Below are 144179 nucleotides of genomic sequence, written 5' to 3'. Positions count from 1 at the left end.
GCTTCTGGCATTGCACCTCCCAAATGAGCCTCAGAAGAATGTTGCCTGGGGAATGAGTGTCCCCCAACCTCACCCCGCTCAGCACAGTTGCTGTTATATGAGTGCTGCAGCCGCATCCATTCTCAGAGCTTAAAACCTCCCACTGCGACACCCCTCACTTCAGTTCCTTGTGAACCCGAGTGCCCTTAACTATTTACCACCCACCACGCAGGCCGTGTTTATAAGACCCAGGTGGCATCCTCCCAGCTGCAGCCAGCTGCTCATATTACACAGTCAGGCCTCATGTACCCACCTAGTGTGGGGGGCTGGAGCATAGTAGATGATTATAAATATTTATTGAAATGATCCATGAGAAGCATGTTAAAAGTATGGCCTGGCTTCCTCGTTCTGCCGGTGCAATTTGTGGCTGCTTTGTCTCACACAGAGTCAGGGTGCGCTCCACTATTATAAGCCAGTTTTCATGGCTAGCCTAGAAAAAAAACTAGGAAGAAATCCATTCCGGTCCAAAAAGTAGCTGAAGTTTCCTTTTATAAGAACAACGTGTTTGTTTTAAATAGTTGATCAGCTGCTGGGAGGAAGGGTAGAGACTGCAAGGCATCTGTCCAGAGCACGCAAAGCCACAGACCAGCCCTTTCACACGGGATGCCAGCAGCTAATGACAGGCCATTAGCTTCCTCGAGCTCCTGATGGACTTGGCCTTGTGCGCTGAATGCAGATGCTTGAGGCACGATGCCACAGGGGTTAGGGACGTGCCAAGTTCTGGGGGATGTCTAGGAGCAAGAGTGAGCAGTCCCCAAGGCCTGTGTGTGTATGCACACGTGCGTGCATTGGCGCTTTGGATGAGGACTATAAGTGAAAACAATTCCCCCAGAAATGACCAGGTAAGAAAGAGGCCATGAAGAGAGAGACAGCGAGTGAGGATGAAGTTGTCTGCTGTGGCATGTGAGGGTAACTTCTTCCCGCTCAGACTCCCCTGTGGGATCCTGGAAAAGCTCCATCACTCAGGAATGCTCTGGCTTCAGTGAGTTTTCCGGGAAGTCACCTTGAAGAGGTGCTGAGCTTTGAGTTCAGGCCAGCTTGAGGCAGGAAAAGACTACAGGCACGGACTTGGGGAAGGAAAGAGGCGACTGACATCCAGGTTATATCCTCCTAAACAGAGACTAAATGTGTGAAGTAGGTGCTTTTCTTTTTTTAAATCGGAGTATAATTGCTGCAGTCCATGGGGTCGCAAAGGGTTGGACACAGCTGGGCAACTGAACAACAACGTGAATTGCTTTCAGTGTTGCGTTTCTGCTGTACAGTGACGTGAGTCAGCCGTGTGTACACACACACACGAACTCCTTCTTGGACGCCCCTACCCGACCACCGCAGCCCGTTTCCCTGGGTCATCACAGAGTTCTGAGCTGAGCTCTCTGTGCTATGCGGCAGCTCCCCACTAACCATCTGACACACGGTGGTGTTTACCCGTGACTCTCCCAACTCACCCCACCCTCCGCTTCCCCCCTGCATCTGCGTGTCTGTTCTGTCTGCGTCTCTGTTCCTGCCCTGGAAATAGGTTCATCTGTACCATTTTTCTAGATGTCACACAATGTGTTAATATGCTAATATGTTAATAACATCTGTTTTTCTCTTTCTGAATTTGAAAACTTTGTTTTAATATTGTCTCTTTTCTCATGACTATGAACTTCTTGAAGATCCCGTTCTTCTGGCAATATGAGGAGGTCTGTCAAAATGTAGGAAAAAAAAAAACAAAACCTACAGCAGGCTATACACCCATGGTCAGGAAGATCCCCTGGAGCAGGAAATGGCAACCCACTCCAGTATTCTTGCCTGGAGAATCCCATGGAGGAGCCTGGCAGGCTACAGTCCATGGGCTGCAAAGAGTGGGACACGGCTGAGAGACTACACGGACACACACACACACACACACACCCCTATGGTCTACGTTTCCCAGCCCCACCTGAGCCAGAAGGCCCATCTTGGGCTGACCTCATGCTAGTTTAGGAAAATGCTCCATTTTCAGCTTCTACCTGTAGTTGTTGAACATACGTGGAATAGGTGTATGATCCATCCATCCAGCTCACCAACCGTTATGGCACTTGGCCCCTCACTTGTGGTTAACCAACCCCCTTTCTCCCTGGTATCTCCTCTGGTGCTGAGGCAAGTCGGTCTGACACCCCACTCACATTCGTATCTTCACCCTGAGAGATTGTTTCCATGAAACCACTTCGTGGAAACAAAGGGCTGGCTATTCCTTTGAGATCACAGGGTGTGGATGGTTCACATCAAGTTGCAAAGTTAAAATACTAGAACAGCCTAATTTGGCTTCACATTAAAATAATGAAAAGCCTCCTCTCAATAGTAAATTCTAATACACTTGTCTCCAATGAGACAGCATCCTGTAGGCAATTGTATATTTGTCTCAAAGGTGACACAAACTGTTTCTAATTTAAGCACATCAATTTACCACAGAATGTTACGTGATGGGGGTCTCAGATAAGGCATAAATGCCATTACTGGCACCATTACTTTATCTGTAAAAATGGAGTTATCCTAGGTCATATGGAAGGTTCCTTCAACCACTAACAGATCTTAAAAAATTTGGCTAATTTCTCTCTTATGCTGTAAATTATATATAACATTTTCTAGTTAAAAAGGAGACTTCAGCATGCTTCATTCCTTTGCATGTTTAAGGCAAATACATTGAGAGAAAAGGCAGAAAAGAGTATTAACTGAGCACCTGTGGAGCACCAGGTCTATTTTCCTATATACCCTCACAGCAGCTTAGTCAACCGTCAGGATTTTATCGCATATTTATTTATAATTGCTCAAAGTCAGCGACCCTGTGAATGATATTTCAGTCGTGAAAACTATATAACTTTCATGCTTTTTGGTTTCTAACTGAAGTGTAGTTGATTAACAATATTATGCTTTATATTTTCAGATAGCATTCAGCATTTGTCTTTCTCTGACCTACTTCACTAAGCATGATACTCTTTAGGTCCATAAACATTGTTGCAAATGGCAGAACTTCATTCATTTTTATGACTAATATTTCATTGTGTATATAAGTATACATGCTACATCTCTGCCATTTATTGTTGATGGACACTTAAGTTGCTTCCATATTTTAGCTATTGTAAATAATGTCACTATGAGCATGGGGTACATGTATCTTTTCAAATTAGTGTTTTTCGTTAATCCTGCAGTTCAGTTCAGTTGCTCAGTCGTGTCCGACTCGTTTTGACCCCATGAATTGCAGCACGCCAGGCTTCCCTGTCCATCACCAGCTCCCAGAGTTCACCCAAACCCATGTCCATCGAGTCGGTGATGCCATCCAGCCATCTCATCCTCTGTTGTCCCCTTCTCCTCCTGCCCCCAATCCCTTCCAGCATCAAAGTCTTTTCCAGTGAGTCAACTCTTCACATGAGGTGGCCAAAGTACTGGAGTTTCAGCCTCAGCATCAGACCTTCCAAAGAACACCCAGGACTGATCTTCTTTAGAATGGACTGGTTGGATCTCCTTGCAGTCCAATGGACTCTCAAGAGTCTTCTCCAAAACCACACTTCAAAAGCATCAATTCTTTGGCGCTCAGCTTTCTTCACAGTCCAACTCTCACATCCATACATGATCACTGGAAAAACCATAGCCTTGACAAGAATGAGTACAATTGTGCAGTAGTTTGAGCATTCTTTGGCATTGCCTTTCTTTGGGATTGGAATGAAAACTGACCTTTTCTGGTCCTGTGGCCACTGCTGAGTTTTCCAAATTTGCTGACATATTGAGTGCAGCACTTTCACAGCATCATCTTTCAGGATTTGAAATAGCTCAACTGGAATTCCATCACCTCCACTAGCTTTGTTTGCAGTGATGCTTTCTAAGGCCTACTTGACTTCACATTGCAGGATGTCTGGCTCTAAATGAGTGATCACACCATTGTGATTACCTGGGTCATGTAGATCTTTTTTGTACAGTTCTGTGTATTCTTGCCACTTCTTAATATCTTCTGCCTCTGTTAGGTCCATACCATTTCTGTCCTTTATCGAGCCCATCTTTGCATGAAATGTTCCCTTGGTGTCTCTAATTTTTTTGAAGAGATCCCTAGTCTTTCCCATTCTGTTCTTTTCCTCTATTTCTTTTCATTGATCGCTGAGGAAGGCTTTCTTATCTCTTCTTGCTATTCTTTGGAACTCTGCATTCAGATGCTTATATCTTTCCTTTTCTCCTTTGCTTTTCACTTCCCTTCTTTTCACAGCTATTTGTAAGGCCTCCCCAGACAGCCATTTTGCTTTTTTGCATTTCTTTTCCATGGGGATGGTCTTGATCCTTGTCTCCTGTACAATCTCATGAACTTCCATCCATCGTTCATCAGGCACTGTGTCTATCAGATCTAGTCCCTTAGATCTATTTCTCACTTCCACTGTATAATCATAAGGGATTTGATTGACGTCACACCTGAATGGTCTAGTGGTTTTCCACACTTTCTTCAGTTTAAGTCTGAATTTGGTAATAAGGAGTTCATGATCTGAGCCACAGTCAGCTCCCAGTCTTGTTTTCGTTGACTGTATAGAGCTTCTCCATCTTTGGCTGCAAAGAATATAATCAATCTGATTTCAGTGTTGACCATCTGGTGATGTCCATGTGTAGAGTCTTCTCTTGTGTTGTTGGAAGAGGGTGTCTGCTATGACCAGTGCATTTTCTTGGCAAAACTCGATTCGTCTTTGCCCTGCTTCATTCCACATTCCAAGGCCAAATTTGCCTGTTACACCAGGTGTTTCTTGACTTCCTACTTTTGCATTCCAGTCCCCTATAATGAAAAGGACATCTTTTTTGGCTGTTAGTTCTAAAAGGTCTTGTAGGTCTTCATAGAACCATTCAACTTCAGCTTCTTCAGCGTTACTGGTTGGGGCATAGACTTGGATTACCGTGATATTGAATAGTTTGCCTTGGAGATGAACAGAGACCATTCTGTTGTTTCTGAGATTGCATCCAAGTACTGCATTTTGGACTCTTTTGTTGACCATGGTGGCTACTCCATTTCTTCTGAGGGATTCCTGCCCGCAGTAGGAGATATAATGATCATCTGAGTTAAATTCACCCATTCCAGTGCATTTTATTTTATTTTTTTTATCTTTTCATACAAATATTTTATTTTTTTATTTTTTTTTTAATTTTAAAATCTTTAATTCTTACATGCGTTCCCAAACATGACCCCCCCCTCCCACCTCCCTCCCCACAACATCTCTCTGGGTCATCCCCATGCACCAGCCCCAAGCATGCTGCACCCTACGTCAGACATGGACTGGCGATTCAATTCTTACATGATAGTATACATGTTAGAATTCCCATTCTCCCAAATCATCCCACCCTCTCCCTCTCCCTCTGAGTCCAAAAGTCCGTTATACACATCTGTGTCTTTTTTCCTGTCTTGCATACAGGGTCGTCATTGCCATCTTCCTAAATTCCGTATATATGTGTTAGTATACTGTATTGGCGTTTTTCTTTCTGGCTTACTTCACTCTGTATAATTGGCTCCAGTTTCATCCACCTCCATTCCAGTGCATTTTAGCTCGCTGATTCTTAGAATGTTGACGTTCACTCTTGCCATCTCCTGTTTCACCACTTCCAATTTGCCTTGATTCATGGACCTGACATTCCAGGTTGCTATGCAATATTGCTCTTTACAGCATCGGACCTTGCTTCTATCACCAGTCACATCCACAACTTGGTATTGTTTTTGCTTTGGCTCCATCCCTTCATTCTTTCTGGAGTTATTTCTCCACTGATCTCCAGTAGCATATTGGGCACCTACTGACCTGGGCAGTTCCTCTTTCAGTATCCTATCATTTTGCCTTTTCATACTGTTCATGGGGTTCTCAAGGCAAGAATACTGAAGTAGTTTGCCATTCCCTTCTCCAGTGGACCACATTGTGTTAGCCCTCTCCACCATGCCGGCATGGCTTAGTTTCATTGAGTTAGACAAGGCTGTGGTCCTAATGTGATTAGATTGACTAGTTTTCTGTGATTATGGTTTCAGTGTGTCTGCCCTCTTGCAACACATACTGCCTTACTTGGGTTTCTCTTACCTTGGATGTGGGGTATCTCTTCACAGCTGCTCCAGCAAAGCAAAATTCTCCAAGCCAGGCTTCAGCAATATATGAACCGTGAACTTCCAGATGTTCAAGCTGGTTTTAGAAAAGGCAGAGGAACCAGAGATCAAATTGCCAACATCCGTGGGATCATGGAAAAAATAAGAGAGTTCCAGAAAAACATCTATTTCTGCTTTATTGACTATGCCAAAGCCTTTCACTGTGTGAATCACAATAAACTGTGGAAAATTCTGAAAGAGATGGGAATACCAGACCATCTGACCTGCATCTTGAGAAACCTATATGCAGGTCAGGAAGCAACAGTTAGAACTGGACATGGAAAAACAGACTGGTTCCAAATAGGAAAAGGAGTACGTCAAGGCTGTGTATTGTCACCCTGCTTATTTAACTTCCATGCAGGGTACATCATGAGAAACGCTGGGTTGAAAGAAGCACAAGCTGGAATCAAGATTGCCAGAGAAGTGTCAATAACCTCTGATATGCTGATGGCACCACCCTTACGGCAGAAAGTAAAGAGGAGCTAAAAAGGCCTCTTGATGAAAGTGAAACTGGAGAGTGAAAAAGTTGACTTAAAGCTCAGTTCAGTTCAGTCACTCAGTCGTGTCCGACTCTTTGCGACCCCATGAATCGCAGTACGCCAGGCCTCCCTGTCCATCACCAACTCCTGGAGTTCACCCAGACTCACGTCCATCGAGTCAGTGACGCCATCCAGCCATCTTATCCTCTGTCGTCCCCTTCTCCTCCTGCCCCCAATCCCTCCCAGCATCAGACTCTTTTCCAGTGAGTCAACTCCTCGCATGAGGTGGCCAAAGTACTGGAGCAGCTTTAGCATCATTCCTTCCAAAGAAATCCCAGGGTTGATCTCCTTCAGAATGGACTGGTTGGATCTCCTTGTCTTCTCCAACACCACAGTTCAAAAGCATCAATTCTTCAGCGCTCAGCCTTCTTCACAGTCCAACTCTCACATCCATACATGACCACAGGAAATACCATAGCCTTGACTAGATGGACCTTAATCGGCCAAGTAATGTCTCTGCTTTTGAATATGCTATCTGGGTTGGTCGTAACTTTTCTTCCAAGGAGTAAGCATCTTTTAATTTCATGGCTGCAGTCACCATCGGCAGTGATTTTGGAGCCCCCAAAAATAAAGTTAGCCATTGTTTCCACTGTTTCCCCATTTATTTCCCATGAAGTGATGGGACCAGATGCCATGATCTTCGTTTTCTGAATGTTGAGCATTAAGCCAACTTTTTCACTCTCCTCTTTCACTTTCATCCAGAGGCTTTTTAGCTCCTCTTCACTTTGTGCCATAAGGGTGGTGTCATCTGCATATCTGAGGTTACTGATATTTCTCCCAGCAATCTTGATTCCAGCTTGTGTTTCTTCCAGTCCAGCGTTTCTCATGATGTACTCTGCATATAAGTTAAATAAGCAGGGAACATTCAGAAAATGAAAATCATGGCACCTGGTCCCATCACTTCATGGGAAATAGATGGAGAAACAGTGGAAACAGTGTCAGACTTTATTTTGGGGGGCTTCAAAATCACTACAGATGGTGACTGCAGCTGTGAAATTAAAAGACGCTTACTCCTCGGAAGGAAAGTTATGACCAACCTAGATAGCATATTCAAAAGCAGAGACCTTACTTTGTTGACTAAGGTCCATCTAGTCAAGGCTATGGTTTTTCCTGTGGTCATGTATGGATGTGAGAGTTGGACTGTGAAGAAAGCTGAGCGCCAAAGAATTGATGCTTTTTGAAGTGTGGTTTTGGAGAAGACTCTTGAGAGTCCCTTGGACTGCAAGGAGATCCAACCAGTCCATTCTGAAGGAGATGAGCCCTGGGATTTCTTTGGAGGGAATGTTGCTGAAGCTGAAACTTCAGTACTTTGGCCACCTCATGTGAAGAGTTGACTCACTGGAAAAGTGTCTGATGCTGGGAGGGATTGGGGGCAGGAGGAGAAGGGGACGACAGAGGATGAGATGGCTGGATGGCATCACTGACTCAACGGACACAAGTCTGAGTGAACACCGGGAGTTGGCGATGGACAGGGCGGCCTGGCATGCTGCAATTCATGGGGTCGCAAAGAGTCAGACACAACTGAGTGACTGAACTGAACTGGACTGAACTGACTAGAATGTTGAATTATTGTTGTTTTTAACTTTTTGAGAACCCCCATACTATTGCCCATGCAGAAGGAAATGGCACCCCACTCCAGTACTCTTGCCTGGAAAATCCCACGGGCAGAGGAGCCTGGTAGGCGGCAGTCCATTGGGTCTCTAAGAGTCAGACACGACTGAGCGACTTCACTTTCACTTTTCACTTTCATGCATTGGAGAAGGAAATGGCAACCCACTCCAGTGTTCTTGCCTGGAGAATCCCAGGGACGGGGGAGCCTGGTGGGCTGCTGTCTATGGGGTCACACAGAGTTGGACAGGACTGAAGCGACCTAGCACCAGCAGCATACTATTTCCCATAATAGCTGTACCAATTTACATTCCCACCAACTATGTGGGATGGTTCCCTTAAAAATTTTTTTTCCACAGTATGTACTTTGATACACATAAACACACACAAGTGAAATGGTGTTTTTGGTGCTTTTATGGAATTATAGTTGATTTACAATGTGTACTCGTTTCAGATATACAGCAAAGTGATTATTATACACACATAAATATTTTTCTGATTCTTTTTGCTTATAGGTTATTATAAAATATGGCATATGTAGATACTTGTGCCATGCAGCGGGTCCTTGCTGGTTGTCTAATTTAATTAATTAATTAACTTTAAAAAATTAGTTATTTTCATGACCGCACCATATGGCATGTGGGATCTTAGTTCACCGACCAGGGATTGAACCAAGGCAGTGAGAGTGTGAAGCCCTAAGCACTGGACTGCCACAGAATTCCTGGGTATGAATTTCATATGTAGTACTGTGTACAGGAGTTTTAATCTCACACTCTTGATTTATGTCTCCCCCGCACCTTTCCCCTTTGGTCACCGTAAGTTTGTTTTCTATGTCTGGGGGTCTATTTATTTCTGTTTTTCTTATTCCACATAAAACTGATAGCACATGGTGCTTGGCGTCCTCTGGCTTGCTTCACTTGGTATGATAATCCTGAGACCCATCCATGTCGCTACAAATGGCTGTCGGTTGGGGCCTGGTCTCAGTGTCAATACGGAGACTTCTGGGAGAGCTCATGAGTGAGTATTCCCTGAGTGTCCTTGTCCCCACAGTGAGCCACAGCTGCCTTCCCCCAAGACTCTCAAGACCTGCAGGTGGGTCTGGCCCAGACCCCTCTGGAGTTGCTGCTTTGGCCTGGGTCCCAGTGCATGTGAAATCTTGTGTGTGCTCCCCAAGAGTGGAGTCCCTGTTCCCCCGCTTACTGTGGACTCAAGCCTCGCTGACTATCAAAGTCAAATGCTCTGGGGACTCCTCCTCCCAATGCCTGAACCCCACCCTCAATCCCCAGACTATGTACCCTGACGTGGGGCTCAGAGCTGTCACTCCTAGGGGAGAATCTCTGGGTTATAATTATTTTCCATCTCAGGGATCTCCCATCTAGTGGGTATGGGATTTGATTATACCATGAATGTACCCCAACTTTTTGCCTATAGAATATAGTGGCTTCTACTTTGCCTTTGGATAAAGAATATCTTTTCTGGTAGGTTTGAGTCTGTTTTCTCAGTGGTTGTTCAGAAGTTGGCTATGATTTTGGTGTTTTCAAGAGAGGAGGTGGACTCAAGCCCTTCTACTCCACCATCTTGTCTGGATAATTTCTTTCAGTAAAGCCAGAACACCCGTGCCTAGAGATGCCCAGCATCCCTGCTTTCTCTTCTCCTCCCTTCCTTCTGCCCTGCTTCCTTTGGCTGGGGCCTCGCTCTGGGGGGAAGGACCTGATCCCCTCTGAGCTCCACACGGGGGCCCACTGGACTCCATCGCCACTGAGTCAGCATAGTTTCAGGCTGCCGCTGAGCCTCCCCTCAAGGCACCAGAGGGGACCAGGTTTTTCTGGTCTCTGCTTTACTGATTCCCTTTGATTGTTATTTCCTTCCCTCTGTTGACTTTGGGCTTTGCTTATTATTCTTTTCAAGATGAGGTTAATTGAGATTTTTTGTTTTCTTGAGATAGGTCTGTATTGCTATAAACGTCCCTATTTAGAACTACTTTTGTTGCAGCTGATAAATTTTTGGAAAGATGTGTTTTCATTTTCGTTTGTCTTCAGGTGTTTTCTGACTTCCTCTTCGATTCCTTCACTGACCCTTTTTATTTGTTTGTTTTAGTAGCATGTTGTTTATTCTCCATGAGTTTGTGCTTTTCCCATTTTTCTCTCTGTAATTGATTTTTAGATTCATACCAGCATGCTTTTTCTAATGTATAGTTCCTCTCAAACAAAAATACATTAGCAAATTTAAGGCTTAAATTTATAAAAAAGATTAGACTAAAATAACGTTCCTAACTTCCTAACTGAAATAACCTTATTCAATCAGAAAAAAACCACCTCATTTCCATGTGTAATGATTTTAACACTCATATGCTTCAGAAAGCCGCTGGCAGGTTTAACAACAGCAGTTGATATTTACTGTCGTTGTGATACAAGTAATACGCTAGGTACTTTATAGGCATTTTATTTAATGCTAACAAGCCAGAAGAGTGGATAGAATGCCTGTTTTATTAGTGGAGAAAAATAGAGGCTAATAGGAATTAAGTGACAAGTGGGAAATGCTTGAATCGAGAATCACTTCCAATCCTGATTGATGCCAATCTTTGCTCTACAGACTGTCAAGTACTTTAAATTTCTAGAACACATTGACTTTGTCATTATGCAATAATAGTAATATTCTAATAATCTGATTCAAACAAAAAATTCCAAAGGCCTGAGAGGCGAAGAAAATGGAGGTAGAAACAACCACTAAACTCAGAAGCCAGCCAATGTGCAATCTTGCACGAAACACCCAAGGATCAGCTACACTCACGTAGAAGAGCAACAACATCAGAAAGCACGAAACAAAAAGCCTTCCCATTTCCCATACTTGGCTTGTGTGCAGATGGCGCTGGAATAAGCAACACACTGACCCCACCAAGTATCCACTTTGATAACTCTGTCATTATGTCCTCCCTCTAGAAGAATGAGTGGAGAACAAGAGTGAAGTTTGTTCTAAATGTAAGAAGTCCTGACTATAATTTTGCTCAGCCAACAACAAAGATCACAGGGAGCCCCAAAGTACATTTATGTCAGCTGGACTTGGTTGTATGCTTGGATCTCCATCCATGAAAGAAAATAAAAGTGAAGAATAAAATATCAAGCCTTGGAAGCATATGACCAATTGTTGGACCTAAAGGGTGGGCCGTAACAATAAAGAATGTTTTTCTCTGTTAATTGACACCCCTGTATGCCACGTGAATCAAGTGTTCATTTTACACATAAGTTTCAGTACATGTTGGATGCTTCTGTGTTTTATTGTGGGGATGGGTTGTGATAAGAATTCAAGAAGTAAAGCATAAAAGAAAATATGCCTAATGAAATTCTTCTGTGCCATTAATTCTAAAAATTCTGAAATATTGAAAATGTGGACCAAAAAGTATGCCTGCCATTTCAGTAAATGACAAATTATGTCCACCATCAAGCCATCAGCACAGCAGCTGCCCCGGATGGTACACCCTGAGGGGAATTCAGACTGGAGAAAAACAGGATACTGGCCTTGGGTGTTTAAGATGCCTATCAAAGAAGTAATTTCAGTTGGTCTAGAATCTTGCATCTTCTCATTCATAGAAAAGCACTAAAATCATTAAACTTGAAGATGTCTTTTGTGTGTGTGTGTGATTAGTAGTAATCTTCTGATGTTTGACTGAAAAATTTTTTTCAGCGATAACTCCTACTATAGACTTCCACCTGGGCTTAGAGTGGTTTTTAAAATAGAGGGGAGAGGCAGGCGGGTTGGGACCACCTCAGTACAGCTGCCAGCAGTATCATGGCGACCCAGAACCTCCCTCCCCAAGAATATGAAAGTGATGGTGACTTTTACGAAGTGTTGGATTTAACTGAGTATGCCAGAAGACAACACTGGTGGAATCAAGTGTTTGGCCACAGCTCCAGACCTATCGTAGAAAAATACTCAGTTCAGTCGCTCAGTCGTGTCCAACTCTTTGCGACCCCATGAACCGCAGCACGGCAGGCCTCCCTGTCCATCACCAACTCCTGGAGTCCACCCAAACCCATGTCCATTGAGTTGGTGATGCCATCCAGCCATCTCATCCTCTGTCGTCCCCTTCTCCTCCTGCCCTCAATCTTTCCCAGCATCAGGGTCTTTTCAAATGAGTCAGCTCTTCGCATGAGGTGGCCAAAGTACTGGAGTTTCAGCTTTAGCATCATTCCTTCCAAAGAAATCCCAGGACTGATCTCCTTCAGAATGGACTGGTTAGATCTCCTTGCAGTCCAAGGGACTCTCAAGAGTCTTCTGCAACACCACAGTTCAAAAGCACCAATTCTTCGGCGCTCAGCTTTCTTCACGGTCCAACTCTCACATCTATACATGACCACTGGAAAAACCATAGCCTTGACTAGATGGACCTTTGTTGGCAAAGTAATGTCTCTGCTTTTCAATAAATATAAAATACTCAGTAGTCACCCAGATTGTAGAGGGTGGAGTGAGTGGCTGGTGTGCGGGATTTTTGTTCCAGAAAGTTCAGAAACTTGCAGCAAATGCAGTAGGTGGTGGCTTTCTTCTTCAGATTGCCGGTCACGGTGGCTATATGCAGATCAACTAGAAAAGAGCTGAAAAAGATGTAAACAAAGAAAAAGGACGGATGAAGAAACGAGCAAATAAGGCAGCACCCCAAATCAATACTATAATAGAAGAAGCAGCAGAATTTGTCAGACAGAACATCGTGGTGTCCAGGGGATTCGCGGGAGGCTTTTTGCCAGGCCTTGAGTCTTAAGAAGATGAATGTTCTATCACAGTAGACTCACCTCTGAGAAGAGACTTGGAGGTGACAAGATGGTCTCGACCTTACACATTGACAGATTCTCCAGGATGGATGCCAAGAAACAGCTAGCTGGGCAGTACCAAGCTCACTGCTTAGCATTTTGTCATCTGAAATTTGGCAGACGAGTATCTGCTGTAAAATAACCTATACGGTATATATATATTAGTATCCCTAAGCAAAACATGGCTTTCATTATTTTTTAAAAATTTGTGGCCTTTTAAAATTTGCCTATAAAATGCTACTACTGGAGGTAGATATGGAGAGATTAAAAAAAAAACCCTGTTGCATATATTCCCCAGTAGAATATTACCTTCATTTTATTAAAAAAAAGAAACAAACAAAACTCCTATATATCCTGTCCCCTCCTTCCCTCTTAGAAATACTCCGTCAGAGCTTTCTGAGGGGATGCCTTCCCAGACTCCAGTCCTTAGTACAAAATATAGTTCTACATTTTTAAGTTGTGTGTGTGTGTGTGTGTGTGTGTGTGTGTGTTTCCAGTTGACAGTTTTGGCAACCAACAAAGAGGTCCAGAACAGACTTCTCTCCCTCTCTTTAACTCTACAAGGAACGGGAGCATTGGTATCAGGAGAAGCCCCCTTATCCTGTGTACCCTTCCTCAAAAAGTCCAGATGAGTTTAGATGAGTCTCTCTTAGGTCTCAGATACCTGGTTATTAGCTGATGAGATTTTGTCATTGTTGTTCAGTCACTAAGTTATGTCTGACTCTTTGTGACTTCCAGGACTGGAGCACTCCAGGGCCTCCTGTCCTCCACTATCTCCCAGAGTTTGCTTAGATCCGTGACTTTTTTTTTTTAATTCATGACCATTGAGTTGGCGATGCTATCTAACCATCTCATCCTCTGCTGCCTCTTCTCCTTCTGCCCTCAATCTTTCCCAGCATCAGGGTCTTTTCCAGAGTCAGCTCTTGACATCAGATGGCCTAAGTGTGGGAGCTTCAGCATCAGTCTTCCCACTGAATAGTCAGGGTTGACTTGCTTTAGGATTGACTGGCTTGAACTCCTTGCAGTCTAAGGGACTCTGAAGTGTCTTCTCTAGCACCACAATTTGAAAGCATCAGTTCTTCAGCACTCAGCCTTCTTTGGACTTTCTTTGTGGCTCAGACAGTGAAGAATATGTCTACAATGCAGGAGAAAGTGAAAGTGAAGTCGCTCAGTCGTGTCTGACTCTTTGCAACCCCATGGACTATATATAGCCTATTAGGCTCCTCCATTCATGGGATTTTCCAGGCAAGAGTGCTGGAGTGGATTGCCATTTCCTTCTCCAGGGGATCTTCTGACCCAGGAATTGAACCCAGGTCTCCCGCATTGCAGGCAGACGCGTTACCCTCTGAGCCACCAATGCAGGAGACCCGTATTCAATCCCTAGGTCAGGAAAATCCCCTGGAGAAGGGCATGGCAACGCACTCCAGTATTCTTGCCTGGAGAACTCCATGGACAGTGGAGTCTGGCAGGTTACAGTCTATGGGGTCACAAAGAGTTGGACATGACTGACCAACTAACATACAAACACACAGCCTTCTTTATGGTCCAACTCTCACATCCATACATGACTACTGGAAAAATCATAGCTTTGACTGTATGGACCTTTGTTGGCAAAGTGATGTCTCTGCTCTTTAATACATTGTCTAGGTTGGTCATAGCTTTCCTTCCAAGGAGCAAGATACTAAGTTTTATTTGGTGGTGGTTCAACTCCTCCCTGTAGAAGCGGGTTTTCTTAGAACCTTACTTGCAAGAAGAGATACCTGGCTTAACCTCCGTTGAAAGACACTAGGAAGATTTACTATGTACACACAGAACTTAAACTTCCAGTACTTAACAGGAAATTAAAGGAAATCTTGCCCTTAAGATGGCCAAATTGAGACTCTTTAGAGGTTACAGAGTTAATTTTTGTGTGTGTGCGTAGCTAGAGAAAATCTGGCTGGATGAAACATCTTTTCGCAATTCTGTCCTTAAAGTAACAAAAGCCTTTCTAGGAAGGACTTGCTTTTTTCTCCCTGTATGTTTGAGATATAAACATTCCACCTGAATTTAGGCATCCCTCCTCGCAATCCCCCTTCCCACCTGCTCTGGTTTGAGACCTGGGTCTCTTATCCAGAAGGCACACATTTGGTGTACATTTGGCAGCCAGTTGAATAGACTGGAATTCTGAGCTGGACTTCTGGCCAGCTGTGCCGACTCTCAAGGATGTTCGTCATAAGGGCCCCAGCCCTTGGTCATCTTCCACTTCATTCTGCCTGCCTATACAGTGATGGCCCCTCACTTTCTTAGACTTTGGGGAAGTAACCTTTGTAGATGTTGTGAAGGCTGCATGCTTAGCACTCCCTTGTGGGAACACGTCTTGCATCTTATTGGTGTGAATTGCTATGAAGATACTACTTGTCAGTGGCCAGGTGATGGACCCTTTAAATTGGAGAAGGTTTTACGTTGGTAAATATTTAGAGAGCTCTCATTTTAAACAGCTGTTTTATTTGTACCTTTGCAGGGTAGTGGTGGTGGTGGGGTGTGGAAATTAGAAGGTTTTACATATATGTGTTTGTGTGTGAGTGCTCATTCATGGCCAGATCTTTGTGACCCCATGGACTGTAGCCCACCAGGCTCTTCTGTCTATCGGACTTCCCAGAAAGCCAGCAAGAACACTGGAGACACACACACACACACACACACACACGCGCGCGCGCGCACTCACGTATATAACCTAGAAACTCCCTTAGTTTAAAATAAGCAAAATTTGGGAAACATTTTTTGTGGTCTAGACATCCTCTTAGTGAGTCTTACAGTTGCTAATAAAACATGAGATTGTTAATTAACAAGGAAGTAAGAAGCTGGTGGAAAGTCTAGACTTCTTGCCAACAAGGTGGACATTTTGAAGGGACTTGTTCCAAAAGGATTAAAAAAAAAAATCTTCAGGTAGTTCTCAAGAAATGGGGTAGATAAAACAGGTATTAATAGGATTAAAACAAAGGTTTGATACAACACTACCTAGTGCTGGGGACCAATAAGGGGTCCCTTTGTTCCATTTAACCTTGAAGGGTCCCAACCAAGTCTACTGTATTTACCTTAAACAGTACATATATATTTAGCAGACTGGAAAAAATTACACTGAGATACCTGACCGGCAATTGCTTGTGGCAACGTTAGGCCAGCTAATCAAGTTAAAAGATTAAAAAGGCCCGAGTCCCCTGGTTCAGCTCCTCACTGGGAACCTCAAAGCCTTTTTACAAAAAAAGTAGATAAAATGGCTGGAGGATAAACAGGAAAGCTTCTGGGACTCCTAGTAAGAGCAAGGCTTGTTGATGATGGGGTCCTTGTGAAAACTGAAGTTCAAGGTCTAAAACTGAGATGAAAGTTTCCAAAAGTTGGTGTATTTCCATGGGCTTTATATGACATGGTTACATCGCCTGTGCCTAATTAGATCGTGTGATAGACATTGATTCTCACTGGGGAATGTGTCCCCTGCCTACCTTAAGATGGGGCATATACATCTACCCCTAAGGTGATATAAATTAAACATACTAAAAGAAACTGGTAGTGTTACCTAAGCCCACAAAATAATAGAAACTGGAAGCTAATACTCTGGGGTTCATAAAAACAATAATAGTTTGTTTTTTTTTTTTGCTCTGAGTTTGACTTGTTCCCTCAGCGAGTCTTTGTTGAATACCTTGTGCAAACTTTTGAAGCCCTAAAGAACTGAACCCTAAAATTCTAGAATGTGGAATTCCTGATTTTCAGTGTAGTTGGAAATCTTATTCATTAAAAAAAAAAAGAAAAGAAAAAACTAAAGAAAATGTAGCTGGGCAAATCAATCTTTTTATACCATTTAGGTGGCAAATCGGTTCTTAGCAGAGTTAAAAGCAACTGTCTAGCAGATTTCAACAAATCAAAAATTTAAGTACAGTCCACAATGACTTGAGACTGAGCCTGATTACCTCAATCAGATGGAATCTGAAACCAAAGGGAAAAAAGGAGGGGAGAGAGGAAGCCTTTTTAAACTCAAACCTCTGAAAAAAATCTCCCTCATCAAAAGCAAATTCACAGCTTCATTAAGGATTTGTCATAGACAAATACAAATCTTAAGTCTTTTCCACAAATAGTAAAGCCTTAATCATCTGAGTAAATAAACTTATTTCACTGTTATAAACTAGTAAGTTTATATTGTAATGCCTGACTCATAACTAAGATTTTAAAGCTCTAAGATCTCTAGTTATGTCTGTTTATGTCTGTGCAAATTATACATATGCCTCTATCTCCAGATAGGATTCCCAAAATTTATAAAAGTGATCTAATGTACTTAAAAGTAAGTGCTTGCAAATTAAATATTTCTAAGTATGAAGAAAACCGGCCAGATAGAATTTTAGGTTCATGTAATCCAGCAAATACTAATATCTGGTATTAAAGCTAGCTTAAGCTTGTTGGCTTAACCAACAGACCTATCTTATTTTTATTGTACCTAGGTGTTTTGAAGGTCAGTAAGTTAATTATGTCTGTTGCAAAGTTTGTCAGTAAGCAGAATTAACCTGGTGTATTGTTTTTGCAAGTTATAAAATATAAATAAGAGTGTTCTGGTGAACTCTTTAGGAATAATCTTTTGGATCTACTTAAAATACTTTCTCCAGACTTTTGGTAACTTGAAACTTTAGAACTTTGCTAAGGTAAATGGTGGAACTCACTGAATATCCAGATTATTTCAAGTGAGATAAAATCCTGGAACATTAATTGCTGAAAACTAAAGATGTTTGATTATTAGACACATCTTGTAGCACGTTGAGGAGATACTCTATGAGAAAGCGCATGCTTCTAGAGGTTACAGAAAATGTTCATTAGTTTACCAATCAAGAAATACTGGTGTGTTCATAATTGCTTGCTTCTTAGTTTTCACTAGAAATCAAGGTTTTTAAGGATTGGGAGTTAAGCTACTGGAAATGAAGGAAATATTTGAGTATGCAAGGAAAGTAGGATGTGTGTTTTCAGCAAAAGAAAGTATGAGGAATGGAAATGTATTGTGTTAAGGGAAAAGAGATTTTTGCCCTAAAGCTGATTAATTCTAAATGTAAAAGAAAAATGAAGAATAAACTAAATAGGTACAGAAAATTGTGCAAAGATTGTGGAAACGGAGGACTGAGAACAGTTTTGCACATGATTAGGCTGAGACTGGATTAAATTTAATTAGGTAAGTGAACTTTGTAATTCAAGGTAGATTGGTGCAGGGCTGGAGTTTCCTCTTCTGTTAAGAGGGAAAAGCTTTCTGGAAATGTTAGGCTACTTTTGACACACGATTATGAGTTTGTCTTCTAAATGATTTGTATTTACCTTAAAAATCTTTTGTCTCTCTTTGGTTGAATAAGTATTGTTTCAGTGACCTATGATTTTATTTGATAGTGGTTTAATGATCTGATAGTGTTTTAAAACTTTGATGTCTCCTAGAAACTTGCCTAAGTGAAATTCTAACCAAAATTCTTCTGACCTGTAGCTAACTTTGGGATGCTTCAAAGAGCTCCTGAAATATTCCAAAGACAGATACTAAACTAAATGAATTTATTGGGTATATTAAATGGGAAATACAGTCAAGTAAGTGGTGGCAAAATTTTCTTACATGGGAAGATATCATTAATATAGATGCTCCAAAATCTAAATCCTGGTACATCCTGGTATGTCATCAGGTCATAATTCTAGTTATCTTAAAATGCTGTATGTCATAGAAATAACCAAGTTTCTTGTCAATTACATTATAGTCTTTAGTCACTTATATTAATAGATAATCATTATTTCACTCAGATGCTTTTATAAAGATCCTCAAGAAGATTCATAAAAAGGACTTTTGGACAAACAAGTTTCTGATGACTTTTATTTCCTACTACGAAAATGGGTATGGTTTCAGTGTGTCTGCCCTCTGATGCCCTCTTGCAACACCTACCATCTTACTTGGGTTTCTCTTACCTTGGACGAGGGGTATCTCCTCACCACTGCCCTTCTTGACCTTTAACGTGGGATGGCTCCTCTAGGCCTTCCTGTGCCCGCGCAGCCACTGCTACTTGGACATGGGGTAGCTCCTCCGGGCCGCCGCCCCGACCTTGGACTTGGGTAGCTCTTTTGGCCATTCTTGCACTGTTGCAGCCTCGCACTCTCGGCCGCTGCCCCTGACCTCGGACGTGGGGTAACTCCTCTTGGCCGTTGCCCTTCAGACATGGGGTCCACCCAGCTTCTGCCCCTGACCTTGGACTTGGGTAGCTGCTTTCAGCCGCGTTTAGTGCGCCGGTTGCGGCCACCCGTCCTGAGTGTGCTATCTAATCACACTAGGACCACAGCCTTGTCTAACTCAATGAAACTAAGCCATGCCCTGTGGGGCCACCCAAGACGAGAGGGCATGGTGGAGAGGTCTGACACAATGTGGTCCACTGGAGAAGGGAATGGCAAACCACTTCAGTATTCTTGCCTTGAGAAACCCATGAACAGTATGAAAAGGCAAAATGATAGGATACTGAAAGAAGAACTCCCCAGGTCAGTAGGTGCCCAATATGCTACTGGAGATTAGGGGAGAAATAACTCCAGAAAGAATGAAGGGATGGAGCCAAAGCAAAAACAATACCCAGTTGTGGATGTGACTGGTGATAGAAGCAAGGTCCGATGCTGTAAAGAGCAATATTGCATAGGAACCTGGAATGTCAGGTCCATGAATCAAGACAAATTGGAAGTAGTCAAACAAGAGATGGCAAGAGTGAACATCGACATTCTAGGAATCAGCTAACTAAAATGGACTGGAATGGGTGAATTTAACTCAGATGACCATTATATCTACTACTGCGGGCAGGAATCCCTCAGAAGAAATGGAGTAGCCACCATGGTCAACAAAAGAGTCCAAAATGCAGTACTTGGATGCAATCTCAGAAACAACAGAATGGTCTCTGTTCATCTCCAAGGCAAACTATTCAATATCACAGTAATCCAAGTCTATGCCCCAACCAGTAACGCTGAAGAAGCTGAAGTTGAATGGTTCTATGAAGACCTACAAGACCTTTTAGAACTAACACCCGAAAAAGATGTCCTTTTCATTATAGGGGACTGGAATGCAAAAGTAGGAAGTCAAGAAACACCTGGTGTAACAGGCAAATTTGGCCTTGGAATGTGGAATGAAGCAGGGCAAAGGCTAATCGAGTTTTGCCAAGAAAATGCACTGGTCATAGCAGACACCCTCTTCCAACAACACAAGAGAAGACTACACATGGACATCACCAGATGGTCAACACCAAAATCAGACTGCTTATATTCTTTGCAGCCAAAGATGGAGAAGCTCTATACCGTCAACGAAAACAAGACCGGGAGCTGACTGGGGCTCAGATCATGAACTCCTTATTGCCAATTCAGACTTAAATTGAAGAAAGTGTGGAAAACCATTAGACCATTCAGGTATGACCTAAATCAAATCCCTTATGATTACACAGTGGAAGTGAGAAATAGATTTAAGGGACTAGATCTGATAGATAGAGTGCCTGATGAACTGTGGACGGAGGTTCGTGACATCGTACAGGAGACAAGGATCAAGACCATCCCCATGGAAAAGAAATGCTAAAAAGCAAAATGCCTGTCTGGGGAGGCCTTACCCAAATAGTTGTGAAAAGAAGGGAAGTGAAAAGCAAAGGAGAAAAGGAAAGATATAAGCATCTGAATGCAGAGTTCCAAAGAATAGCAAGGAGAGATAAGAAAGCCTTCCTCAGCGATCAATGCAAAGAAATAGAGGAAAAGAACAGAATGGGAAAGACTAGGGATCTCTTCAAGAAAATTAGAGACACCAAGGGAACATTTCATGCAAAGATGGGTTCGATAAAGGACAGAAATGGTCTGGACCTAACAGAAGCAGAAGATATTAAGAAGAGGTGGCAAGAATACACAGAAGAACTGTACAAAAAAGATCTTCATGACCAAGATAATCACGATGGTGTGATCACTCATCTAGAGCCAGACATCCTGGAATGTGAAGTTAAATGGGCCTTAGAAGCATCACTATGAACAAAGCTAGTGGAGGGGATGGAATTCCAGTGGAGCTATTTCAAATCATGAAAGATGATGCTGTGAAAGTGCTGCACTCAATATGCCAGCAAATCCGGAAAACTCCGCAGTGGCCACAGGACTGGAAAAGGTCAGTTTTCATTCCAATGCCAAAGAACGCGCAAACTACCACACAATTGTACTCATCTCACATGCTAGTAAAGTAATGCTCAAAATTCTCCAAGCCAGGCTTCAGCAATACGTGAACCATGAACTCCCTGATGTTCAAGCTGGTTTTAGAAAAGGGAGAGGAACCAGAGATCAAATTGCCAACATCCGCTGGATCATGGAAAAAGCAAGAGAGTTTCAGAAAAACATCTATTTCTGCTTTCTTGACTATGCCAAAGCCTTTGACTGTGTGGATCACAATAAACTATGGAAAATTCTGAAAGAGATGGGAATACCAGACCACCTGACCTGCCTCTTAGAAATCTGTATGCAGGTCGGAAGCAACAGTTAGAACTGGGCATGGAACAACAGACTGGTTCCAAATAGGAAAAGGAGTACATCAAGGCTGTATATTGTCACCCTGCTTATTTAACTTATATGTGGAGTACATCATGAGAAACTGGACTGGAAGAAACACAAGCTGGAATCTAGATTGCTGGGAGAAATATCAATAACCTCAGATATGCACATGACACCACCCTTATGGCAGAAAGTGAAGAGGAACTCAAAAGCCTCTTGACGAAAGTGAAAGAGGAGAGTGAAAAAGTTGGCTTAAAGCTCAACATCCAGAAAACGAAGATCATGGCATCTGGTCCCATCACTTCATGGGAAATAGAAGGGGAAACAGTGGAAACAGTGTCAGACTTTATTTTGGGGGGCTCCAAAATCACTGCAGATGGTGACTGCAGCCATGAAATTAAAAGACGCTTACTCCTTGGAAGGAAAGTTATGACCAACCTAGATAGCATATTCAAAAGCAGAGACATTACTTGCTGACTAAGGTCCGTCTAGTCAAGGCTATGGTTTTTCCAGTGGTCATGTGTGGATGTGAGAATTGGACTGTGAAGAAAGCTGAGCGCCGAAGAATTGATGCTTTTGAACTGTGGTGTTGGAAAAGACTCTTGAGAGTCCCTTGGACTGCAAGGAGATCCAACCAGTCCATTCTGAAGGAGATCAGCCCTGGGATTTCTTTGGAAGGAATGATGCTAAAGCTGAAACTCCAGTATTTTGGCCATCTCATGCAAAGAGTTGACTCATTGGAAGAGTCTGATGCTGGGAGGGATTGGGGGCAGGAGGAGAAGGGGACGACAGAGGATGAGATGGCTGGATAGCATCACTGACTCGATGGACGTGAGTCTGAGTGAACTCCGGGAGTTGGTGATGGACAGGGAGGCCTGGCGTGCTGGGATTCATGGGGTCACAAAGAGTCAGACACGACTGAGTGACTGAACTTAACTGAACTAAAATGGTAAGAAATTAATGGAAAAACCTGACCTCACCCAGATCAACAGGAATTATGAGCAATATATGATTTATAGTTTTACGATTCTTTTTTTCTAAAACACTGCCTTTTAATCTTTTTCAGAAAGGCTTCTTATGTTTTGACTGCAACAAGTTGGTAACCGTTATCTTCATTTACAAAAGGTATGATTTATCTCTACTTGATTCCTTCTGAATTTTTCTTCTCCAGCTGCCTCCCTTGTAGACTTGATGACTTACTGTGACCAGATTACATCCAGTTTACCTCAACTATAGTTTTAATCTGTCCTCTTGTTTCTCCAGCTATTTATGCCTTGTCTCTACCTGCTCTACTATGATTTTATTAATGATACCTGCTGTATTTACTCATATCCTGTCTATAAGATGAGCTTCCCTGGTGGCTCAGATGGTAAAGAATCCACCTGCAATGCAGGAGACCTGGGTTCGATCCCTGGGTTGGGAAAATAGTTTTCTGTTGCATTTTGTGATGGTAACCCATCCTCTGACAAACCTAATGATGGCTGAACATCTTGAGGAAGTTGATCAAATATAACTCTACCCAGAATAACTGTAATGGTGCAACTGTAGAAATGGAGAGAAGCAACACGGGAAATTTTTCCTGGGTCGTAATTCCTAGTGCTGTGGGAAAATTGGTCATGAAATGTCTCCTAAACCTTGATCTAATTTATGACCACAAGGAGGTGCTATGGACAAAAAGTTGCCCATCATTTCAGTAATCAGTGAATTAGCGCCACCATCAAGCCCTCAGCCTCTGTACCTGCCCCCAACAGTGTACCATGAGGGTAATTTAGAAATGAGAAAAACAGGATCCTAGCCTGGATAAAATACATATCAAAGGGATTTCAATGAGCTCAGACTCTTTCCATATATAGAAAGGCACTAAAATCTCTTAACTTGGTATCTTTTGTGTGTGTGATTCACAGTAACTGTTTGATATTCAACCACATATTTTCAGCAAAAATGCAAAAACTCCAGTATATCCTGGCCCCTCCCTTACCTTTTTGGAACAGTTTGTCAGAACTGTGAGGCTGCTTTCCTGGACTGTTGTCCTCAAATAAAACATAATTCTCAACGTATAGATGATGCATTTATGTTAGTTAGCCTCTATAAATTCCACTGGAATAAAAACATTTTTTCTATAAGGTTAGCCAAAAAGTCTGTTCAAGTCTTTCAAATATGAATGAACTTTTTGGCCAACCCAATATATCTATAATGGGTTTTATTTCCATTTTTACTGTGCATGTCTGTGAACAAAGTATCAGAAATTGAACTAGTAGCTTCTGTGCAAAAATCTTTTAATTTCTAAGAGAATTTGCCCAATAATTATTAATGGTAATAACTTTTTAAACTTTTGTCCTTTTTTTTTCTTTAGAAGGCAGCACCCTGCAACGTGTGGGATCTTAGTCCTCTAACCAGGGACTGAACCCGTGGCTCTGCATTGGACGTGCAGAGTCTGAACTACTGGACCACCAGGTAAGTTCTGGTGATATTTTAAAAGTGTATTGCTTCAATGTGTATTTTTGTATGCCCAGAAATAGTGTCTTAATTCTTTTACCCCAAACTCTGCCTCAAAATGCCTAACTTTAAGTGCTAACAATTTACATAGAAGAATACTGGTTCTAATTCCAACACCTGAGAGCCTAAGATATTCTCAGTTCTCTCCCAAGAATCTTTATGGGAATTAAAACAAGGAACTTCTTACTGTAGATCTGACCAAATGGCTACTCAAGTGACCGGCGTATTTATGAGAATCATTTCATTCTAAAATATTTCCACTACATGGAGGGCATCCACGGATAACTTTAACCCCACTCCACCCCAGTGAGTGCTTAGCAGTGTCTGGAGACATTTTTGGTTGTCTCACTGAGGGTAGAGGAGTTTCTATTTGCATTAGAGACCAGGGATGTTGGTAATCATCATACAATACCCAGGACAGTCCAACATGGCATTAATGAGCCTGTGAACCCTTGAGTTACACGCAGTAAAGATACCGGAGCACTGGTGAGATAGGAAACGCTGCAAAAGACAATGAATACTGTTCCCGTTCTGGTACAGCTGAGATGATAAACCACTTTATATGTACTTTTTAAAAATGAAAATGGTCTACAAAATATTTATATTTAAATACTTTTATTTTTATTTCACAAAAAAAGCAACAGTGTTTGCAGGTACACATGCCTTTCAGTCAGTGCTGGTCATATGCAAAACAAGGTATCGGAAGTATAAAGAAAAATAAGCCTTTTCCCTTTACAAGTGACAAAACACAATTTGCATATATAATATTATATATATACATACTATTTTCAAAATCTTTCACAAAAGACAAGATTATGATACAAATTTAGAATTCTACCCACAAGCTCAGATTCAAGAAATTGGAGATCTCTGTGTTTAAATACAAAAATGTGATACCTTTACAAGTTTTGAAGTAACTACTTTTCAAAGTGTTTGAGAGACTATTCTTCACAGCAACACGGAACACTTGGCTTTAATCAAGAAAGCTGTAAGATTCAGTTTTGTCTCAATGTGAGTTTGTTGATTAATGCAAATGTCCCAATTCTGCTGTAATCGTCACTTTGTACACATGAATATGTTACTGTACTGAAGCTTTCTACACTTCAAGTTCTGGAGCAATTCATTCAGCTAAGCCCTGACGTTTACTTCCTTTGAAGTATTTCAAATTAAGAACTGTTGAGAAGTACCACTAAATATGACCATGACTAACTCCAAAAAGATGCTCCCTTTTATGTATGGTCAAAGTTAAATGTGGCATGAATAAACTTTTATTTTCCGTACAGCAGCAGGTATAAGTAACAGCAAAGTATAAGCAAATTTTTCATCACTAGAACCTGAGAGTCTGATATGGTGAATAACATCTCTTTGCAAATTTTCTAGGAGTCCTACCGTTCAATGTTTCTATAACAGTATGGCAAATCTTCAGCATTATATTGGTTATAAATTGCAGAACAAAAAAAAAACAGTGCTCAGAAGGGAGGGAAGAGAGGGATGGATGGATTTTCCACATGCGTTTTCTTTGCGACAGATAAATATGGAGTCGTGACATTTACCATGTGGTGGATGAACAGTCAATGTGAAATATCACTGAAGAATGCTGAAAGTTCACACACAGGTCTGGATGTATGACATGCATGCAAAGACATAGAGCTAAAAAGGCAACATGGGCTCACATTTCCGAGGACACTTGAAGATAACAGCTAACAGTGCAAGCACTGAAGACAAAAAGGAGAAATGAACAGGAATGCTTCAGCTAGTGGAGAAGGGAGAGGAGACGGATGCAGCCAAGCAGAAGAGCTCTGGGGAGTAAAGGGCCAACTCGCCCTCCCATGTGCAAGGTGTTGGGAGTCAAAGAGCTTGCCACCCCAATTCTTCTTGAATTAGTTTTGGGGCCCATGTTGTCATTTACTAGAATGATGGCAATAACTCAAAAAGATTCACTCCAAAACCCAAAATGATTTCTACCGAGTACAGAAGAATATGTAACTGATGGAACTGGAGCCAACTGAGTTAGCATCCAGGGCCTCAGAAAGGAGCTACTCTCAAGGGTCTTCAAATGAGTTTGAATGAGTGCTGCTGAGAGATGAACAGCAAAAAAATTTAACCACGCCTGAATTGCCAAAGAACAGGTCCCTCTCTTCCTACCATTTCATTCAGTGCGAGTCAACCTGAGACCTGCTAGATGTGATTAGCTCTCACAACTCAACCGTATCCAAGCGTCTTCTCCCATCTTACGGGCTACATGCCTGGTGCCATTAGTTATACCACCTCAGTGCTACACCTTTAGCTCAGATGGCAAGGATCTGGTGGGACATTTTTTGTTAGATACACTCAGAGCCCCGCAAGGGACTATTCAAGGAAAATAATGGGGGAAGAAAAGAAGCAAATCATGTATGTGCATGTATACACTTACATCTTCAAAGGCATATATCTGAGAGAATAAAAACAGCCACAAAATAGTAACTCTTTTGCTCCAGCTGAAGGAGCAAATACGTGGGAAAGGAAGAAAGTAACCTGCGCATCCAGGGGAGCCAAGTTTCATCAGTTCCCTACATAGCCATGTAAAGGACTAAACACAAAATAAAGCAACAAATGAAAACATTCATGAAGAACATTCCCCTGCCAAAAATATAAATCTCTATAAAACAAGCGAACATGCAACTCTTCTACTTGCTGTTACCACACAGGCAACAAGGGGAAGGAGGGAAGGGGAGGATGTCAGACACTTCTCCTCAATTTGCATTTGGTAACTTGACATCCACCCAAAGGACCAGGTATAAAATCAGTAACATGGAAACAGTTATATACACTTTTAAAAAGGGCATACCCCATCCCTTCCCACTAACTACTACCCACCTAATAATTCCTCCCTCCAAAAAAAAAAAAAAAAGATTTCTAAATTGTTGAACTATTGCCCACGTAGGCAGTCAGGGAAGGGAGTAGAGGAGATTTATCATACATCTGGACCTCCATGTTTCATTATGTACCTACAGATCCCAGCAAAGGACTGTGTACTAAATGAAATAACACACAAAATGTAGCAAGCATTTATACATTAAAAAGTATATATATGTGTACACACACACACACAGACCTCTCCCATCCCTACCTCTCCAAAAGCAAAGGCCAAACATCTATTCCTCTGCCACTGCCCAGTGAGGGAAAGGGAGCAGGGAGATCTTTTATAGAATCAATCTCAACTTTCATAAAGTTCCAAAAGAGTCATGCAAAAGACTGGATTCAAGATGAAATGAACACCCAAAGAGGCAGAAACATTTGTATACACTTAAAAATTTATATATCTTGCCTAACAAGCTCATCCCCCATTAAAAACCTCAAAAATAAACAACAGAAAAGCAAATCCTCAAGTACTCCTACACTACACTAACGGTATACACAGGCTACAGGAGAAGGATCGGGGCCGGGGGGGGGCATTTATTACACCCCGATCTGGACCTCTGCATTATATCTGATATTTAGGAGTCACAAAAGACACTAGGCTTGAAATGAAAGCGCAAATAAATGCAGCAAACGTTTATACACACACACACAAAAGCAAACCCAGAAAAACCTTCACCGCTCTGCGCCCCACAAAAAATTCTTCCAAAAACTATGCTACTAGTCATTGCCTAGACAAGGCAATAAGGGAAGGGGAGAGGAGGAGATTTTTTTTCATAGAATGAACCTTGATTTTCATCATGTACCTAAGAATCCATGCAAAGGTTTAGGTACAAAATGAAGTAACAGGAAAAAAAAAAAAGGAACACAAACATTTATATACATTTTAAAAAGTACATATCCCTAAGCTCCCATGCAAGGGAGTGATAGAGGTAAAAATAATCTAGACTGCTCTACAAACATTACCCACAGTGGCGACAAGGAAAGGGGAAGACAGAAGATTTTCCTACATCCATACCTCCACATCTTATTAGGGACCTACACATCCAAGCAAGGGATAAGTACAAAATGGAATAACATGATATTGAAACAACCACTGTATATATACAGATTTCAAAAGAATATATCCCGCCTCAGTCCCTTCCCAGCCCCGTCCCCTGCAAAATTCAAAAAGCCCAAACTACTTTAAAACTATTGACTACATGGATAAAAAGGAAAAGGAGGGAAGACTGCTCTATATCCAGAACTCTGTGGTTCATTAGCAACCTACCAGCGCAAGCGAAGGAGAGTGAGTGAGTGAAAGTCACTCAGTTGTGTCCAACTCTTTGCGACCCCATGAACTATAGCCTGACAGGCTTCTCTGTCCATGGAATTCTCTAGGCCAGATTACTGGAGTGGGGAGCCATTCCACAGTCCAGGGGATCTTAACTCAGGAATCAAACCCAGGTCCCCTGCATTGCAGGCAGATTCTTTACCAGCTGAGCCATCAGGGAAACCCCCAAGTGAAGGGCTGTGTACCAAATGAAATACTATAATAAGGAAGTAAAAAACATGAGTATATATTTTAAAAGCATTTACCCTAATACCCACAAAAGAGCCCCTGAAGCTAATCAACTACTCTACTAGCCATTGCCCTCTCAGGCAACACGGGAAGGGGTCAAGAGGAGATTGTCATACATGTGGACCTCCACGTCTCATTAGGTACTTTCACGTCCTATGAAAAGGACGTAGTACGAAATGATTAGTTATAATACAAAGTTATAGATTTATTTATATACATTAAGTACATACCCCACTGTCTCCCACCTCACAAAACAAAAACTACTCTAGCTACTGCCCAAAAAGGCAGTAAGGAAAAGGAAGAGGAGATCTCTCATACTCTGAATCTCCATTTTCGTTAAGTACATATGCATTCATGCAAAGCAACACACCTAAAATGAAATATTAAAAAGTAGCATAACACTTATATACACTTGAAAAAAAGAAAATACAACCCTCCCCCATCTCTGCCCCCAAGAACAGACTAGATCAAAACAACAGAAACTGCAACTACTCACTTACGTCCATCCAGGCAATAAGGAGAGGGGCAGATAAGACATTCCTCCAACTTTGGGACCTTCACAGTTCATTAGATCTCTACTTATCCGTGAGGAGGATGAAGGAAATACAAAATCAAACACCCACAAACTAGTGATTTAGATATATTTTAAAATATACACATTCTGCTCTTCTCCCACTGTGGCCATCTCCTTCCAAAGAAGGAAATCAAGTAACTACTCTGTAGCTGTTGCCCAGGCAGGAAAACTTGAAAGGCTAGAAGAGATTTTCACAGGACAATGTCTCTTTCACTTTTCATCAGGATAAACTATACTAAGATGAAAGAATATAAAAACATCAAAACAAATGCATACATTTAAAAAGTACATTCCCCTAAAGAACCCTCAAAGAAATCAATCAACTAGTCTATGAGCTATTGCCCACGTAGGCAACAAGGGAAGGGGAGAAGAGGAGGGTTATCATACTTTCGGACTTCCACTTTTCATTTGGTATTTAGTTGCCAATGAAGAGAATGCAGCACAAAATAAAAAAAAGCAAAACCCAGCAAAAGTGAACACATAGGCTTTATAAAATACAAATGGGGATGTAAGGGAAGAAAAGAGTCAATTCCAATTTTTTTTAAAAAAGGCAGAGGAGAACTACATTCTACCTATGAAATTCAGGTCTTGTTTTGCAAACTCAGCCCAGAAATTGCTGTCTGCACATCTCCTGAGATGCATACACCTTCCCTGCACCCCTATGACATACACGAGGATTATGTAAATATTCAGCAACCTGACTACAGATTATCTTTCCACGTGCATTAGATTGAGTAGATGCTCAAAAGCCAACTCAGGAACAGGCAATCTATAATCCAACAAACGCAGCACTTAACTTTCATTTCTTCCTTTCCAGTGTTCAGAAAGGATTCTGTTCTGCACCCAGGAAGACTGATGTGGCTCAGTATCCTCTATATACCCAGAACTCTTCTGACAGCTCTGTTTCCACGGTGGCTAAAGTACACATGAAAACATGAATGGTGAAGAACAGTAGTGTTAAGTGGAGCCTGCGACAGTAAGAAAGTTCGTGAACACCAAAACAGTGGCAAACAACATAAATTCACTTAAAGAGATTCATAGCCAACAAGATGGAGCAAGGCACAAGCTTATGGTAGCTGCTGACACTACTTCAGTTTAATATATCTAATCAGTTGGTCTTAACAAGCAATTAGATACCAACAAACTGAACTCCTTGGATTTCTAGTTTTGTAGCCTTTCAGATTTCCAAAGCCTAAGCTTTTCTTCTACAGTTTCAGATTTCCAACTTGGCCTTTCCTAATAATACGGTATGATGTGTCTTTTTATTAATTCAAGTTGACTCTCTCTCTGCAATGAATGTAATGCTTGTCAGGCAGTGCTGAATTGTGTTGTGGATCTGTGTGCTCATATAACAAAGAACCGCTGTGCTTCTGAGTTCTCAGAAATACAGTGGCGAAATAAAATTCTGGGGGGAAAACTTCAAATGCTCCAACAATACTTATTATACTACATGGTCTAGCCATTATTTAACCATATATTCCTGACTTAGAGTTGGTTTTTGGAAGCCCTGTATAGATGGGATAGCATAACATTAAAAAAGTATGGAATTTCACAGGAAAATCTGAGGTGAGGCCTATAAATGAAAAATACAATTGGTATGGATCTGGTATTATGGGAATGAATGGCTTTTGAGTACAAAGATAGAAATGGATTTTGAGTTACCTCCTTTTTAGCCCATGTTTTGATAAAGTTTTAATTATAACCCCGTTCCAGACACACACACTCACAGGAAAGAATGATGTAATTCAAGACAAGATTTGCCATATGCGGAGCTAACAAATATTATAGAAACAATGTGAAGATGGGCAGGTAAAACAGAAGAATCTTAAATGATTTTGAGAAGTAGCAAAGTTTAAACTCTGTATCAAAGTGGACTTTAGTAATATGGTTTAAAAAAAAAAAAACCCAGCAGCAAAAAATCCTCCAAAATTTTAGTATTTTCCCCCACTCTAAAAATATAAAAACACACTTTCGAATATCGACTAAATTATCATTCATTTACTGAAGCACAAGAGTAATAAAGACCTACAATCACCCTAATTTCAAAAAAACATCTTCAGATGATTCTGTGATTCTCAGATAATAGTATTTTCTACTCTAAAATAGAGAGATAAGTGCTGTTTAGAAAACACTAAATTGGGAGAAAACACACTAGGGCTAAGAAGGTTATCTTTAGTTTCTATTGCCAGTCTTTTCAATTTTGCTATATAAAAATATTTTCATAAAATAAAATTTGATACATAATTCCATATATTCTCACTTGATACCCGCTGAATAAAAAAAGGTGACCTTTCCCATTGTCTGATTCAGTGGAGTGTTTGAAGTGCTGAAACATGGGTAAATACCCTTTTTATGTAAGTAGGTATTTTCAAGCAAAATAAAAAGTACAATAAATACTAGGAAGAAAGCTTTTCTCCTAAGAATCAAAGAAACACAACAATCTAGGTATAAGTCTGCATAGCTCAAAAAATTCAAGTACAGTATTTCCCCTTTAGAAGGAGTAAAATTGCCATATAGTTTTGGATACTTTCTTTCCTTCCTTGGCCATTCCCTATCATCTGTTAGTTTGGCCATTACAAAAGAAAACTTTGATTTTTCAACTAAAGAAAAGTACTGTTTCCGACTTTAGAAAAAATTCAAAGCCCACCATATTAAAATAAACCTAAATCAAGTTATTCCTATCCACATTCTCTTTATTCCTTTAAGGTATTATGGTGAACTTCAAATAAAAATGTTCAATTTCTCAAAGGCCCTATTTTAAAATATACTTCTAATATGCAACTCTATAATATAAAATGAAAAACCACCCAATGGGTATGATTAACAGAAAGTGTCTGTGATCTATCATGCCAAAAAGCAACTTAAACAAACTGTAAACTGTAATTCTTAGTAAGAAAGTCATGATAAGAGACACCAGTATTAAAAAAATGCCATAAATGCAGAAATACTTATTTGTAACACAAGGGATATCTATGGCAGGGAGTGATAAAGGTGTACAGAGATTTGGAGAATACTGGAATTCATAAGCAAAATAATTAACGCTAACTCGGTTGGAAATATTTTCCTGAAAGATGAAAAAGAAGGTGTTAAATATTTGGAAAATCTACTCTTTTGGCCTTGTTATTTAGCTTTACAACAAAAATTTAAAAATTCGGTAGCACCTCACTATTCTTCGGAAAAAAATATAATAGTTATAAACTTTTTCCAGAAAAGAAAGGATTATTCAAAACCCCCAATCAAAGTAGATCTGCACACCTGAGGTCAGTTCTCTACAGCTGCATGATTCGATGACTTCATTACTATCCTTTTTGATGCTAACTTGGAACCACATTCAAATAACATCTATTAACAAGAAGCAACAAATGGCTAACCAACCAGCAGCCTGCAAAGACGGTGGCTCCCATGGTAGCTTTTTCCTTATTTCATGGTGTCAACATTTAGCCAGAAACTGAGGACAGAATTGCAAAACAGATTTTTTTTTTCCCATTTGAATATCTTCAAAGTAGAAAAATTACCCATTGTTTTTGTAGATGGTTGGCATACAGGTGAATATAATTTGGTAATAAATAACTACACACTGCCCAAAGACATTTCAGAAAAGACAGATGAAAAAATACAGACTGGCCCTGAGCAAACTAGAACTCCTAAGAGTGCAAACAACTCAGCAGCGATCCTGGTTTCACCTTGGCTTTTGCAAAAGCAGCAGAGGCCCAGTTAACAAGCTCTCTGAACGGGTGATGAGGTACAGGTGTGCGTGCTACAGCCAATATGTCAGGGTTTTAAGATTCTTCTCCACCCACTGCATGTTCAGCTGAATGACTTCCAAAGCCTCCTGGACACAGCGAAGTTGAAAGGTGGCCTCTGACTGATTTTCAAAGAATGCCTGGACCTGTAAGTTGCACACAGAAGTATTTCAAAAGAAGAAAAGAAAGGCATACCGCAGCTTTGAATATCCTTTTCAAATCAGCTTTGACTTAGTGATGGCCGTGCTGATGTGAAGCTGTTTTAAAAAGGAATTCCCCTTACTCCCACAAGGATGAAGTGTTCAAATTTCAAGTGGCAGGGCGGGTGGGTGGTGGGTGGGGGAGGGGGGGGAGAGCGGAAAGGCCAAGTAACAGTAAATAAGTACAGTCTAAAGTTAGGCCTGGGGCCTAATTTTCCCCTCTGAATGGAACTCTTCAAAAACAGTCTAATCGCCAATTAAAAATAAACTTGGCATATGTTGATCTTAATTCAAAAAATCATCTGTATCAGATGGGAGACAATACAACACTGTTGAGAATGAAGCAGAACTTTTCCTCCTTGCTGTATATACACCCTTTAGGAATAATCCCAGTGCAGGATCATTAGTGTTGATGAAGGCAGACAGAGAAGGGACAGGGCTTTGCAGGAGAAGCCACCATCTGACTAAAACTGAGCACTCTGAGGTTTGGCAAAGGGATGGCCTAATCTCCCCGAAAAGCATCTGATGCAACCAACCTCAGATAAATGTGCCTTTGTTGAAAACAGGTGAGTCGATCCAGCAACGATACTTTGTATGGTATAGGACCCCAGATGGAACCTGAAGAAAACACAAAGGTAAGGGCAAAAGGCAAAAAAGAATGAGTCAGCTGCTGGTAAGCCTAGTTCCTGAGTGCAAAGGACATGCTTATTGTAAACTCCACACGCCTGAGGCAGAGTAGAGTCCTGCTCCTGGGAACAGTGTGTGTGTGTGTGGGGGGGGGGGATGGGGTGGGGTTGGGGCATCAGGAGTCACCCCACACACACCTCTCCCAGCAGGCAGGAGACCCAGAGAAATTAACAGCCCATGTTTGCCTCAAAAACAGCATCATACACCCAGAAGGTGTCATTACTGATTTAAAAGGAAAAAATGAGCGACTTGTGCTGTTGAGCTGGGTCTGAGTTTGTAAACGATCCCTTGGTAATGAGGAGGTGTTTTCAACACATGAAACTAAACAGCTATTGTGAAATAGTCCGCGGCCAAGCCAAGTGAGTTGGCTTCCCTGGTGGCCCAGATGGTAAAGCGTCTGCCCGCAGTGCGGGAGACCCGGGTTCGATCCTCGGGTTGGGAAGATCCCCTGGAGAAGGAAATGGTAACCTACTCCAGTACTCTTGCCTGGAAATTTCCATGGACTGAGGAACCTGGTAGGCTACAGCCCATGGGGTCGCAAAGAGTCCCTCACAACTGAGCGACTTCACTCACTCAAGCTAAGTGAGCTGGTGCCAAGCAAGGTTGGGCTTGATTAGTGCTATTACTTAAACAAAACACCACTGTTAAATTGACTCGCATTAAGGAATGTTGTTTACAAATGTGAATATTTCTGTGTTCGTTAAACTATCACTGAAGCATTTTTCCTCTCATAGCAAGGCGTGACTCTTCTGAACCAATACAGCCCTGGGAACTGCTTTCAGATGCAAGGCTTGAGGATACTGATAATTTGTAATTGTCTGAGAAACTTACTTCTGCACAAGCTTACTCCAGTTCTCTTTGACAAAATCCCATGCCAGTAAGTGTCCGGGAAAATGCCGGGCCACCGTTCTAATGATAAACGACAGCTTCTGTGTTCGGATGAGATCTCCATCGAGGCTCTTTTTCATTAACCTGGAGAGCGGAGCAGATTGAGCTTCCAAAATAATTATTCATGATGAAGTGATGACTGAATTTAAATTAATACCAGTCTCCTAATTAAAGCTCTGTGGCAATTCAAGAGGTACAAGTTTTGGTTCCGTCTAAGCTTCGTTAACAGTGAAAACTAGTCATGTTTCTAAATGAAGGAAAACCAATGAGATAAACACATAAATACACTGTTACATAGTAATAAATTGTTCTTGACGTAATAAGGACATTTCGGGGAAAAAAAGGACATTTAGGATATAATTTCCAGTAGAATTTATTATAATTCTGAAAACTGGTACTGTTTTTTTCTGTTAAAAACTGAGTAGGGAGGTATCTTACTACTCTTAAAACTGGGCTGTCATATAAAAATGAAGATACTTTTCAGAATGCACTCAATAAATTGATACTAACAATTGAATAACAATGTTTGAAACAGGTCATTACTATCTATCCTCATTTTATAGTTTAAGAAGCTGAGGTTATATAATTACCCCAGGGACACAGCTATTGCTAATAAATATAAGTTAGGCATTTGAACATAAGCATTTACTATGTGATAATATCTGCTTATATGAGAACACACATACCCCTAAAAGAATGCAGCAATATTTTTAACAGGAAAAAACCCCAACTGCTCATCAAGACATGATGGGTTGAATAAACTATGATAGGAGCCATATTATGGAATAATACACAGCTATAAAAAAAATGGAGTAGGCTTTGGGGCAAATCTCAAGGACTGATCATTCACTAAAACGAATGTCACAAAACACTGGGCACAGAATAAAGCAGCGAGTACACAGACCAGGACTGACAGCGTTAACAGAGGAGGGGATAAGAACAGAGGTGAAGGATCAAACAAGAGGTCGTTTTACGTGTTACCCCATTTCTTAGGTACTGTTTAAAGACTTTAGGGTGGAAATTTATCAGCATATTCCTGGTCTAAAACAAAATTATTACTGATTTAAAAACAAACCTTTCTCTGTTTGCTTGGGTCAGAGCCTGGCTACTACTTTCAAGAAAGTGACCATTCACAGTGCATCCTTTGGAAAGTGGGTCTGGGCAGCTTCTGAAGCCATTTCGGGGACACTGTGATTTATCTGAGCAAAACTGCACAAGCGAAGCAACAAGGCTCCAGCGCCTCCGTCCACCCTTTTCTGGGCACTGACTTTGAAGGTGCTTCCAGTGTCTCTTAGCGACTCAGGGCACCTTTCCCCGGTTCTTCCTGAGGGGACACCTACTCACTGCCCTTCTTTCCTCACATGAGCCTTCCAGTCCCAGGTCGTCATCAGCTGAGTAATTCAAGAGTCTGGCAGATTCACATAAAGCTGTAACCTGTAAGCTTTTAAGTAGTACCTTTTCCTGAAGTGCCTGCATTTTCAAAGAGACGGCTGGGACAGAACCGTGCCTTTGCCCAGAAAGAATGAAGCTAGGTGTGGAATTAAAGACAATGAGCCAAGGGAAGGAAGACATTTTTAATTCCACACCTAGCAGGGCTGTGACTCTTGGCATCCCCAGTTCCTTCTGGGCATAGCACTGTCGCCTGTGGGGACAGGTCTGGTCCCTGAGATGAACCCCGGCATGTGGGGTCTCCTCACCACCCTGCCCGGGTCAGGCCTGGCCTGTGAGCAAAGGGAGGAAAAGGGGGATCCCCCCACCCCCGAGGGTCTCCTCACCACCCTGCCCGGGTCAGGCCTGGCCTATGAGCAAAGGGAGGAAAAGGGGGATCCCCCCACCCCCGAGGGTCTCCTCACCACCCTGCCCGGGTCAGGCCTGGCCTGTGAGCAAAGGGAGGAAAAGGGGGATCCCCCCACCCCCGAGGGTCTCCTCACCACCCTGCCCAGGTCAGGCCTGGCCTGTGAGCAAAGGGAGGAAAAGGGGGATCCCCCCCTCCCAAGGGGCTCTGTGCTCTTATGCTTTTGGTTTCCATAGATCATATTCCTCTGGTGGCTTCATACCAGTAAAGCTTCCGTACATCCTCCGAGCTGGCAAGAGCTTTGAGTATTTTATTCTTCTCTGCTTCAGAGCCTAGAGAGACGTATTTGCTTAAGAGGAATGACCAGCCTCCCTCAGTTTTTGCTCCAGCCTTGAACACGGTCGCCATGACATCCGTAGGCAGGCTGTAAGACAGGTGGTCCGATATGAGAACAACCAGAAAAAACACTGAACACAAAGGCAAGGACTGACTAGGGGCAGGGCTTTGGGGGACTGAGCAGGTAATACTAAAGCGTCTTCACTGTATAATTAACTGTTAGGAAAATGATTAATTCCGTGGCTGCTCCTTTCCTAGTGATGCGACTAAAAAGCATATGAATTCAACCCTGTAATTATTTACTGCTCACCCACAAAGAACCAGGCAGGTAACTGGCTGGACGCTGTGAGCAGGGAAAAAGAATGAGACACAGTCATGACCTGCTGGGAGGCTCGCGGGCTATCATCAGTACAGAACGGTAAATACCGACATCGTAACACAGCGTGGTAAGTCCCATGGTAGAAATCTATCAGCAAGTGCAGCAAGAGGGGCAAGAACAGGGGTAGGAGCACAGTTTTCTGTCTTAAGATCTCAGAGGGCTTCAACAGGTTACCCCAATACCCTACACCCCAAGTCTCCACCTGGTGTTTGAATCTCTTCTCATATAACCAGTAAGAAACCTGGCGAAAACCAATCATCATAACACACATTTCTATAACTGCTAATGCCACCTGCTATGTTTTATTCCTAAATTAAGAGAGACCTGTTTGATGCCTCAAGCTATTAGGAGGATGGCTATCAAAAGCCCAGAGAATAAGTGTTGTCAAGGATGTGGAGAACCTGGAACTCTTGTACACTGCTGCTAGGAATGCAAAGCAGTGAAGCCCCTCTGGAAAACATTATGAGGATTCTTGTAAAATTAGATACAGAACTACCACATGACCCAGCAATACCACTTCTGGATATGAAAGAAATGAAGCAGGTCTCAAAGAGGTATTTGTACACCTATGTTCATAGCAGCATTATTCAGAGGAGCCAGAGGGTGGAAGCAACCTAAATGTCTATCAGTGGATGAAGAGATAAAACAAAATGTGGTATATACATCCAGTGGGTTACTCAGCCTTAAAAAGAAAGGATATTCTGACATATGCTACAACATGGATGAATCTTGAGGACATTATTAGGTTGTCTATGACCAACCTGGACAACATATTAAAAAGCAGAGACATTACTTTGCCTACAAAGGTCTGTCTAGTCAAAGCTATGGTTTTTCCAGTAGTCATGTATGAATGTGAGAGTTGGACTATAAAGAAAGCTGAATGCTGAAGAATTGATGCTTTTGAACTGTGTTGTTGGAGAAGACTCTTGAGAGACCCTTGGACTGTAAGGAGATCCAACCAGTCCATCCTAAAGGAAATCAGTCCTGAATATTCATTGGAATATTCCAATATTCATTGGAAGGACTGATGCTGAAGCTGAAACTCCAATAGTTTGGCCACCTGATGCGAAGAACTGACTCCTTGGAAAAGACCCTGATGCAGGGAAAGATTGAAGGCAGGAGGAGAAGGAGATGACAGAGGATGAGATGGTTGGATGGTATCACCAACTCGATGGACATGAGTTTGAGCAAGCTCTGGGAGTTGGTGATGGACAGGGAGGCCTGGCATGCTGTAGTCCATGGGGTCGCAAAGAGTCGGACATGACTGAGTGACTGAAGTGAAAGCCAGGCACAAAAAGACTTTCTGTATGATTTCACTTATATGAGGTACTTAGAGCAGTAAAACTCCTACAGAATTCCTTGGCTGCCAAGGGCTGGGTGAGGAGAAAATGGGGAGCAGTTGTCTTGTTCAGTTTTGCAAGGTGGAAAAGTTCTGACAATTCATTGCGTAATCATGTGAATATACTTATACTACTGAACTGCACACTTAAAAATTAAGATACTAAAGTCTATATGGATTTCATCACAATTAAAACAACAGTCTGGTTTGAGAATCAGGTACATAGAGTTCGCCTACATTAACGCTCGGCTTTATAAACTCCATGATTCAGGACATAAAGATCCTGGTTTCACTGCCTGCTGTGGGGCTCACAAGAGCAAGAGAGAAGCACACGTCACCTCTGAGTGCCATTGGACGCCATCCAGTCATTGAAGAGCTTCAAGGCAGCAGCGCTGCAGTTCTCCAAGCTGTGGGTGCAAGCAAAGTCCAGCAAGACCGTCCGGAGCTCTCGAGTAGATGGGGTGCCCTCGTCAGTCCAAGTCTGCTGTTGGATTTGGCTTTGAAGCAATTTAAATACCTTGTTCTAGAGAGACAGAATGGATTATAGCAGAGTAGTAACAATGAGGGCAATCAGGAAAATTAGGACAAGATCTTTTTTTCCTACACTTACCCAGAAAAGAAAAAAAAAAAGTGGGGGACATAGATATTACTCATTTAAATAACAATTGACATATGAAGCTCACATGTGGTTGGGATGAAACCATTCAATATCACTGAGGCTATAAATAAGGTTGCTATAGCCAAGAGGAACTTAATGACATAGGACAGAAAGAATTAATGACTTTGTGCAGTAGGGAACCTTTCTTCTGTGTATACTCAGCTAGAAGTTGTTTTCCTGCCAAGAAGTATCATCTATAACCACTGCTGGAAGAAAGCTGAAACTTCCTGACCTGGTGACTTTAGCATCCATAAATCCATTAAGAAATGAGAGAAAAATATACTTCTTTCTGAATGTGTAGGTGCTTAAATGTTTCTGAATCCATTTTTAAAGGAATATTTAAAGTATCATCTAGCTTGATGCTCTAACAAGTTAATCTAATCAAATTAAGAAAATGATGCCTACAGGGAAGAAAGGTTGTTTATTTTTCCTCCTTCCCCAACTTTTTATTTAAAATTTTTCAAGCCTGCAGAAAAGCCACAAGAATAGCAAAACGAATAGCCATATGTTAGATTCACTGTTTTGTTAATACTCTTACATTTGTGTCTAACACAAATATACACACACTGGTTTTTCTGGTTTTAGTTCAACCATATGAAAGGAAGTTACACATATCATGAGATTCTATTTACAAATAATTTAGCATGCAAGTCCCAGAAATAAGACTCCTATATAACCTATATAACTCCTATATAACCACAATACCTTATCACACTTAAGAAAATTACCAGTTATTCACTAAAATCATCTACAATGGAAGTCCATTGTTATAATTACCTCTGAATGAGATCTCATTCTTAAATAAGTATTTATGGTGTTAAGGCTTCCCTGGTGGCTCAGTGGTAAAGAATCCGCCTGCCAATGCAGAGACATGGATTCTACCCCTGGGTCAGGAAGATCTCCTGGAGAAGGAAATGGCAACCCTCTCCAGTATTCTTGGCTGGGAAATCCCATGGACAGAGGAGCCTGGTGGGCTACAGTCCATGGAATTGAAAAAAAGTTAGACACGACTTAGCTACTAAAACAACAACAACAACAACGGTTTTAAGAAATCAACAGATCTCTCATTTCTTTTCATCTCTTCCCATGACAAAAGCAAGCAAGCTGTTCATAATATATGGAACTATTTCCATACTCCAAGCTGTGCTGGAGGGAAGGAAAAGAGGGCACAGGGAACCTTAAAGTCATCATGTAAAATATGCATTTGTGAATGTCACTGAAAGGAACCAAAATTCTAACATAAAAATGCTTATAGGTATTTTGTAGATAACTTTCCTGGCAACAAACGAGGAGGATCAAAATGAAACCAGTTTACAGACATCCCCTCCCGCAGCGTTCCTGGCATAAGAGGGTTTTCAGTCCCTGGTCCTGGAACTCTACCATGACCAGTCTTATTTCAAGCACCACAGACGACCGTGTACAAAGCCTCTTAACCGCCCTCCAAACTAGTTCAAATTCTTCACAGAGCGTAATGTTCTAGAGTGCCTCTGTCGGCACTTAAAATAAGTCCTGATCGGAGGGTTTTAAACTGCTGAGGCCGTTTTTCTCAGCAGACCTTTCTCTGAGGTCTGAGTAAGTCTCTTGAGCTGACTATGCGAATGGTTTTGAAAAAAGCCTCTGTATAAGAAGAAGGATGCGAAGTCTGTGATAAGAGGTCAACTCCCTTCTGCTCGCTTGCTTCAAAGGCAATGAAACAGCGAACAGACGCCTTGCGGAATGTGCGCAGGCTTGCAGTCACGGGAGGGTGTGAAGTGGTGGGAGAGGCTACTTGCCACGCTGACTGATGGCGCAAGGAAGCTAACAGTGCGGCGCCCCTGCGGGGTGCCCGTGACCACCGCACACGCCGTCTTCCGCAGGCCTGGCCTTCTCGGTGGCATCACGCTGCTGCTGCTAAGTCGCGTCAGTCATGTCCGACTCTGTGCGACCTCATAGACGGCAGCCCACCAGGCTCCGCCGTCCCTGGGATTTTCCAGGCGAGAACACTGGAGTGGGTGCCATTGCCTTCTCCAATGCATGAAAATGAAGAGTGAAAGCGAAGTCGCTCAGTCGTGTCCGACTCCTCGCGACCCCATGGACTGCAGCCCACCAGGCTCCGCCGTCCCTGGGATTTTCCAGGCAAGAGCACTGGAGTGGGTGCCATTGCCTTCTCCTAGCCATCATGATGGCATTATGACAAATGAGAGTGACAAGCTACTCATAACTGTCAAACAGAAACAAAGGAAGAATGAGAGACAAGAAAGGAACCTCCCATACTTGCAAAACTATTAACAACAACAACAACAACAACAAAAACTCAGTGGAGAAAAATGGCAACCACCCTTGAGAGTTTATACTAAAACAAAGAAAGCAGTGGGGAAAATGGCACTTCAAAATACTGGAAGCGAGGGAAACCTCAAGTGATGCTGCAGCCAATTCCTGGGTGTTTACTCCTTTGCAGTTATGGGGTGTAACTTTCTTTCCTTATTTATTTTACAATACTGTATTGGTTTTGCCATACATCAACATGAATCCGCCACGGGTGTACATAAGTTCCCACTCCTGAATGCCCCTCCCACTTCCCTCCCCATACCATCCCTCTGGGTTATCCCAGTGCACCAGCCCCAAGCATCCTGTATCCTGCATCGAACCCAGACTGGCGATTCGTTTCTTATATGATATTATACATGTTTCAATGCCATTCTCCCAAATCATCCCGCCCTCTCCCTCTATAACTTTCTTACTTACAGCCCGTACCCAAGTCAAGGGGAAGTCCCCAAATTGTTGATTTTTAAATATATTTCAGGGGAATTCCCTGGTGATCCAATGGCTTGGACTCAACACTTTCACTGCCAGACCCCAGATTTGAGCCCAGATTGGGGAAGTAAGGTCCAGCAAGCTATGCAGTGCAGCCAAGAAAAAAAAAATTTTTTTTAATGATAACATAAAAGACTTTATTTAAAAAATAATAGTTCTGTTTTTAGAAAATTTCAATTATAAAATATTTTTGTAAGCAACTGAGGTTATATCTTTAATGTTAACAGACCACAGCAAGTGCTTCAAATTATCTTTCCCTTTTATAAGTAAAATTTAACCTGTTTTTCCATTAGTCTACATTGATTTTTTGAAATCTAAACCCAGTAAGTATCAGAATTCAATCCTCTGATTTCATAAAGTGAAGATGGTAGGGAGAGAGAATAAACTGATGAGTCTGATGCAATCTACGTACACGCAAGAACAATGACACAAGATGACTTTAAAAATGAAACAGGGCAAGATGCTGGCACTTATTTATTACATTTTGATTTACTGCTTTAATTGTACACTCATGTTCCCAGGGAGTTCTTTCTTGGGTCAGCTAAGCTTCTTAAAAGTGAAGTGTCAACTTTTATTACAAAAGGTTTCTCCCACCAGTTCCTCACATGTAAAAGAGTGGCAGAGTTATCAGTGATGAAGCAGGAATATGGCTGAGATCAGATTTCAGGGTCAGATGTGAACACTTTGACACAATTCAAATATGCCTCCAGACTACCCATCACACATTAGAGCAGACATCACTAAATGTGACATACAGGTAATACGTGTTATATGGGTCTGTGTAGCCTGAATAACAAAATGACCAATAAATGCACACAACACTCTCATGACACTAACTTAAAAAAGTAATTAGACATCAGTCTTAATCACAAATACGACTTGATGATTGGATCCAAGGTCTCAGAAGGTTCTGCCACTCCAATCTCATCTACAGTGGGTCACATTTCATATTTTGAGAATTCTGATCCTACTTGAATGCCCTAGGATCAGAACAAGAATTTTAAAGAGAGAGTTTCTTGTTCCTGAATTAAAGCCATCATGACTTTTAACTTCTAACTCATCATAACTTTTAACTGTCATGCCAGTCAAGTGCATGAAGACGTACAATGGGAAGGGTCTCAAAAACACACACTAAGCCTCCTGTTTCGATTCTCTAACCACCAGTCGACTGGGTACGTTCTGCCACGTCCTGAGTAAACCACATACCTGCCCAGCAAACTGGAAATCATCATTTGAGATGAAGATGCAGAGTTAGTTGAGTGTCACAGCAGGAAGATATTCAAAAGATCTAACTGCTGGAATTGAGTTCAGCATCTGTGCTTTCAGCACACAGCCAGCCTGAATTAACTATCAAATGCCTCCTGACACCAGGCCCTCAACACATTAATGGAGAGAGGTAGGCAGAAGAGTGACTTATGCCATCATGAAGTTTAGCAAGCCTTCAAACTGTTTTAATTTAAAATACTGGTGTAAAAAAGGGGAAAATATAGCAAGAGGCAGCTTTGATTCTTCCAATAAAAGGGTATCCTCTGATAGATGACAAGCTAGAACACATGAAAATACGGCCTTAAAACACAAAGAGGAGGGTCTGGTGTGAAAGTGATCTTGGTCTGAGTCTTCAGCTTCATCATTCACGAGGTAAGTGACTTTGGAGAAGTCATTCAGTCTCATCTGCATTAATGAGGGCAGAAATACCTATCTGCTGCTGTGTGCGGGTTAAACGAGGTCATCGGCATAAGCACTAAGCAGGGTGTGCAGTGTACAGTGAGTGCTGAAGTGTCCTTGTTCTTGTCTGTCTCACTCACTCATTCATCCCACATTTACTGAGTGTCACTAAAGGCCAGGTCACATTCCAGGTGCTGGCTTTTATTAAGGTTGGTAGTTGAAAGCCTTATGAAATAGAAGAATGACAAAAATCTTGGTAATCAGAAGATACCTCAGAAATCATCTAACCGAAGCATCTCACTTCAGTTGGGGGTAGGGGGCGGGGGTGGCTCCTCGCAGGTCAGATCAGAAACTTGTAAGGAAGGGGCTTTGCAAGCTCTGTATGGCCCCCTGCCCTGCACTCCCTCCCTGTCACTGAGAATCACAGGGGATGCACAGTAGGACAGCAGAAAAGAGGATTTTTTTTTTCAGGTGCAATCTAGCTCCTTCCTTTTACCAGTGAGGATGCCAAAATTCTAAAAGACTTACTCTAATTCCTGGCCCATCACCTTTTTCCTGAAAGCTGCCTTTTGCCTGCTCTTTGGAAACTCTGACTGGTTGGCAAAGCAAATCTTGTTGTCTGAATGTGATCCAGAGAATTAGATGAGACAAAGAACTCGTCACTCCTCAAGCTTTTAAATACACAGTCTAAATTTAATACCAGAAGTGTCAAAAATAACAACTGTTAAGACCAGGCAATTGGTTTTAGAAAAGGTAAAACAGTCTCCAAAACCAGTAGTGCTTTGCAAAGAAACTTATATTAACCACCATCACCATCCTTAATAAGACAGTTATCAGTGAGGACCTCCCAAACCAAATATTCCCAGTACAAACATAGCTGTCATTTATAATGACCACCAGGAAATTAATGGGGAGCCCTGCTTTGCAAAAGGGCCTATTCCAAGCATTTATTATAAGAAAATAAACCAAGAGTTGAATAGAGAAATTTTTCTTTTCATGTGATCTCATTTTGACAGCAGTGTCAGAAGTCTATATACTTTGATATTCAGAAAAGAATATGTCATGGTAACCCTTTACCAGCTCCTCATGGTAAGAAATGACATGTTTATTCAAAGTTAAGATTTCAGCACCAGGAAAGTGATGAAAATGGAATATAACTGCTTTTTCAGTCTGTGACAGCTGAACGGAACATGAATAACATCAGTAAAGGCAAGCAACAAAGAGGACTTGGCAAAAAGGCAGACTTACCACCAGTCTTGAGGCCAGATCCATGTGCCCGAGTTTGTCAAGGAGGTTATAGATGAGTTCTGTCTGGAACAGGGCTTCAGAGATAGGTGCAGTGTAGGTCTCATTTCTAAGATAATCAATCAGATCGAAAGCTCTCTGAAGAGACACCTTGCCTAGGCTAATGGGTAAAAGAACAAAAAAGTAAATATGCCAGAAAAGTAAATATGCCAAACAAGTATGCAAGCTGAGAGAGAAACTATGGCTAGGTGGGGGAGTGGGAATCCTGAAGACCTAAAATTTAAGCTTTGAGTGGTAGCTATTCTAGGGCTCCAGAGTCTTCAGTGAAGTGAAGTGAAAGTTGCTCAGTCGTGTCTGACTCTTTGCAACCCTGTGGACTGTAGTCTGCCAGGCTCCTCTGTCCATGGAATCATCCAGGCAAGAATATTGGAGTGGGTAGCTGTTCCCTTCTCCAGGGGATCTTTCCAACCCAGGGATCAAACCCAGATCTCTCACATTGCAAGCAGATTCTTTAACCATCTGAGCCACTAGAGAAGCCCGATATTCTGTAAACTTAGATTAAATATCTTTGATTAAGTTCACGTGTGCAACTTAAGGTTAAAGACGCCTTTCAGGAAAAAGATGAACAACAGCTCAGTTCTTTGTTCTATAAGTCACCTGTAAATTGCTACTGGTTCAGGAAAAGTATCATAACATTTTAGATGAGAAATGATGAAGCACGCCGATTTTACTTATCATCAGCTACCTATATTGATCAGGTGTCAGAAAGAGGATTTGAATCAGAAAGTAATTTGTTATTTGTATGGGAATTTTGTCGAACTTGTTAAAGCAAGGCCCACTGTGAATTTTTAGTGCACACCTTTAAAAAATTGACCACTTGACAGAAATCACAACATGGATGGCTGAGATGGCGTGAGGTCATCACGTAACAGGAAGGTCAAGAGCCATCAGAATGCATTTGAGTGTTCCTTGGTGCTTGGGCTTCCTTGTTCCTCGGGCTTCCCTGGTGGCTCAGAGGGTAAAGCGTCCGCCCACAATGCGGGAGACCCGGGTTCGACCCCTAGGTCGGGAAAGTCCCCTGGAGAAGGGAAAGGCTACCCACTCCAGTATTCTGGCCTGGAGAATCCCATGGACAGAGCAGTCTGGTGGGCTACAGTCCATGGGGTCGCAAAGAGTCGGACACGACCACCCGCGTGACTTCACTTTCTTTCTTTTCTTTGTGTGTCTGGACCCACTGACGACCTAGGTCAGTGATCTTCCTCTTCAGAGGACACTGGCACATGAGGTCACTGCCATTCTGGGCTTTGGGCTTGTGTAGCTTGGGGGGCAGCTGGGGAGGTGAGTGGTATGCCAGCTCTCGAGACATGTCTCACACTAATATATGAACACGAAGCTTTTACGCTGAAAGCACTGGCTTCTTGAAAAGAATTCTCTCGTGAGTAAAGCAAACCCTGAACTTCTGTATCCATTTATTCAGCAAATTTATGTGTCGCGCTTGTCAGTATCTACAGTCTTGAAACATGATTTAAATCTTAGTATATAACTGTTCAGTATGCTTGTGCTGATGTTTCTAGATAGACAAGGGATATGTCTTCTATCTTCTCAGCTCTCTGAAATGAATTATACCTTCCAGGCAATACATGCTAGTTCTTTTCAATTGCTTTTCTTAAATGTCCTTTTCCTCAAGAACACTTACTTCAGAAAAAAAAAAAAAAGAAACAAAATTAGACCCAAGCCAAGCATACGCTACCCTGCAAGTTCAAAGATGTTGTTGATGAGGTTGGCTCGATCTTTGTCGCTCAGCACATAAGGATTTGTTTTCAGCTGTTTGATCAGCGCTTCCCAGTTGTCATCTGCGTAATGGACAATGTAATAGCCAGTCATGTTTGTATTGACCTTGATCCACTGCACTTCTTCTGTGAGATTGATGACACCTAATATAGACCAAAAAATGAGAGAGAGAGAGGTTAGGCAAAGAAAAGTATTAAATGAATACTATGTTTTGAAGTTAATAAGGTATTATTTTTATATTTTAAAATATTATGTTATTATTTTATATATTAATAATAATATAATAATATTATATATTATTTTTATATTTAAAAATACTTATATTATTTCTACTGATAAACTAAATGTCTGCCTCCCAGGGCAGTCATGTCCATGTCACCAAAGATCACCCCCATTCACTTAACAAGTCTTTGTTTAATGGTAAACAAGGTACATGTGCCTGCTCTCCTGGGTCTTACAACCCAACGTGACCAGGTGAGTAGGGTGTCATACAAACGTTGTCAATGGAAAAAGAAAACGTGGCATTCTGTAGGAGAACAGGGTAGAAATGCTTCACCCCCGGGGGAAGGTTAGGAGAGATTTCTTGGGAGAAATGACATCACCATTGAGACTTTAGGATATATAGGTATTGTGAGCCAGGTAAAGAGGGGCTCGTAAGTGTTCAAGGCCCAGAGACAAAGTGTGCATGGCATCCATGCACTGAACTGGCTCCCAAGTTCATGCTGGGAGTGTGTGCAGGGCATGGTGCAGGGCAGACAGTGAGGAACAATCTGTTAGCAAATAAAATGTATTCCCTCTCGGCCTTTTGTCTTCGGGCATGTTAACGGCCTAAGAAAGGACACACGAAGCCATTTTAAAAAGTCAAAGATAATTCAAAGATAGCAAAATAAACATTAGGGAAGGACGGATGTCTCATTAGGCACAAATAAGAAATAATTGAGTTAAAATAATATAAAGCTGCTAATATACTTTGTGAACCCCTACCATTATATTTTAATGCCGACAGTAGAAATTTATATGGAATGACTTCAATTAATGCACGATTAATAAGAAGCTAAAAAATGCAACCTTAAAAATATTACTACAAAAGTTGACTGCAACCTTTAAAATTACTAACCAGGAAACATCCTTTAAAGTTGGCAATGAAGATGTGAATTTTTTTTTTAAATTTTTTAATTTTTATTATGTTTTTAGAAGATGTGAATTTAAAACAACAGTTAAGGGTATGCTTCTAAGCATCTTAAGGTTTTAATATTTATTAGACTATAAACCCCATGAGCATTACTTTGCTTACTGCTCATCTCTCAGTACCTAGAACAATGTTCCTAGCAGGTACTCAAGAGATACTTGGTGAATTAATGAATGAATGAACAAAACGATTATGTTACGGTAAGTGGTTTCAAACAAATCTAAATAAGGTTTGCAGCTTGATGATGTAAGTTTTCTTCCCCACTTTCAAGTGGGGAATACAGTTTTTAACTCAAAAGAGAAAAGGGGCATAGAGATAAGAAAAATCATCTAAACTCAAACAATAAAAGCATCATAGGTATATCTCCTACCAACATTTTTCCTATACACATTTTAACTGAATTAATATTTAATATACTGGATCTATGTACGTTATTTTATACATTATATTATGCTTCTTTTTCACATATCAGATTCCATTTCGTGCCATTTTCCCACTGCCTTCATATGCAGGATTCAAAATCTTAAGGATATTTTATTTTGGGACATATCCCAGTTTAACCCATCTTCTATTTGGAAATACTTAGGCTGTTTTAAAATTTTTACTATCATAATAATTATATATGAGGGGTTTTACATATAAAACGCTTTGGAAACACATTTAAACCTTTTAGTACCTGAAATCTAGGACTGATCAACTTGAAAAGCATGAATTAAATTTATCAGATTTTCTTAATACCTAAGTCACTCTAATTCTGAGACTGTCAAAGATTTTTAAGATGTAAAGATTTATGTTCTGATCACGTCTTAACATGACATATCAGATAATCAGTCTTTTTCATTAAAAACATTTTATACTAATTTGTTTTATTGCTGATATAGCAACAGATGGAATAGATTAGTCACATTAATTGGGTTTATTCCTTTTCTAAAGCAGAACACAGTTCTAAGGAATATTTGCATTGGTAAGAGTAGCTGCTTCAAGTGGATATATTTTTAACAAACCTATGACTAATGAAATTAACTTTATCAGTAGCTAATGCAAAAATATCAACACTCTCTAGGTCACCAAACAATTTCCTACAAGGCTTTTATCAAGAAAGGACCTTGGGAAAAAGAACTGAACAGCTTCAAATCTCCCTTTCCCAAAACAGGAGGCAAGGAATGATAAGCATGGCAATTTTCCCATTGGATGGAAATAGGAAAATATTGAAATACAGAGTCTCTTGGATGATAAGCAACTCGCTATCTTGTAAACCTAGCCAAGCCCAGATGGCAGAGAGCAGGAACACAGCTGACAGTGTACTTGAAATTATTACTGTCATTTTGATGACAGAATATGAAGCGGCGCAGCCAACAGCATAGAGAGGAGAGTTATCATTAAAGAATCAACATATTAGTCTCTTTCAGGTCTTCTGAATGATTCCCAATAGAGGACCTTAAAACCACAGGTATCAAAAAAAAAATCAGCTTTGCACACAAGGGAGGTAACTACATCTTGTAGCTCAAATGTGGATGAAGCTACTCTCATATGTTTTTAATTTATTATAATCATTAACAGATTAACAGTTCAATTTTCACAGTCCATTGAGTAGTAAAAAAAAAAAAAGAGTAACTGATGTTAAATGGCAGAAGCCCAGATTAAGTAATCTAATAGTGATTAAAAAAAAAAACACTTGTCAATGAGTTATGAAAATCAACTACTGTTTTATAAAGAAACATTAAAGCACAGAAACAAAAAAATATGTTTTTACTACAAAGCTGCAAAATTCCCTCTATGGCTTGCTCCAGAGAGCTAGCATGATACACACAGTTGAACTACATCCCCTCCTGTTCAAAAGCATTCCTTTTTCTCCTACACCCCTTTTTCTTCCCCTTTGTTTCATCAGGGGGAAAAGGCACGTGATAAATACCCAATCCTATCTACATGCCCTTCCTCCCTTTTTTCAACTGCCTTTCAATTCGGTGCCATGTCCTTTAGTTTCAGAAAAACGTTTTTGGCACAGTGATGTCCTTCTAGAAACATGAATGTGCCAAGAGTTAATATAAAAATTTATAGAAATTTAATATAAAAATGTCCTCTAGTGAAACAGGTTAGGTTTGAAAATAAAATGGAAGAGAGAGAGGTCAGGGTTGGGGAGAGCAAGGAAGAGAAGCAACAAGGAGACCCTTTGGTGTAATTTCCTCAACAGGTAGTTTAGAAAAACAGTCCCGTTTCAGCCCTTCTTATGCACAAAACCTATTAACCGTTCAAAATCCGTGGACGTGGGAGAAAAGTGACCAAAATATTGACCACATATAACTTCTACGTCTTACTGAACTAAGGGACTAACCCAGAAACCCTGGCATTAGAACTCATGGAAACAGACTACGGATTTAACAAACCACCAAGTTAACACACTGTACCAATGTCATGACGGCATAAAATAAGCCTCTGTTATTCACCGTCTGTGCTACATTTCTTTTGAGAAAAGAGAAGACTAAAATTCAGTGAAACTGAAATTGGCTCTTCACAGGAGCATCAGGAACCAAGAAGACTCAGCTGTTCTCAGGGTCAAACACCATTTCGAAGGACAGACATTTGCGGTGTGGACTTTCAAAACCTGAACTGCCAGGAATTAAAACTGCAGCAGCAGTAAGGTAAATAGCACGGCTGAGCAGAGGAAGTGGCAGACCCTGCTTTGTCATATATTGCCTCAGTTCCCCCTCTAGATTAAACCAGCCACATTATAGTGCACGTCACAAATTCTCCTTTACTAAGAATATTTTCAAATGAAGAGAAACAGAAGTTGCCATTTCACCAAGCTTTGAATGCTCTGCTCCTAGAGCTTTTTACAGTGACATCTGAAATTGAGTCACTCCATTATAAACTAAAATGTATTTATTCAATACGTTTTTATGTGCCTACGGGGTGCCAGGACTGCAAAAGTGACTTGTGGAACTAAGATCTCCACTTTCAATGGGGGGATACATCTCCTGTGGGCAAAGATATAAGTAAGCGGCTCAGTCGTAAAGAATCTGCCTGCCAATGCAGGAGACTAGAGTCCATCCCTGAGTCAGGAAGATCCCCTGAAGAAGGAAATGGCAACCCATTCCAGTATTCTTGCCTCGGAAACCCCATGGACAGAAGAGCCTGGCGGCCTATAGTCCCTGGGGTCGAGGAACAGTCAGACATGACTTAGCAACTAAACAACCAGAGTATATTAAAAGCAGAAAGTATCATTAAAACATATAAGGGAGGCATCTAACCTGTCTTGGGATGAGGGAGTGCCCCTTAGAACAAGCAGTGGATGAGCTGAGATCTGAAGAGTGAATAGGAATTAAACCAGGGAGTCAAGAGGCAAGTGTTCTTCCAGGACAGAAAACAGCCATGTGCAAAGGCCCAGAGACAAGAGGCAGCACAGCGTGCTTGAGCTGCTGAAACAATTTTTGTGCAGTGGAAGGAGAGAGTGCTTAGAAGAAAAGGTCACAGCAGGAAAATATGGGCATGACTTTGGGGTGTGACTCTCAGAAACAGTTTAAAAAGTTGACTTATGAACTGAGCCAAAAGAGTAAAAGGCTAATAAAAGCAGATTTCTTATTGTCTGGTTCTTTCTGATACCACCAAAAACTTAAATACTATGGAGAGGTCTGCAAAATTTCTGTACTGGTCCCTTTCAAAAATACAAGATGGGATTGTTTGTTCTCTCTTAGGTCAGAGACTCCTTGCAAGGCCCACTGAAAGTATGAGGTTTTGTTTTTAATCAGAGAAGGCAGCAATTTCTTGCACCTCCAGCTATGCTGTGTTAATCAAAGATATGATAATATCATCTATTGTACTTAATGTTTTAAATAATCACTGTAACACTCCAGTTAGACTGCAATGCAACTGGTATGCTCATATAGTTCAACTGGCCTTATAAGTTATTACCACACAAAATAAGGGCAACTTGGAATATGCATTAAACCACAGAAGGTAACACAGTCATCATTTTTGAGATGCGGTCTTATGAAAAAGTTCATATAATGGGAAAGCATTTAAAAACTCAGATTTTATTGAGGCATTTTTAAAATAGATAAAAGTGGTAAATCAAGTATCCAACAGTAATTAAAGATTAAGTCAATTAGTGAAAGTTAAGATTATTAATGCAAAAATCACATGTACACAGCATCAACCCAAGTCAAAAACTACTTTTAAAAAATTACTAGAAAGATAGACATCAGAGCAGTTATAAGAGAGTAATAAAATGTTTTCCATCTCCTGGATTTTACGTAATGTGGATATGTTATGCTTTAAAATTATTTTTTTCATTAGTAACATTCATAATGATAACCAACACTTCTATAGCACGTAACATGTGCCAGGCATTATTCTAGGTGCTTCATATAAATGAACTAAATCCTAGCATGAACTAAATCATAACACTATAACTTTAGTACAATTACTCTCTCCATTCTATAGCTTAGGGAAAGAGACTCGGAGACTCACCTAAAATTATATGATTGGGCCAAGCAATGTGGCTCCAAAGTCATATCATCACTAAGCTATACTTCCCTCCCAATGATAGAGGGCTGAACACCAGATCCAAATTCAAACAAGAAATTTTCCCTTTCCATGAATCTCAAGTATCACTAATGAGTCCTGCAAAATGCAACAGCCTCATGTTTTCAGGATGTAAATTAAGACACTACATGGCGTGGCACTTGGTGGTATTTAACAGATGGTCAGAAACTACATTTCAGTTTCTTCTTATAGACCCCTTGTGAGTCTGCATAGACAATCTGTACATTTTATCACCCTCCACAATCATACTTTCTAGTGCTATTTTCTCATTATCAAAAAATGCATACTATGTCTACAGGACATCTTGCAGTAACTATTTACTACAATTCTGCATCATGAATCAACCTTTGTCATGCCTAAGAATCATCTAGGGTGCTTATAAAAAAGTAGTGGGCCCAGCCCAACCCATCCAGAGTGGACAGCAGAGTATCCTTTGGAAACTCATCTTCTACTTGTTACTTTGTAACATAAAATGGTTATCTTGAATACAAAAACACAGCATTTGCTATTTTCTAGGGCAACTGCTAGCATCTTCAAGGCAGTTTTTCATACCTTATTTTGCATGCTTAAGAAAGACCAGCTTTATGTATGATATTGCGTACAGAATCAATTTCCCTTTACTCACACTTTCTGTAGGTGTCTCATAGAACTAGCTCATAGAGCTGTGCACATTGGAAAGTGTCATCTCCTTTCTGCTGCCTGGTTAAGATTTTTAGAAAATATGCTGTTTCTAATTCATCAGAAAAGTGTTAAAAGAGTCAAACCTGATTTCTTGTCCAGTAAAGATACTGATCGATGCTTGGAGTAATTTTTTCCATCAGTGACGTAGGATAGTGGAATATGCCACAGAGAGCTGTAATAAAAAGGAAACACTGGAAGATTATTAATTCTTTCCAATAGTTCAGTCAGTTACACATACTTTGTTGAGTGGTTTCTCTTTTGGCAGGAAGGTGAGATTTTTCAAGTTATTTCGAGAAAGGTATAACCTTGTTAGGTTTTCTAAGAACTTATGATTACAAAGCATTTAAAAACACTCTAACCTGAGGGTGCAAAAGAGATTTGTTGCTGCTATTGAGTCACTAGGTTGTGTCTGACTCTGTGACCCCATGGACGGCAGCACAGCAGGCTTCCCTGTCCTTCACTGTCTCCTGGAGTCTGCTCATGTCCATTGAGTTAGTGATGCTATCTAACCATCTCATCTTCTGTTGCCCCCTACTCCTTTTGCTTTCAGTCTTTCCCAGCATCAGGGTCTTTTCCAATGAGTTGGCTCTTTGCATTAGATGGCCAAAGTATTGGAGCTTCGGCTTCAGTATTAGTCCTTCCAATGAATATTCAGGACTGATTTCCTTTAGGATGGACTGGTTGGATCTCTTTGCTGTCCAAGAGATTCTTAAGAGTCTTTTCTAACACCACAGTTCAAAAGCATCGATTTTTTTTTGGTGCTCAGCCTTCTTTATGGTTGAACTCTCACATCTGTACATGAATACTGGAAAACCAAAGCTTTGAGTATATGGACCTTGGTCAGCAAAGTAAATGTGTTTGCTTTTTAATATGCTTGGGGTCGCACAAAGTCGGACACGACTGAAGCGACTTAGCAGCAGCAGCAACAGCAGCATTGTCATAGCTTAAGGAGCAAGTGCTTTTTTTTTTTAAATTTCATGGCTGTAGTCCCCATCCACAGTGATTTTGGAGCCCAAGAAAATAAAATCTGCCACTGCTTCCATGTTTTCCCCATCTATTTGCCATGAAGTGATGGGAGCAGATGCCATGATCTTAATTTTTTAAATGTTGAATTTTAAGCCAGCTTTTTCACTCTCCTCTTTCACCTTTATCAAGAGGCTCTTTAGTTCCTCTCCAATTTCTGCCATTAGAATGGTGTCATCTGCATATATAAAGTTGTTGATATTTCCTAATATCCTAATGATATTAGACTCATTTAGCCTGGCATTTCAGGCAACGTATTCTGCATATAAGTTAAATAAACAAGGTGACAATATACAGCATTGTTGTACTCCTTTCCCAATTTTGAACCAGTCAGTTTTTCCATGTAAGGTTCTAACTGTTGCTTCTTGACCTGCATACAGGTTTCTCAGAAGACAGGAAAGGTGGTCTGGTATTCCATTCTCTTAAGAACTTTCACAGTTGGTTGTGATTCACACAGTCAAAGGCTTTCATGTAGTCAGTGAAGCAGAAGTAGATGTTCTGGAATTTCCTTTTCTTCTCTATGATCCAACGAATATTGAAATTTGGTCTCTGGTTCTTCTGCGTTTTCAAAACGCAGTGCGTACATCTGGAAGTTCTCGGTTCGTGCACTGCTGAAGCCTCGCTTGAAGGATTGTGAGCACCACCTTACTAGCATGTGAAGTGAACACACCTGTACAGCAGTTTGCACATTCTTTGGCACTGCCCTTTTTTGGGATTAAAGAGATAACAGGAGAGACAGTGGGTTCTCACCTTGCATCTGAAGGCTGAATTTCAGGCTTCACATTTAAAGAGAATCTTTCCTGTTGTACCAGAATTTGCTTTCCTTTTCTCTGAACAGTCACTAAAGGAAATCCTTTCTGCAGGGTCCAGGTTCTCATCATTTTCTTTACATCTAGTGTTTTGTTTGTGGACTAGAGAAAGAAGAATAGATTATTTTTCTCAGAGATAAAGAGTCTAAAAAGTTTATATTATCTTTCTCTCTTTCTCTACCACAATGCGCCAATGCTAAGTTGCATTTACATTTCTACTCTAAGTAAATGAGAAATTGCTAAAAAGAAAGTAACCTGGACTAGAAATAAGTGAAAACTAAAGAGAGTGAGATGCAGCATCTGTTGAAAAAGGCAACACAGATGCTATAAACCAATTCCAGGCACATTAAAATCCCTGAGAAGGGATAAGCACTCTTTTAGGTCCCAATACTACTGTTTAGAAGGTTTTCCTAAGGATACATAGGCAAGAAATCAGAAATACTACTTTTATTCCTGTTAGTCCGCTAGATCCAGAGTTCTCTTTATTCCCCAGACCCTCTGCTTTTACAAAATGGTGTGACAGTGAAAGTTGCTCAGTCATGTCCGACTCTTTGCAACCTCATGGACTGTACAGTTGATGGAATTCTCCAGGCCAGAATGCTGGAGTGGGTAGCTGTTCCCTTCTCCAGCGGAATCTTCCCAATCCAGGGATCGAACCCAGGTCAACTGCATTGCAGGCAGATTCTTTACCATCTGAGCCACCAGGGAAGCCCATTGCAAATGGTAAAGCTGATCTTTTTAAGAGCTCATCCTGTGGGAGGGCCTTAGAATGGGAGCGGCAGCCGCTGCAGAGGAGTGAAATATAAACAGGTTGGCTGCCCAAACTTTAGGTCTCTCCAGAAAACAGTGGTGAACATTTTTCCTAGACACATAGTCCTTTCCCCACAAAATACATGAATTGATCTATAAAATCTAGAATCCAGTGTCAGAGGCTCACAGGCCCTCTAAAGCTTACTGTCCCTAAGACATCTGGCATCAATGATTAAGAAGCAATTTTTGAAGCAGGTGAGTTAAATTTATGATTCAAATTATTTTCCTAGATTACATATGGATTTGAATTGCAAGCAACTCAAATCATCAAGTACTTAAAATGGTACAATCATTTGGTCATATCACGCCACTATGACTGGCCTTACCTCAGTAGACATACACCTACGTATTTAAAGCCAAAAAGGATGGAGCAAATCTTTCTAAATGCACTGTGATACTAACCTTACATGTTCAATGGCTCTGATCTATTTCTTTCTGGACAAGGGGTTAGGAAGAAAACAAAACTGACCCAAAGCACGGCACTTCTGGGTCTTTGAAACAGAACTGAAATGAAGAGGCCAGTGCATAATTTGATGCTGATGCTGAAACATGTGAGGATAATATTAGGGGCTAGGTCAGGACAGGAAAGCACCATGATGCAAAAGCTGAAGTCAGTGAGGAAGGCAGAAATATATTCTAACTGGCAGGAGATAATACATTGAGTACAGAGTAAATAATGTGGCTTTCAGTTGAAATGCTACTACATGATAAGAAAAAAGATCATTTAGAAGCAACTCTTAGGTGATAAGGACGGATCCTTCTTCTCAAAGAGAACTGAGAGTGTAGGGAAGATACATCTTCTGGGAAAAGGGCTAACAACTAGAAGGTACCAAATCTCAGATAAAGCAAGGAAGCAGAGAGAGCATACAGAAAAGCTTCAGAGCAAGGGTTCTTCACCCAGAATCCAGAAAACTGAAACTCTGTGCGACATCTTGCATCTTTGTGGATTTTGGGGGGAACATGTCTATAACTTACACCAAATGTTCAGATATGTCTGTGATCTTCCAAAACATGAAAAACCATTGATCTAGATGAGGGTAACAAATTCAAAGGCTTATAAAGTCTACACAGTCAGCATGTGTGCGTGTGAGCAAGCTGAGTTCAGGCACTGTTACAAAGCGTAACTTCTAACCAATGACACTACTTGTTAGAATCTGTAGGCACAACCAAATCCAAGCAGCAAAATGATCCGAGGGCAGAGCTCAGCTATGGTCGCCAGACTGTGCCATGTCATCTGTAACACTTTAGTGGTGTATGGCCACCAAAGACAGGAGGAGTCGCAAGGCAAAGTACAGAGCCAAAAATTCATGAATGGAAGGTAGAAAAATGGCAAAAACATTAGAAAAGAGAACTTTCCTACAAGGTAGGAATAGAGATTTAGCTATAGACTAAAGGTGCTTATATAAGGCCTCATGCCTTTTTTTTTTTTTTGGCAATTAAGCCTAGTACTTCCGTTTCATGACTTTTAATTCTGTGCTTTTATCCATAAACATTTGTACACTAAGTTCCATTCCTCTTTCTCTTAAAAACTGTCCTTGGTACCATAGCTTATTTACATACCTGACAAAATAATACAAGAATCCCTCTCTTCTTACTTCAAGAGCTAAATAAATATCCAGGTCACTTACCTCATTAAAACTATCCCACAGGTCATCACTGTGAGTGGATGTATAGCTATGATTATGCAGGTAAAGGATAATGGCATGTTGAAATATATCTTCACTAAGGTAAGTTTTCAGCATCAACAGTAGGGAAGCTCCCTATTCCAAAAAATTTAAAAAAAGAAAAAAGAAAAGTGAAAAATGGAGGAAAATAATAGAATACAATAAGACTATCGAAATAAGAACCTAAAATTCAAAATACAATCATTCTAAGCGAACACTTTACTAACCCAGTTATAATTTGCTGTTATTTTGTTTCATGTAGCCAGTTGTGGACTATGGCCAAATTGTCTTAAAAATTATTTTAAAGAATTTTAGAAAGAATTAATTCTTTAAAAATTATTTTAAAGAAGTTGAAAAATAAAAATGCCTATGTGCACTAATTCTTCTGTGGGCCATTTTGTGCAGTCTATCGATTACTCAATGTTTCAGTGTTATGTTGAAAAGTTAAGTGTTTATACATATATTTTTAACTTTAAAACTTGCCGAATTTTCTGTGGCATCCCCACCCCTACCCCCTGTGCTTGAAGTCCCAGCTGACTTCATGGGCACATTGCTGAACCCTCAAAAGTCTCTTTGCTAGAAAGTACATTAATTTCCAGTTTTAAGGTGTCAAGCTTCTGAAGTATCTAAGATCTCTCTTCTTCTTGCAGAGTCACTTCAAATATGTTTGGAACATATGAGTGTGTATTTAGGTAGTTGCTGCTGCTAAGTTGCTTCAGTTGTGTCCGACTCTGTGCAACCTCATAGATGGCAGCCCACCAGGCTCTCCTGTCCCTGGGATTCTCCAGGCAAGAACACTGGAGTGGGTTGCCATTTCCTTCTCCAATGCATGAAGGTGAAGAGAGAAAGTGAAGTTGCTCAGTCGTGTCTGACTCTTAGCGACCCCATGGATTGTAGCCTACCAGGCTCCTCCGTCCATGGGATTTTCCAGGCAAGAGTACTGGAGTGGGGTGCCATTGTAAGCACACACTAATAATTCAGAGTCAGACGTGGAACTATTAAGGTCACACCATATTATGATGCATGTCAACATCCCCAGTTTTAAAGCAGCAACCACCTCCTCCACATTCAAAGGCAATTTATATCACACCTCCTGCATCTGCTATAGAGATGTATTTATTTCCTCTTCTAGACTGTAAGCTAATTTAGGGAAAAACTGAAGCTAGGAGCTCAACTCCTATGACTAAAATAATGCCTACTACATGGAAGGCACTCAAATGCAAAAAAATTCTGAATGACTGAATTTCTGATAAAAAATGTAGCAATGTTAAGTCATCAAGATTACAAGATACAGATAACTGAACTTAATACTTATTACTCTCTTGTTTTTGTATCACACTTCAGTGGTACTTGTTCTATAAATTTAAATAGTCACTGTTGTTCCCAATAGTCCCCCTCTCTTCTGCGTCACTAACTTTTCCTCTCTACTATAACACTGCAACACTCCATTTGGAAAAAAGAAACAAACCACCCAGCAGTTCTTATTTTAAACAGAAGATGTGCTTCCCTTCCTTAACCTCACGCCTCCTCCAGTTATCACCGTATTTCTTGTTTCTCCTTTGGGAAGCCAGTTCTTCAAAAGAGCTGTCTGCATTTGCCGTGCTCATTTGTTCTGTTTCCATTCCCTCTTGAGCCACCTTCCAACCATCATCACCCACTGGCAGTGGTTTTATGAAGGCCACTGGTGAGCCTTACGGTGTCAAACCAATGTCAATTCTCAGGCTCACCCACGAGTAGCATCTGATATGACCGATCACTCCCTCCTCCGTGAAAGTCATCCTGCTCTCGGCTTTGGCACGTCACTCCTGATTCCTCCCCTGTGCACTGGGCATCCCTCTCTCTCTTTTGCTGCATCTTCCTTATCTTCTCAAGGACTAACTTTTAGTGTCCCTGGCATTTAATCTTCAGACTTCTTTTCTTCTCTAAAGTCACTTTCTTGTTGATCTTCTCAACCACAGGGGTTTTACATGACCCCCAAATTTATGTATCTAACCAGACTTTGCTTCAATTCCAGACTCCTATCCAATTAAATGCCTACTATTGCCACTTATGCACCTGAAATTTACTCAAAAATTGACCTTTTTTCCCCTTATCCTAAATATACTCTTCCAATAATCTTCTCATTTCAACAAATAAAAACTCCATTTTTCCAGCTGTTCAGGCAAAAATTTTGAAGTCATCCTTGACTCGTCTCTTAACTCGACATCTAGTCCACTAGCAAATTCTACTGGACTAAACTTCCCAATATATTTCAAAACCAAACACGGCTTATTACGTTCACTACTATCACCTTTGTCCAGGCCACCATTTCCTTGCTGCTGGTCTATTACAACAACCTCCTAACTAGTCACCTTGATTCCACATGATGTTGAAGGCTGACTTATTCCAAAAATAAATAAATCAATCGTACTGTGGTACTTCCCTCTTCAGATGGCTTTCATTCCACTGTACGTAAAATCAAGGTCCTTATCAAATCTAATAAGATGATCTACAATGATCTGGCCCCTTATAATCCTTCTCACTCCCTCTGCTACTTTCCCTTGCATCTATTCCTCTCCAGACACCCTGGCTCCTTGCTGGTGCTTAAACACGCCAACCAATCTTCAACTAAAGTGGTGTGGGTCCCCAAAACAAGTCCAGATATGGTAGAAGGGCTCACAGGACCAGGACTGAGTATACAGTCATATCCACCACCATGATTTATATTACTGGGAAAGGACATGAAGCTAAATCAGCTAAGGGAAAAGTCTCATGGGGTGAACAAGTACAAGCTTCCAAAAGTCCTCTGCAGGATGCCTTTAATTCTCCAAGCGACCAGTTGTGACAACACGTATGAAACCCTGGCTGTTGGGGGAGTTCCTTGGAGACTCAGTACCCATGATTTTTACTGGGGGCTAGTCATGCAAGTATCTTCCGCTGCTGCTGCTAAGTCGCTTCAGTCGTGTCTGACTCTGTGCAACCCCATAGACGGCAGCCCACCAGGTTCCCCTGTCTCTGGGATTCACCAGGCAAGAACACTGGAGTGGATTGGCATTTCCTTCTCCAATGTATGAAAGTGAAAAGTGAAACTGAAGTTGCTCAGTTGTGTCCGACTCTTCGCGACCCCATGGACTGCAGCCCACCAGGCTCCTCCGTCCATGCGGTTTTCCAGGCAAGAGCACTGGAGTGGGGTGCCATCCCCTTCTGCCCAGCAAGGACCAAAATTCCAGACTCCCAGAAGGAAAGCAGATATTTACCCTAAACTACACTGTTCGCACAAACAGTGATGGCACAGTGAGTCATTCTTATCAGGGAATGGTGAGAACTCTCCCCAAATCCAGTTTGCCAGAAATTAGCCAAGGTCGAGCCTCACAATAATGCCTTTCTAAGGACAGCAGTCTCAGGCCTACTACGCTAACTGATGTCTGCACACAAGCCCTGTGCACTGGTTATACCCTCTGGCTGGAACATTTCCCCCCTGGAAGTCCACATGGCTCGTTCCCCCACATCCTCCAAATGTTATTCAAATATCACCTTATCAGTGGTCTTCCCTAGCCATCTTATACAGAGCAGCCTGTCCCTTGTCATTCTCATTTTCCTTACTGTGCTTCATTTTCATATTCACACTAACCACCAAACACAGTATCTTTCATTCATTTGTATTATGCATGTCCCTATCTCCGACCCCTGAAATGGAAGCTCCATGGTACAAGCGACATAGTCTGCCTTCTTTCCTGATCTATTCTTGGTACCTAGGAAAACACCAGGTACGTGGTTGGTACTTGTATAATTTGATAAACGACTGAATTATCACAAGGCAACATGCATCAAAATTAGGCTTAAAGATTATGAAGATCAAACACCCTATGTCTGCCACATGCATGACTTACTGTCAAACACTGACACTTCTTCTCATACACAATTATCCAGTGAACTATTATCCGGTGTAAATTATCCAGTGAACTATTTCTCTCAGTTCTGCGGATGGGACATTTGCCAGAGTCCCAATTCTGAAATAAGTACTTACCATACGGACAGGCATAATGTATGTTATGGAAGCAACATGTTCAGAAGACACTGAATTCTAGGTTTGGAGGGTGGGGGTCAGACAAAGAAAGAGCTCTATAACGAGAGATCCTGAAATAACTGTTCTGTGTAAGAAAAGAACTGCCAAGTTGTAAAATTTTCTTTATTGGTAGCTCCAGTATGGGCTTTAAAAATCACAACCCATAACAGTAGCTCTAATTGGAATATACTTCATATAGCTAACTGTACTCCTGATTTCCTCATTTAATAACAGTCCTACCATTTCCCTGCCAGTCAGGCTTGAACCTGGAAAACATTTCTGCCTCCTTCACCTGCTTTGACCTATCACTAAGTCCTATAAGCATTTCCCTCTGCCCAGGGGTTTTTTCACACCCATCCGTTTCCTTCCACTCTCACTACCGCTCCTAATTTTAAACTTTTACCATTTCATGCTTTGACTTCAGCAGCAATTTCCTGATTTTAGGTCTCTCTCCATTTAAATCTGTTTTGTAAACTAAAGCAAGTTAATTTTCCTAGTCACTTGAATCTCAAAGCCATTCCTCTATTTAAAAATCTTTTAAAGCTTCCCACTGATTATAGAAAAAGTCCAGATTCCTGATGGCATTCAGGACCTTCTACAGCTGAGCTCAGACGTACCTTTCTCATCTTTCCCTACCCCACATGTGGCTTCCACTGCAAGCATTTACCCCCTAAACAAAAATTCCCTGCCCATTAGTATTACTGACTCTTTTTTTGCAGACCTTATCGAGCCATTCTAGCCCTATTCTATTGTTCCCATTGCTCTTTACCTATATGTTTTTCCTATTCTTTAGTTTCCATGTTCTTCCAAGAAATTTCTTTCCATGATCCCAGGGAAAAATACTCTGTACCATTCCCTTAGCACACATTCTTTCTTACTGCTTCACAAGTACTCCCTACCTAAACTCTGCATTTCTTGATGACGTGAACTGTAACTCATGATACTAGGCCCTTTTCTAGGGCAGGTTTTGTTTGTGAAATTAATTGAGATAAGGTCATTAATCGGTTTAAGGTGCTTTGCTTTGTATATCTTCTTCTCTGTTCAGGATGGGAATTCAATTTATTGACCTTAATCTGGTAGCCAGACTAAGGAGGGAAGTAAGCTATAACATTCAGCCCTCCTTCCCTACACAAATGTGATATCCCCCTCCCCTCTTCTCTGACTTAGGTGATCCTAATCAGGACTTTCAATTTCTGTTTTTGCTTTACTTCCAAACCTGGAGTCTATGTTTCTAATTCTACAATAGAGTCTTTGATTCGTAAAAATCTCCTTTTGTCTACCTGTTTTGGCAATTCTGACTTTGGAACACACTTCAGTCCTGAATGACACAGCCAAAGGCTTAGAGCCTCCCCTGGACATATTCCACCTGTAGATCTGGACAGTGATCCAACTTTAAAAGATCTATTACTGTAAGATCTGGTTAACTAGCCAGAATACTAGTTAGAGAACTTAAGAGACAGAGAAAGAAAGAAGAACCTAGATCAAGTTAAGATCAAGATTTAAGTAGAAGCAAACATCTTAAAAATTAACAGGAAAATTGAAAATAATACTTGTCTAGTCTTTAAAATAATCTAAATCAGTCAGCTTGCTTACATATGAAATTAATTTGTAACCCACTCCAGGTACTTTTTGTGCATGGCAATACCTTAAAGTAGGAAAGAGAATCAAACATTTCCTCAATCTGTTCTGAAGACTGAACAGATGATGATGATATTGGATGGGATGAATTCAACGCATCTTTTCTCATTGTTTTAAATCGAGCATCTAAGAAATCTTCATACTACAAAAAATGAAACAGAATAAAGAAACTGTGAACAGTATTAAAGACAGAGGCAAGTTTAGTAATTATTGATAGGAATTAGACTAATTACTGTTTAAGGTCATTATAAAAAAAATCAACTAGCTTCACTAAACTTTAGAAATAATCTGTTGAAGATATAGGAAGAATGTGACATTTACGCATATTCCTTAAATTTGAAAAAAAAATTACAACTTCCACAAAAATCAGTGTTCCCTAAACAACAACACAAGGATAAATTAAGAGTTTATTACTAAAGCGACCATATGCTAAATCCAGATGCTCAAATGATTATTTAGAAATGGCTAGTGAATATTTGTAAAATAAAATCTTAAATTAAAAAAAAAAGGAACTGCTCCTTAAGTTGATTTCTCATACATAATCCAGCTTTTCTATTGAGATAATATACATTTCCCTTGACTGAGGCTATTCTTAAGTAAAATATAAGTCTTAAACAGAAAGGAATCTGAGAGTTCAACAGACCAGTTCCTCTAGAATATATACTAAAAGCTTTTAAACATTCTGGGCACCACCAAGTGGTGAAACTGTATATCTCTTTGTTTAATTAAGACCCATACCCAGATTTACATTACTTTGCTTATTAATATTCTAGCTTAAACTGACTTCATTTTACCATTTGAAATCTTTGAATAGGCCCTACACAAAAATTTCAAACTGAAAGCTCTGAGAGTACTCATCTTTTGAAGCACTTTTGGATCATACAGTCAAGAAGCTTAATAGAAAGTCACAGAATTCTATAGTAGAAACGGATTCTTATACTTTTCCATTTACTGCTTGAATTATTCCACAATATCTGTCATGTATGACCTATGCCGCGTGCTTAGTCGCTCAGTCGTGTCTGACTCATTGCAACCCCATGGATTGTAGCCCGCCAGGCTCCTCTGTCCACGGGGATTCTCCAGGCAAGAATTCTGGAGTGGGATGCCATGCCCTCCCCCCATATAGGACCTAGTATGTCCAAATCTCTCTAAGGAGAAGAAACATCTCCGGAGAGTCTAAGAACACAGTAACAACATCATCATGCTCTCTGTAACAGAATGGGGTTCCACGGCTTTGAAACGGGCACAAAATATGGTTTGGACCTAAAAAGAGCAAATTATTTGTCTCGCTGTGTATCACTGTTGTAAGAATGATCACAGTGATAATAGCATTGCCACAAAATGTCTTAATTTCTTCTCTATAAGGAGTATAAAAAGTTTTGTTTTGCAAATTAAAAAAAATGCTTTCCAACTCTATCTAAATTCCTTAAAGCAGAAGGGCCACATCTATTAAACACAGAATTTAGCAAAGCAATTTGAAATGTTCATCTTAATGACAAAGTATAAAACAATTTCACATTATTTCTGCTTTCTGAAATCCATCAGTAACTAAAAGCACAATTTTCACTGTCAAATCTCAAGAGGTATAGAGATCAGTAACAAGTCAGTTTTATTGTATTTTTCTAGAAATATTTTCATTGCTCCAAATGCATGGAGAATACATGTCCAGTATGATTGGACTATTTTTCTTCCTGGCATTCACAGGAGGCCTAACAAACAGCGTACTTACACTGGAGAGCTCTCCAAATATTTTTTCCAAAGAGAAATACTCCATGAATGTAGCAAAGCCTTCATTCAGCCACAGATCATTCCACCACTGCATTGTCACCAGGTTACCAAACCACTGGGGGGAAAGAACAAACAGCTAACCAACTTCACATTCTCAAGACTTTTCTAATAATCGAATTGTCAGATTAATCGCCTATGACCAGATTACCACTACTTAAAAGTATACTTATTGCAGTTAAAGCAAACTATATTCAACTTTAAGTCTTACAAATACATTGCATTTGTAATATAAATTTACTTTAAAAGTAAAACTGTATACATTGAGTAAATTCACTTTTAAAGTAAAATTATAAATTTAACATTTTACCTTACATAAAACAAAGACAACTGGCTTATTTATCAGTTTAACATACATGCTGTATAGTAGGTAGACAAAAACTGTTTTTAGTGCACCTCATTAAAACATTTCCTAGATAAATTCCTCTACTTTCTAGTATCAAGTTAGTAATATTATTTTCCGTCATGTCTACAATCATCATGACAACCCAAAAATGAACGTCTGTATGAGGGATGTTCCTATAGTCAGAGAGCCTGCACTGCATGTTTCTCCTCAGTTACCACATTGAGTATTTACATGATTCAAAACAGAATTCAAACAACATTCCCTAAGAAATTTGGCATGCATACAAATAAATAAAATCAGAAAGACTTTTAAATGGCTTTTTTCCATGAAGTAATAAGAAGGAAAAAGAAGATGAGACACCCCTAAAAAAATTCATCTCAAAAATCCCTGAAATGCAGCGTGGCCAATAAAAAGCGTGCAGTTCAGTCACTGTGGCCAAGGGCTCGGCTCAAACCACCAGCAAAATGACAAGATTACTAGGTACTGAAACAAAGCTCTATGGAGAATCACAAAAGCATATTTTCAAAGATTAGTATCTTAAAAACCTCTTTCAGAAGAAGATGACTTCTAAGTCGTAAAGAAGTACAAAAGAAACACTCCTGCTGTGGTGATGGCCGGCCCCAGGAATAACAGACCTGGAGCAGATCCCCTAAAAAACAGTTTGAATACGTGCGTAACTGTAAGAGCAAATACGCACACGCTTCATAAGCCAGCCTGTCGCGAAGTCCTCACGAGGCCCGGTGCGCTGGGGCTGTGGCTGAGGTAGGCGGCCAACCGGCCAGAGCACGCCCCACTCTCGCCCACCTCCTCCCACCGTCGCGACACCCCAGTCCACCCCACCCTGATGAGCACTGCATTGAGGGCACGAGAGGGACCAGGTACAGGGGAAGAAAGAGTGAGGGTCACGCACCCATATAATTTTCCTTCCTTTTCTCTACATCATCCAGAGTACCCTCCCACTCCCAAATTAAGAACCCAGTTTTTAGCAGGAGAAAAAACGGTAAACCTAGCCCTGACTACTACAGTCCCAGGAGAAGAGGCATGCAGCTCAGGGAAAACTTTCTTCCCCACCACGTTATAAAATGTAAGAGAGAGAAAGGAAGTCAAAATGCTTGATAAACTGTAAAATCATAGAACAACCGTTAGATAACATCTTCATCCAAAAGTTTAAGTTTGTGTTAAAAAAAAAAGCACCATTGTATTACGAAAGAAGGCAATACTCTAATATAAAGCTGAGTTATTATTAGCATCTAAAACTCCAGGATATGAAACAGACCAGAGGTGTGAGACAGAACAGCTTTGGGTGCCGATACCTGATGGGCCAGCTCGTGAGCGATGATTTTAGTAACCAGTTTCCTATCTGCTACTGAAGAAGTATTACCATCATACAGAAGTGTCTCTTCTCGGAAGGTGAGCAAACCCCAGTTTTCCATTGCTCCTGCTTCGAAGTCAGGAATAGCCACCAAGTCTGGATATAACAGGAAAGAAGTAGTCAACTCTCCTCCATCTAAGGCACTCCCTAGTTAAACCCAAGTATTTTACCCACTGGTCTATCAGCAAGGTCACTGTATCGGTAAGTTGATCTTACATACTCCTAGGGAAAGGAAACGTTCTAGCTCATATGCTCCTTACCTACCTGTCAGCTGAGAAGATCGGATCAACCCCCTACAGAGTCACTGTTGCTCTGTCCCTTAGCAAGAGAAGGGAGATCTAACTCCTTCACAGTGAAGAACTTTCCAGAACAAGGAGGACAGAAGGCAGGGCCAACCCTCTTCCAGCTAAAATCAGCATCCTATTGAATGACACTGAAGTACTCTTGCTTTCCTGAGCTCTCATTATTCCTATTATTATTTGAATTAGGAATTTCTCAGGAAATTGGAATTAGTCCAACTCCAGGTTAAGCCCTAAGCAAATCCTTACTTACACAGCACCTCTGAAATAGTCCCATAAATTTCTAAATGCTTTAAGCTACACATTCAGATGTATCTATGGAATCTAAATAATCTTAACAAATACAAACAATTCTTTTTTTTTTTTTTTCAAACAATTCTTAAAGCAAACAATTCACAGAGTTTCTCGGTTTCCCTTTGAAATAACTTTGGCAAAAGTTCTTTCTGAAAAAATTTGCAACCCACGTCTAGGTTATTCTTGCTAATGAAATTGGAGGCACTCTTTGATTCTTACCCAATTTCTTTAGCGGGTATTGAATTTCAAAGTAGTTTTGATAAAAGTCAAGAAGCTTCACAGTTGTTTCCAAGGCATGGTGAACTTGACCAATCTTTTCTGGGACAGCATATATAGAAACCTGAAAGGGAACAGGTATGATGTAAGGACAATAAAAATGGCATGAGATCAAGTGAACACTGTCAAGATTTGGTATACGTGAGAACTACACAGAGGTATGAGAGAGTTTTTAGGCCGGAAATTCTTGCATATAGTTCTTTTAACCCCTAGAGGACTTAGCAAGTCATTTCCATACGTACAACAATGTTCAGAAAAACTTACTGATTCCTTTTTTAAAAAATTAACATCATACCCAAACTATTTTGTCTTATATAGCAATTATAAACATCTGCCCGTTTACTTCCTCCGATACTCTTCTCTTCCTCCCTATTACCTACAGTTGCGCTTCCTTGTCTGTGAACTGTCAAGCTGTGAATTATTTGAAGGGCAAAACTAAATTTTCATCTTTTTAGTACCTAACGTAGTGCCTGGCATCTTGCAGGCATTCAATACAGAGAAGTCACAGCTTACGAGAGACTTATTTCCAACATGAACACCTGAGACAGAAATGGCACATTGGTTGCAACTGCCCTGAGCCCCCATGAGAGCACAGCACACTCTCTTTCAGTAAGCAGGGCACAGTCAGTTTTCTTTCAGCCTTGGAACTGCTTACTCTTTTTTTTTTTTCACGTTGTTGGCTTGTACCCAGCAGAGTGAAAAACACTCGGTGAGTGGCTCACAGTAACTAACACTGCTGTATTTAAAACGGATGGCCAGAAAAGAAAATAAAATAAAACGGATGGCCGACAAGGCTCCACGTAGAGCACAGGGAACTTTGCTCAGTGTGATGTGGCAGCCTGGACGGGAGGGGAGTCTGGGGGAGAAGGGACACACGTACATATGAATGGCTGAGTCCCTTTGCTGTCCACCTGAAACTGCCACAGCTTGTGAATCAGCTACACGCCAGTACAAAAGAAACACTTCAATTAAAAAAACAAAGATACACACTTAAAAAAAATTTAAAAAACAACCAATTAAAAGGATAACAGGATTCATGCCCATGAATCCAGGGCACATGCTCCAGGGAAGATGCAACTGCCCACACTACTTAAATTGTTATTCTTTCTTTTCTGACTAAGTGTGTAAGTTACATATGTGTAAGTTACACATTTGGTGTAACTGACTCTACCTGTCTTATCAGTGAGTCAAAAGGCAAAAGTTGAGTAGTTACATTAAGAGTAATAGGTTTAAAAAAGCAGTATTTACTGTCTTCAATTTATTGAAAGAATATGGACAAGACATGGCAGAAGACAAAAACCTCAAAAATAAAGATCTTGGCAGGTGGGAAAAGGAGACCTACTGAATAATTGAGCATTTGGAAAAAATACACTGGTGAACTCTAACCACAAGTTAAAATAAAGACTAAAAATAGTCTTTCATTAAAGCACTGAAAAACAGGCAACAACTTCTAAGAGGTCATAATTTCAGCCACAGCTGTCTTTATCTGGGGCCTTAGTCTATGGAACATATGCCCCAATTACAGAAACATGGAGATAACATGGCATAAAAAAGAAAGAAAAAAAAATTTTAAGTAAACAAACAACAAAACTAAATGTACAACCTGTGTAGTCAGACTTCCAGGTTCCAATCTCTGCTAGTTGTGTGAACTTGAGGAGGTTCGTTAACCTCAATCTCCTTATCTATAACAGCGTGATAAAAGTAGCTCCCATCCCCAGATTAAATGAACTAATCCATATAGAACTTAGGATAGTGGCTGACAGAAAACAAGTGTTCAATAAAGAGTAGTTATTATCATTATTATAAACAAGAGTCCCATCAGAAGTGGCGTAAAATATGTGTGAGCAGAGCGTTTGTGGCAAAAGTTACAGGGAGAATGAAGTGTTAGGACTGAAGTTAGCTCATTTAAAATGTGTTTCTTTCTTAAGGTAATTAAGAAGAAATTTAATCCCATAGTATGTGGCCAAATTCGTACTTCACCAGCCCAGCACTCAAACATCTGCACCCTTGGCACAGGGCTGTGACTGCAGTTGATTGAATTCCGTCACCACCTGCCTTAGGAACACGGCCACTTCCTGCATCATTGCCCCTCTAACGCGTTAGTGCTCGTGCGCACACACACACACAAGTCCAAAATAGTCTTTTTAAATCTAACTACCATGATACATGACTGTACCAAGATCACTTGGAATCTGAGACTAGTCTTTATTACCTCTGCCTGTTCCTTCCAGGCATACACATTTTATGGAGTCAATGGAACCATCTAGAAGAGGCTGTCCTGACAGAAACACCACCCACACACTCCAGATTCCTCCTCCAACATCCTTCTGCCACACACACCATTTGGCTCTCCCATCTCTACGTGTGAAAGCAAGCAAGCACATCAGAGGAAAGTGAAGAGACAAAAGAGGAAGTTCATATGAAACTGAAATCTGACCAAACGATCCACTTCGTCCCATTTCTGGAATACAAGGACTAGGGCAAAAAGGTAGATCGGTATTTTCTCTTTCCTTCTATTTCTCTTCCTTAAAAAAAAAAATGTGCTATGAATCCTCACTAGAGATAAATCATCAGGTCATTATAATTACTATTGTGCTTGTTTTAAGAGCAATAGAAGTAGTAGAAATAAACCAAGAGAACAATCTAGTTCAGCAAAGAAGTTTTGGTAGAATGCTTGTGTGCTAAGTCGTGTCTGACTCTTTGTGACCCCGTGGACTGTAGCCCACCAGGCTCCTCTGTCCATAGCACTTCCCAGGCAAGAACACTGGAGAAGCTTGCTAGTGCCTATTCCAGAGGATCTTCCTGACCCAAGGATCGAACCCACATTTCCTGCATGGGCAGGCAGATTCTTTACCATGGTGCCATCTAGGAGTCCTCCACCCTTGGTAAGAGCACTCTAAATACTGATAAAGGCAAGCCAACCAGTGCTCAGACTTACATCTTTCTCTGGTGGGTTTTTTGGTGGTTGTTTTTACTTTTAAGACATTTATGCTTTTTGTGTGTGTATTCAGCTGTCTGTGTCGGCAAGATCAAACTTTCTCTGCAAGATCTCTTGCTAAGACCTAGGAGATTTATAAAAGACACAAAAAATGTCCATGAAGTCTCATCAGCTTTCAGAGAAAAGGGTTAAGACTGAGGAATAACAGATTGTTAGGTTTCACTTACTCTGCTCCTTAATAAGCAAAAACCAAATAAAAGTAAAACCAGAACCAAACCTCACTCTCCCAAAAGAACAATAACATGGCCTGTAAGATTCACAAAGATAGAAAATAGAGAATATTGGAATTTTTCAATACTAAGTTTCCTGAAAAATACCAGCTTTCCTAAACAGACAGCTGAATACACACACAAAAAGCATAATTGTCTTAAAAGTAAAAACAACAACCAAAAAACCCACCAGAATGAAGTCTATCCAGAAAAACTGGTTAGATGGGACTTGGGACTTTGGGAGAATGATATAAATTATGTATAATGTCCTTAGTTGCTGGAAGGCTACTTGAGGAATTTGGAATGAAGTCACGTTTCTGACTGAATAAGATAACTTCACAGGGATAATACTGTTGAAAATACTGTTGAATGTTAAAGAGACATATAGTGTCTACATCTGACTAACCGCCAATGGATTCTGATTCTACAAATGAGACTGGTTTGTGGTAAAAACAAAATCAGGCAATGGCAAAAACAAAACAAAAACCTCAAGGCAAACTGATAAACCTCAAGGCAGTGTATTTCAAAACTGGGCTAGAATTTTCTAGGTAATTCTGGCATTCCTGAAGGCAGACAGAGGGTTAAGGAACACTGAAGAATGGAGAGAACTGGTAAAACAATTGTTCCTCTTCCTACAGGTCTTTGACATCGTAGTCTTTAGCACTGAACAGGACACACTTTCGCAATTTCAGCTATTTGGTGAGACTGACATTTGTCAATAAAGCTCTACTGCCCTATTCCAGAATCCTGTGAAATAGGGCTAATGTCAAATATTCCAAAATAGAACATAGCCTGGAGATTGCAGCATTTTACTGGGACAAAAATCCTTTATTAGACTCTCAGTCCAAATTTCTAATCACCATACCTACAGAAATTATTGATGTCATTTGGTGTAAGAAGAAGCACATTGTGGTAGACAGTAAATCCTACCATTTATTCGAGGTGATTCCCCTCTGGCTCAGCGATAAAGAATCTGCCTGCAATGCAGGAGCTGCAGGAGACATGGGTTTGATCCCTGGGTCAAAAAAATCCCCTTAAGGAGGAAATGACTACCCACTCCAGTATTCATGCCTGGAAAATCCCATGGACAGAGGAGCCTAGCAGGCCACAGTCACAAAGAGTCAGACACAACTGAAGTGACCTGGCATGCACACACGCATTTGCTGTGTAATCTTAGGTCCATCACTCAACCTCTCTGGGACACTATCTCCTCATCAGCAATATGAGGCTAATGCCTTCCGCTCATTTGGTTTATAAAATAAAAAGGTGTTTATAAATAAAAGCTCAAGACAACTTCCAGCACACAGTATAACTCTGCACACGCTGGATTCTTCCCCATTTCCTAATAAAAACAGAAAGTTAAGAAGACTGTTGACTATTCGTATAACATTAATTTCTTCAAACCACATTTGCTTCTGGGTAGCATTAAAAATTATAGAGATTATTTGTATTTACAGACATACAAAGAGTTTATAATACATTTGCATATAGAAAAAAGAGAGGGGTACTTCCTCTGTGTGTTACTATCTGCCAGGAACTGGAGATTTTATAGGAATTAAAAAATTTTTGTCCCTGTGGCGGCAGGCTAATATAGACAATAAGGTATTAGAGTTGTGGAAGGTGAGGTTTAGAGAACCGCAGAGCAGTCTGCCCAAGGGCATACAGCTAGAAAGCTGTAAAGAGAGATCTGAGCTCAGGCAGATGCCAGGTTCCATGTTTAACCAAGTTGCTTCCAAATGTATGTAAATAAAAAGCAAAAAAGTCACCTAAACTACTCTCTCTCTCTCCTTCCAGTTGACCCTTGAACAATAGTGAGGTGAGGGGTAACAACCCTCCAGGTAGTTGAAAATCTGAGTATAACTTACAGTCAGTCTTCTGCAGCTAAGGTTCAAACAACTGTGGGCCGTGTGGCAGTATAGTATCTACTACTGAAAACAACCCACATCAAGTAGACTTGCTCAGTTCAAACCCACGTTGTTCAAGACTCAACTGCTATAGACAATGTATACACACACACATACATATATATGTGTATATATGGGTATATGGGGCTTCCCAGGTGGTGCTAGTGGTAAAGAACCCACCTGCCAATGCAGGAGACATAAGAGATGCGGGATCGATCCCCTAGGTTGGGAAGATCCCCTGGAGGAGGCCGTGGCAACTCCAGTATTCTTGCCTGCAGAATCCCATGGAGAGAGGAGCCTGGTGAGCTACAGTCTAAAGTGTCGCAAAGAGTTGGACATGACTGAAGCAACTTAAGCACACACGCACATATAGGGGTGTGTGTGTGTGTGTGTGTGTGTGTATATGGTATCTATCTGAGCAACGAATAATTCAGCCTTGCTAGATGAAAGAATTCCACTGGAGCAGTTGGAAATATAACTGAATTTATAAGAGGGCCTTGAATATCACAAAATGATGAGTTTGAATGTAATTCTACAGGCAGTAACATAACTGCCATTTATTTATTGCAGTGAGAAGACTTAAGATGAACTCTTTTGTTCATCATTCAACACGTAATACAGATATGGTTAGCTACAGCCACCACCCTGTGCCTTAGATCCGCGGCGCTTGTTCATCTTATAACTGGACGTTTGAGCCTTTCAGCAGCATTTCCCCATCTCCCCAGCCCCCAGGCCTTGGCAACCACCAGTCTACTGCTGCCATGAGTTCAGTTTTGGATTCCACACGTAAATGAGGTCATCCAGTCTTTATCTCTGTCTGACTGATCTCACTTTGCATAATGTCCTCAAAGTCCATCCACGTTGTCCCAAAGGGCAAAATTTCCTTCCTTCTCATGGCTGAACAACATTCCATCATATATATTATAAATATATGCTCATCTTTATCCATCCATGCACAGACACTTAGACTGTTATTATTGTGAATAATCGTATTATTGTTAGTAATGCTGCAACAAACCAGGAAGCGCAGACATCTCTTTAAGATCCTGTTTTGATATATATCCTGTGGATTACTGTATCATCTGGTGGCACTGTTGTTTAATTTTTAGAGGAACACTCACATATTGTTTTCCTCAGTAGCCGCACCAATTTACATTCCCAGCAACAGTGCACAAGGATTCCGTTTCCTCTACATCCTTATCAACACTTGTTACTTGTCTTCTGGGTTTTATTATTATTTTTTACTTTAATTGGAGGCTAATTACTTTACAATATGGTGGTGGTTTTTGCCATACATTGACCTGAATCAGCCACGGGTGTACACATGTTCCCCATCCTGAACCCCTCTCCCACCTCCCTCCCCATCCCATCCCTCAGGGTCATCCCAGTGCACCAACCCTGAGCACCCTGTCTCATGCATTGAACTTGGACTGGCGATCTATTTCACACATGATAATATACATGTTTCAATGCTATTCTCTCAAATAATCCCACCTCACCCTCTCCCATAGAGCCCAAAAGATTGTTCTTTACATCTGTGTCTCTTTTGCTGTCTCACATATAGGGTCATCATTACCATGTTTCTAAATTCCATATATATGCATTAATATACTGTATTGGTGTTTTTCTTTCTGACTTACTTCACTCTGTATAATAGGCTCCAGTTTCATCCACCTCATTAGAACTGACTCAAAAGCATTCTTTTTATAGCCGACTAATACTCCATTGTGTATGTGTACCACAGCTTTCTTATCCATTCATCTGCTGATGGACATCTAAGGTGCTTCCATGTCCTGGCTATTATAAACAGTGCTGCGATGAACATTGGGGTACACGTGTCTCTTTCAATTCTGGTTTCCTTGGTGTGTATGCCCAGCGTGGGATTGCTGGGTCATATGGCAGTTCTGTTTCCAGTTTTTTAAGGAATCTCCACACTGTTCTCCATAGTGGCTGTACTAGTTTGCATTCCCACCAACAGTGTAAGAAGGTTCCCTTTTCTCCACACCCTCTCCAGCATTTATTGTTTGTAGACTTTTTGATAGCAGCCATTCTGACTGGCGTGACATGGTACCTCATTGTGGTGTTGATTTGCATTTCTCTGATGAGTGATGTTGAGCATTTTTTCATGTGTTTGTTAGCCATCTGTATGTCTTCTTTGGAGAAATGTCTGTCATCTGTTTTAGATGGCAGTCATTCTTGCAGGTGTGAGGTGGTATCTCACAGAGGTTTTTATTTGCATTTTCCTTCCTATTAGTGATGCTGAGCACTTTTTCATACATTTGTTGGTCATCTGTATATCTTCTTTGGAAAACTCTGCTCACTTTTTAACCAGATCATTTGTATTTTTTCCACTGAGTTCTATGAGTTCCTTATATATTTTGAATATTAATCCCCACCTGAAATATTGAAAGTGTTGAAAGTGAAAGTCACTCAGTCGTGTCTGACTCTTTGCGACCCCACAGACTATACAGTCCATGGAATTCTCCAGGCCTGAATACTGAGTGGGTAGCTGTTCCCTTCTTCAGGGGATCTTCCCAACCTGGAGGTCAAACCCAGGTCTCCTGCATTGCAGGTGGATTCTTTACCACCTGAGCCACCAGGGAAGCCCAAGAATATTGGAGTGGGTAGCCTATCCCTTCTCTAGGGGATCTTCTCCACCCAGGAATAGAACTGGGGTCTCCTGCACTGCAGAGATTCTTTATCAGCTGAGCTACCAGGGAAGCCCTACAAGATATATGCTATCTGATATTTTCCTCCAATCCACAGGCTGCCTTTTTACTTTGCTGACTGTTTCTTTTGTAGTGAAGAAGCTTTTCAGTGTAAGATATTCCCACTTGTTGATTTTGGCTTTTGTTGAATGTGCTTTGGTATCATATACAAAAACATTACTGCCAAGGCCCATGTCGTGGAGCTTTTTCTGTATGTTTTCTTCTAGGACTTTTATACTTTCAGACCTACAGTTAAGTCTTTAATTCATTTCCAGTTAATTTTTGTGAGTGGTGAGAGATAAGGATCCACTTTCATTTTTCTGGATGTAATGATCCATTTTTCCCAGCACTATTTATTGAAGAGACTACCATTTACCCAGTGAGTACTTCTGACTCTCTTGTCTAATATTAGTTGACCATATTTGCAGGAGTTTACTTTTGGCTTCTTGATTCTGTTCCATTGGTCTATGTGTCTAGTTTTATGCCAGTATCATACTCTTTTGAATACCATGCATAAGATTTTGGTTACTTTATTTTTGTAACCATTTTGAAATCAAAAAGTGTGATACCTTCAACTTTGTTCTTTTCTCTCAAAATTCCTCTAGCTATTTGAGGTCTCTGTGGTTCCATAAAATTTTAGGACTTTTTTTTCCCTATTTCTGTGAAAAATTACATTGGAATTCTATTGCACTGAATCTATAGATTAAAAAAAAATCATTTAGTAGAATTCACCAGAGAAACTGATTTGATCCTGTGCTTTTCTTTGTTGGGATGTTTTTGATTATTAACTGAATCTCTCTTTACATTATTAATGTTTTATTTTTAATGTCTTCATGATTTAGTCTTGGTAGACTGTATATTCCAAGGAATGTGTCCATTTTTCCTAGATTATCCAGTTTCTTAGCCTATAATTATTCATAGTAGGCTCTTATGGGAGAAGGCAATGGCAATCCACTCCAATACTCTTGCCTGACAAATCCCATGGACAGAGGAGCCTGTGGGCTGCAGTCCATGGGGTCACTAGGAGTTGGACACGACTGAGCAACTTCCCTTTCACTTTTCACTTTCATGCGTTAGAGAAGGAAATGGCAACCCACTCCAGTGTTCTTGCCTGGAGAATCCCAGGGACGGGGGAGCCTGGTGGGCTGCTGTCTATGGGGTCGCGCAGAGTTGGACACGACTGAAGCGACTTAGCAGCAGCAGGCTCTTATGATCCATTGTATTTCTGTATCAAGTGTAACGTCTCCTTTTCATTTCTGGTTTTGAGGCTTGTTTTTATTAGTTAGTCAAGCTAAAAGGTTGTCAATTTCATTTATCTGTCTAAAATCCAACTCTCAGTTTTACCTTTTCTCCTCTTCTTCAGGTATCCATTTCATTTATCTGCTCTGATCTTTGTTTATTTCCTTCTGCCAACTTTGGGCTTAGACTGTTATTCTTTTTTCTAGTTTCTTAAGGTGCAAAGGTAGGTTGTTTATTTGAGATTTTTCTTTTTACTTGGTGTAGGCATCTATCAATCTAAATTTCCCTTTTAGAAATGCTTTTGATACATACCATATAATAAATATACTACTACATTACACCATTAGAGCATTCTGAATTTTACTATGTAATTACCTTTTCCAGTGTGTTCTACATTTTCATGTTACTAAGCAGTGTCCATTCAATTCAGCTGCAAGCACTCCTTTCAGCAGTTCTTATAAGGCAGGTCTAGTGGTAAGGGGCTCACTCTGCCTTTTTTCCATATGGAAAAGTCTTTCTCACTCCATCATTTCTGAAGGGTAACTTTGCTGGACAGAGTATTTTGGGTTGGCAGTTTCTTGTTTCCTTCCCTTTCCTTTTTCAGAGGTTTTCGGTATGCTACAAGCTTCACTGACGTAGATATCCAAATTTCTCCCCAGATGTGGTAAATTTTCAGCAATTATTTTTTTGATGTAACTTTCTGCCCGCTGCTTGTTATGTTCTCCTTCTGAAGCTCCAACAAGTCACAAATTGTTTCTTCTGATGGTGTCCCACAGATCATGCAGGCTTTCTTCACTCTTCTTCCTTTGTTCTGGCCAGATAATATAAAGCTCCCTGTCTTCTAACTCACAAGTTCTTTTCCTTGCTTGATCCATTCTGCTGCTGATGCTCTGTATTGCAATCTTCATTTCATTCATTTTTCAGACCGATAATTTTTTCTTTTTAATGATTTCAATGTCTTTGTTAAACTTCTCATTTTGTTCATGTATTGTTTCTTGATTTAATCGAATTGTTTTTTTCTATTTTCCAGTAGTGCATAGCTTCCTTGGAACAGCTATTCTTAAGTCTTTATTGAGTAAAGGGCAGATTTCCATGTGCAGAGTACATCATGAGAAACACTGGGCTGGAAGAAGCACAGGCTGGAATCAAGATTGCTGGGAGAAATATCAATAACCTCAGATATGCAGATGACACCACCCTTATGGCAGAAAGTGAAGAGGAACTAAAAAGCCTCTTGATGAAAGTGAAAGAGGAGAATGAAAAAGTTGGCTTAAAGCTCAACATTCAGAAAACGAAGATCATGGCATCTGGTCCCATCACTTCATGGCAAATAGATGGAGAAACAGTGGAAACAGTGTCAGACTTTGTTTTTGGGGGCTCCAAAATCACTGCAGATGGTGACTGCAGCCATGAAATTAAAAGACGCTTACTCCGTGGAAGAAAAGTTATGACCAACCTAGATAGCATATTCAAAAGCAGAGATATTACTTTGCCGACTAAGGTCCATCTAGTCAAGGCTATGGTTTTTCCAGTGGTCGTGTATGGATGTGAGAGTTGGACTGTGAAGAAGGCTGAGCGCCGAAGAATTGATGCTTTTGAACTGTGGTGTTGGAGAAGACTCTTAGAGTCCCTTGGACTGCAAGGAGATCCAACCAGTCCATTCTGAAGGAGATCAGCCCTGGGATTTCTTTGGAAGGAATGATACTAAAGCTGAAGCTCCAGTACTTTGGCCACCTCTTGCAAAGAGTTGACTCATTGGAAAAGACTCTGATGCTGGGAGGGACTAGGGGCAGGAGAAGAAGGGGACGACAGAGAATGAGATGGCTGGATGGCATCACTGACTCAATGGACGTGAGTCTGGGTGAACTCCAGGAGTTGGTGATGGACAGGGAGGCCTGGCATGCTGCGATTCGTGGGGTTGCAAAAAGTCGGACACGACTGAGTGACTGAACTGAACTGAACTGGAAGATGACTGTGACCCTTTGGTGGTACTGTGCTTCCTTAAATTGTTGCATTAGTGTTTTCACATCTGAAACAGCAGTTACCTTCTCTGGTCTTTACTAGTTGTTCTCTCCAATGCATCTAAACCCGTATGCTTTGCTCCAAAAGTGTACTAGAACTTTTCTGCTAGAAATGTGGACTTCCACAAAGTCTCTATTATCCAAGCATGATTGTCTAAGACCGCTTTACAGAGCTCCCAGACCACAGCCAAAGGGACTACAGTAATAGTGTGGGCCACAACAGGGTCCACAGCCAGGACAGAGGTCTGTATGCTGAGACCTAATGCACGAGAGGGCAAGGCTCCTCCCAGGTTCTTAGGAATATAGTGCTGGACCCCACATCTTCCACAAGGGCGTTTTTGTCCATCGATAGATGCCAAACTGCTGCTCCTGGGGCGGGGGGAGCAGACAGGGATGAATGAGGGGCATCTTATCAAGCCATTATGGTGTGCATGTTGTGTCCAATTCTTTGCGATCCCATAGACTGTAATGCGCCAGGCTCCTCTGTCCATGGAATCCTCCAGGCAAGAATACTGGAGTGGGTAGCCATTCCCTTCTCCAGGAGATCCTCCCGACCCAGGGATCAAACCCAGGTCTTCCACACTGCAGGCAATTCTTTACCATCTGAGCCACCAGGAAAGTCCCTATCCAGCCACAATGCTGTCACTTGTTTTAAATCTAAACAGTCACATAAAACTAGTGACCACCATGCTGTACAGCACAGTTCTAGAGGCTTTATTGCTTTGACATATTGCCTTACTGAAATTCTCTTAACAAAGTAAAATTCAAAGGAAGTTGAAAATCACTGATTTTTTTAGGTATCCAAATAGTAAATAACCACTAAGTAAAAGTGACAGTTCTGGTATAAAATGTCAGAGTGGTACATCAAAAGCTTGTTTTCCTTCATGAAGCAGTTGCCAGATATCACGAAAGGATTCCTCTCAACCTCTTATAAACAGGTTTTAAGACAACTACCGTGACGACATACATACCAGCGTTCCATTTACGTCCTGACTCAGATTCTTCATCTCCCCCACAATGAAAGCAACCAGGTAAGTGCTCATCTTCACACTCTCAAAAAACTCATCCTGAACAAGTCCGTCTTCCAGCACGACTGATGACTTCTACAAGCAAAGCGGAAAACGACAGTTCTGTAACCATGGGAATACGTGACGGTGACATATAAACTGGGCAACTGAAAATTCAAATAGGAAATACGTAGTGAAGGTGCTGGCCTATTTTAATTTCTCAGCACAAGTTTCTAAACAGTACGGATCTCAGCCTCAGTCTGCTCTACCTTCCTTCATCTTGAGGACACATTGAGTACAGTAAAATCCTTAAGAAGCTCTTAGTTTCAAACCATGGCTTTAAATAAATGTAAGTTAGAGAGAGTGACAGTGGCTCTGTGTCTCCCCTTTAAAACACCACCGGAGACAAAAAGCCTTCCTTATGATCTGAGAATACTCCATTCTACTGCTATAAAAATAATACATTCACACAAGGAGGAGCTACAGCTGGTTAATCCCCCCAAATGACCTGAAATGGCTTCGTAAAGGACTGTGCTGACGACCACAAGAAGGCTACGGGATCAAAGGTGAGAAGTCACTACGGAATTCTGAGTGTGGGAATGTGTGCAACCTTGCAGGATTTGCCAGCCATGAATTTAAAATGTTTTAAGTTCCTAGGCAAGTAAGCACACAATCTCTCTCAAAGAAAGATTAAGGTGAAGAGTTAAGGTGAGGAGTAGAGCTGCTGAAGTGATGTCCTTGTTGAAGGACAGACCATGTCCTCTTCTGGACTCAAGGGGTAACTCTACAATCAGTTAGATGTCGCTGCTCCTCCCCGCCCCCCAGCCCAGCCACAGGGATTCTGAGAAGCTTCTATCCAGCTGCATTCAGCTCTCAGGTGTACCAAGTGTTAGCTGCTCAGTCGAGTCCGACTCTTTGCGACCCCATGGACTGCAGCCCACCAGGCTTCTCTGTCCATGGCATTTTTCCAGGCAAGAATACTGCAGTGGGTTGCCATTCCCTTCTCCAGGGATCCTCCCAACCCAGGTCTCCAGCATTGCAGGCAGATTCTTTACCATCTGAGCCCCCAGGTAACAAAAGGACCCTCTGAGTTCTGTTCAGTGTAAAAACAATTCTGCCTGGTTTCATTCCCACTACCTCTCATGTGGAGCTCACAGCCAAGAAAGACATCCATGTTCTTGCTATTAAACCTCCATGTCACAATATCAACTTTTTCAATAACCAGTAAAACATTAAGGTCAATCGTGACTCAACACTTATCAAATATCACAGTTTAGAATAGCAAATTCACCATGTCTCCAAGAATATCATTGTCTCTTTAGTAGTAGTTCATAGTATTAATATTTATAGAACTTCAGTACATAGCACACACTCCATATTTCCTGCCCATGCATTCCACATCCAGTCTTTCTCCTTCCTCAAGTGCTTCTCAGGCTGACTTCACAACTGATTCCAATACATATTTTACTTTTATTAAAGCATTTTAAGAAAGAATAAGAAAGTATATGATTTTAATCATTCTCAGTGGTATGGCAAAGAAGAATCTAAGTGTTCATAACAAAGAAAAGAGACCCACTCAAAAAATTTTACATTCAAGGAACAGAACAGTACCTTAGGCATATTTGATAAAGCAGTGTATTGCTCATCTCTTTTGATCCTGATGACAAATGTGGCTTTAAATGCTGGTTCATCAAAACAAGGAAAAGCAGATCTTGCTGCCAAGGGTTCAAACTGAGTTGCTGCAAAGTACCTAAAACGAATGCAAATCCATCCAACAGTTATTGAGCACCTACTATTCAAGGCACCTTGCGAAGTTCCAGGGATACTAAGCTAAATATCATACAAGTCCAGGCATTAAAGGATTTGCAATCAACTGGGAGAGGCAGAGGTTATACAATAGACAGAAAGTTCTCAGGCTGTAAATCATGTCCTAATGGTGAGAACAAAGCAGTGGGGACAAAGCGTAGGGATTCTGCCCAGTGGTAGAGACACTGTAAGAGAACTGTCGACAAAATATGAAGAGGGCCTTTAAAAATGAGGAATATCTGCAAAGGGAGAGAGGGAGGAAGGTATAGTCTAGAAAGAGCAGAAAGCACAAGGACGGACAGAGCAGTGCGTGCTCAGGGGCTGGGGGTGGATGTCCAAAGTGGCTGGAGATGAAACCACAGAGGTAGGTGACAGCTGGCCACTGAGGTCCTAAAAAGGTTTCTGAGCAAAAATGATGTTCATAAAAGATGTTCATCCATCACTAAACCTCAAACTCACAATCTGCACTAGAACAAAAATGCAAAAAAACCAGGCATCCAACAGTGTGCTGGGGTTCTTTACTCTCTTCAGAAGGGAATCAAAATTTTTCCCCCCTCTCCTACAACACAGCTACAACACTTGAGCATTTAACTGTAAGTCCTCAATTCAAGGTTGGTGGAAAAGCATAAATAGACAAGAAATGGAGATTTTTAATTCAGCAGCAGAATAAAGTAGATCTGCATTTGGGAAATCATCCAAACATGAGCAATCAGCACAAATGCGGTGCGGGTGTGCACAAATCAATATAATCAATATAGTCAATATGGTTCTTAGACAACCACCACTTCAGAGATGACGGCCTGCTTCCTTAGGGCTTAGTTTCTACTGATGATTTTTAAAACGCAAGAGTGTAAGATTTAAAGGCAGAAAACCCAAACTCTGCAATTTACCAGCCATGTGACTTAAGCATATCCGTGACCTACATCCCATATCCTTATTTGTGAAACTAGGATTGACATAGGATCCCTTACCAAACATTTAGGGGTGTTGATTCTATTTCAAAATTCCATGTTGATACTTAATGACAACCACGTTTATGCCACAAAGTCCTACACAGGTGTCTATTATAAATACTAGACAGTCGTAACTCTTCCTTCATGCCCAAATAACTATTTCTTAGAGCAAACTGCAAGAATGATAGCAATCAACACACGTGAAACAACGGAGACATGTTTCTGACATTCTATCTCTTCACTCAGCTCCCAAATTCTTACCCAGTTAACAGAAGCTTTTGGAAGAGGGCTGCAAGGGACTGGGGCTGGGGGTGGAGGGGGCGGGGATAAAGTCTGATGACATTCATACTATTCATATGAGAGTCTACTTGGACCATCATTTTGGATAAAAACTGGATTATAATGTTCTGAGACCAAAAAGATCTTAAAAGAGAGGTTGAAAGAGATGCAATAACAACTCTCTTACATCGAAGTCCTTGTGAGAAGGCTAATCGATGATACTTACAACCTGAGCTGAATACTGCAAAGCTTACTCTCTCATTAGTGATTGCATTGGCTTTCAGAAATACTAGCTGCAGTTTGAGCACCACCTCCAGCAGCACTGAAGATAGTTATGAATTAGCTGAGGGTCAGGTAAAAGAATTCTAAGCACTGGTGATAACAATGGGTAAAGAGGTGTGAATGGGTGAAGAAGGAGGTGGTGTACCACAGTGGTTAAGAATATGTGGCCTTTTGTAGTTAAAATGACTGGATTCGAATTCCCCTCTGCTACTTGCCAGTCCAAAGATGCTGAATGAGTTCTTTCATGTACCTCTGCTTCCTCATCTGAAAAGTGAATAAAATATCATTTCTACCCCTTCGTGAGTTTGACAGGATAAAAAACTAAACACACAGCATGCCTGCACCAGCTTCTAGCACTTCGGTTCTCAAGTAAATACGGGCTGCTGTTATCATTGGAATCCAGGAAAGGGCACATGAAGTTCATGAAGCCAGGCGAGGGCTGTGAGAAAAAGAAAAAAATACCAAAGCTCCCAGATCTAGGAAGAGATTGCACTAAGTCACCTTGAAAATGAGGAACTGCTGGAGGATCATAAACCAAAGACCAACATGGGCAGGTCTGTGCTTCCAGAACTAGTCTGGCAGCCTGTGTGAAAGATGGAAAGAGAAGGGAGAGCTGTGGCTGGGTTAGAGGTCAGAGGGCTAGTTAAGAAGATGCTTGAAGAGTTCAAGAAAATGACACTGAGAGATGGAAGGACAAAGAAATAAAACACATCCCCACCCTAAATTTCTTGACGAGTTTGTTTAGTATCAGTTTGTTATCTAGACCCTTAAGTCTATCCTCAACAGCTTCTAGATTTAACTGCAAGGTTCCTGACCAGCTCCACCTCATAGATGACACAGGTTAAGTTCCTCTACCACAAGCAGCGTCAGTACTTTTGACATTTACACACACTTTGATTTTCCAATCAATAAGGGATATATTCCTTACTTTGTTTTGAATTACAGTCTTCGGATCCCTTGAAAGGTATAAATAATCTTTTAAACTTTTATCTTGTGTCACTATATACAATTAGGTGGGGCATTCATTTTATTGAACCAGGTAAGTAAATAAATTTATATATGTTTTCTGTAACAGCAGAGTTTGAGAAAATACTCTATTTCTTAATTGCAAGAATCTGTCTTCCATTTCTCTAGCATTTTTCACCACTCAATCCAGCCCATAGCAAGAGTCAACAAGTGACAATATCCAAAACCACCACTCTTCCCATTACATATAGGCAGGCCCAAGAGAACCCAATGGCAATAATCTGAAAGGAAGAGATGACCAGGGGATTTATTCAAAGATTTGCCACATACTAAGAACACTGTTTCTATATATATCCTATAATTCCTAGAGGATGATGGAGATTATAGAAGGAGAAGAAAAGCCAAGAAGCCCCAAGCTACCACTGCAACTTAAATTTGCTTTTTATGTCAGATCTCACAGTGAGAGCCAGTAGGCCATTTATTTTTAAAACATTACATTAAGGGGAAAGAGAAAAATTACTTATCTGAATAGGAGTACAGATTTTGCTCACTCTTTCCCTATTTAAAAAGGATCAAAACACTTTAGATTTAAAATATTCATCTATTCTTCTCAACATATGAACATACATTAGCCAAATGGCCAGCATCAGTAATTCACTGGTTTGCAAAGGAATATGAGAGAATGCTCCAAAGCATTAGACAGATCTGACAAGGAATTTGGACATGTAAGACAACTGACATTACTGCTAGTGAAGAGTAACCTGTATGCACCTGTGCCCTGCGTCCTTCCAGAAATTCAAGCTATATCTATGAACACTAAGGTTAAACAGAATGTTGTTGTTCAGTCTCCCAGTCGTGTCTGACTCTTTGTGACCCCATGGACTGCAGCATGCCAAAGAACAAAATATGTGGTCTAAATGGGGAGTCTAGGAATTTTAAGTCCCTTTTTTAAAATTAAAATCTCTCTAAAATTTCTTTCTTAAAATTTCCATCAGAAATCCAGAATAGAGTGGCACTAAAAAAATAAATAAACCAGCAAAAATTAAAGATGCTAAAAGTGATATATATATATATGTAAGTTTACAGCACTTCTTCATGCTTCCTTTCTCTATCTCCGTAAGCACCTCCTAAAAGCTCCACATAATAGCAAAATAAGTCTTAAGGGATAATCAATATTTTCCACTCTGCTTCACATAGAGACCTTGTAAGGGGACAGAAACTAGATTCATAAGGTACGAAAAGCTCAAGATAACGTGAGTTCTTGTAACTGAGAACGTAACTGATATAATCTTTAGCCATTCCCTTCCGTCAGCAAGCCCCTGCCTCCATCATGACGCATGACATAACGTCATGGTATATGCTCAGGGTTTTGACTGAGAGAAAGAGGAGTAGTAGTGATAGTTGCTCAGTCGTGTCTGACTCTTTGTGACCCCATGGACTGTAACCCACCAGGTTCCTCTGTCCATGGGATTCTCCAGGCAAGAATACTGGAGTGGGTTGCCATTCCCTTCTCCAGATGATCTTCCCGACCCAGGGATCAAACCCAGGTCTCCTGCATTGCAGGCAGATTCTTTACCATCTGAGCTACACTATACTCTTTCAAATCCCCATTCTATTATTTTGCACCTAATCTCTTAAAAAAAATAATAATAATAATTGCAGTCAATGTCGCCGATGTGGGCAAAGAGATCCATATTGCAGAAGTCATCAGAGAGCAAAGAAGCAGCATCACTGAAGAGGGCTACATACTTTTTCTCGTTACTTTCGTCTCTGTAGGAGATGCCATAAAACCCATAGGAAGAACTAGATATGTTTGCCGAATACTCGATCTTCAAGGTGTAATTGTGCCCTTCAAGCAGGGTCTCGGGGGCAACAATGGCAATTTGTTCATGCAGTGGGTACTCCAGGACGTCAACTTCTTTTTCCTGGCTTGAAACTGCGGTCATAAAGGTCACTCTGGAAATGTTGTGGCCTGTGCTGTGAAGAACGATGTTCCACGTGGCCTGAAGGGCCTGAAGCGAAATCGTCACGGAACCCCTGAACGTCATCGAAGTGAGGTTTGGGTGGAGGGTCAGGTCATAGCGCACTGGCGCAACGGCAGTGGGCAGCCTGATTTGGGCCCACGGAAACAACTTTCCGTTTGTTGCGATCGGCTGAATCGGTTCCATGGGTTGGTTTTTTTTATGGCAGCCTTCTTTGGTAAAGATACACCTGGGCAGGAGGTAAATCATCATGATTATAGCAACAGCAACTATGATGATGAAAATACAGACTCCTACGGTCCTGGCAGAGTGCGCTGAGCAAGTCCCATCCGAGCTCGGCCGGTAGCCGGCCGCGCTGTTTCGGAGGCCCGAGCTCCTGTTCATGAAGGACATGCCCAGAAGCTTTGCAGATGACTCATAGTCCTCTTCGTCCTCATCCAGCTCATGCTCGCCAAGGCCCCGCACCAGCAGTCGTGAACCCCGGGGCTCGTATTCCACCTCATCAGGCTCCAGAGGATGTAAACAGGGCTCTTTGGCTAAATCCACCACATCTGGTTCTTCCTCAAACATGCTGTTTTCAATCATATTCCTAGGGAGCTGAAGCCGATCTAAAAAAAAAACCAAAACACCAAAACATAAGGACCAGGCACAGAGTTAGGGGAGATAGGGCATAATAAAAGGTCTACTAGCAAGACCACATTTAATCTAAGGATTTTTTTTTTAAATCACTGAGACTTATTTCTATTTCAGAGCTACTGAATTAGTTGATGCTTATAATATTCTGGTATTATTCATTAAAAACTCAATTATAGGTCACAACATATCACAGTAATGAAACAAGAAAGCTAAATACACAGGCTAGTATCAAAAAAAAAAAAAGGCAGCTGAGATTAAATACTGATTTCTTTAATACACTCCTATCCAACAACCTGGACCCTTGTCCTGAGGGAACAGGGAAGCCTGGTGTGCTGCAGTCCATGGGGTCACAAAGAGTCAGACACGAGTTAGCGACTGATTGACAACAAGTCTGAGCAGCCCTGGTCCCAGCCTTCTTTATGGTCAGATCCCGGCAAATGGACACAGCATCCCGGCATGTGTGCTGGCCATCCCAGACTGCTCACTAATCTGAGACAAGCCAGGCGGGTCTTCGATCTCATCCTCCATGTCTGTTTTCCTCTCTGGTCCCTCTGCCTGCAGAGTCATCATTTCCCCCACCCTAGTCCACCGAGTGAATGAATACCTGTTATTCCACAACCCATCTTAACTTGCTACAGTGGAAATTAAGAAAAAGTTACTTTCTTGTTTTTCCCTTCTCTTTATTACCTTTCAAATATACATTTTTCTTTTCATTTCATCTTGCTCCTTTCACTTTTGGAGGGGCATAGAGACCCCTGAGAGGTTGCCTTTTCCTATCTCCTCTCCATTCCCAAATTTATAAAACCTATGCTACCCCACGTCCAAGGAGCAGTGGCTGCGCAGGTGCAGGAGGGCCTAGAGGAGCTATCCCACGTTCAACGTCAGGAGGGATGGTGGTGAGGAGATACCCCTTGTCCAAGGTAAGGAGCAGCAGCTGCGCTTTGCTGGGGCAGCCATGACGAGATGCCCCATGTCCAAGGTAAGAGAAACCCAAGTAGGACAGTAGGTGTTGCAAGAGGGCATCAGAGGGCAGACACACTGAAACCATACTCACAGAAAATAAGCCAGTCTGATCACATGGACGACAACAGCCTTGTCTAACTCAATGAAACTAAGCCATGCCCTGTGGGGCCACCCAAGACGGATGGGTCATGGTGGAGAGGTCTGACAGAATGTGGTCCACTGGAGAAGGGAATGGCAAACCACTTCAGTATTCTTGCCTTGAGAACCCCATGAACAGTATGAAAAGGCAAAATGATAGGATACTGAAAGAGGAACTCCCCAGGTCAGTAGGTGCCCAATATGCTACTGGAGATTAGTGGAGAAATAACTCCAAAGAATGAAGGGATGGAGACAAAGCAAAAACAATACCCAGCTGTGGATGTGACTGGTGATAGAAGCAAGGTCCGATGCTGTAAAGAGCAATATTGCATAGCAACCTGGAATGTCAGGTCCATGAATCAAGGCAAATTGGAAGTGGTCAAACAGGAGATGGCAAGGATGAACGTCGACATTCTAGGAATCAGCGAACTAAAATGGACTGGAATGGGTGAATTTAACTCAGATGACCATTATATCTACTACTGCGGGCAGGAATCCCCCAGAAGAAATGGAGTATCCATCATGGTCAACAAAAGAGTCCGAAATGCAGTCCTTGGATGCAATCTCAAAAATGACAGAATGATCTCTGTTCATTTCCAAGGCAAATCATTCAACATCACAGTAATCCAAGTCTATGCCCCAACCAGTAACGCTGAAAAAGCTGAAGTTGAATGGTTCTATGAAGACATACAAGACCTTTTAGAACTAACACCCAAAAAAGATGTCCTTTTCATTATAGGGGACTGGAATGCAAAAGTAGGAAGTCAAGAGACACCTGGAGTAACAGGCAAATTTGGCGGAATGTGGAATGAAGCAGGGCAAAGATTAATAGAGTTTTGCCAAGAAAATACACTGGTCATAGCAAACACCCTCTTCCAACAACACAGGGGAAGACTCTACACATGGACATCACCAGATGGTCAACACCGAAATCAGATTGATTATATTCTTTGCAGCCAAAGATGGAAAAGCTCTATACAGTCAACAAAAACAAGACTGGGAGCTGACTGTGGCTCAGATTATGAACTCCTTATTGCCAAATTCAGACTTAAATTGAAGAAAGTAGGGAAAACCACTAGACCATTCAGTTATGACCTCAATCAAATCCCTTATGATTATATAGTGGAAGTGAGAAATAGATCTAAGGGACTAGATCTGATAGATAGAGTGCCTGATGAACTATGGACTGAGTTTCGTGACATTGTATAGGAGACAGGGATCAAGACCATCCCCACAGAAAAGAAATACAAAAAGAGCAAAATGCCTGACTGGGGAGGCCTCACAAATAGCTGTGAAAAGAAGAGAAGTGAAAAGCAAAGGAGAAAAGAAAAGATATAAGCATCTGAATGTAGAGTTCCAAAGAATAGCAAGAAGAGACAAGAAAGCCTTCCTCAGCGATCAATGCAAAGAAATAGAGGAAAAGAACAGCATGGGAAAGACTAGAGATCTCTTCAAGAAAATTAGACACCAAGGGAACATTTCATGCAAAGATGGACTCGATAAAGGACAGAACTGGTATGGACCTAACAGAAGCAGAAGATATTAAGAAGAGGTGGCAAGAATACACAGAAGAACTGTACAAAAAAGATCTTCATGACCAAGATAATCACGATGGTGTGATCACTCATCTAGAGCCAGACATCCTGGAATGTGAAGTCAAGTGGGCCTTAGAAAGCATCACTACAAACAAAGCTAGTGGAGGTGATGGAATTCCAGTTGAGCTCTTTCAAATCCTGAAAGATGATGCTGTGAAAGTGCTGCACTCAATATGCCAGCAAATTTGGAAAAGTCAGCAGTGGCCACAGTGGAAAAGGTCAGTTTACATTTCAATCCCAAAGAAAGGCAATGCAAAAGAATGCTCAAACTACCACACAATTGCACTCACTTCACATGCTAGTAAAGTAATGCTCAAAATTCTCCAAGCCAGGCTTCAGCAATATGTGAACCATGAACTTCCAGATGTTCAAGCTGGTTTAGGAAAGGCAGAAGAACCAGAGATCAAATTGCCAACATCCACGGGATCATCGAAAAAGCAAGAGAGTTCCAGAAAAACATCTATTTCTGCTTTATTGACTATACCAAAGCCTTTGACTGTGTGCATCACAATAAACTGTGGAAAATTCTGAGAGAGATGGGAATACCAGACCACCTGACCTGCCTCTTGGGAAATCTGTATGCAGGTCAAGAAGCAACAGTTAGAACTGGACATGGAACAACAGACTGCTTCCAAATAGGAAAAGGAGTACGTCAAGGCTGTATATTGTCACCCTGCTTATTTAACTTATATGCAGAGTACATCATGAGAAACGCTGGACTGGAAGAAAAACAAGCTGGAATCAAGACTGCCCAGAGAAATATCAATAACCTCAGATATGCAGATGACACCACCCTTATGGCAAAAAGTGAAGAGGAACTAAAGAGCCTCTTGATGAAAGTGAAAGAGGAGAGTGAAAAAGTTGGCTTAAAGCTCAACATTCAGAAAATGAAGATCATGGCATCTGGTCCCATCACTTCATGGCAAATAGATGGGAAAACAGAGGAAACAGTGGCTGACTTTATTTTTGGGGGCTCCAAAATCACTGTAGATGGTGACTGCAGTCATGAAATTAAAAAGACACTTACTCCTTGGAAGGAAAGTTATGACCAACCTAGACAGCATATTAAAAAGCAGAGACATTACTTTGCCAACTAAGGTCCATCTAGTCAAGGCTACGGTTTTTCCAGTAGTCATGTATGGATATGAGAGTTGGACTATAAAGAAAGCTGAGCACAGAAGAATTGATGCTTTTGAACTGTGGTATTGGAGAAGACTCTTGAGAGTCCCTTGGACTGCAAGGAGATCCAACTAGTCCATCCTAAAGGAGATCAGTCCTGATGTTCATTGGATAGACTGATGTTGAAGCTGAAACTCCAACCCTTTGGGCCACCTGATGCAAAGAACTGACTCATTTGAAAAGACTCTGATACTGGGAGTGATTGGGGTCAGGAGGAGAAGGGGATGACAGAGGATGAGATGGCTGGATGGCATCACCAACTCAATGGACATGAGTTTGGGAAGCTCCGGGAGTTGGTGATGGACAAGGAGGCCTGGCATGCTATGGTCCATGCAGTCGCAAAGATTTAGACACGACTGAGTGACTGAACTGACTGATTGATGCTAGTTTTATAGTTTTCTTTGAATAAAACTTTTAATCACTCTCTAGGTGTATGGGTTCAGCAATCTGCCATCCACCCATCTCATATGAATGATCTAGAAATGGAAGAGGTGACAGTTACAACATTCTGCTTTGGGAATTTAGTCTCCTAAATACCCTTCAGCGCTCCAACTTCTTGTGACATAATTGTGTTTTGTTTTGATAGTTGATTGTGTTTGAGACTCACAGACTTCATTAACAGAGCAAATACTGCCATAATGGAACTGAAAAACTTTTTTTTGTAAAACTGTTAATAAAGTCTCAGTGGTTAGAAATTTTCTGCGGTAGTTTTTTTTTTTAATTAATTTTTTTAACTGGAGGATAGTTACAATATTGTGGTGGTTTTTGCCATACATCGACATGAATCAGCCACGGGTAAACACTTGTCCTCTTATCCTGAACCCCCTTCCCACCTCCTGTGGTCGTTTTAAGTACCTGGTACAGTGGTGCAGACTAGTTGCTTCGTTTGCTTTTTCATTAAAAGGCCATTCTGACTTTCTTTATCTCCGATGGGACGATGATGTTCTCTTAGGCATTTGCCCATGTGTTCTCTCAGGCCTGATGCAGACACCCATGGGGTCTGAGCTGCTGCTAAGTCGCTTCAGTCGTGTCCAACTCTGTGTGACCCCATATACGGCAGTCCACCAGGCTCCACCGTCCCTGGGATTCTCCAGGCAAGAACGCTGGAGCAGTACAGTTTAATTTAATAAATTTCTACAGTAACTGTGAGTATAGTCTCAGCTTAATAATTCAGAGCATCTCCACGCCTGAAGTCCATCCCCTGAGAAGTTTGTCTTTGTGTCTTTGAATCCTCAGCCATGCCCTCTTTAAAACCAAGGGGTGTCCTGCAGTCTGACCATTTTAGCGTCTCCTGTCTGCACTTCATTAACTTCCAATCTTTTGACTGGGGCTTAGTCAGATGCCTGCCCACATCCAGATAACCTAATTTAATTATTTATCACCCAATCAGATTACTACCTATGTGGAATTTTAAACTTTCAGAAATAGAGCACACCACCTCATCTGCTATATTTTTACTGCATATTAGAAGCAAACTTTTGTATGCATGCACAATCATTATCAAGTTAAATATATCAAACCAAGGAAAAATACTTTTATTACAGGTAGCCCATGAAGACTGTACTTCCAAGCCTATTTAAGAAATCTTGCTTTGGGTTCTTAAGTGAGTACACTTTGATCTCAGCATTAAAATTTGAGTGTAACACATGACTACTCCTTGCTCTAAAGGGAGTTTTTTCATATTTAAAGAAGGGATCCTAAAGAAACAGGAAATTTTCTAAAACTTCTTAAATCCACATACACGAGCTATCTATAAGCCCAAGGCAAAGAAGGTCCTAGTTGAACTATTTTGATTTCAAACAACATAGGCCCACGTGGTTATGATCTAAGAAAATGGAAGATATTTCTTTTCATCAGATACTGTGAACTGGTACTCCTTGATGTCGTCTGTGGACCAGCACCAATCTGCAAACTGTTTGTTATCCATCTGCAATAGGCCACGTGAAGAATACTGATATTTAAAAACTTTTTTAGCAGATTTACAGTAATGTTATATTTAACAAATTCAGTAATTTAAAAATGGAGCTTATATTTTTTCAATTTTCCAATGATTCATTTTTTTATATGATATAAAATTTCCACAACAGGTTAATAAAATTTAAAACCAAAAAAACAAGGAACCTTGATTCTCCAGCTCAGGTACTATGGGAAGCAATGGGCTGGGCTATCAGCATTACTGGCAACTCAGGTGGATACAAAGCTAACAACGATGACAGGAGCTGCTGCTGCTGCTAAGTCGCTTCAGTCGTGTCCGACTCTCTGCGACCCCATCGATGGCCTCCCACCAGGCTCCTCTGTCCCTGGGATTCTCCAGGCAAGAACACTGGAGTGGGTTGCCATTTCCTTCTCCAATGCATGAAAATGAAAAGGGAAAGTGAAGTCTCTCAGTCATGTCCGACTCGTAGCGACCTCATGGACTGTAGCCCACCAGGCTCCTCTGTCCATGGGGTTTTCCAGGCAAGCGCACTGGAGTGGGGTGCCACTGCCTTCTCCAATGACAGGAGCAGCGGAAGTGAAACAGAGGGAACAATGGATGACAAGCCATGTGAAAGAGCGAGAATACACAGGAACTGATGCTCTGCTGGGCTGGATGATGGAGATGGAAGGATGATGGAGACAGGCCTGTAGGATGGAGGAAGAAGGAAGTTTATGTCGACCGCCTATGCACTTTTTGGCTTGGATAATGAAGAGGGAATGCCAGTCACTGAGATGAGAACACGGGCTTCATATTCCCCCTGTTGGTTTTCGGCAGGGTCGAGGGGAGGGAGAGGAGGAGCAAGGAGAATAGAGTTATGAGATGGCATCTGGTATGGGACATGACATACTTATCTGACAGAGAGCCAGGTGGAGACGATTGAGTAATAGCATATTATAGCAGTAAAGGGGCTTCCCAGATGGCTCAGTGGTAAAGCATCCACCTGCCAATGCAGGAGATGCAGGGGGTTTGATCCCTGGTCCGGGAAGATCCCCTGGAGGAGGAAATGGCAACTCACTCCAGTATTCTTGCCTGGAGAATCTCAAGGACAGAGGAACCTGGTGACCTGCAGTCCATAGGGTCGCAGAGTCACACACAATTGAGCACACACACATGCAAAGCATTGAAAGCCTCACTGTAAGATAGAGCTTCAAATCCTGGCTCTTCCACTGACTGCTTGATCTTAAACAGGTTACCCAACATCCCTGAGTTTCAATTTCCTCACCTATAAATATGGAAGACAGTACTACTTTGTAAGTCTGGACTCAAAAGAAGGATCTGGGTGGGAGACTCAGGTTTCAGAATTAGGTGTGTTTATTTAACTGAGGATCAAAATCATGCAGGTAGATGAGACTACTGAAGGGGAGTAAGCGTCAGAGAGCGTTACTATTTAAGAGGGGCCGCAGAGGAGAAGAGAGTACCAGAGGCAGGAAAATCAGGACAGTAGAAAGCAAAGGAAGAGTTTCATGAAGAAGGAAGCGGCTGATGCCTTAGGAAGGTCACGTACAATGAAGCCAAAGACAGGCCACTAGAGCTGGCAACCCGCGAACCAGTGACTTTTCACGAGGCGCCTTCAGAGGGGCTGGGCGAGTGAAAGCCTGACTGCAGTGGCCCAAATAAAGAAGGGAAAGTTAACAAAGCCAGGCAGTAAGTGCTGCAGGCAGTTCTTTTGAGCACACAGCTGTACATCAAGAAAAAAAACACAGGGTCAAGCTAAAAGAAAATGTGGCATACAGAAGTGTTAAATCCATTTGCTTTTGTGTGTTGGCCTGTGTCTAAGGTGGAAATAACCTAAGTGTGTATTTGCACGTTTCTGCACATTTTACCATAATTAAAAGGCAAATGAAAATTTTTTTTTTTAAAAAGAAAAGGAGAGCAGATGGTTAATCCAGGGTTAAACATGTAGGGAGGATGTGGTGAGAGACAAAGGGGAAAATACACAAAGAGTAAGTGATTAACCGGGGTGTTCAATTTAGAAAACAGGACAGAAAGCAAAGCTACGGCAAACGACGTGGTCAAGATTCAAAAAAAGGAGCAAACGTCCCACAGGCATTAATCCCTTTAAGTTGCTATCACATTTTCTGAGAAAATGAAGTTAAAAAGGATGTATCTTCAAATCAACAAGCCAAAGCAACTTTAAAAGAATAAATCTAATCTAAATTAAGGCTTCTTGGGCAGATACAAGAATTGGTATATTCAATTAGGTGCTATAGCAACTTGCGATATTCAAACTAGGCCCTAACAATAAAGGATTCTTCTTCTTCTGAGGCCCGTATGACATATTTAAAAAGAGGGAAAAGCTCCATGGGTGAGACAGCATTCATGTCTTCCAGAAGATTTCTAAATGGAAACCATTCAATTTCTGAAAAGATGGCTAACTGTCAACTAAAGTAACTACTTCTCTAATGAGCAGTCCTTTTATATCAAAATAGAGGTTTTATTTTAAAGAAGTTTAAGGTGAAAAAGAAAATAGAAAGACTAGAATTTATAACAAAAAAAGTGATTCTTCTATACAAGTCTAATCTGGCAAAACATTACCCAACCCCCCGACCACACTCAAAGAAAACCTCTTCCTATTAACCACAAGGCCCACTTTAAGTCCCGAGTTTAGATATATCATTATCTCACCATTGAAGGGCAGTCATTAGCACTGTATATAAGTTTGGAAGTTTTAAGTAGTCCCTTTTTCTAGTAACATCCTGTCTGCTTAAACCGCAAGGTATAAGCAGTGTCATTTAAAACACAAACACAGAGCCCCACAAGCATTCCTACTTTCACCACTAATAACAGTGCATTTTCACAAGCTGCACTTAATTTTTCAGTTGACAGGCCCAAGGTCACAGCCCAGGATGCAGGATCCAAGTAAGGTCATTCTCTCTTCCCTTCCCCTCACCCTCCTTGTCTCCCTTGAGAAGACAGAAGACAAGTGAATGGATAATTAGGGGTGGGAGGTGGGAAGATCAGAGAGAAATGGTTCGGTTCATGAACACCGTAAGCTCACTTTACCTATTTGGTTCCAAGAGTGACTAAGATTTATTTTGCCCTTTCATGCTACCCTAAAGTTCACTTTAATGCATGTAAAAATGCCGTGGGAGACTTCCACCTCTAGTATGACAGAATAATTGGTCCCAGACCTTTCCTCCTCTCATAAACAACTGGACAAAATAATGCAACTATTTTCAGGTACCAGCTAAGAGACGGGGCAAGAATGTGACCTCTGAAAGAAGGAAAAGGTCATCAGGCCACATCTGCTTGGTGCTCTGCCTTGGGGGTATTTTCCTGACTGTAGTACAGTGAGCTGGCGTCCAGGCAGAGGACGGCTGGGAGGCAGAAACAGGGTCCTGGGGAGGAGGGAGTCATACAGAGGGGGGACCAGATAAGTTTGTATAAGGGTTTCCTGAGAGTCTTTAACCAATGCAGGACATGTAACTACACAGGGCTTACAAAAGAGTGGCTGTATTAAGGTTAACAGAAACACGAGAGGTCGAGCAACTTAAGGGAAAGGCTGGCAGTCTAACCCAGTCCAAACAAAGAGAACTCATTAACGCTCTGGGCATGAAACACTAGGAAGGCTTCGCTTTAGGAGTAAAACATACCCCAGGATAAGGCCTGCTCTAGACATATGCTAACAAAGCCTAAAACTAAGCCCTAATAGAATCCACAGCAGAAACAGAATTTGGAGGATGAGTCTTGCTAAGGTAAAGGGGCCTGGGGAAAAACCTTGAGACTTCCACAGATCAGCCATGGCAAAATATAAAGCTAAGCCCTTACAAGAAGATCAGTCAGTAACTAAACAAAAATCAACACCCTACAAAGCCATTTTTTAAAAATACACTATCTAAAGTGGGTAAAAACTTTAGATGAGCTATTATAAATATGTCTCAAAAAGTCAAGGACATTGTGTTTAAAAACAACAGAAAAGAATATATGAACAGATGGGAATATCAGAAAACTCAAAACTAGAAAAAAGAACCAAATGGGAGGAAAAAAAAATAAATGAAAATTCTAGGACTAAAAGGTTCAATAACTAAAATGAAAGAGTCATTGAACAGATTTTTTTTTCAACATTTATCAGTATATCCAATTAACAATGCTGTGATAGTTTCAGGTGATCAGCAAAGCAATTTGGCCATAGCTATACATGTATCCAGTCTCCCTGAAACTCCCCTCCCATCCAGGCTGCCACATAACACTGAGTGGGACTGCATGCGCTAGTACAAATAGAGGTCACTGAATAGACTTAATAGTGGATTCGAGATAGCAGAAGACGAGTTTATGAACTTGACAGATCACTGCCAATTACAAATTTGAGGAATAAAGAGGAAAAAGGAGTCGCAGAAAAATGAACTTAGCATCAGACATTTGTAGGACCGTATCAGTCTAACACATACGTACTAGGAGCCCCAAAAGAAGACCACGAGAATAAAAGCAGAAAAGATATCAGAAGAAATAATTGTTAAAATTGTACTGTTTGATGAAAACACTATTTTATCATATCCAAAGAGCTCATCAAACTCCCAAGACAAATAAATACAAAGAAAATCATATCTAGTTTAATCATGGTTGAACTGCTGAAAATCAAAGATAATGAGAAAATCAGTAAAGGGACCCCAAAACAATATGTTATATACCGGAGAAAAATAATGCAAAGAACACTAACTTCCCATCAGAACAATGGAGATGACAGAACAACATTTTTAAAGGGCTAGAAGAAAAAAAATTCTGCTCAGAATTCTCTATCTAGTGAAAACTCCTTCAAAAACAAGATAAACATATTTTCAAATAAAATGAAAGTTGACAAAGTTCTTCTCAAGCAGATGTGTACTACAAGAAACTACAAAAAAAAAATAGTTCTTCAGGATGGAGGGAAACAATACCATATGGAAATTCAGGTCTTCAGGAAGGAAAGGAGGATACCAAAAATGATGAATAAGTTACCAAAAAGTAAGTTTATATTTTTTATTTTTCTTAACGTTTCCTTAAAAGACTCTTTTAAACAAGAATAACATGCAAATAGTTTTGAACAGAAATAAAAGATATGACAAGAAGAGCATGAAAAATGGAGAGGGTGAATAAGGAGAGTTATATTAAACTATATTTGCGAATTGAGAAGATGAAATGGATGTGTCAAGTGAGGGCTTGGAGGTGTGAAGTAGGAAGTGAGAAAAGTCAGGGGTAAAATGTGAAGTGATACAATTCTGACTATAAACAGACTTTAAAAAGTTAAGGTTGCATATTATTAGCCCTAGAATAATTAATGAAAAAATAACTTAAAACATGCATAGCAAAGAAACCAATAGAGTAAATAAAACGAAGTATTAAAAAATAGCCAATTAACCCAAAAGAAGGCATTAGAAGAGAAAAACAAAAAGGGACTAATGAAAACAATGGCAAAAGGGTAGACTTAAACCCACTTACATAAATAATTACATGAACTATTAATGGATTAAACATCCAACGAAAGGGCGGAGATTGTCATATTCAAAAAAGCCAAGATTGAACTATACACTGTGCATAAGAGATGAATTAAAAATTAAAAGACAAATAGGTTAACAAAATAGAATGACATTTATAATGATAAAAGGAGAAATTTATCAGAATAAGACACCATTCTTAAACATGTATGTACATAATAATAAAGCTTCAAAATTCATAAACAGAAAATGACAAAACTCAAGAGAAAAAAACATTCACAACTATAATGGAGATTTTATCATTTCTCTTCATACTAGTTAGAACAAGCAGACAACAAATAAGTAAAGCAACAGGATATGTGAAAGATGCTATCAACCAACTTGGCCTAATTGACATTTATAGAACATCATACCAAGTAACTACAGAATACGTGAGTCATTTACCAAGATGGATCACATGCTGGGCCATAAATATCAATAAATTTCAAAAGACTGAAATAGCCTTTTTTTAAAGACTATGTTCTCTGACCAAAAAATCAGTAAATCCAGACAATCTCTAGATAGATCTCTGGAAAATAGAAAATACACTTCTAAATAATCCATGAGTCTAAGATAAACCACAAGGAATTCAGAAAATATTTAAAGTAAAAACACAACATATCAAAACTTGAGAGAAATTTACTGCTATATTAGAAAAAGGTTTAAAATCAATGATCTAAGTTTCTACCCTTAAGAAGTTGGGGGGAAAGAAGCAAATCAAACCTAAGTAGAAACCTAAGGAGAAACAATAAAGGGCAGAGCTCAATGGACTAGAAAACAGGTAAAAACAGAAGAAAAAAAAAATGCTGGTGGAGGGCAAGGAAGCAGTGTTATTGGCTGTAATTCATATTCTCCCAGAAACTGGCCTAAAAAGCCATATATATCAAGTCCTGTTGGATCTCCAAGAGCAGTTTCTACTACTCAAAGGTCTATTTAGGCTCATTACAGAGACAGATCAGAACTGGGTCCTGAGCTAGAGACAGAGGTGCTCTTTAACAAGCCCGCAAGTCTTAGGCATGTCCCTCTTTCAAGAAGACCTGGAAAATACAGAAATATTTAGCCAGTGATAATGCTAGTTATACCCAAATTCAGAAAATACTTATGTTCTACTCCTCCTCTTAAATAAAAACCAGAACTGATGCTTTTGAACTGGTGTTGGAGAAGACTCTTGAGGGTCCCTTGGACTGCAAGGAGATCCAACCAGTCCATTCTGAAGGAGATCAGCCCTGGGATTTCTTTGGAAGGAATGATGCTAAAGCTGAAACTCCAATACTTTGGCCACTTCATGCGAAGAGTTGACTCATTGGAAAAGACTCTGATGCTGGGAGGGATTGGGGGCAAGAGGAGAAGGGGACGACAGAGGATGAGATGGCTGGATGGCATCACTGACTCGATGGGCGTTGAGTCTGAGTGAACTCCAGGAGTTGGTGATGGACAGGGAGGCCTGGCGTGCTGCGATTCATGGGGTCGCAAAGAGTCGGACACGACTGAGTGACTGAAGTGAACTGAACTGAATGTTTTTTTGTGTAGGTGGGAGTGGAGTGGTAAAACTAAGTGTTTAAAATGGATTAGAGAGCTACTATTTAAAGAAAGGGGCTTCCCAGGTGGTACAGTGATGAATCTGCCCAAGAATTCTAGAGATGCGGGTTGGATCCTTGGGTCAGGAAGATCCCCTGGAGTAAGGAAATAGCAACCCATTCCAATAGTCTTGCCTGGAGAATTCTATGGACAGAGGAGCCTGACAGGCTACAGTTCACAAGTTCGCAAAGAATCGGACACAACTGAGCCCTGAGCACACACACACACACATTTAAAGGGAAGCTCTTATGATTGCTTCAAAAGTAAAGAAAAAAATTCTCAAGCAAAAAACCAAACTTGAGTCGTTATTTCTATATTTAGATTTTTGTATATTTTTCTCTTAAAAAGTGAACCCCCTTTTTAAGTTTCCATTTAAAATTTTAGCTGAGTACTTTCTCAATAGGAAAAATGCCACGGGTGGGTGGGGGGCGGGGCGGGGAAAGAGGCCTCATTTTTAAGCATTGGATTTAAAGTGCCGACTTCATTTACGGTAATGACAACCTCGACTCTCATTATGCAGAAACACAACCATCTAGCAGTAGTTCAGGTTACAGTTCTGTGAAAGGAATCTCCACAGCGAGCACCTTTGTTCTAAATCTCAGTGACCTGATGCCCAAAACTATATATAAACTCAGTCAGTCCTTGGCACTAAGCCACGCTTCCACAAATCCTGGATGCACACACAGCCCCATGCACAGTGCCTGCTCCGCTCCTGCCCCATAGTGAGACCATCGCATGTTGCAAACATCTCAGTTTCCCTCAAGCACGCGTGGCTGGTGTGGCCACTTCATCTTTCTGCCCGTACCCCACCCTCCTCACTTTCCTGGCCCACAAGCCTTTCTTTTCCCTGCCCTCTTTAATACACTGCTGCTGCTGTTGCTGCTGCAGTCATGTCTGACTCTGTGCGACCCCACAGACGGCTAGAGTACTGGAGTGGGGAGCCATTGCCTTCTCCGCTTTAATACACTACTAGTCCAGTGTAGTCTTTGCAAATCCCCAGGTTTTCAGCTTTTTAAAATCAAGTCATCTATTGCTGGAATAAATATCCTACTCTGATCCATCCCACTACTCTCCCTAAAATAGTTCCGTTCTGTTCCGGTCAGTCGCTCAGTCGTGTCCGACTCTTTTCGACCCCATGGACTACAGCACTCCAAGCCTCCCTGTCTATCACCAACTCCCAGAGTTTACTCAAACTCATGTCCATCGAGTCAGTGATGCCATCCAACCATCTTGTCCTTTGTTGTCCCCTTCTCCTCCCACCTTCGATCTTTCCCAGCATCAGGGTCTTTTTCAATGAGTCAGTTCTTCACATCAGGTGGCCAAAGTATTGTTTGTACACCATAAAAATTAAGATGCCTAACTCTTCTCTTAGGATGAAAAGGTTAGAAGGACTGCAATAACAACATACTTAAATGAGCCCTGAAAAAGTGAAGCCAGTGAGTCTTCCACCGATATTACTTTCTCCCAGTAGGGTTATTTCTTGGACAATCTAGGAAAAGCAACTTGATTTATAGCAAACTTAACATTATCTAGTCATCATTCTAATGCAATCCTGCCAACCTGGAGGATGACCCAAGACAGGTGCCCCTGTCCACGGCGCCTTATTTATAATTAGACTGTGCAGTGTTAATTATGCTGGCTGCCCTGCCAATGTTGTACAGAGACTACAGGGAGAGATCAAAACAATCATTCCTGAATTATGAGTCACTGTACCCTCTCCAACTACACACTGCTGCTGCTGCTGCTGCTGCTGCTGCTGCTGCTAAGTCGCTTCAGTTGTGTCTGACCCTGTGCGACCCCATAGACGGCAGCCCACCAGGCTCCCCCGTCCCTGGGATTCTCCAGGGAAGAACACTGGAGTGGGTTGCCGTTTCCTTCTCCAATGCATGAAAGTGAAAAGTGAAAGTGAAGTCGCTCAGTCATGTCCAACTCTTAGGAACCTCATAAACTTCAGCTTACCAGGCTCCACTGTCCATGGGATTTTCCAGGCAAGAGTACTGGAGTGGGGTGCCATCGCCTTCTCTGCTACACACCACTGGAAGCCCTCCAACCTGGAAGATGGACGCTGTGCACACTACATGTACACACACGCTTATCGAGCTCTCACATTTCCGATGAGTTCCAATACCTGTTGCCTATACTTTCCAAAATACATTTTAATCCTGGCAGCTTTTTGCCTATCAAAGGATTAGAGGTTGAGAAAGAGACAGTTTAGAAAATTTTCAAGGCCTGGTTTATCCCATAGAGAAGAGAATTTCTGCATCAGTAAACTATAATTTAAAATTGTGCTTCACACTTAGATAATTGCTCCAGGGAGGGGCTCTTATCTCATTCATCTTTGTGTGCCTGGTGCCTACCATGGCAGAAACCTGCAATAAGCTTGAAATCAAAGTAGCAATACCCAATACATTAAAATGAAGTATTAATTAAAGAAAATTATGTTCATTTTCACTCATAAAATCTTTGAGACCTGAAGCTTGGAATAAAACAAAGTTAATATGCTAGCTATGAGGTTAAGAAAGTTCTTCTAACACCTGCTCTGAGGCTGGGTTTAGTACTATTTCAGTGATTATTAGCTCTGAGTCATTGCAATTCATTTTTACTGGACACTGATTCTTCAGACTACATTTCCTCTTCTTTCCTCAAAGCCAGCATATAATTTAAGTCAATTGTGGTTTAGGAGGCATAAAGTATAGTGAAGAGAAATTGGAGGTTCTAATTCTGACTCCATCACTTGATGTGTGTTGGAACCTCAGTTTCCTCACTGTTAAAATGGGAATAATAACTGCTCTGTCTGCTTTATCATAGGGGGCAAATAAGGTAAGTGGGTCAATAACACTTTGCAAATTATTTAATGCTGCATTAATAGTCTATTGCTAATATACTACCTTGGAGAAGGAAATGGCAACCTAGTATTTTTGCCTGAGAAATTTCATGGACAGAGGAGCTTGAGAGGCTACAGTCGAGGGGGTCTCAAAGAGTCAGACACAACTGAACAACAACAATGTATTACCTAACTAGGGGAGGAATTTCAAAATCATAAGCAAATAAATGGATCGTCTACCTTTCAGTCAAGCACACTAGTATTTCTCTTTAAGATCCACCAATATAATTTCCTCCCTCACATCTTTTATTATAAAATGATGCTTAAATGTCATTACAGTATATATTAGTAAATAAATTTATAAAATAAGAAGAGTCTAGAAACCTCATGCTAACCCCTTGATGTCATTTAGGCTCAGCAACAGCGATGTCCATGGCAGATTTCAGCCAGTGTGGAACAGGATAACTTTAGATGATTATATCTGATTCTCAGAGATTTTAATACACAGGTTTTACATTTTTAAGTCATCTAGCTCCTAAAACATTTGCCAAATAGCTGCCTTGATTGTAAAGACACTACAACTCTTCCCAAAATATCCTTAGGGATTAAGTGTATCTAAAGGCCACACTCATTTGCTATAATTGCACTTACACAATAAAACTCAGATATCCAATGACCGTTACAATTTCTAAGAAGGCAATTTAAACTTATATAATGCTCAACATTTTCTGGCTGAAATAACCTAAAAGGCAGCCTATAACATAGACAATGATTTTACTTTCTAAACTAAAACATTCAGTTGATAAATTTTCTACCATTTTCAAATTCTACACTGCATATATTTACTGAGTCTAATCACAGCTGCTATTTTCTGTGCAGTTGAGTGGTCCAATGAGCAAAAATCAACATTTCAGTGCTAGAGGGAAGGGAGCAAAGAAGAGGAACTACTTGCTAGTTTCGCTGCAGCTAAGAAGCACATTATTTTAAATATCTATCAAGGAGAACATTTAAGAGGAAAAGGAGACATTCTGCCAGAGAATGCCAACGATCCAGGAGAGTACCAGAGACACAGCACATAAAGAATCCCACCATGAAGTGCTTTAGACAGAGAGTTTAATGCAAAGGATCAAGGAGAGGAACAGATAAACACCTGCAGTTTAACACAAGAACTGTGACACAGGGATTAGGGCTTCCCTGGTGGTCCAGTGGTTAAGAATTCGCCTTTTGATGTAGGGGACACAAGTTCGATCCCTGTGGGGATCCCACACCCCACAGGGCAACTAAGCCCGCACACTACAACGGAAGATGTGTGTCGCACTTAAGGTGCAACACAGCTAAATAAATATTTAAAAAAAAAAAAAAAGAATTAAAAAATCAGGGAGGAGTCATTTCCTGCAGGAAAGAAAGGGCGTTTTCTACCTCAACAAACAAGGTAGATGTTCTTTTAACCTATGCCCACTTAACAAAACTGCAAATTAAGCAACATTCTCCGTTCTCTCTGCAACATTTTCTAACGCCATTGCCCACTGTCTCCAACTAAAGGGCTACTCTCTACAAGGTTCAAGCGCGTATGCCCCCACCAAAGCAGCTGCGTCCTTACCAAGAATTAGTGTCTGTTCACAAATCAGTTTATGCTAGTTAACATTATAATTATGGTTATGGAATAACTAAGTGTTAAATGAAAAAAAAATTTTTAAATTATTTCTATGAAAACTGAGTTATGCATCAGGAAGACCCTACAAAGGTGACTCCCAAATAACATTGCTACCAAATTAAATATTAGCAGGAAAAACAAAAAAGCCTGGGGGGTGGAGGGTTGTCCTAGAAAAATGTTTACACCCAGGCTGCAAAATGTTAATGTTCTCAAACATTTGGAAAAACAAAGAAGAACCTGGAAATGACAGATGCGCCATGGGTAGCACAGAGATATGGAAGAAGACAGAAGCAGAACTCTAGTCAGTGGTCCCAGAGGCAAAAGAAATGCTTTAGCCAGTAAGACATTATTAGCAACTAAGTTTAGTGAAATGCTAAAGGAATGTGAAATCTTCTTTAGTTTCCATTTTTAACAAGGTTTTAAAAAGTATGCATCATGTTTGAGATGTGTTAAAGGCAACTGGTGTATAAGGCTCACACCTAAGAATTCATCTTGGCAGTCAAGAGCACACACATTTCCACAAACATAAACCATAATGTATGCATTTACTTGTGAATGTCTAAAGAACAATTTCACTGTAATGCTTAACAACCTAGCCCTGCAATGCTAATACTTACTAATGAACCAGGTAATTTTAAAACTCATGTAGCATCAATACATGTCAAAAGCCTAAAATACATTCTTTGAACAAATAACTCCACAAGAGGAATTTCTCCTAAGAGTAACTGCACAGACACATATGTATAGTGTTTAGAGCAATCTTGTTCACATAGCAAGAAAAAAAAAACTTACATATGTAACATCAAGGGACAGGCATATTCACATCCAATAAAATATTATGCATAAAAATTATTTGCATCTAGTTTACACATGAAAAACTGTTCAAAATATAGTATTAAGAGGCAGGTTACAGAACTTGAAACAAATAGTCATCTTGCTAGATACACTGTAAATAAAAATATTAGTGGTTATTTCTGGAAGGTAGAATTAAAGGTAAGTTAGATGTTTTCATATTTATATTTTCTATGTTTTATATGTAAAAAAAAAAATGAAAAGCCTTCCAACATGTACAGATCATGTTTTAACCACTCAAGATCTAACAGTGATAAATTAATGAAAATTATCAACAGTTGAGGTGTCTTAAAATGGCCCTAGATAGTGAAATCAAGAAACCCGGATAGCAGGATAAAATTTGCTATTAATCTCTCATGGGACCTCCTATTAGGAATTGGAGACTTTCTCCAATCCACACTGGCCTTGTAACTTGTTTTAAGCAATGGAAAGCAGCAGAAGCAACACTATAAAATTTCCAATCCTATGTTTTAAGAGGTATTACAGCGTTCACCATTTCTCTTCTGCTGACCTGGAGAGCCCCGTGAGAAGAAATCTGAGCTAGCCTACTTGTGGACAAGGAACCAAACGGAAAAAAAAAAAAAAAAAAGACCAGCAAACAGACAGCACTCACTGCCAGATATGGGAGCGATGCCATCCTAAATCTTCCAGCTCCCTCCCAATCAGGCTACCAGATGACAGCTGCTACAAGTGACCTCGGGCAAGAACGGTGGAAGAAACATCCAGCTGAGCCCAGAACAAACTGCTGACCTACAAAATCATAAGCCAATATACGGTTGCCGTTTTACGCCATTAAGTTCTGTGATTTATTATGTAGCAATAGAGGACTAACTTACCCACTATCCACACAGTATGCCATTAATGTTTGGGAGGCACTCTTCTTACAGACTAATTTATCCTCCTAAAACAAAAGATTATACTGTACATACTTCATCATACTTCTGTGATTCCCTGACATCTTTGAAATGGGACCATGTGCAGGGTCTCTTGGTTATTTTAGATTTAAACTCAGACACATAGGGAGAAAATGGAACACTTGGTATACTCAGGACATTTTACATTCTTTATACAAAAGTCCTGCATGCAGCTGTGGGCTTTTCCTTCAAAGACCAAGGACCTGGATGCAGCTGACTTGAGGGAGGTTCTCGCTCCTTCATCAGTGGATGTGAGGATGCTCTGCCTAACAGGTGTCCCAGAGCAAGCCCAGGAGAGATACTGAAAAAAGTAAGACCAAGTTCATAACCACCACCTACCATTTTAACACCTCCACCAATAATGATGGTGATAAAAGTCAGCATTCACTGAGGGGTTTAGCACATGCTAATAACAGGCTGGAAACAGCTGAGAAGTTAAGAATGTGTCTGGAACCAGAGTGCTTTGTCACTTCCTGTATAACCTGGAGCAGGTTACTTCGTCTTTCCAAGCTCAGTTTGCTTATCTGTAAAATGGAGATAGTAACAGTGATCTACCTCATTGAGCTGCGAGAATTAAATGAGACACATGTGAAATATTTAGAACAGAGCCTAGCACACAGCAAGTGCTCAATAATTGGTGGTTTTCTGTATTAAGTAACCAACATTTCACACGCGTCATCTCATTTAATTTATTCCCCACAACATTCTATGGATGAAGTAAGAGGCAGGAAGGTGAAAGAACTTGCTAAGAAGTGGCACAACCAAGTTTCAAACTCACATTTTTCTCAGCTGCAGTAGCTAAACCCTTCAGCTCCATGCGGCATAACTTAAACTAGCCCCTTGTTCAGGAACAGGCCCCGTATCTTCAAAGGCTCTGATCACAGTCACTTCTAGATCACAGCTGAGGTTCAGGCTGGCCTCAGAGATGAACACAATTACCACAATGTGTCAGGCACTCGTGCTGTGGTTCCCACAGTCCTCTGAGCCATTGCTGCTGCTAAGTCGCTTCAGTCGTGTCCGACCCTGTGCGACCCCAGAGACGGCAGCCCACCAGGCTCCGCCGTCCCTGGGATTCTCCAGGCAAGAACACTGGAGTGGGTCGCCATCTCCTTCTCTGAGCCATTACTTAGTAGATACTCAAACACTGATCTTGTCCAACTATAGTCACCGTGTTACTATTCCATCACAGGCAGTAAGGTGGACTCCCTCCTGCCCCCTGCTCATTATGACTATGAAGTTATCCACATACAATACGTGTCCGACCATTTCACTGAACCATTATTGACTGCTATTTTAGAAAAGTAGAACCTTTAATGTTGCCCAGTCTCTAAGTCGTGTCTGACTCTTTGTGACCCCCTGGCCTGCAGAATGCCAGCCTTCCCTGTCTTTCACCATCTCCCTGAGTTTGCTCAAATTCATGTCCACTGAGTCAGTGATGCTCTCTAACCATCTCATCCTCTGCCGCCCTCTGCTCCTTCTGCCTTCAATCTTTCCCAGCACCAGGGTCTTTTCCAATGAGTCGGCTCTTTGCACAAGGTGGCCAAAGCATTGGAGCTTCAGCCTCAGCGCCAGTCCTTCCAATGAACACCCAGGACTGATTTCCTTTAGGATGGATTGGTTTGATCTCCTTGCAGTCCAAGGGACTCTCAAGTCTCCTCCAGCACCACAGTTCAAAAACATCAATTCTTCGGCTCTCAGCCTTCTTTATGGTCCAACTCTCACATCTGTACATGACTAGTGCAGAAACCATAGCTTTGATTATACAGACTTTTGTCAGCAAAGTGATGTCTCTGCTTTTTAATATGCTGTCTAGGTTTGTCATAGCTTTTCTTCCAAGGAGCCAGCACCTTTTAGTTTCACGGTTGCAATCACCGTCAGCAGTGCTTTTGGAGCCCCCAAAAATAAAGTCTGACACTGCTTTCTCTTTGTCCTCTTCTATTTACCATGAAGTGATGCTTTTTTAGAGACCCTTTAAACCTATTATGTTTTACAGAGAAAATAATGAACTTTTGTCCAGTCAGCTGACTAGTAAAAATGACTGGAACCAAAAAGATTTCTTTCTTCTCTTTCTTTTTTTTTTAAATTTTTAAACTTTAACTACAGGAAGATGGAAGTGAAACAATAAGTGAGTTTAACCCACAGAACTGCTCAGCTAAGTTTAGTTCTACCCAAATTCAGCTGGGTGATTTTGAAAACAACCACTTTCTCAGACTTAGAGGAAATGGTTAAGCAACCTCTGAGAAGTCATTTGTTCTTGCACTGTGGTACATAAATTTTTTTTTTATCAGTCCTTTTTAGGTAATAGAATATCCTAACATTGTCCAAGCACTCGTCAACTAAAATAAAAAGTCTACAAGATGCTACAAGTTATTATTTGAATCTAGATATCCTTTTCTTCCTTTAAAAAGCACAAAGAGAACATGTTTCTTAAAAATGAGTTTTTACATTTTACAATAAAATGAATTCTCAATACTTTAAGCCCAAAGAGGAATATAAAAGTCACTGAAAGAAAGAGAGAAGCTGACAGTTTGAGACTGAGCAACACGGTTTCATCCTGATCTCAGACAAAACAGAGATCAGATCTGACTGAGAAATCACATTCTTAGAGAAATTTCTCATGTCATAATTGTAGTTGATTTTTTGGAAAAAAATATCTGCTATTTCTTTTTTTCCCTGTAGTACTAGTTAAATCCTGGTACAGTAAAACATGATAACTAGGGATGAGAGAATCTATAATTACTAACACACACTTTTTCCGGCTAAGTGATGAAATGTTACTAAAATTTTTTTAAAATTTTTGATGCAAATATTTCTAATACATTTTGCTGCTTTCTCATCCTCGTACAAAAACCAGATGCAACATATGGTCATCCCTGGGGAAAAATGACTGCGCTGAAGCTTGATGGGAAATAGAACTCAGTGTCCTGGATGATAAAAGTACCTTTATAGGAAATGATACCCGCATACCTCATCACTTGGCCAATTTGCTCAAAAACGCATTTCAATTAACAACAGTTGACAACAAATCATACTCTATTGGATATTTTTTAAACTTATATTTTACTTTTATTCATTGAACCAAGTTTCACTGCAGCTGTTTACTCCAGCTATTTTTTAGGGGATTAAACATTCAGCTGAAGGTCAATATTAATTATGATTCTCATATCAGACAGCAAACATTTCTTCAAGGTAAACAGAAATTATTCAATCTGAAACAGAGAAAAGGAGAAGAATTGAGAAAAAAAGAGAGGAGTGCCTCAAAGGCACAAAAGAACTAACAACACGTATGTAACTGGAGTCCCAGAATTACAGGGGGGAAAAAAAACACACCTGGGCAAAACAATGATCCAAAGAACCCAGAGCCCCAAACTTTGTAAATATGGTGAAAGACACACATTTACAGATTCAAGAAGTTCAACGACCATCAAAAAATATATAGTCCAAAGAAAACCAAGCAAAGAAACAAACTGCTAGAACCAAAAGTGAAGGAAACCCTGAAACTGGCTGGAAAATAAAAAGCTACATGTCACACACAGAGGAACAACAACTCAAATACAATGGGCTTCTTAACAGCCAAGACCAGAAAACAGCAGCCTTTAGTGCCTTTATATACACGGAACCGTTATATATGTCTGTGCAATATATATGAAACATATGTTACATATGATACACAAATATGTCTATATCTTTGCATGGCTTAGTATCCAAAAGACATAAAGAACTCCTACAATTCAAAATAGTGGGCAAACGATCTGAACAGTCACTTCACAAAAGAAGATGAAGTAATGGCCAAAAAAAAAGAAAAAAATGCAAACGTGCTCAACTTCATGCCATCAGTAGTCACCAGGGAAGGCCAACTAAAACTGCAGCTATATCATGACATACTGATCGGATTGGCTAAATTAAAAAGCTTAATCACACTAAATTTTGGCAAGGATGTGAAGAAGAAGCATAATCATATACTGCTGATGGAAATGTGAAGTAGTAAAACCAGTTTGGAGAATCACTGGCAGTTTCTTAAAAAGTTGAAACATACAGCAACCAGAAGACCCAACCGATCAAATCCTAAGTATTTACCCAAGGGAAACAGCAAATGTCTACATCAAGATGTTTACTTCAGAAATCAAGGGAGACTGATATTAACCCCGAACTGGAAACAAATGTCCATTAAGACCTGAATGGATAAACAAGTTATAGTATATCCATAAAATGGAATAAAAAATGAATTAAAAAAGGCAAAAATTACAAAATGAAAGGGAACTACTGATATTACTTGGATGAGTCTCAAAACAATTACGCTGAGTGAAAGAACCCAGGCTCAACAACAGTGCATGATTTCATTCATGTAAAATCTGTATAATTCCATTTACATAAAAATCTAGAAAATGTAAATTAATCTATAATGAGGGAAAACAGATCAGTGGTTGCCTAGGAAGGAAGGGAATATTTTGTTTGGCTTTGGCTCTAAGTTTAAAAAATATAACAGCCAAGTATCAGGAATATGCACCATTATAATACTCTGATTTTAATTACACAAAGACCAATCGGAGAGGCTATTCACTTGAACAATTACTGCACACTCTCATGCCACACTCTAAGCCTTTGTTCCACAATTATTTCTTGTCCACTTACCCAAAGGAACCATGAAGGTCTTCTGTTAAAAAATACTCCTGACACTATAAACACGAACACAGTGATGGGCTAAATTCTCTATAATGTTAGTAAGTATTTCAAAGTACTTTGAATGAGTAGGTGAGGGATCTTTCACAGAACTCTAGTTCACTTGGCTTAACTTAACTTGTACATGCCAGGGTGTACCTGTTTACATCTCATCACAGTTCACCGTATGTCTTATTTGCAGAGTAGGGCAAGAGAAGACAGTTTCTCCCCCCCTACCCACCCACAGGTTTTATTAAGAAATAACTGGCATACATCAGTGTATAAATTTAAGGTGTACAGTATGATGTTTTGATTTACACATATTGTGAAATGATTACCACGATAGGTTTAGTTAACATCCATCATCTCATGTAGATGTAATTTTTAAAAAAGAAAAAAAAATTTCTCGTGATGAGAACTCATAGGATCTACTCTCTCAACAACTTTCCTATCATATAGCAGTCTTAACTATAGTCATCACATTGCACATTACATCCACAGTACTTCTTTACCTTACAAATGGAAGTTTGTATCTTCTGTCCACTTTCTCCAACTTCCCCTCCCCAAAACCCCCACCTCTGATAACCACAAATCTGATCTCTTTGAGTTTGATGTGTGTTTGTGCACGGGTTTGTTTTTTTTTTAAAGATTCCATATATAAGTGAGATCATAACAAAATATGTCTTTCTCTGACTTCTTTCACTTAGCCTCTAGGTCCACTCATGTTGTTGCAAATTGTAGGATATCCTCTTTTTATGGCTGAATAATATTCCATTGTGTGTGTGTGTATATACACACATACATATAGGCACATATATTATATGCATATATACATACATACATGTGCACACACACACACACTCCACAACTTCTTTATCCATTCATCCACAGAAGAACATTCAGGGTGTTTTCACATCTTCACAATTATAAATAATGCTGCTGTGAACATAGGCGTGCAGATAGTTTTTGAAGAGCAAGACAGTTTAAGTAGATCAATCCCAGTCATTCACAGCCCCAAAGAACCCAGAGGGAAAAAGAGAGTTGATTCTAGGTCTCTTAAAGGTCTAGACCATTTTATGACAGGACAGGCATGGGACAAAGGATTTTCTATTATTCAATAGATCAGGACAAGTAGAAAAAAAATAATTGTACTTGTAAACTTATAGGCCTTGAATTCATCAAAATTAAAGTAAGTCTAAGAATTCACCAAAGGACTAAGAAGATAAATGATATACCCATATTATGTATGTTGGAAGCAGAGGGTTTTGGGAAAGAGACAGCTTGTTAAAACCTCCAGTGCCCATCAACATATAACTCGTTTAAGAAGATGTGGTGGATACACACACACATATATATATTACTTAGTCATAAAAAAGAACGAAATATTGCCATTTGCAGCAACATGAGTGGGTCTGAAGAACATCATACTTAGTGAAGTAAGTCAGACAGAGAAAGACAAGTATTACATATCATTCACACGTGGAATCTAAAAAATTATACAAATGAATCTATTTACAAATCGGACACAGACTCACAGACATAGGAGACAAATTTATGGTGACTGAAAAGGAAAAGGGAGGATGGGAACAGGGATAAATTAGGAGTATGGGATTAAGAGACACACATAACTACATAATACAGATGAACTACAGGATTTACTGCATGGCACAGGGAACGATACTTGGTATCTTATAATAACCTATAATAGAAAATAATCAGACATGTATATATGTGTGTGTGTATGTATACATATTAAAAGATGCCTGCTCCTTGGAAGGAAAGATATGACCAATCTAGACAGCGTATTAAAAAGCAGAGACATTACTTTGCCAACAAAGGTCCGTCTAGTCAAGGCTTGGTTTTTCCAGTGCTCATGTACGGATGTGAGAGTTGGGTTATAAAGAAAGCTGAGTGCAGAAGAATTGATGCTTTTGAAGTGTATTGGAGAAGACTCTTGAGAGTCCCTTGGACTGCAAGGAGATCCAACCAGTCCATCCTAAAGGAGATCAGTCCTGGGTGTTCCTTGGAAGGACTGATGTTGAAGCTGAAACTCCAATACTTTGGCCACCTGATGTGAAGAGCTGACTCATTTGAAAAGACCCTAATGCTGGGAAAGATTGAGGGCAGGAGGAGACAGAGGACGACAGAGGATGAGGTGGTTGGATGGCATCACCGACACAACGGACATGGGTGTGAGTGGACTCCGGGCGTTGGTGATGGACAGGGTGGCCTGGTGTGCTGCGGTTCATGGGGTCGCAAAGAGTCGGACACGACTGAGCGACTGAACTGAACAGATGCATACATACATAATGTAATCACTTTGCTGCATACAATATTTTAAACCAACTATCCTTCAATAAATAGACAGGCCTGACAGGAACTAGTGTATGTAAAATGACTGCTGCACGTAGAACATCACAGTTTGGCAACCATCAAAAAATAACGATAAAGTCGTTTTTATTTTTTAATAATAAAGAAGAAAACTTTTCCGGTATAAACACAGAACAGATCAAAAAATCAGTGGTTATTTTTAAAGCTAATTTAAGAATGTTAAATAATTCTGTGTCTTCCCAAGCTTACAACTATCCAGAGATGAAATAAATGACTAGAATATTCAGATAACAAAGGCACCTGATATGTGGTTTGTCGGATATTCCTGGCTAGGCCATTTCCTTCTCCCGTGACCTAGATCTTTCTTCAGAAACTCGCTACCCAATTCCAACAGCTCCACTTTCTACCTTCTGTAAAAGGTACTCCTAAGATAGTCCTCTCCAGTCTCTACAGAAGACAGGTTTAACGTGTAGAGTCACGGTTCTCGAGATCCAGTACCGGTACCACCAGAAATTTCTGATACTCTCTCAGCAGGTCTTCAAGGGTAAAACTATTTTCATAATCAAATGTTATTTCCGTTTTCACACTCATTCTCTCATGAGTGTTCTGTGGAGATTTCCCTAGCCTATATGATGACACTTTATATAACACACTGAACACAGAAGCAAATCTAAAAATCCAGTTGTATTCTATTATGGCAGACATTAAAAAAAAAATTGCAACAATGCAAAATAATGCCTCTCACTAATATTTCTGTTTTGGAAAATTAAAAAATGTTGTTTATGTTAATAGGTAAAAGGTTTTCATTGTCATTATGAAGTATATTAATATTTTTTAAAAAATCTTTCAGTGTTAATCTCTAACACAGTGAGTATTAAGAGATATAATTCACATAAACGAAAGCTCTTAGGTGTTCACAATAATTTTTTAGAGTATAAAAGGGGTCCTAGACTAAAAAGTTTAAGAAGAGTAACACTGCCTTCAAAGATGAAGGAAAAAATCCCCAAACTCTTCAGATATCTTGCATCTTCAAGCATGCAAGTCTCAGTATACTGTTGGAAGAAGCACACGGAGTCAACTCATAAAGTAAGGGAAGTACCGAAGGTCTGAATCACTCCAAAGGAGGGCAGGAAGGGACACAGGGTTTTAGACCACTCTGGATTCCTGGGTCCAAAAAAAAAAAAAAGAAAAAATCTTGAATTTAACTACATATGCTCATTTGAGCATCCTCTGGTAGGAATGTAACCTTTAATAATTTGTCCCTGTGAAAAAACACAGTCTTCTTCACCTGATGGTGTACAGGATTATCCAAAGTGAAGGCGGCCCGTGATGGACTGAGCGGTTCCTCCCCACCCCCATCCCCAGCGTCATATACTGGAGCACGGATCCCCGGTGAGATGTGTTGGGAGATAGGGCCTTTAAGGAGGTAATTAAAGTGAAATGAGGTCACAGGAGCAGGGCTGAAAGGACTAGCGTTCTTATAAGCGGAAGACACAGAGCTCCCTCTGTACGTGCAGAAGAAAGGCCACGCGAGGACACAGCAAGGAGGCCACCATCTATCTGCAAGCCAGGAAGAGCCTCTCACCAGAAACCAACCGTGCCAGCACCTTCCTCTTGACCTCCTAACCTTCACACTCTCAGAACATTTCTGCTAAGCTACCCAGTCTGTGGGGCTTAAGACACCCCATCTGTGGTACCCTGCCTATATACTCTGTTTCCATATAAGCACTCTATAAATATACTGAGTAAGATGTTTTTAAGGGGGAAGGAGATATTGAATAGATATCTACACAGTTCACACACCATAACTGATGCTGTGTGGCCACTAAGGAAATGTTGAAGTGTTGTTCTTCTCAAGATGTCGCCTACTTTTTTCTTTTTCTCCTTTGATTAGAATCAGGACAGAAACATCCACATTTTTTTCCTATTGGTTAGTGTCAGGTCTAAAATTCACCCTTTCATATCTCAGTTCATACCGTAACTAACTCATACCATTAGCTTTTATGTTAAGAGGGTCCCACCTCTCAATGGCTCTAAGATTGACAGCTATGACATGGTTTCACCTCCTTTACTCTTTCCATGAGGGTCACAGGAAGGCTTATGCAAGACCCGTTCATGCCTCTTACCAATTCCAGGAAATTCCTTTTTTTTTTTTTTTTTTAAGTCAAATCTAACTGGCTTGGGAATTGTTTCAGTGGCTCTCTAATGAAGGGCAAAATACCCCAGGGGCAGTTTGGTCAGCAGGCCCTACAGCCCTGCAGGAAAAGAAACTGATTTAACTGAACCACTGTGGTCTCGAATCCGCAGCAGCTCTCCAGCTGTGAGAAAGGCCCAGCAGATGAAAAGGATGCGGGAGGAAAATGTTGGATCTGTCTTACATTTTGATTTAAAAAATGCTTCAGAGTAAGAGACTCCCTCCCTCTCAGCATCGTCTTTCCTCAAACACAGAGACCATGTCTCATTTGGCACCATCTTCCCTGTACAAAGCACATTCACAGTAACTGCTGAAAAAAAAAGCAAGTGCTCAAAATATATTTCAGTGGAAAGGGAAGCTGAATGGACATTGATAAGAGTATTAAAAAAAAGTGACTTGAAATTACTGTTATAGAGATATTTATAGAAAAAGAAGAGACACTGAAATTCAACGTTAATTGAAAAAAAAAATTAAAAACCCTCTAAATTAAAAGAGCACAGGGACAACCCAGAGGGATAGAGTGGGGTGGAAGGCAGGAGGGGGGTTCAGGATGGGGGGACACATGTATACCTGTGGCCAATTCATGCTGATATATGGCAAAACCATCAAAAGTATTGTAATTATCCTCCAATTAAAATAATTCTTTAAAAAGAAAAAAAAGAGCACAAAGCAAAGTTCTTATCTAAATGTTTGAGGTTGTCTGATGTAATATTAGTTTCAGATTAACATTTACTGAACCAATACATATGAAACACCACATTAGGTACAAACTCTAGTAGGAACCAAACACAAGGAAACTGTGTTTTTATCTATTAAATGAAACTGATGGCTCCTGGCTGAACAAGCATGCATGTTCTTTACACAGAATTTGAAATGTGGTTTGAACCATTGAGAAAACGAATACTAAACAAGTGGTACTTCTGCTATCATAACATACCTTACGCTTCTTTGAGCATCCCTGGGGATAAACGTGGACTCCGGTAACTTACTCCTGTGGGAAAACGCTATCTTCTTAGCCCTGAGGCATCCCAGGGGCACTTACAGCCCACAGTGAGGAATTCCTCCACTCTGTTCCCATGCAGCCCACTCACGCGGCCACTAAACACTCTACGTATTATTTCTTACATCCTTCACCTTGCTGTTTGGTGAAAATCACTACCTTCTATGTTTCAGAAGTTCAAAATATTGTTTTTAACGAGAAAAAAAACCAAATAAAAACCAGATCTAGAGACTCCTGGCAGGGGTGAAGTAAGGAGGTAACTGCCATAATTCAAAATAGATTCTCAGAGCCAAAAGCTGCTGCCAAGTTACATTTAGTTAGTAAAAAATAACAGTAAAATAAGTGTCACAGTCACTAGCAGAAACACAAATTCACTAGTAAAACCAGCTTCTTAGTACGCTTCCTGTGAGGATACATAACAACATAGGTATGAACCTAAATACCTATTAAACTATAGACATCTTTGTTTGCATTCCTGACGTCTATGATATATACAGGCCTCATTGTCGGTAAATGAAGTTCCCTTAGCCTATACTCTCATGCTAACACTACCTCTTTTGGTCTTTAATTCCTCACTATTTCAACCCCCACCTAATTAGATTAATATATATATGTACAAAACACCTACGACTGAATGAATGAAACAAGTTCTACTTGTACGAATAATGAGGTGTTATGTATAACACTTGCCTGCAGGAACCGGAAAAACACAGCTAAGCCAGAATTAAACAGGATGTAGAAATGAACAGGCCTTCTACTCTTAGACAACACTCCCCCGAAAGCGCCACAAATGCGTAATAATTATTAATAAATATGAATTGGAAAGAATCCTCTCCTATAGTAGCCTCAAGCCTTTAATGTTACTAAAACAAGACGTAAGAAATACATGTTGCCCAATTTTCAGAATCTCACTATGGCTGGAATATGCCAAGTGAAAGTGAAAGTCGCTCAGTCTTGTCCGACTCTGTGACCCCATGGACTGTGTAGTCCATGGAATTCTCCAGGCCAGAATACTGGAGTGGGTAGCCTTTCCCTTCTCCAGGGGATCTTCCCTACCAAGGGATCGAACCCAGGTCTCCCGCATTGCAGGCGGATTCTTCACCAGCTGAGCCAGAGGGAAGCCCGGAATATGCCAAACCACCCCCCATATCTTAAACTTCAGTGAATATGAGAAAATGTTTTCAGTCACTGTACATATTTTAGTGTTCCATCTAAAGATATTAAAACCTCTTGGTAACATCCTTAGATAAGAATCACAGAACTAGTGAGTGAGGAGCCAGGATTTAAAAGGGGCAGACTGACTGCTCTTCATTATTACAATATACTACACAGTAGTCTTACAAAATGAGGCAGATTCACGGAGAGATCTCTAAAATGAAAAAATAAAACTACAAACCAAATGTATCTAAGCAAAGTGGTGTGGGATGGGACCTGGCCTTCTCAAAGTCTGAAAATTTTTGAAGAGAGTGTACTGATTTGTGCATCTGTATACCTTAAAAAAAAAAAATTAACTCTGCTAGAATATAAGCTCCTCAAGGGCAGAGAGCATTCTGCATTCATAGTTGTACTCCAGCTTTAAGAATAAAGCTTGGAACAAGTGGGCATATGGTGAAGGTATTTATTTGAAGAGGGTTATCTTTTTAGAAAGAGAGAAGTAGGAACCTGTCGAACACTAATTTAAGAAATACTTGTTAATTGAGGCAGTTTAAAACAGTATGCAAGAAAATCTGTACTCAAACATTCACAGTCTTCTCTGACCGACTCCTGACTCCCCAGAAGGATGCAGCAAAGAGACATGGAAAACTAATTTTGGTTTGTTATATTTTTAGTCTTGGGTGATAAAAATAAGATGAAGAAAAACTGTTAGCATGATGTAAACAGGAAAAAATCCAAAATGAAATAAAAAAGGAAAATAATAACAAAAAAAGAGAAGATAGTAATTAAGTAGGTTTGAACCCCATCACTACCTGGTTTCAATAAAACAGAATTAAGCTCAAAGCACTCATCTTCTACAAAGTTTTCATACTATATATTTCTGCATTTATTTTCTCTGGTTGCTATCCATTAACATAGAACCAAGAGAAAACAAAAAATTTATAATAATTTACAAGGTTATAATAATAACCATTTAGTTCTACTGAAAAGCCAGCACTCAAAAATGTTTGTCAATTCCACATTGGAAATAATCTAGCTAAACAGCTCTGGCTTAGAGGACACCAGAAAGCATCAAGTTATCAGAGCAACATCATATTCCATGGACTAAAATCACAAACAGTCCAGCATATGAAGAGTAGTTAGTTCCTTTATCCTTCTATTTATTATTATGACAATGATCAGATTCACATAAAGATATGCCATTTTGGTCACTTAAAAGTTAACCAATATCTTTGTGAAGAAAAATATTATTATTTTAGTTTAATTTTCAATTTTATTTTCCTTTTCTAGGCTACCTTATTTTATCCTAATATTTATATTTGTATAAAACTTGTTCCCCAGTCAAACATAATCTTTGTTTTACAAAATATTTCTAAACATCTTTCCTCATAACAAAGGTCCCACAGTCCTTGACCATCCTCAGGGAACCTCTTTGAGAGATTTAGCTATAAAAAGTAATTGAAAATGTCAATGATGACTAAATATTTATGCTCATTAATCTCTCAGGCAAAGCTACAAACCTTATAAGATCTAAAGTTAAAAAGCTTGTTTTTAATTTCAACTACCTAAATATTGTTTCAAAAAATATTAACTGCATGTAATTCCTTATTTTAAAAATGGCATTAGGCATAAGAAACACCTCTGAGTGATTGAACAGAGAATGCATATCACTGATTGAGATTTACAGAAGAGAACTCTAATGTTCTTATAAACATTGCCTGTGAGTTAGAGAACACCTCAGTTGGTGAGTAAATCTGCTAGACTTGATCTCAGATGGATCTGAACTAACACTTACTTTGTTGATATCTCTCTGAAATATTTTCCCATCAGACTGATAAAACACAAGGTAAATGATAGTACCAAATCTATAGCAAAAACTTTGCCATGAAAATACAACTTACTGAGGATCAATTTGATTATCATTAACCTATTTTAAAATATAGTGATTAACTATAAATCAGGGACTGAAACCACACTTTTTCTACCAATAGTCATTGTCACTTGATTATCTGTCAAGAAAAGATTCTCTGCATGAATTCTTCAAGTCTTTATCTCAACAGCATCCAACTGTAATGAACAAGCATGCTCAAGGCTAGCCACTCTTTAGCGAACATGTGCTTCAGTTCATGTCAGTTCAGCTCAGTCACTCAGTCGTGTCCAACTCTTTGTGACCCCATGGACTGGAGCACGCCAAGCCTCCCTGTCCATCACCAACTCCTGGAGTTTACTCCAACTCATGTCCATCAAGTCAGTGATGCCATCCAACCATCTCATCTTCTGTCATCCCCTTCTCCTCCCACCTCCAATCTTTCCCAGCATCAGGGTCTTTTCTAATGAGTCAGTTCTTCCCATCAGGTGGCCAAAGTATTGGAGTTTCAGCTTCAACATCAGTCCTTCCAATGAACACCCAGGACTGATCTCCTTTAGGATGGACCAATTGGATCTCCTTGCAGTCCAACGGACTCTCAAGAGTCTTCTCCAACACCACAATTTGAAAGCATCAATTCTTCCGCACGCAGCTTTCTTTATAGTACAACACACACATCCATACATGACTACTGGAAAAACCATAGCCTTGACTAGACGGACCTTTGTTTGCAAAGTAATGTCTCTACTTTTCCATATGCTGTCTTGGTCGGTCATAACTTTCCTTCCAAGAAGACCTTCCTTCCTACATAGACCTTCCTTCCTACATTGAATTATTCTTCTGTGTGCTTCCGCTAAACAAAAAGTTACTAAGTCTCTGGGAAGCCTATACGAATGCTGATCGAAGTGAGGTTGCTGTTTTAAATGGCAATGCATTTCCTATTTCCCCAAACACTCAACACTATGCTCAGTCTGAGTTGTTTTCTTAATCTAGGCATCAAATCTACATACTAAAAGGACAGTATCAGTGGCCCAAAAGGTTTAGGTACTAAGCATTTCAAAAGCAGAAAAACTACTGCTAAAAGTATAAAGGGAAACCAGCCCAAACTTGTGGGCATCAACTTGATATATCCAGGATACACTATTTCCTCCCACCAAGCCTCAGTGGCCTTACTTAACCCTTTTGACAATTATGGGACAAGAAGAACCTAGACAAATGTAATACTACTTCTGTCTTCAAATCACACTTAGCTCTCCTTAATCACTCCCACTAAACTCCATTTCTCCATCAAAGAGAACTCTGAAATGGTGCAATGGTGTTGAGGTGATGAGTATTCTAACAACTGTTTTAAATCTTATAAAATAACAATTTCAGCTGTGAGGAATACCATGACCCAAAGCCTTCCTCCCCACCAGAAAGTTCCTCTATGGCACCAAAGGATAGCTGAGGCAGTTGTCTGGGAAAGAGACAACTACAGATAACAGGGCTACCACACAGCCCTGGTCATCATCTGCCTGTGAGATCCAGGGAGCAAAGAAACACACCCAATCCTCAGGGGTCCAGTTCTCTCACTGGATTTCCCGTTCTCCTGTTCTCCCAGCTTATGAAGCTCTCTCCCTTGTAGAAACATCGGAACACCTCCTTAAACACCCTTCCTCCCAGATCACCAGCTTTGGCCTCCCCAAATAGCACAGAGGCCTGGAGAAGACTCTTGACCATCTAATCTCACCATCTACAGAAGGTCAGACAATTGGCCGGAGTTCTGTTTTGATGACCACACTCTTGAACTATGTGGCAGAAATGCCTGGGAGGACATTCATTAAGGAAAAGAACTTCAGAGGGTCTTTGACAGTTGAACTTGATTCTGCACCATTTTTTCAAACTCCCTTGGAAGACTCAATTTTCTTTATTTGGAACGGATTTCCTCCTAGTCTTTTTTAGATGCGAAGGTCGGAATTTTTTTTTTTAATTGATTCACTGCTCTACCATAAACATCAGTACACAGGTGAGTCAGAACCAGTCAATAAAGAACAGTGACTGCCACCATGATCATCCCACGGTGGGTCAATGAGTCACTAGCGTTCTTTATAGTTTTTTCTTCTTGAGATCTGAAACTTTCAGGAAAGTGAACACTAACTTACAAGCAACTGTGACTTTTCTGACTAGGAAAGAAAAATACACAGTATGATTAAACTCACGGCAAATGTTTTCTATCTCCTTCTAGGGCCCTCAAATGCCAGCCTTTACTCATTCATCCCTTCTCCCCTCAATTCCTTTTGTCCAACCAGACCCACCTGCTTCACCTTTCCAAGCCCGACTCTTGCCTTTCAGCCTCACACAAAAGTGTCCTACTCTCCAGAAGAGATTCATTCCTAAGCCAAAGACTTGCAAGGTATTGACCATTTTGCCTTTTCGATTCCTCCTTACCTTAAATCTCCATATACTGCTCATCTTCATGACTAATTCTCCTAAATCCAGATTTCCCCTTAAGATCTTTGGATTCAGAGTCTTAGAGGCACTCCCGGGAATAATCACCAATAGATTACAACAGTAAATCGGGTTACAGGGGAATCCTGACTACTCTTTTATAGACTCAAAAACCCATATCTATTGCACAGAAATACCAGGGCAATGAGCAACCTTCTCTATAAAAACCACCAGATGAAAACGGAGCTGAACCACCATGGGCTCCAGAATTTTCCTCATTCTTCATTCCTACTTTTCTGTGAATACTCTTAAAGGGCACAAATCCAGGAATTCAAATTAAAAAAAACAAAAAACACTGTTTCTCAGGTCACTCCAAAATTATGGAAAGGTGTGGGAGTATTAGCTCCAGCTCCAACCTCCTACAGTTTTCAAGACATGAGGTAACTAACAGAATATGGCTGCGCTGTCCTCCCTTCAAGTGCCAAGAACCACAGGCCTGATCCAGTTCCATCCCAACCTCTGGGGTAATTCTGGCTAGACTTCTCTGTATTTCAATCTCCGAATGTTTCCACAGAGAGTGTCAGAATGCTGTTGCTTCCTAACAGGAGTGTTAATCAACAGAAATGTAAACTTACTGCTGAAAAATGTTACATGAACATGTTATAAAGACAATCGTACACAGATAAATACGATTTTTGACAACGTGGTCACAATATTCTTTGGACTCCAGAGAAAGCTTGAAGAAAAAAAAAATTATCTCTTTAAGAATTGTTGCCCTGAGGAAGTAACTCCTCCTATACCTTGAGACCAGAGCTCTCACTTACCTAGATCACTTATCTAGACCATCTCTAATCCTGAAAACAAAATGGGAAAAAAAAAGGGAACAAAGCCTTTTAAAATCTTATTCCAACCATTGTTTAAAACTAGTAAATTTTGTGAGCTTCCCTGGTGGCTCGGAACTTCCTTGGTGGTGCAGATGGTAAAACGTCTGCCTACAATGCGGGAGACCCAAGTTCGATCCCTGGGTCAGGAAGATCCCCTGCAGAAGGAAATGGCAACCCACTCCAGTACTCTTGCCTGGAAAATCCCATGGATGGAGGAGTCTCATAGGCTACAGTCCATGGGGTCACAGACAGTTGGACATGACTGAGCGACTTCACTTTCACTTTCCCTGGTGGCTCAGTTGGTAAAGAATCTGCCTGCAATGCAAGAGACCTGGGTTCAATTCCTGGGTCGAGAAGATCTCCTGGAGAAGGGAATGGCAACCCACTTCAGTATTCTGGCCTGAAGAATTACATGGACAGAGGATCCTAGTGGGCTACAGTCCATGAGGTCACAAAGAGTTGGACACGACTGAGTGACTTTCACTTTATTCATTTATTTAATAATTAGAAAACTGTCCCAAGTTTTATTGTTTTTTTTTAACTTCCATATTCTATTATTTTCATATTAGCATGAAACCAAAACTAGATTATTCCCCTTCTTTTCTCTTATTGAGGTTCAGTTCAGTGCCCAGTCCTGTCCGATTCTTTGCGACCCCATGGACTGCAGCATGCCAGGGTTCCCTGTCCATCACCAACACCCAGGGCTTATTCAAACTTATGTCCATCGAGTCGGTGATGCCATCCAACCATCTCATCCTCTGTCATCCCCTTCTCCTCCCACCTCCAATCTTTCCCAGCATCAGGGTCTTTTCTAATGAGTCAGTTCTTCCCATCAGGTGGCCAAAGTATTGGAGTTTCAGCTTCAGCATCAGTTCTTCCAATGAACACCCAGGACTGATTTCCTTTAGGATAGACTGATTTGATCTCCTTGAAGTCCAAGGGACTCTCAAGAGTCTTCTCCAACACCACAATTTGAAAGCATCAATTCTTCAGCACTCAGCTTTCTTTATAGTACAACTCTCACATCCATACATGACTACTGGAAAAACCATAGCCTTGACTAGATGGACCTTTGTTGGCAAAGTAACATCTCTCCTTTTGAATATGCTATCTAGGTTGGTCATTGCCTTTCTTCCAAGAAGCAAGTGTCTTTTAATTTCATAGCTGCAGTCACCATGTGCAGTGATTTTGGAGCCCCCAAAAATAAAGTCTCTCGTTGTTTCCATTGTTTCCCCAACTATTTGCCATGAAGTAATGGGATCAGATGCCATGATCTTAGCTTTCTGTATGTTGAGTTTTAAGCCAACCTTTTCACTCTCCTCTTCCCCTTTCATCAAGAGTCTCTTTAGTTCTTCGCTTTCTGCCATAAGGGTGGTGTCATCTGCATATCTGAGGTTACTGATATTTCTCCCAGCAATCTTGATTCCAGCTTGTGCTTCATCCAGCCCGGCATTTCACTTGATGTACTCTGCGTACAAATTAAATAAGCAGGCTGGCAATATACAGCCTTGATGACTCCTTTCTCAATTTGGAACCAGTCTGCTATTCCATGTCCAATTCTAACTGTTGCTTCTTGACCTGCATACAGATTTCTCAGGAGGCAGGTCTGGTGGTCTGGTATTCCCATCTCTTTTAGAATTTTCCACAGTTTGTGGTGGTCCACACAGTCAAAGGCTTTGGTGTAGTCAATAAAGCAGAAGTAGATGTTTTTCTGGAACTCTCTTACTTTTTTGATGATCCAATGGATGTTGGCAATTTGATCTCTGGTTCCTCTGCCTTTTCTAAATCCAGCCTGAACCTCTCAAGTTCACGGTTCATGTACTGTTGAAGCCTGGCTTGGATAATTTTAAACATAACTTGGCTAGCGTGTGAGATGAGTGTAATTCTGCAGCATTCTTTGGCATTGCCTTTCTTTGGGATTAGAATGAAAACTGACCTTTTCCAGTCCTGTAGCCACTGCTGAGTTTTCCAGATTTGCTGGCATACTGAGTGCAGCACTTTCACAGCATCACCCTTTAGGACCTGAAATAGTTCAACTGGAATTCCACCACCTCCGCTAGCTTTGTTCATAGTAATGAACTATGTAGGCCCACTTGACTTCACACGCCAGGATGTCTGGCCCTAGGTGAGTGATCACACCACTGTGATGATCTGGGTCATTAAGATCTTTTTGTACAGTTCTTCTGTGAATTCTTGACACCTCTTCTTAATATCTTCTGCTTCTGTTAGGTCCAAACCATTTCTGTCCTTTATTGTGCTCATCTTTGCATGAAATGTTCCCTTGGTATCTCTAATTTTCTTGAAGTGATCTCTAGTCTTTCCCATTCTATGGTTTTCCTTTATTTCTTTGCACTGATCACTGAAAAAGACTTCCTTACCTCACCTTGCTATTCTTTGGAACTCTGCATACAGATGGTTATATCTTTCCTTTTCTCCTTTGCCTTCCACTTTTCTTTTCTCAGCTATTGGTAAGGCCTCGTCAGACAACCATTTTGCCTTTTTGCATTTTTTCTCCTTGGGGATGATCTTGATCACTGCCCCCTGTACAATATCATGAACCTCGTCCATAGTTCTTCAGGCACTCTGTCTATCAGATCTAATCCCTGGAATCTATTTGTCATTTCCACTGTATAATCGTAATAGGTCTCCCCATCCTATTCTTCTGCCATCTTGATTTAGGATCAGGTTAGCATTAACTGATAGCAGGTGTATGGGGCTTCTGCTAACTGTGCCTAGCAGAAAATCTCCTTATAAACAGCCATTCCAAAAATGGTATCTGCCTGATTCCTGAGAAAGAAATCACTGTTCTTATTCTCTATATGATAATTTCCTTATAACCAATCTTTCTGATTCTGTCTCTTTCAAGTTGAGTTCTCAAGAATCATCTCTAGATAAATAATAATCACTGGTTCTAACAGTTTCTAAAATATGGTATTTATCTTGTTTCAAGACACCTTTTTGGGGAAGTTGTCACATACAGAACTTTTCCACCTCTGCTTTCCAGTTAACAGCTGGACTGGTTTCTAGTTACAGCCTCAACCTTATACTACTAAATGATGTTAATATTCGAATCCTATATACTCCTGTTTCCCTTAACTGAAATAAAGATGTAAGACAGAAAGGTAAAAGCAGAATTTAACTTATATCCTATCATGTAAACTATTATCTTTCATTTTAAAGGTTTTTTTCTCAATGTGGTAAGTTATTTCAGAACAAAAGAAAACTACATAGGAACACAATGCAGAAAGCTCACATAGATGACCTTTGATAGATGCTAAAAAATGTTTTTTCTAAACAAATGCTAAAAAAAACTTTTTTTTTTTTTTAAACAAATGCATGCCTATAGGATTGGAGTAGGAAATAGCAACCCACTCCAGTATTCCTGCCTGGGAAATCCCATGGACAGAGAAACCTGGCAGGCTATGAGGTCTAAAAGAGCTGGACGTGACTGAGCACACACAGGCACATACCTAACAGGATAACTGCTACCTGTAAAGTTAAAATGATGAAATCACAATTTTATACTGCCTTATAATTCATGAACATCTAATTCATTATCCAGACTTCCCATTTTGGAAGCTGAGAAATACTTTCACTTGGAAACCAATCCAAAAACAAAAATAGTTTTATAAAGACAGGAAAGCCCTCCTTGTTAGATTACACACCAGGATGTAGTATTAAAGTGATTCTTGGGGGCTTTGCGAAAAATAAAACTTTTTAAATTGTGTTTTCAGTGCTGGGGCTTCAAAATATCAATGCTTTTCCACCCTCTGGAGATTTTCGTTGGGCCATACCACAAACTAGAAAGCATTTAAAAATAGATACACACACATATGGAATTTGCTTATCTGGTAAAGTTCTCAAAAGCTCCCTCCTGGTGAATCCTTTTAGTACACTAAAAAGGAAGTGTAGATTCCTAGACCCAACTTCAGACCTTCTGAATCAAATCCGGAGGGTGAGCTCTGCTTCTACACTTCTTAACATAAATTTAAGTTATTCTAAAATGCCCTAATCTTACGTGCAAGTGAGGACAAACAAAACTAGGCAGTCATCAAATAATTGCTTGCCCTAATCTAGTGAAAGTGAAGTCGTTCAGTCATGTCCGACTCTTTGCGACCCCATGGACTGTGGCCTACCAGACTCCTCCATCCACAGGATTTTCCAGGCAACAGTACTGGAGTGGGTTGCCATTTCCTTCTCCAGGGGATCTTCCCAACCCAGGGATCAAACCCAGGTCTCCCGCATTGCAGGCAGACGCTTTACCCTCTGAGCTACCAGAGAAGTCCCTGTACAAAAGATCTACAGAGTTTCTATTTTTTGTTTGGTTGGTTTTTGGTAATACAGCAATCACTACTTCTGAATAGTTTCACTTCAGCCTGCCTAACAGAACCTAATAGCTACTACCAAACCAACCTTGACTACTAGTCCAGCACATTCCTCTCCCCATTAAAAAAAAAAAAAAAAAGGCACCAAATATCCAAAGCCAGACTGGATGTCCTGTCTTCAGCATAATAGCCAGCAGTCCCTACCAAGGGCAACACCAAAAATATCTCCTGAGCCAAATGGAAATTCTTGGCAATAATGTCTCTCCTTGTAAGCCCTTTCTGGAGATCTGCATATTAAATGAACTGCAGCAGTGACAGGTTAACACAGGATAGTCCTCAAATAAATCCATTATCAGCAGGTAGAAAGCAGGGTCCAAGAAAAGTGAGCCATTCCAGCAGCAAGTTTTGACAGAAAACACAGAAAGCAGAAAAGGCCTCACTGGGATAGAAGAGTATTGAAAACCAAATCAGCAAAACAAACTAAATTTGCCTCCTTTACAAATTTACCTCTTTTCAGGGAGAGAAATCACTGACAAGATTTTAACTGAAAGATACATGGCCCCGACTTACTGAAACTTTTCAATAAGCGGTCACACCTCTCTCCAAACATAGAGATACTTGACAAAGCGTAAGTGGTGACAATTTTATTAAAAGAGAATGAATGTGTAACAAAAGCCCACGCCATACTTGATAAACCCTCCAATGATAAATTCTATGGGTAATGAAATATTCTGCACCAGAAGACTGAGACCTATGAGAGAATTAGATGACATATTCTTTGCCCTCAAAAGGATTAAGTACAGAGGTAAGTGTACTTTCCACTATACCATGTCCTGTTTGAAGACACTAGAAAATTCTACAGCTATTCTTCAAAAGTTCCGAAATAATGAGCCTTCCTTAAACCCAAAAAGCACCTCAAAGTGCTAGGACCTAACTTCTTATTGAGGCTTCCCTCGTGGCTCAGTGATAAAGAATCCACCTGCCATCTAGGAGACTGGGGTTTGATCCCTGAATCAGGAAGATCCCCTGGACAAGGAAATGGCAACCTACTCTTGTATTCTTGCCTGTGAAATCCCATGGACAGAGGAGCCTGGCAGGCTACAGTCCCCAAGGTCACAAAAGAATGAGACACGACTTAGCAACTAATCAACCAATTTCTTGTTGACTTTAGATGTTAGTTTCTATTCCCCTTGCTAAAGGATGCTAGATAAGGTTCCAGGGAGTAATTATTACATTAACTAAAATGACACACTGCTAAACTATCTGCAGCACAGACTGAAAATCTGCAAGACAGGACAGGATTAGAAATCCAATTTCCTACATGAAAGTTGAAGCACTGCTTCTTTTTTACTCTCCTCTCTGGGATTTTTTCATTGCCCTTCCAAATATGACAATTTGCAAATATTCACATCCAGAGGAACATATTCTAAAACTATTCTAAGATGGGAGAAAAGGCTCCAATTTAAAGACTTGAGAATGTACTTTAATTCTATAGGCACAGGTTCACTAAATCAGCTAGCAATGATCTTAACCAAATACGTGATTCAGCCTTGTTGAAAGGAGTTTTTTGTTTGTTTGTTTGTTTTAATTTAGAGGAAACTTCACATTTGAAATCCTACCAACACGGAAGCTCCAAGCTTTGTACCTAGAACACAGGATGAGCCTTAGGATACTCACTGGAAAGGATTTAAGAATCTGTATTAAACATACTTTGTATACCAAAGGACTGGATGTTCTCTAACCTTCCTTTTAGCTCAAATCGTCCTTATTTTTTCTTTGCCAACTTTACCAGACTACTCTTAGAGCCTCAGTAATTACAAATAGAACCTGGATGAGAAAATTCAGAATTAAAGCTGTCATCATTAAACCTAATTAAACAGTACAGACAGGAAGATGGCAGTAGAATAAAGCATTCTGAATTAGGGACAGGGAGAATATAATTAGTAGTTCGCAGTCCCAGGAATGAAAACAGCATACAACAAAGTCTGGCTCGAGTTTGGGACATAGTGGACAATGTCTCTGTCTCCCGGGTGGCAAGTGACCCACCCTAACAGAGGCAGACTCTGCCTTCTATTAATGCGACAAACTCTCTACCTTAAGTAACCAACCACCCGCAGGAAAACACATGTCCACTAGGAGAGTGAACTCTCCCATTTCAGCGTGAATTCTCCCTTGCTGGCAGTTTTCCTACTTTCTGTCCCCAAAAGGGAATCTATATACTCAACACCGCCAACTGAAAGGCATCTCACCCCTACATGGCACTTGTGGTCCAAACAAAAGCCACGGTTTTAAGGAGGGTGGTACGGATTCGCTCCCTTCGGTCAGTAAAGGGCTATGACTGTTAGCCGAACCTCCTGCAGGCTCCGGCTTTGGACACTCGCCTCAAGTCACATTGTGATATCACCGTGACGGCCCCTTGATATTTAATGAGTCTCGACTGAAAATTTAAAAACCGATCTTATTGGGAGCCAGGGAGAGGAAGCTTGAACCTCCTGCGGAATGCCTCCGCAACAGACGGGGAGAGCGGCAATGCGGGCAGGAACCTCCCCGGCGCCCAGCCGGGGTGATCCAGCTTTTCTGCAAGTTTTTCTCTACCTTCCACTGAATTAACCTAACAAGCCCCCACACCCACCCAGCCCTATCAGGAAAAGTCACGCCGGCAACTCGCCGAAAGGCAGGGGGACAGCTCCGGGAGCGCCACCCAAGTTGAGGGTTTGACCGCCCTTTAACCCTTCCCGCCCCAAAGCCCACTCTGCACCCGGGGCAAACCCAAGCTCTGCCAACTTTCCCGGCAGCCCCTCCTCCAATGCACCGCAGCCCAAACTTTGCAGCTCGCCCACCTGGCTGCGCAGAGGAGCGAGGTGTCCGGGACACCGGGTGTCCCCATCCGGGACGGGCGGTGGCGCTGACCTTCACGCCAGCAACCCCGGCCCTCGACCCCCGAGCCTGGCGATTGCCGCCTCTCGCCCCCTCCCCCGAGCCTCCAACAGCCTCCCCCCAGGGTCCCCTACACCAGCACCGCCCGCCCCCCCACCTCACCGCAAAACCTCTCGTGGGAAAGCTACGCTGGAGGCGGCTGCAGCTCACCCTCGCGTGTCACGACTCCCCACGACCCTCTGGGCCCCGGGAGAGCCCGGCTCCCAGCCCCGGCCTCCCTCCGGCCGCGCCTACTCACCATTGGTGAAAGGCTCCATTATTTGCGGCCCCCCCTGCCCCGGGCCGCGGCTCCTGAGAGCGGGAGCGCGCAAGCTTCCTCCTCCGAGAGCTCCGAGCGGCCCTGCGCACTGAGCATGCCCGGCGCGGCGCCCAGGGCTGCCGGGGAGGTGCCGCGAGGGGCGGCGCCGCTCCGCCCTCTCTGGGATCCGCCACTCCGGGTTTTGCAGACAGCTGCAGAGAGAGCCGGGGAATCTAGCGGGGCGGCTCCTGGGAGGCGGCGGGCCTGGGAGGGGCGTGTCCAGAACAAGCCCCGCCCCGGGCAGGAAGGCCGACCGGCTCACGCTCTCGCTCTCTCCGGTCCAGCGCTCGGAACCGCGCTCAGTCCCTTTAAAGCAAACGGGATGGTCTGTTGCGTCTGGCAGGTGTCCCGGCTGTAGACGGTGGGAGCCCGGCACCACGCGCGTAACACATCGCCCCACGGAGCGGACATTCCAGAGATGGGACGAGAAACATAGGCCACAGACGAGGCTGAAACACACGCCCCTCCTGTTGAGCCTTCAGTTAGGGTGATGGGAGGCAGACCCAGTGGGGTCGCTGGTTCGGATGGCTGGGTGAGGACAGAGACCTGGGTGGGAGGTGGCCACGGGCGCCGAGATCTGAAGGCAGAGTAGGTAGCAGACTGCGGGTGCAGGGCGCTCCGCTGAGTGCCCAAGCTTCGAGTTTCCCCGGGGGAGTCCACCTCCCTTCGGCAAGGCTCCAGGGAACAGGCACTCTGTGTCGTCTCCTTAGGCTACTCGCTCTCCGCACAGTGGTCCCAAGCGATCGATGGCCTGGAGACTGAAAGGGGGGCTACCGCCGGGGGCAGGCACCCGGGGTCCTGTCCCCGGGCGGCTAGCGGGTTTGGGGGCGCCGCCTCTACCTCCCGGTGCAGGCAGATGACAAAACGCGGCGCTGGATCCGCCCGGGCCAACTGGCGCCGCAGGATGTGGGCAGAAGGCCTGGCCCCGCGGAGCCTGAAATCAACACCTGGCGAGGCTCCCCCCTCCACCCCCCTCTCCCCCAGGGTGTCGCCTTTGCGGCCCGGCCGGGAGGAGCTAGGCCCGAGAAACGGAAACTCCCTCGGTCGCTGCCCCGCCCCGCCCGCATCCAGCGCCCCAGCCTCCAGCAGCCCCCCAGCCATCACTGTTTCCGGCGTCAAACCCCGGGCAGGGCCGGCGAACCTTTGGGACGGAAACAACCCGGGGGGCGCCGTGAGCCTCGGGGAAGCTCGGCTGGGCCCCCGGCTTCTTCATCCCTTGCTCAGAGGATGCATCGCCGCCACGGCGCGGAGATCGCAGCCCTCCCAGGGCGCGGCTACCGCCCCACATCCCCTCTCCCCTCCTTCCCCCAGCGCAGCCCTGGCCCCAGCAGCAACTTGGCTCCCGCGACTCCTCCCGGCGCCTGGCAACTGTCACAGGCTCTCTTCTGAGGCTGTCAACAGCAGGGCGTCGCGTGCAAACAAGCTGGAAGAGAGCGCAAACAGCCTGGGCGAACGGGGACGGCCGCGGCGCTGTTTGACCCGAGTGGGAATTTAGAAATTAGGTTTCGAAGAAGTAAAAGCTGCGTGCAATTATTGTATTTTGCAGTGTTTCATTTTAAAGTGTCGATCGTATTAAATCGCCCACTTCCGCTTTAAAACCTCCTGTGGATACCAACGACACTTAGAATAAAATTGAAACTCTTTGCCTGAACTCTGGGACCGCATCTCCTACCTGTGCCCACGATGCTTTGTGTACGGAGGCCCTTATGGCTGTTCCTGAAAGCCGCCAAGTTACATCCAATCATTCCTGTAACGCGTTCCTCGTGGATGAACTGTTGCTTCTGCCTCGTGCTTTTCCCTGCTTATTCCTTCTTGTCTTTCAGTGCTCAATTCAAATGTCATCTCTGCAGAGCTCTTCCCTGACCCCCCCTCAAAGGAAAATAGGTCCAAACATGATCTGCTAAGTAAAGACTGACCCCTGCTTTATTATCTTCACAGCACTGTCTAAAACAATGTTTTTGTTCCTTCTTTCATTATTATCAATCTCTCTTTCCAGAATGCAAGCTCCAGGAAGACAGGGTCATTACCTTCATAAAGGGCTGTACCCTAGGATTTGTGAATGGATGCCACAGTATTTAGCGTTCTAGGTCTTTTGCAGTGTTGAAAACCCTTCCAGAGAACATTTCTGTATTGAGTGATGTGTTTGTGGTCAGTACAGAGAAGGTCTGTATCATATGACATTTCAAAGCTCTCCCCTCTTCTCTTGGTTTGTTAGTTAGTGTTAGTTGCTCAGTGGTGCCCAACTCTTTGGGACCCCATGGACTGCAGTCCACCAGGCTCCTCTGTCCATAAGATTTTCCAGGCAAGGATACTGGAGTGGGTTGCCATTTCCTTCTCCAGATGATCTTCCCAACCCAGGGATCGAACCTGGGGCTCCTGCACTGCAGGCAGATTCTTACCAACTGAGCTACATGGGAAACCACTTCTCTTAACATTGTGTTAAAGATAATCAGAGCCCTTAGGCTGCCTCCTCAGCAACCCCTCCCCCTTCCCCCTACACCTGTCTACTTAAAACCAATAATAGGAAGTGAATCACCAGGGCTGGTACAAAAGTGTTCAAATATTATATAGTATTTGTAGTGCTGGATTTTGTTAAAAGGACCCCACACATTGTATTGCTTAGAAGGAAACTCTTACCTATATTTTCAGTTCAGTTCAGTCGCTCAGTTGTGTCCAGCTCTTTGCAACCCCATGGACTGCAGCACACCAGGCCTCCCTGTCCATCACCAACTTCTGGAGCTTGCTCAAACTCATGCCCATTGGATCGGGGATGCCACCCAACCATCTCATCCTCTGTCCCCTCCTTCTCCTCCCGCCTTCAATCTTTCCCAGCATCAGGGTCTTTTCCGATGAGTCAGGGTCTTGTCATGTTCCTTTGGAGTTATTTTTGCAGTCAAAGCACTTAGAGATATTTACAACTCCATAGCTTGTTAAATCTCCTCACCTCACCTCACCCGTAAGCTGGAGTCTGTCATGCTTTTAAGTGTGAAACACATTAGCTTGTATTTGGTTTTAAAGACGTCAATTCTGCAGAGACTTGTAAAAATGCTTCACCATTGCACTAACAAATATACGTGAATCATCATATCTTTTGTGATTTCTTTGGCAATAAAGACAAATAACTTCTTTATCTTCCCTTTGCCAACATTTGCCTCCTGTTCCTACCCAGGCGTGGGTGTGCCCACATGCATGCTCACACATGCACACACACACATATGCACACACACATATGCACACACACACATGCACACACACATATGCACACACACGTACAAAAGGACCATTTAAAGACTTGTGGGTTTGTATTGGAGATAGAGTAGCGAAAATCAAAATGTTTCAGAATCCTATCTACCCTCAAAAGAATAAAAATGAATTTTGTTTTGTTTTAGTCTGAGTTTTTATTTTTTGGATACTATTTTACATTTCACTTCATAAAGCATTTCTGAGGGAACACTGTTTCACAGACCCAAGCTGAAACCCATTATGTCTCAGTCTCTAAGCTCCTCCTATCCTCCCACACAGAACTTTCTCTTTAGTGAAGGGCATAATACTTTAAATTATTATGAAGTAACTATTTGCTATCAGAGGAGATAGTGTGACATTATCTACTATACTCATTTACTCTTTTCAGAATCCTTGATGTCTATTTAACATTTGAAAGCCAAAATTTTGGAGAGCTAATTATAATGTATAATAAATAGCATGAAAGGCAAATATGAGCTCCTTGAATAACAAACAGTGTTTAGTTATAAAGAAGCAACAAACTTGCTAATCAATGAAAATAGGAACTTTTTTTCATCAAAATAAAACACTTCCTATGCCATGGACAACTAACCCAAGCCTTGATGAACAGATGAGGGAATTTAAGTCTAAGAGGTTAGAGGATTTACTCACAGGTGGCAGACAGGATGAAGCTCAGGTCATGCTCTACTCCAGAACTCTGGAGCTTTCTGTTTCTTCCCTATTCCCACAGGGAAATTAAGGTCAATGACAATAATCCATGGAATGGATATGAATTAAAGAGAAATATAGCTAACCTCAGGCTACTGGATGGCTATTTCACTGTTTAATTGATACTCCCATATAATTTATTGATAGTGCACGTCAAATTTAGATTTAGCATTATTAAATAAGCTTTCTAATGACTTTGAAATAGACAATTAAAATACATTAATTCAGTGTACATATTTGAACATGATATTTATTCACTTCTTGAATAAATGGTGGATGCGGCTTCCTGCCAGGACACAGGTGACCACTGTGAAGTCTCCAGTCACTTCAAGGACCGGAGGAGTCAACATCTCATCACTCCAACAACCTATTTGCAGTGCACATATCCTGCATCCATTATAGCAAGTTGAGAAATGTTTAGAGCGCAGAGGAAAGCAGAATGATTATCCAACAGAGTTCTTCTGTAACTTGTGCATGGCGTGCTCATTCAGTCACGCCCAGCTGACCCCACAGACTGTAGCCCGCCAGGCTACTCTGTCCATGGATTTCCCAGGCAAGAATGCTGGAATGGGTTGCCATTTCCTTCTCCAGGGGATCTTTCCTAACCAGGGATTGAACCTGTGTCTCCTGCATTGGCAGGAAGATTCTTTACCGCTGAGCCAGCTGGAACCCCTCATATTGCATGCATGCTTAGTCGCTTAGTGGTGTCCGACTCTTTGTGACCCCATGAACTGCTCCTCTGTTCATGGAACTCTCCAGGCAAGAGTACTAAAGTGGGTAGCCATTCTGTTCTCCAGGGATCTTCCGAATTCAGGGATCGAACCCAGGTTTCCAGGCAGGAAAGACTGCAGGCAGATTCTTTACCCTGTAGTCACCAGGGAAGTCCTTGTATAGCTTACAGTTTAACCAAAAGTTTCAGCCAAATGAAGTAAAAGGTTATCAAGAAGGGGCAGTCATATACTAGTGCAGATGCTTTGGACTACAAAAAAAAAAAAAAACTATGTTGAATCAAACTAGTTTGAAGAATAAGGACATTTACCATCTCATATGACAATTGAGGAAACAAGGCAACCTCCAGTCAGAGCTCCCCAACCTCGTCAAAAACCCAATTTCTCACTCTGTACTCTGAGAGGTTTTCTGAGAGACTGGGGGCCATTTAGTCAAGAAGGTGGTTTTGGCAGGGGAAGAAGAAAGAACCTTTCTCTTGATGTCTCTTTCTTAAGAACAAAGAAACTTTTCTAAGAAATACCCTACTAGAATTCTTCCTGGGTTTCATTTATCAAAACTTTATTATGTACATTTCTAAGCCAGTCTCTGGAAATGAAAATAAAGTTCCTGTGCGTGGTGTTGAGACAAAGCAGGGTCTAGGATCACTTCCCTTATTTCATATGGGGGGGGGGGTAAAGGGGGCATTCAGACAAACTCGTTTTTCTTATTCAGAAAGGAAAAAGAGATTAAGTGAACCAAAATGTTAGGTAGGCAACGTAAATGTCTACCCAGTGTTATGGATATTGATATATTTTAGTAACTTTTGGTATTTAATCCTATATCTTTTTACTGTGATATAGCTCAATAATAGCATCCCCACGCACCCCCCTCCCATTTCAAAACTACGGGCATACACACAAACACAAATACCAGGACTTCAGTGCTCCTGAGTCTCTTTATACCCAAAGGAATCTAAATCATAATGTATGTAGGGTAACTGAGAAGTTCAGAGGAGACGTGATTTGCCCACAAAGCTGTCACATAGCCATCAAGCTGCTCAATCAGAAAAGGAGTATCATTCTGTCTTTTCAAATCCAGTTCTAAGCTCCTTTCTCTATATTATTCACCATTGTACCTATACAACTTGGCAAGATTCTTCTGACATTTGAATCAAGTTCCCTAATCTGTTTGTATTATATTTGATTGATTGCATATTCATCAAAACTAGCCACCTTATATTTATAATCAGATAGAAATAATTGAATAACATTTCAAAATAAAATAGCTTGTTTCTAACGAGCAAGAAATAATAAGCTGTAATCTAAGAAAATATTTAAAGGGTGTTTTATTTTTAAGGGATTAATTCACATAGTTATGTTGTTGTTAAGACAAGAACTACAAAAAAGGGAGAAAATTCAAAACAGAAATTAATATATGTGGTATATGATAACTTCTAATAGAAAAGATAAATTTTAATTTTATAGTGTCACCTTATTTTACTAAGAGTCTTTATAACATTTCCCTTTGTTAAACTTAAATCTAAAAAGCATAAGATCTGCTTAGGTAGCTAAGAGCCAAATATTTTGATTTTTTTCAAAACCCTAAGATACTTGTGTAAGAAGTGTAAAGATAGAGCCCAATTCAATGTAATTTTCATATGATTGATCAATATAACTAGGATCTCAAACCTAGAAATGTTATATTATTAAGTCTTGAATTTTGACTTGAAAAGTGAAAAAGAAAGTGAAAGTGAAGTCACTCAGTCATGTCTGACTCTTTGTGACCTTGTGGACTGTACATGTCAGGCTCCTCCATCCATGGGATTTTCCAGGCAAGATTACTGGAGTGGGCTGCTATTTCCTTCTCCAGGGGATCTTCCCGATACAGGGATCGAACCTGGGGCTCCTGCATTGCAGGCAGACTCTTTACCATCTGAGCCACAAGGGAGCTGACATGAAAGTAACTACCAAAATGGAAAAATAAATCTTAGGCATTTGTATCAGTTTTTTAAGGCTGCTGTGAGAGAAAAAAAAAAAAATTACCATAATCCAAGTGACTGGAATAACAGAAAGTTGTTGTCTCATAGTTCTGGAGGTTGGAAGCCCAACATTAAGGTGTCTGTGGGGCCATGTTCCCTCTGAAGCCACCAGGAAAAGATATGTTCCAGGGCGCTTTTCTAGTTTCCAGTAGTTCCTTGACTTATGACAGTAAAGCTCCAGGCTTCACAAGGCATTCTCCCTGTGTCCTGTCTGTGTCCATATCGCCCCCTTAAACAAGGACACCCATCAGATAGAAGCAGGGGTCCATCCTACTCCAACAGGACCTCATCTTAACTAATTACTTCCCCGGGCTTCCCTGGTGGCCCCGACGGTAAAAGCGTCTGCCCACAATGCAGGAGACCCAGGTTGGATCGCTGGGTTGGGAAAATCCCCTGGAGAAGGAAATGGCAACCCACTCCAGTACTCTTGCTTGGAAAATTCCATGGATGGAGGAGCCTTGTAGGTTACAGTTCATGGAGTCACAAAGAGTCGGACACAACTAATTGACTTCACTTTCTTTCTTTTCTAATTACATTTCTGACCCTATTTCCAAATAAAGTCACATTCTGACATATTGGGGGGTATGATTCAGCATATGAATTTTTGGAGGACACAGTTCAACTCATTGTAACAGCATCTTTCTAATGGAAATAAGACAAGGGTGAAGACGAATTTGTCTTCCAAGGACAGCATCCAAAGAAGTGAAAAGACACCCAAATAATGGAAGGCAATTTTTGCAAAGCATATACTTCACAAGGGACTTGCATCTAGAATATATAAACAGCTCTTACAACTAAGGAATAAAGGACAAATAATTTAACTAAAAATGGGCAAAATATCTGAATATACACTTCTCCAAAGAAGAAACACAAATGGCCAATTAACACATGAAAAAGTTCAATATTATCATCGATGAGAGAAATGCAAATACAAACCATAATAAGGTGCCCCTTCATGCTATGGCTAGACATAGGCATAGGATGGCTAGGCTCAAGAAGCCAGATGAAAGCAAATGTTGACAAAGATGAAGAGAAACTGGAAGCTCATACACTGCTGGTGGAAATAATGTGTTGAAAAATAGTCTGGTAGTTCCTCCAAAGATTAAACATGGAGTTGCTGTATGATCCAGCAATTTCACTCCTGGTTGTGTACCCAGAAGAACTGAAAATTTGTGCTCATACAAAAACTGGTAAATGAATGATCATAGCAAAGTGAAGTTTGCTCAGTTGTGCCTGACTCTTTGGGACCCCACGGACTGTAGCTCATGGAATTCTCCAGGCCAGAATCCTGGAGCAGGCAGCCTTTCCCTTCTCCAGGGGATCTTCCCTATCCAGGAACTGAACCCGCATCTCCTGCATTGCAGGTGGATTCTTTACCAACTAAGCTACCAGGGAAGCCCATGGTTCTATAACCATGAGCATTATTCAAAACAGCCAAAAAGTGTGAACAACAAGAAGCCAGACACAGAACATCATATGCTGTATTATTTGATTTTTTTTTTAAATGTCCAGACTAGGCAAGTCTATATAGAGAAAAAAAAATAGATTAGTTATTGCCTAAGAGTGAAGAGAGGAAGGAAGTGACTTCTAATGGGTACAGATTCCTCCTGGGGATGATGAAAATGCTCTTAAAATTGACCATGTTGAGAAGTGCACAGTTCTGTAAACTAAAGACCACTGCCTCTGACTGGGGCAAGTTGCTTAACCTCCCAGGGTTTCATTTTCTCCTTGCAAACTAAGGACAACTGCCTTCCTTTTAAGGTTACTGTGAAGATAAGATGAACTAACACACCAAAAATGCTTTCAGGCAGAGACTGGCACAAAATAAGCACCAAAGAGGTATTTGCTATTATTATTAAATGTGAATTGTGAAACTTTAATTCCATGTACATTGCGTGAAAAGATAAAAGAGTAGACTCACAAAATATACTCTAAGAGCAAACGAGTTTTTCTAACACCTAATGATTTAAAACCGTGTCCTGAGAAAACCAAGTTTTTGGTGTCGAGTTGATACGTAAGTCCGGCAGAGATGGTAGGCCCTATTCCAGCTGTGAAAACCAAGCACGGGCCCTACAAATCAGAGGATATAAAAAAATCTTTTTAGAGATGATCTCCAGTGGGAATTTTTGAACGGCTTACTCTTTCTAGGGAGATGTTTACACTTCTGAAGATGCTGATTTTCGTTTTCCTTTATTTCTTACATCTGTGCTGAAACAGACGCGTGCCTCCGGTTCATTCCTATAGAATGTGTCCTTCAGGTTTTTGTTTGTTTTTGACCAGGGGAAGGTCCTGCAATATTTATGCAGGAAATGACACTTGGCCGCAGTTCTTGGCTGACTCTAGGCTGACTCAGATGCCTTCTTCCTCCTCCTGGCTGACAGTTGCCTGCACAGCCTGTTATTCAGCCAGCATTGTTTGTAGGATGCCCGTGGTATGCAGAGACCAAAGCGAATTGAAAACAAAATGGGAGCTAAGGTTTTGCTTTTAAGGCTTTACAGTCAGGACCAGCACACAGGGTTCATTCACGATGCATAATATATGATGCACAATTATACAATCATGTACCAGCAGGAGCCTCTGAGGCAAAATTGCCAAGTGGGCTTGTCTCTGAGTTCTCCGAGGTCTCATTTTCTATTTTCCTTCCTCACTTCTAGGTGCTGCTTCACATAGTCAATACATATGCATCAAATGCCCTCTGTATACAGTATCCATAAATAAGTAACAGATCCTGCCCTCCCGAGCTTCCTACCCAAACAGTCCTTTCTGGCGATATTGTTTTCATTCCAAAATCCACTCCCCCAATCCTCTTCCAGCTTGAGGGTCTTCTCTCCTTACAGCCCTTTTGCTGTAAAGAAATAAATATGAATTTTAAAAAAAAATCAAGGGATTTCCTTGGTGGTCCAGTGGTTAAGACTTTACTTTCCAATGTACGGGTTGTGGGCTTGACCCCTAGTCAGGAAGCTAAGATCCCACATATCTCCCAGGGAAAAAATCAAGACATAGAACAGAAGAAATATTGTAACAAATTCAATAAAGACTTTAACAATGACCCATATAAAAAAATCTTTTAAGAAGTCACACTAAAGCATGATTAATGAATTACAATTTAATATTTCAACTTTCATTAACCGAAAGGGATGAATCTGTAATTGTGGACTTATAGAAGAAGAGGCCACTAGATAAGGAAGGATGTATTTTTGGGAAGAAAAAAATCCATCAGTTTCCCTTTTTAGGCAGCACTTAGATTTGGCTTTGCAAGGTCAGTAATGGAGGTGTTATTTCTTTTCTAGGTCCTCAGTGAGGTGGTGGAGCCAACACCACCTCCCTTGGACTTAAAATCCAAATACTTTGGCTTCCCAGAGAAATAGTCAACTGAAAGCAGGTGAATAACATGCTTTTCCTACCTGGTAATGGCATTTCTAGAATATAGAGCATTATTTTTAAGACTGTGCTTTGATCAGAGGTATCAAAACTATTTTCTAGAAGAACTGACTTATTTGAAAAGACCCTGATGCTGGGAAAGATTGAAGGTGGGAGGAGAAAGGAAGGATAGAGGATGAGCTGGCTGGATGGCATCACTGACTCAATAGACATGAGTCTGAGTGAACTCCGGGAGTTGGTGATGGACAGGGAGGCGCGGCGTGCTGCAATTCATGGGGTGGCAAAGAGTCGGACATGACTGAGTGGCTGAACTGAACTGAACTGTGCTAAAGGGGCTCCCCAGGGGGTGCTAATGGTAAAGAATATGCCTGCCGATGCAGGAGACCTGGGTTGGATCTCTGGGTCAGGAAGATCCCCTGGAGGAGGAAATGGCATCCCACTCCATTATTATTGCTTGGAGAATTCCATGGACAGAGGAGCCTGGTGGGCTACAGTCCATGAGGTCTCAAAGAGTCATACATGTCTGAGCGTCTGAGCACATAGCAGATTGTATGGTTCTAAAACAGAAATAATGTCCTTCCTATCTTTTAAGTCTTTTCATAGGCAACTTGCTTTGCCTACTTTAAAATGAGGTTTGTGATTATCATTGAGGACTGTTTGGATGACTAGAGGGACATGCCAGGTGGTATTAACATGGGAACTCCTTACAGAGGCATCAACCCAAAATATTGTATTGAAAACAAAAAATATAGTATAATTCAAAAGAGGAAGATATGAACTTTGAAGTGCGGGAAATCGTGTGTGTAAATACCTAAAGATGAGAATTAATGAGTCATGTACTGAGAATAGAAAACTGGTTATCCGAACTTATCTGGGAGTATAGTAGAAGAAAAGGACTTTGGGAGGAAGGAAAATAAATTAGCAAAAGATCTTGAAATTACAGTTGTGAAGTAAAGTTTGCAGAGGTGATTGAGACAGAAATGTTTTCCTATCTTAAGTCTGCATTTCTCAGACTTTCTAACCATTTCTATTTAATGAATATTGGAAAATTTTCCTGATTTAAATTCTGAACAGTCTGTTTATACTGCTAACTTAAGTTTGATACACGGTTAGGCACCCCACAACATTATTTCTGAGAAATCGATATCACATAATCAATACCACAAACTAATTGCCACCCTAAGGAGCCTCTCATGTAAGCGTTGCTGCTGCTGCTGCTGCTAAATCGCTTCAGTCATGTCCGACTCTGTGCGACCCCATAGACAGCAGCCCACCAGTTTCCCCCGTCCCTGGGATTCTCCAGGCAAGAACACTGGAGTGGGTTGCCATTTCCTTCTCCAATGCATGAAAGTGAAAAGTGAAAGTGAAGTCGCTCAGTCATGTCCGACTTATAGCGACCCCATGAACTGCAGCCTTCCAGGCTCCTCTGTCCATGGGATTTTCCAGGCAAGAGTACTGGAGTGGGGTGCCATTGCCTTCTCCACATTTAAGTGTTAGGCATTTGCATATTGGAAAAAAGTTATAATGGTTTTTGGGAATATGCTAGACTAGGTACCCTGACTAACCTTCTTGCTAAAAATAACCAGAACTGCAAAATGAAATATATTTTTTCAAATGATTTGAGTGCATTGGTCACCTGAAAAGTAGTGGAGAACAGTCGTCTACAAAAAACTAAGTGAAAGCAGGAAAGCTGGGTTAGCAGAAGGCTGAAGCCGATGTTAACATGAGGGCTAAAATTTCAGTTTTCAAGGCTTGAGAGTGGAGGGGATTGAGGTTGAAGCTAGAGCCAGCCAGGCTTATGTTAGGAAGCATAATAGAAAACAAAATTTAGGTGTAGGCTGTTTACAAACGACTCATATGAAACTAAAGCATACAGAAAAATTCAGACAGGGTTCAAGAAGATGCAAAGATGCGCAAAGCAAACACAAACCAAAAGAAACCAGTGGGATAGCTATGTTAGTAGCTGGAGAAATTGTCCCTTCAGTTCAGTTCAGTTGCTCAGTCGTGTCCAACTCTTTGCGACCCCATGAATCGCAGCACGCCAGGCCTCCCTGTTCATCACCAACTCCCAGAGTTCACTCAGATTCACGTCCATCGAGTCCATGATGCCATCTAGCCATCTCATCCTCGGTCGTTCCCTTCTCCTCCTGCCCCTAATCCCTCCCAGCATCAGAGTCTTTTCCAATGAGTAAACTCTTCACATGAGGTGGCCAAAGTACTGGAGTTTCAGCTTTAGCATCAGTCCTTCCACAGAAATCCCAGGGTTGATCTTCAGAATGGACTGGTTGGATCTCCTTGCAGTCCAAGGGACTCTCAAGAGTCTTCTCCAACACCACAGTTCAAAAGCATCAATTCTTCTGCGCTAAGCTTTCTTCACGGTCCAACTCTCACATCCATACACGACCACTGGAAAAACCATAGCCTTGACTAGACGGACCTTCGTTGGCAAAGTAATATCTCTGCTTTTGAATATACTGTCTAGGTTGGTCATAACTTTTCTTCCAAAGAGTAAGCATCTTTTAATTTCATGGCTGCAGTCACCATCTGCAGTGATTCTGGAGCCCCCCAAAATAAAGTCTGACACTGTTTCCACTGTTTCCCCATCTATTTCCCATGAAGTGATGGGACTGGATGCCATGATCTTCATTTTCTGAATGTTGAGCTTTAAGCCAACTTTTTCACTCTCCTCTTTCACTTTCATCGAGGCTTTTTAGCTCCTCTTCACTTTCTGCCATAAGGGTGGTGTCATCTGCATATCTGAGGTTATTGATATTTCTCCCAGCAATCTTGATTCCAACTTGTGTTTCTTCCATTCCAGCGCTTCCCATGATGTACTCTGCATAGAAGTTAAATAAGCAGGATGACAATATACAGCCTTGACGCACTCCTTTTCCTATTTGGAACCAGTCTATTGTTCCATGTCCAGTTCTAACTGTTGCTTCCTGACTTGCATACAGATTTCTCAAGAGGCAGGTGAGGTTGTCTGGTATTCCCATCTCTTTCAGAATTTTCCACAGTTTATTGTGATCCACACAGTCAAAGGCTTTGGCATAGTCAATAAAGCAGAAATAGATGTTTTTCTGGAACTCTCTTGCTTTTTCCATGATCCAGCGGATGTTGGCAATTTGATCTCTGGTTCCTCTGCCTTTTCTAAAACCAGCTTGAACATCAGGGAGTTCCCAGTTCATGTATTGCTGAAGCCTGGCTTGGAGAATTTTAAGCATTACTTTACTAGCATGTGAGATGAGTGCAATTGTGCGGTAGTTTGAGCATTCTTTTGAGTTGCCTTACTTTGGAATTGGAATGAAAACTGACCTTTTCCAGTCCTGTGGCCACTGCTGAGTTTTCCAAATTTGCTGGCATATTGAGTGCAGCACTTTCACAGCATCATCTTTCAGGATTTGAAACAGCTCAACTGAAATTCCATCACCTCCACTAGCTTTGTTCATAGTGATGCTTTCTAAGGCCCGCTTGACTTCACATTCCAGGATGTCTGGCTCTAGATGAGTGATCACACCATCGTGATTATCCGAGTCATGAAGATCTTTTTTGTACAGTACTTCTGTGTATTCTTGCCACCTCTTCTTAATAGCTTCTGCTTCTGTTAGCTCCATACCATTTCTGTCCTTTATCGAGCCCATCTTTGCATGAAATGTTGCCTTGGTATCTCTAATTTTCTTGAAGAGATCTCTAGCCTTTCCCATTCTGTTGTTTTCCTCTATTTCTTTGCATTGATCGTACTGTATGTAAAATAGACATATACTTCAAATCCAGCAAACCCACTTCTTTCATAATCCCTTTCACTCTTCTTTCTTTAGGACTTGGAGACATAACTGATTAGATTAAGGTTTTAGCAGGCAGACAACAGATGGTTGATTCAAAGTCTATAAATATAATTACGTGTAGAATGAAAGATGGTGACGTAGTCAAATGCAAATCAGGTCACAATGAATTCAGATAAAGGGGTATTTTGTTGCAGAATATAAATGTGACCACTATAAACAACCTTGTATTTCACAGACATTAATGTTTAAGAAGAAAATTAGGTCCTGTGACTACATAGAGGCTCTCATAGCTTGAAATAGAATAACCCCTTTCCCTGCCAAAAACATTTTCAAAAAACAAAACAAACCTTAGAACTTCCCTCAGAAAATTAGGATCTTTCCAGGAAGTTCCTTGCCAGGCTTGCTTTTCTGAAACTTCAAATAGACCCCGGTGACACAGCTAAGAGTTAAATGCAGAAGTAGGTACATGAAGTAGGTAAAGAAATTCATATCATGGTAGTGAGTTGGACTCTGAGGGCTGAAAGACCTATTCTGTCCGGCACAGACACTAAAAGGGAACAAGCCATTGCTCTGGGCTCCCCTGCCTGGAAGGTTTTCACTCTGAGTGGGCTTTGGAAACCACAAAGTTTTCCCTGTGCCTCTGTGGGGAGTAGGAAAGCATGGTGAAGTTGGGTCTGGTC

The 144179-nt window shown here is 41.1% G+C and overlaps 2 protein-coding genes across 2 annotated transcripts; one reads left to right on the top strand and one right to left on the bottom strand.

Annotated features, from left to right (window-relative positions):
* The first annotated feature begins 12081 nt into the window (after positions 1-12081).
* LOC138441865 (FUN14 domain-containing protein 1) lies at positions 12082-13048 on the top strand. Its single transcript, XM_069592910.1, is given in 2 exon segments — positions 12082-12241; positions 12732-13048. Coding segments are annotated over 2 exon segments (477 nt in total).
* Positions 13049-30818: 17770 nt separating this feature from the next.
* Positions 30819-130896, bottom strand: LNPEP (leucyl and cystinyl aminopeptidase). Its single transcript, XM_069592644.1, has 18 exons — positions 129577-130896; positions 85566-86406; positions 81142-81280; positions 79495-79626; positions 67388-67508; positions 66517-66671; positions 64802-64915; positions 63080-63214; positions 57354-57485; positions 54857-55017; positions 53167-53255; positions 46631-46814; positions 44884-45040; positions 38858-39042; positions 36728-36889; positions 34614-34754; positions 33632-33713; positions 30819-33041 (listed from the first exon to the last, which is right to left on the bottom strand). Exons 1-18 carry the CDS (start codon positions 129593-129595, stop codon positions 32910-32912), a joined length of 3081 nt encoding a protein of 1026 aa, XP_069448745.1. The 5' UTR covers positions 129596-130896; the 3' UTR covers positions 30819-32909.
* Between the last annotated feature and the right edge of the window lie 13283 nt (positions 130897-144179).

The sequence above is a fragment of the Ovis canadensis genome, chromosome 5, assembly GCF_042477335.2.
Source record: "Ovis canadensis isolate MfBH-ARS-UI-01 breed Bighorn chromosome 5, ARS-UI_OviCan_v2, whole genome shotgun sequence".
In the NCBI taxonomy this organism is placed as follows: Eukaryota; Metazoa; Chordata; class Mammalia; order Artiodactyla; family Bovidae; genus Ovis; species Ovis canadensis.
Note: the sequence above shows the minus strand (reverse complement) of the source record. Positions and strands in the feature narration are given on the sequence as shown.

What these genes read in the sequence shown, in the direction of transcription:
- LNPEP (XM_069592644.1), bottom strand. An exon ending in ATTCAGCCTTCAGATGCAAG is followed by an intron (nt 53,256 to 54,856) that starts GTGAGAACCCAC and finishes TTTTTATTACAG; the next exon opens with CTCTCTGTGGCATATTCCAC. An exon ending in TGGAGTAAGCTTGTGCAGAA is followed by an intron (nt 33,714 to 34,613) that starts GTAAGTTTCTCA and finishes TGTTTTCTTCAG; the next exon opens with GTTCCATCTGGGGTCCTATA.